The following is a 144,179-nucleotide window of genomic DNA, read 5'->3' as shown; positions in this document are numbered from 1 at the left end:
CCCTCATGTTCTTGATCCATTCTGGACATTGACCAGAAAAACCTGCTAGGAGACCCCAATAAAAAAACTGCCTTGACAAACCCTTTGCCTTTCCCTTCATTTGTAATTGAGGTGGAGCTTGTCAATAAAGCTGTCCAAAGGTCCTTCACCACAATATTCTTAGCCAAGTATTTACATTCTTTCCTCCTCCCCCATCAAAAGCAAGACCATTTTTGTTACCTTAAAGAAATGAACAGGAGTAGAAGGCCGTTGGAAGCAGACCTTAGCTTTTCTATCCTGGTATGAGTTTGAAAGATACCCACTCTCACAGAAATACATCCTGGACAATGCAAACATGCCCCACTTTTTCCTCCTGCTGTAGCTCTTGTGATGTGGTCTAAAGGAATTTCTAAAATGGGGTCCTGAAGTCCTTTTGCTGGGCAAAATGTCTGTTGGGCATTCCTTGCCTTTTTTCTTTCTCTTTTTTTGGTAACAAATGAAATAAGAAATGACTGCACTCGGGCCCAGTTTTTTTCCCAAACATCCATTGTTCTTATTGGTTCCCCATGCTTGTGTTGACATTTATGAAAATGAGCCTTTGTAGACTCCTGTTAAAAATAAGTAAAGTAGGGGCTTCCCTGGTGGCGCAGTGGTTGAGAATCTGCCTGCTAATGCAGGGCACACGGGTTCGAGCCCTGGTCTGGGAAGATCCCACATGCCGCGGAGCAACTAGGCCCGTGCACCACAACTACTGAGCCTGCGCGTCTGGAGCCTGTGCTCCACAACAAGAGAGGCCGCGCACTGTGATGAAGAGTGGCCTCCGCTTGCCACAACTAGAGAAAGCCCTCGCACAGAAACGAAGACCCAACACAGCCAAAAATAAATAAAAAAATAAAAAATAAATAAAAATAAGTAAAGTGAAACAGCTACACAACCACACCCCTTGTCTTCATCTTGTCAGTCACTCTCACCGTCTCCCACTGCACACACAGTCACCAAATACTCAAGTAGTTCTTTTCTCTCCTTGTAATATTTACTTTATTTAACCTCAAAACGTATGCAAATAAAGATTAATTGTGCCCAGACTACGTAGATCATTTTTTAATTAGCAGAGTTCACTGTACTTAGAGAATATGGTGATTAAATAGGACAGCGAAATGGCTAATCCATCATAAAATTTATAAGTTCCTCACCCCCCAAAATTTCAACTTAAGATGCTTTTATTCATCTGAAGAGTTCAGCCCTGCAGTAAAGAAGGCAACTAATGTGAGCTAAAGTCCCATATTTGCATTAGCATCGGTCAATAGAAGAAAACAACATAACCTATTTTTAATTACATTCAAGGTGTTCGTCTTATTAACCTGAAAATTAAACATGCAAAAATGAATTCCACTGGTGAAATATTACTTTCTAGCATATTAGAAAAAGAAATAAAATCACTCTGGATATAAAGCAATGTGTGGCGAACCCTTCTTACAAACTCTTGCGTGGTGGTTTCCCGGGAAACCAAAACTCTGCAGACGTACAAACTAAAATGCAGATGTGTGCATTTCAAAGAACTAAATCCAGTTTTTATTCCTAATGAAGCCAATTCATTTTCTGAGTTTACACAAAATGCCATGTCCCTCTAAATTGGAATAAAAATCTGGTCTCCTAAGCATGAACAATAATGTTGTTTGAAAATTAACATTTATTCAATCAAATTTGATTTTTAAACCCATATAATATATGATCTCCATAGACTGGCAACTAGTAAACCACTAGGTAACCTTGTTCTTTGGTATCTCACCAGGGGCCCTGCTGAATCATCGCCTTACAGGTTGTGTGCCAACTCTGGAACAAACACAAATGTATATTTCCTTTCCAAATGCCCCACTTCTGCCAGGAAGCTAACAGATGCACCAACAAATGTTGCAAGTCTGCCTATTAAACGGGGAGCTCATTGAATTTCTATTGCATTTCTCCAGCACAAGTGCATTTGGGGCAAAGAAAGAAATTAAAATGAAGTCAGGTGTCATTCAAGAAAATTACAGTCCCATGGAGGATAGTTTTGAGTTGCAGCTTTGAGTCGCCATGCTGTGCGTTTCACAGCTGCCTGCAGTTCTCGTCATTAATAATCAGTAAATAAGATCTGCAGGTGGGCCTGGAAGGCACCCCAAGCCAAGAAGACGGTAGTTAGGGCTTCCGTCTCTAAGATGGGTGGCCAGGCTCATTTGCACTACCCAGCTTATGTTTCCACACAAAAGTGCAACCCTACTTAGCATAGCTTCAGGGAAGCTGCCACAATATAGGGAATGCTAATTACTGTAACCAACTGGCAACGATGCGTCCAAAATTAAATGGCCTGTGACTGAGCAGATGAACAATTTTTATGGCCCAAAGATCAGGGAACAGGGATAGTTTGTTAAATTAACTGACAGCCTCTTTGGTCTAAGTAGGTGAGTTGAAGTCATTTGAAAGCCGTGTTTGCATGCAGTTACACACCAGAGTCTCTCCTGTGTAAGTACAGATCCCCCTGCAGTTTTATGTGGGAGGATGGCTACAGTTAGTACATAAAATTCGAAAAGTTTCCCAGTTCAGTTCATAAATGACCAGGAGATGCTATTCTGAATCCCTACGGGATTGATCTTTCCACACACAAAGCTTTGATCATCTTTAAATTCACCTGAAACGAATTCAAATAGTTGCATAGAGAGGTTTTTAGTAAACCTATAGAACCCTGCATGAACAAAAGCTTTTAACTTCTAATTTCCAACATTGATCACACTTAGAAACCAAGCTATTTCACTCGCATATCACAAGTTGCTGTTATTATAAGTTCATTCCCAACTGTTAATGCAAATCTAAAAGTCTTCCTGAAAAACAAATAATACAGAGATAAGAGCATACATAGCCTCTAAAATTTCCAAAGCATTGCTTTTAGTAAACACTTTTCATATCACAATTTAAGCCATTATTTCTGCCTCTTCTGCTACAGGATTTCTCAGCTTCGTCACCACTGACATTTTGAGCTGGATAATTATTTGTTCCTTGAGGTGGGAGAGTAGGGGGCAGAGGGAATGGTGCTGGAAGGACTGTCCCGTGCCTTGTAAGATGTTTATCAGCATCCCCAACTTCTACCCACTAGATACCAGTAGCAACACCTCCCCGCAAGTTGTGACACTCAAAAATACCTTCTGGCACTGCCAAATAAACTCTGGAGAATAAAATCCTCCCCCCAGTTGAAAATCACTGGCCAAGAGTTGAACAAATATTTATTGAATCATTATACCAGACTCTGTGCAAGGTGAGGGATGGGGTTAGGGTGAGGCAGAGAAATAACCTGTGTCAAATCATAACACAGTTGAGACCTGGAGGAGAGGGTAGTTCAGCAAGAGAGACAGGCACATGAACAGAACGTTTCAACAGTATACGATAAAGCATAACTTAGAGTGTGTACGGGGTGCTCTGGGAATAGAGGAGAGGTGAATAACTCCTAAAGGTTCTGATGAGATTTCCTGGAGGAGAGTCTGAGCTGGGGCTTGAAGAATGGGTTAAAGTTGACCAAGTGAAGAAAGATGGAAAAAGCATATTTCAGAGGGCACTCCACGGACAAAGACACAGAGGTGTGAACCAGCAGGGTATGTGTGAAGCACTGTATCCATTTCTAAGCAGTTCTATCCATGGATACTACAGTTTTTAAAAGCATATTTAAAAAAAAAAAAAGGCAAGAACACTGAGAGGTAAGAGTGGAGTATGGCATGTGTTTTAAGAAAGTTCTTTCTAATCATTAATTCAATAACTATTCATTTACTATCAAAGATATATATGAGACTCCTTACCATCTAGATGCTCACCATTTGGTGAGATATGAGAAGTACAGGTACGACTCAGATATGTTCTAAATTGCAGACTAAAATACAACTCTCTGGGTTACTCCAGCCTCTAGAATCTTCTCTTCGTATATTGAATTTCACCAGGAAATATTAAAATTGCCAGATTTCTATGACAGCCTTATGGGAGAATGTGAAGAAGGTGAAGACATACAGCCTACAGGAAACTCACAATTTGGTTAAGAAGATAAAACTCATGAAAAGATAATGAATCACACAAATTATGAAAAATGCCAAAGAGGAGGTACAGACTCTTAGAGTAGCAGAAGAGGCAGAAATAATGGTAGCTCTCCATGGGAAGGTGAGAACTTGAGAAAGACATGGAATTTATTCTGATCTTAAAAAGTGAGTAGTATTAAAATCGTAGAAAGGGGAAAACATTTTAGACAAAGGGAAAAGATGGCAAGTACAGTGAAACAGATGTTGGTCCATGCCTAGCATTGTAATGATAGTGAGGAAACATACCTAGGTAGGCAAAGCAATGAGTTCCTACAGAAAGGAAGAATTAAAAGAAGACAGTAGCAAGATGTGGAGAACCTTCAAGCTAAAGAGTTGGGGTATGGGATAGGCGTGAGGTTAGACAGTATTTATGCCTATCATTGAAAGATGGATAGAATGATGGTAATACTTAGGGGGAAATACATAGACAGTGGCAAGGAGGTGGGAAAAAGTGTATATCCAATATGGCGCAACGTTCCATTGGCAGGACTTCCCTGGTGGCACAGTGGTTAAGAATCTGCCTGCCAACGCAGGGCACACAGGTTCGAGCCCTGATCCAGGAAGATCCCACATGCCGCAGAGCAACTAAGCCCGTGAGCCACAACTACTGAGCCCAACTACTGAAGCCTGTGTGCCTAGAGCCCACGCTCCACAACAAGAGAAGCCACCGCATTGAGAAGCCCGCGCACCGCAGCGAAGAGTAGCCCCAGCTCGCCGCAACTAGAGAAAGCCCGCACGCAGCAACGAAGACCCAACGCAGCCAAAAATAAATAAATTAAAATAAATAAATTTTAAAAGTAAATAAAATAAATTCTAAAGTTTAAAAAAAAATTTCATTGGCTTTGGGTGGTCTCATGCGGTGGATGAAGGGATATATTGTTTGCCTGCAGTTTTTTTGTATTTCATGAACACCGTTTCTGTTTTAGCATTGTGCTAACATAGTGATTCCCATAAACAATTACAAGAAAGTTTGTATTTTGTTAGGAAAATATTAAAAAGCCATGCTTCTTAATAGGCGTCATACCTGTGTAACCAAATGCCAAACCTCTAGGAAATGACTTCTGCCATTCTTCTCCACTCCTTCTGACTTCAATAAAATGACATCCACTTTTCTCAGCCCCACAGAATAGGCAGCAAATAATGCCTCCCAACCACAGAAGCCTCTGCCCCACGCCCCTTAGGGACTCTGTTGCCTGCAGCCAATAGACTCAGGTGCATTCCTGCCTAGAGCAGGTAATAATCAGTTAGTATCCTGCAAGTTAACTCCTTCTCTCCCAGAGGCAGGTGTGGGGATCTCTTCCTGTTTTCCTTATACTTTCTTTGGAAGCACATAATTTTTATTGTAAAAGGCATGAGATTAGATATAAATTCTGCCTTCCTGTGACCCTTTTGTCCCAGCACAGAGACCAATATTCATATTCTATGACTGACCAAACATACAAGAAAAGACATTTCTTCCCATAGTTCTCAAATTTGGGTGTAAATGAGAGAATCACATGGAGAACTGCAGCCTAGAAATTCTGATTCAGTAAGTATGGGGTTGGAAACAAATAACTGCTCTTACTTAGCTGGTTCTGATTTTTAGAAAGTTTTTAGAGGAACATGGAATATGTTTTTTAAAGGGTATTACAGGTATCTTTCTGGAAGTAAGGCCATTGTTCTTAGCTTTGACTTTCTATCCTCTTGAAGTAAGTAAATAAGTAAACAAATAAATAAGACAAAAAGCAACCTTGTTGCCTCTGAAGTGTTTGGGTATGACAAAAATGTAGCAGGAATAGTCAATACTTTAAAGTCACTTGAGGTGTCCTTTAAGGAAATCTATCAGCACAAGTCACAGGCTCAGAATCAAACCTTTCCTTCTCACATAAATCATATTTTTCAAGGGATGCAAGGGACTCTGAGAAGACACTTGTCAAGGAATCTGCTTTCATTGAAAAGAAGAGAAACTCCTTCGAAATCCTTTCAGTGGATTGAATGCCAGTTGTGGCTGGACTTAAGATCTGTTGATAGTTCCCCAAAAACCCACACCTCACCTGATCCTTTACTCTCTCTCTCTATTCTTTGCCACAGCAACTATGCAATCATAATTAGATAGAAAGAGGAACGCCTGGACTAAAGTTGGGAACGATATTTGACATGGCCCTGCTCAAACAGCAGCCAAGGTGGGCCAGAAGACACTGCCCTCTCTCCTGGGCTTGAAAGAATCAAAGAGATGGGGGAAAGAGAAAGCACAACCTTTATCAAAATTAAAAACTTTTGCAAAAAAAAAAACTTTTGCTATTAAAAGATACTCTTAAGGAAATAAAAAGAGAAGCCAAAAACTGGGAAAAAATATTTGCAAAGCATGTATCTGACCACAGGTTTGTATCTAGAATATATAAAGAATTCTTACAACTAAAAAAGAAGACAAGCATCCAATTTCAAAAATAGGCCAAAGATTTGAGCAAAGAAGAAAAATGATGGCAAAAAAGCACATGAAAATATCCTTTAGGGAAATGTGAATTAATACCATAAGAGACACCACTGCACACGTATTAGAATGACTAAACTTATAAAAGCCTAACCATGCCAACTGTCGGAGAAGATGTGGAGCAACTGGAATTCCCATGCACTGCCGAGGGGAGTGTAAAATGATGAACGACCTTGGACAACATTTTGCCAATTTCTGAAACACAAACACACAATCTAAAGTCTGACAATTACAGGAGAGTTTCTATGTAGATTGCAATGGCGTATAAGACCTAAGAAACTCCAGATGGAGCCTCCTGATCTCCATCTGAAGCAAGGATAATCTGCTGGCATTTTTCCTCCCTGGGCAAGGGAAACACAGTAAGTCAACCAGCAGAAAGAGGCCTGCCTTCGAATGTGTGTCTCAGGTCTGGCCTGCGAGTTCTACTGCCCCAGTGCTTAGCCTTGCATATTTCATGTCACTTCTGGTACTGAGTACACCTGTCTCTAGCAGCAGCATGTCAGCGGGGGCTGTCAGTGGCAGCTGTTTCCCAGCTGTTTACAGCAGAGCTACATTGCTTCAGGCTGAGCTTCTGTGCTTTGTCCAGCCACCTGGTCTGATTTCTTCCACCTATCCTCTATAAATCTAATGATGATTGTTTAAGTTTTGATGCTATTGGATATAACATAAAGGTTGATATTCCCTTTAAGAGCTGAACTACAGTTTTGTGACCCCAAAGTGGTACTAAGCATTCCTCTTGGCCTAAACTTGTCATAAGATTAGGTCACGCAGCCCAGGAGGCATATCTGGCCCCTAACTCTGCATTTCTGGATCGATTTCAGAGCTTTCTGAACCCTTGGATTCACTCTGGGGGCACTCCTGTTTAGCATTCACTTTGCTGTTCAAAGAGCATATGGCTTTTTATTCCCCAAAGAACAGCGAGCGCCCGGATGACAGTGAATGCTATAATCTCACTCATTTTCATCCTCATCTACCAAGGGTTCCCTTAGCAAATTCGGCCATTCTTCTAAGTCCAGACCAAGTCATTCCTGCTCCAGGAACTCTTTCAATATTCTAGCCCATAGAGAGTCATCTCTCTCATTCCTGGCTGCATTCAGAACATATAATATTTTGCCTTTTTATTCCACAATCCAATCCATTTTATACACTGTTGATAGGTTGGATTTTCTGAAGCATATCTCTGATCACACACTCCCTTGCTCAGAAATTTCCATTGGCTCCCAAGAGCTTACAAAGCAAAGTCCAAAGTCCTGGGACCCTCGACCACTGGCCTCAACCCATCTGACTGGTCTCTCTACGGCTGCCCTTACCCAGTTTGTTTATGCTCCAGCTAAACCGAACTGTCAGCTATTCCTTAATGCTTTTCTATTTCCATAACTTAGTTTATGTTATCACTTCCACCTAGAACACCCTTTCCCCTACTCCATATGTCTATATATGACAAGCCCAAATGATGTTTTTCTAGGAAGTCTTCTTTTTAACCCACTTAAAATAATCTTTCCCACCACCCAATTCCTATTATTGCATAGTTGAATCTCTCTTAAGACTCTTGCCATTTTATTCATTTTTAAGAGTTATTTGTGTATAAGTATTCTCCCCCCACTGAACTACAAGTGCTTTAAGAATATGCAGGGTCCATATTCCATTTATCGTTGCTCATAGTGTCTTGAGTACAGTAAGAGGTTAATAAACAATTCTTTCCAAAACAAGCTCAGTCTTGTCCTCCAAAGACAGCTGGGCCAGATTTTGTGAGAAGAGAGGAATTTGAATGTTTGCCCCCATATTTGCTAGTTCTGTGTCCTAGGGTAAGGCACTTAGCCTCAGTTTCCACAAATGTAAAACTGAAGTGATAACATCTTTCCAATCTGCTCACTGGGCCATTATGATGAGCTAATCAGATGATGCATTCGAAAACCGCAAAATCCTGCACAAGGCTTACAGTCCCCAAAGTCAGCATCTGGCATATGCTTTCGGAACGCATACATTTTTATACACTGCATCAAAAAGTTTTAGACACACAGAACCATTAAAAATTACAGTAACTCAGTGACATCTCATCTAGTACCTGTAAGGCCCAAGAAGCTTGGGACTTTGCCCCTACATAGTGTCAGAGACATAGTATGAGTGTGTTTCGTGTTTGGTAACTGCAATCATTGTTGCTTTTGTTGTGGTCATCCATTTACAATGCTTGGTGTCAGTCTATTTATCTCTTGTAAAAATAAAATACAGTGTGTGTGTGTGTGTGTGTGTGTGTGTGTGTGAAATAAATAAATAAATAAATAAAAAGACAAAAAAAAAAAATAGTGTCAGAGACACAACTCTGCGTCTTGTGCTATTTCCATTAAGCCATGTATAGCAGGCACTCAGAAATATTTGCTGAACCAAATAGATTCTATGACATTTTTATTTAAAGTTCAAAAGTCACCATAGATTGAGGTTCCCTGTGGAATGTACATGGCTGAGAAAACAATACTGAAGCAGTGGTTAAAGCTTCATTCACACGCTACATCCTACCCCACAGTTACTGTCTTACTTTGAGCAAGGTCTCCAAACCTCCCTGAGCCTCCGCCAGAGGGTAATCTCTAAGAGGGTGGGGACTTTGTGTCTATTTTATTCATTGCTGTGGACCTAAACCTAGATGAGTGCCTGGCACGTAGTATGAGTTCAATGTGCGTTTGTTAAATGAATGAATGCACCTCAGTTTTCTCAAAAGTGAAATAGTAACAATCTCATAGGGTTGTCCTGAGAATTAAATGAACGGAAGCACTTAAAGCTCTTGACAGTGACTGGAATCCAGTAAGTGGAATCCAGTAAGCTGGCCGTTATTACCATCCTGAAAACAAATCTCTCATCATCCCTACCATTTGGGGCTGGGGTTGAGGAGAGGGCTCCAAAAGGATGGGTGCTCTAACCTGAACACCCAATCTCTGTTACCATGGATTGCAAATCTAAAACAAATTAGGAAGCGCATTCTGGTAAATGTTAGTTGCCTAGAGATGCCTGTATCAAACCAAGCATTATCACTGAAGGTCAGAACTTGTAACAACTACAGACAAAAAGAGCTAGAGAACAAAAACTTGAGAACTAAGCCCTAAACTAGAGAACAAAAAGGGTTTGCTGACGCCGAACAATAACATCATATGTCAACTTTTTCATAAACCAAAGAAACACCCTTTTCCAACCAAATGCCTCAAAAATTTAATGTAGAAGCAAAATAAGGCAGTAGTAGGGCATCTAGGTTATATTCTTTTTATATTAAAGGGATGTTTTATTAAATGCCACATTTGCAGCCACTGTTGAAGACTGGTTATGAAATTAAACATGTTAACACCCTTTTTCACAAATACACCTAAGCAAATTAAAGGGCAGTTAATTAACTATTTAGGTCAAATGAGAGCAACAGTATATAACACAGAAGGATAACCAATATTTAAATAATATAATAAAATATAATTAACAAGAATATTGACCTAGGCATAATTTAACATACCCTTGAGGATCCCAGAGGCATCTCAGTATTCTTCAGAGTCACAGAATCATCATTAAGAATTTCAATTATAACTGTGTAGTAGTGATACTGATTACCTGAGCTTTCTGTTTGTTTGAATTCAGTATGGGAGTTGTTAGTTATCTAGGTGTATGAAGGGGAGTGTGTATGGGGGTGGAGGTGTGTACGTACGTACAGCATACACACAATGTTAATAGAGAATGTGTATATTTCCTTCCTGCCTTGCTTTCCTCCATGTTCCCCTAAAAAGCACACAGTATTCTAATAAAACATTCTCACCAGTTTAAAAAAGGGCTTTAGGCAGTAATTTCAAATTTTTCCACTTAGCACGTGCTTTGACTCCTAAAGGCTTGTGCTTTTGTACTTTTAAAAGTTTATTTTTAAAACAATTATGTTTCATCCTTTGTGGATCTTCCAAATAATGGTTAAAATGCCACAAGAATGACAGATCCGTTCAAACATCAACGAATTTAAAATTTATTTTTAACTGTATTCTGTTATCATTCAACAAGACTGACTCTTCTGGTGATTACCTGTTCACTATCCACTGACTACATTGGTCTCTCGTATCTATGTGAATGTTCTGAAACAGACTTTTCTTAGTTCATTAATCTTTTACATACAGATTTTAAATCAAAAGAGTCCTTCATGGAGAGGTTTGCATATTGAAGTGCACCAAGATATATTCTGTTTTTCCAAAATAAATTCGTGCAACAACAATTTTTTAAAAACCTGATTTGAATTACGTCATCTTTTCCCACAACTAATTTATTTCTGACAAATATAAACCTAAGGGTTTGGAAAGTGTTCATTCTGCCAGGCAGAGAGTACCTATGCTAAGACCACAATGCTGAATCTTGAGCGAAATTACAAAATTCAGTAACTGCCCGTATTCCACTCCTTACCTTGTTGTCTAAGCTAGAAATCCTGGTATAACCCTTGTTACGGAAGACAAGTTCATGTGCCTGATGCACAGTGAGACCAAACAAACCGAAACGTTGGAGTTTGGAGCAGGGAAAGGTTTATCGCTGGGCCATGCAAGGAGAACGAGAATGGGGGCTCATGCTCAGAAAACCCTGAAACTCCTCCAAAGGTTTCAGCAAAGCATCTTTATAGGTCAGGTGAGGGAAGGGCGTCGCAGGGTAGGTGATCAGCTCGTGCCCAATTCTCTGATCGGTTGATGGTGAGGTAACAGGGCAGTCAACATTATACCAGTCTTTGGGTGCCAAAAGGTCGTGGGAGGGGGGGCAGAGGACAGGGGCGGCTACGTGCTCATGATCATCATGTAGTTAACTTCTTCCATTTGGTGGTGGTTTTTAGCATCTGAAAAACTCAGGAGATATGCATGAGATACTATTATCTGGGTACTTCAGAAAGGAGATTAAAAAAAAAAAAAAAAGAATCGTTATTTAAAAAAAAAAGAGGAGCTACAGCAGAGGATATGGGGGCGGGGTCTGTCCTGGGATGTCCCCTGAGGGTCCTGCTCGGTTACACTCTGATGTCCCTTTCCCCACCCAACAGCCAAACTTTTGCACACATCCAGAAGGCTCTCTCTCGCCCAGCCAGTTCCGCTGTACTTAGGGTTCCCACTGTTCTGAGGGGCCTTGCTGTCCCCTCTGATTGCTAGGTATTCTAACCGTCCTTTCCTGGGGATGGAAAAACTTCCTTGATCTCTACGCTGAAAAGAGATCCCCTCAACGTCCCCACAGCACTGTGCAGACCTCACACCAGGCCCAGAATAAGTGCTCCATGAGTGGTGGTTATTATGGCTATATTATCCAACTATATTTGATCAAGTTTTTTTTTTAATTAATTAATTTATTTATATATTTTTGGTTGTGTTGGGTCTTTGTTGCTGCGCGCAGGCTTTCTCTAGTTGCGGCAAGCGGGGGCTACTCTTTGTTGTGGTGCGCGGGCTTCTCTTGTTGCGGAGCATGGGCTCTAGGGGCGAGAGCTTCAGTAGTTGTGGCTCGCGGGCTCAGTAGTTGTGGCTCTCGGGCTCTAGAGCGCAGGCTCAGTAGTTGTGGCACACGGGCTTAGTTGCTCTGCAGCATGTGGGATCTTCCCGGACCAGGGCTCCAACCTGTGTCCGCTGCACTGGCAGGCGGATTTCTAACCACTGCGCCACCAGGGAAGTCTGATCAAGTCTTAAATGTATCTATAACCCCAGAGTGATTCAAGCTCCTTGAGGGCAGACACCGTGTCTCACCCAATTTAATACCTTCCAGGTATAATACATGTTTTCTGGAACACAGTGCATCCTTGACAAGTGATCATTAAATGAACAGCCACTGAAACACAAGACAGAAAATCTATTTATGGCATGAAGTAGCTATGTAGTTTTGCTACCTCTCTGAACCTCAATTTTCTAACTATAAAAAAGGAAGAAAGGTAGGCTGTCTATCAGGGTTGTTGTAAGGAACACATTGGACACATTCCAGAAATCTCTGCTGGGCTGCACCACTATTCTCATTGGGTTACCTTTTGCAGCTCTGCCAAAGTTATGTGATGGAGAAGGAAATTTTGGTGAAAGTCGGACCCTTTTCTTTTGCTACTCCTCATTTTTTGCAAAGCTAGAGCAATGCAACTGAAGCGATTTCTTATTTATTTAGAGATTATTTCTTGAAAACATATAGTGTTTAATGATACTTTAGTGGAGGGGTAAGAAGAGGACTGAATGGGAACAGGGAGGGAAAGTGTCCATCAAAGCCCCTTTGAGTTGCTAAATTACCTTCTTGCTTAGGGTGTGGCCGGGGGAGGATGACAAGGTTCATTTATCAGATGACTCACATTTTGACTTTTAACGTTATCTCAAAGAGAATCTAAAGACTTCATTGTAGACACACTGATGATATTAAAAGGAGGCATCCATCATTCAGCCTAAGCTTGTATATCAAGATAATAGTTCTCAAATTTTTAGTATAAACCATAGTTAGAAATCTATTTTGTATCACAAGTCTGCACAGAATAATACCACTATCACATACAAAGCATTGTGTATTTGTGTTCTGTTCTCTTCTATTAAAAGTTTCTTAACGTGTTAGCTGCAACCAGGACAGATGATGAAGGTAAAGGTGATGGGATGGGAAAAGTGGAAAAAATCAGTATAAATTACTGAGGGCTTGCAGTCTAGAAGTGGAGCAAACACAAATCCCAGGTAAAAATTTTCAGCCAATTCATCCTGGTTTGGGGGGAGAGAGGGTGAAGGAGATTTTTACACCTTGGTTTCCCTGCTTTTCACTCACTAAATGATTTCATGACCCACTAATGGGGATGTGACCCATGGATTGAAAACAAAGACAAACCAAACTTTTACAAGCTAACACTGCCTTTAGTGCCAAGAATTAAAATTCTAGGATAAATCCTATTTTGAGCAACGTGAAAGTAATTATATTTCATGGTATTTCGCCCTGAAGTATTTTGTGTATTTTGTGCTAAAGGAATTAATCTGTTAAATATCAATATTCAAAATATAATACATTATTTGTGATAACTGTGTTGACACTTTTTCATTTTTTAACATACTGAGGAGTCTTAAAAATAAATAAAAGACAAAAAGTTAAGTGTCCCAGGCTCTTGACCTCCTAAAGGTATTTCTTATACCTGTAGGTGATAAGGTATTTCCCCCAATGACCTTAAACAAAGAAAGTCACCCTCTGAAAGTTAAACGTGCACATCTGACGTATCTACTTTCAGTAGGTAGACAGCATCTGAGGCCCACAGGAGCAGACGTTGGCTGCAGCTAATCAGTAGGAATGGCACATCAACAGAACAAATAAGTCACCAAAGGAGGACAGTGGGGAGACACCGAGGCACGGAGACCCATTGGCAGTATCTATGTGTCCAATCCTCTCCAGTAAAGAGAGGCTCTGATTCCAAAGATCAGAGAGAACTTTTCTGGGAGATTATCTCCCCAGGATTCCATAGGTGGGAACTTTGTCCCTCCAGACCCTCCACGTTCCTTTGTTCTGAAGCAACGATCACTAAATGAAAGATACAAGTCATCGGAAAGGGATTTGCCTCTTCGTAATGTTATGACTTTGCATTCTTCTTTATGTATCAGTGTCCATGAATTTGATTAAGGTGAGTCTGATAAGTACTGACTGACCAGATATATCCTAGTTTCTGGACTTTTCAAGGCTGAGACCAGAACCCTGAGGCAAGTTGAGTTTAGCAAGATCGTGCCACCTGTAAAGCCTCGTGACAGACTGATCACGGTGTTCCCCATCCATTCCACAGATCTCTCGGGTGTCCTACTGGCCCCTTGGCATTCCTCAGCCATTTAAGTCCTCCCTAGAACCATATAGAGGAATTTCTATAATTGATAGTTATTTTTATGTTATAATTATGTTAAAAAAGTAGATCCAATATTTCAGACTTTTTTAAAGACCTGAAAGATTCTTCAGAGGTTATTTAGCCCAACTGTTTTCGGATGCAGATGAGAGAACCAAGGCCCACAGAGGTGTGCGTCTTCCCCTGCGTCACACAGGCGGGTGAGGGCAGTGCCAGGGTTAGCATCCAACCCTTGATGCCAGGCGTCTCTGAATCATCTTGAGGGCAGTTGTCTCTGAATTACTGTGAATTGAATGTGTAGGCAATAATCTTCTGATAAAATGTGTTTAGGTTAGTCCCAAGGTGGGGGCGAGAAAGAGAATATATCAAGAGAGGTAGGATATTTCATTGAAAACAAGAAAAAGCCCCACATCTAACACAACCATATAGAACCTGGGACAGGGAGAGAGGGATGAACTTCAGGTTGAAAAAAGCCCCTCAGTTCTCTCTTAATCTCCCCCTTCTCTTTCTTTCCCCTTCTCTCCCCTCCCCTTCCCTCCCTCCCTCCTTCCTTCCTATTGCTGTTACTTAAATCCAGTGGTTTCTTCATAGAGTAATTAGGAGTTTGTTCACGAAGCCAGGAATAGATACACAGATAAGTAAACAGATGTGTCCATGTATGCATACAAGCATGCACACGCACACACACACACCTCTCTTATTTTCTTTAAAGATAGACATATTGTCGCAGATTGGGTTTTCTGGACAGAAGACACTAAGACAGAGTTGAATGTGCAGGAGTTTTGTCAGCAAGTGCCCCTATGATCAACACCCACGGAAGGAGGGGAAGGAAATAGGATTGGGCAAAGGAAGAAATGAGGCTGGGATGCAGGCCAATGGACACCTCAGCAGGTTGCACAGGGAGCTCCAGAGCTCAACTGGCTTGAAATGGTCAGGCTTTTATACCCCTACCTCCATCAGTTACCAGATGTGGGTGAGCCTAGGAAGGATACGACCCAGCCGAGGCAAACCCCAAAGGGGCTGAGGGCCGAAGGATATCTGCTGACAATACTCCCAACAGCTGGGGCCCCAAGCTCCCCTTGAAAGGGAGGACTGCATGGTTTAGCTCTGTGTCCAGCATGCATGTATTCCCAAGAAAGGGCCAGCCTGAGCTGTATGTACAGACACAGGTACCACATGGAGTCTCACACAGCGTGAGCACTTAGCGGGCAAGGCTGTTGTGTTAGCGAGGATAGGCTAGGATCTGCAGCTACGAAAAAAAAAACCAGTCCGAAGTCTCAGTGGCTTATAACCACAAAGACTCATTTCTACCTCATGTTTCAAGTCTGTTGCATGTGGTCTGAGGCTGTGATCTACGTTGTCTTCACTGCAGTACCCAGGCTGAGAGAGCAGCTGCCACCTAAAGGTTCCCAGTCCCCACGGTAGAGGAAAGAGAGGCATGAGGAAGTGAGCGTGAGCCCTTTCAGCTGCAGATTGCAAGAGAGCTATGTTACTTCTGCTCATGTTTCATTGACCAATGAAAGCACCTGATCATACCCAACTTCAATGGGATTCTAATATAACACTCTTCCAGGAAGGGGAGGGCAAGCTGATGTTGGTGAACGGTAATACGACTTACCACAGTTACATTAATCTCAAGGAACACTCTAGCGAGACTAAGAACAATTTTACAAATCACCATTTAAGTTCAAGAAGTACAGAAATGGTGTGTGTGATCATTAAAAGTCTGTAACTGCAGAGAGGGAGGTAAGAGATTTGTGGGAGGCTCCTGAGAATGGCAGCCATGAGAGCTGGATCTGGACACAATAGGCTTTCAGTATATTTCTATGAAATTGAATTGAATTTAGGTTTTCATGTGGGCTTCTTTTGAATTTAGTTCATCCTCAAGATAACCTAGGTAGCACATCCACTAAAATACATGGCATAATGATGCACGCTTTGAAGAATTTTTTTAACGTTAAAACTTTCGTGGTTATAAAAGTAATATTTTTTACAACTAAAAAAAGCATAAATAAGAAAAAATCATAAATAAGAAAACAATCTAAATCAGTATAAGTAAGAAAAACATATAAATAAATACGAGTAAGAAAAAAAATGTGTCTTAGTTAAGGTTGCCATAACAAAATATTATAGACAGGGTCGCTTAAACAACAGAAATTTATTTTCTCAGAGTTCTGAGACTGGAAGTCCCAGATCAGGGTGCCACCCTAGTTGGGTTCTAGTGAGAGTTCTCTTCCTGGCTTGCAGACAGCCTCTGTTTTGCTGTGTCTCCACTTGGGGGCTGTGAGTGGTAAGAGAGAGTTGGTGGCAGGGGGTAGATCTTCCTATTCTTACAAGGCCACCGTCCTATTGGATTAAGGCCCTACCTTTATGACCTCATTTAACCTTAATTATCTCCGAAAGACCCCATCTCCAGGTACAGTCATATTAAGGGTTAGGGTTATAATATATGCATTTTGGGGAGATACAATTCAGTCCAGAGCAAAAATTATAAATAAAAATCATCTCCCAAGGTTATTATATCAGGAGAGACTAGGTTATGCTCTGGTAACACATCTTAGAGTCACTTATGATAATAAAGGTTCTCTTTCAGGCTATTTGCCTGAAATCTGACTCTATCAAGAGTCAGCCAGGGACTATTTTCTTTGCTTCACTCTGGAACTGAAACTAATGGAGCAGAAACCATTTTAAATGTTCCTGGTTACTGTGGTAGAAAGAAAGAGAGCTCTCAACAACCTCAAACAGGCAATGAAAGGCTCCAGTCAAGAAGTAACCACACTAACTGTACTTGCATCCTACTCTCCAAACTGGACCAAGGGCTTCACCACAGACAGGAGGGCCAGGCAGGGCAGACCAACCACACCCTCAGGAGGCAGGGAATTGGACATCACTGTAAACAGTATTCATGGCTACTGTTATGGGTTGAATTGTGTCCCCTCAAAATTCATATGCTGAAGTCCCAACCCTATTACTTCAGAGTGTGACCTTCTTCAAAGACAAGGTCATCACAGGTATAATTTTTTTTCAGATTATCTTTATTTGATATTGATTGTATCTCTGGACTCCTGGTTTTCCCATTTAATCTGTGTGTTTACTACTTTTCATCTCATGGAATCCTGAGATTTTAGTTGATTTATTTATTTTTTAACATCTTTATTGGAGTATAATTGCTTTACAATGGTGTGTTAGTTTCTGCTTTATAACAAAGTGAATCAGTTATACATATACATATATCCCTATATCTCCTGCCTCTTGCATCTCTCTCCCACTCTCCCTATCCCACACCTCTAGGTGGACACAAAGCACTGAGATGATCTCCCTGTGCTATGCAGCTGCTTCCCACTAGCTATCTATTTTACATTTGGTAATGTATATATGTCCATGCCACTCTCTCACTTCGTCCCAGCTTACCCTTCCCCATCCCCATGTCCTCAAGTCCATTCTCTGTATCTGCGTCTTTATTTCTGTCCTGCCCCTAGGTTCTTCAGATCCATTTTTCTTTTAGATTCCATATATATGTGTGAGCATATGGTATTTGTTTTTCTCTTTCTGCCTTACTTACACTCTGTATGACAGACTCTAGGTCCATCCACCTCACTACAAATAACTCAATTTCGTTTCTTTTTATGGCTGAATAATATTCCATTGTATATATATGCCACATCTTCTTTATCCATTCATCTGTCAATGGACACTTAGGTTGCTTCCACATCCAACACAGGTATAATTCATTAAAGTTAAGATGAGGTCATACTGAAATAAGAAGGCCCCTATTCCAACATGACTGTTGCCCTTATGGGGAAACTTGGACAGACATGCACTCAGGGAGAAAGTCATGGGAAGATGAAGGCAGACATCAAAGGGGTGTTTCTACAAGCCAAGGACCAACACAGATAGCCAGAAAACCAACAGAAGCAAGGGCAGAGCATGGAACAGATTCTTCCTCACAACCCTCAGAAAAAACAACCCTGCCAACACCTTGGTCTCCGACTTCTGGCCTCCAAACTGTGAGACAATACATCTGTATTGTTAAGCCGCCCGTTTGTGGTACTTTGTTATGGCAGCCTTGGCAAACAAAGCCAGCTATCATAGTAACTCTTGTTCACGTCAAAAAAAAAAAAAAAAAATCCAGTTACATCGTTAATTTATGGTGAATGAGAGTGCCTATTTGTTCATACTCTTGTCCCCACTGGAGATTCTCTTCTTCGGTCACAGGAGCTAAATTCTAATCAAATAGCCATGCCTTCATTATTAAGCCATGCTGAGGACTGTGGATAAGAGATCACAGAGAACTGTGATTTAATCATTAAATTACGACAACTTCAAAACTGTTTTGTGAATGTGATAGTTCTAAAGGGATCATATAATTTCATGCCTTCTTTGAATGGCAATCAAATTTAGCTACTTGGAAGGAGTCCACTGTCCTTGTGGAGGCCACTTCAAGCTTCTGGAAGTAGGACAGCACTTTCTAAGGGACGGTAATGAAGACAGTGGAAGCAGCTGGTGGGGTAAGAGTGAAAAAAAAAAAAAAAAAGGCGCTTTTATGCTATGATCCCCCAGCTGTTTCTGAGAAAATAGCATCCGTGACCTATTCTGTGATGTGGCTGCACGTTTTCCTCTAAGTTGAATTTACGTGCTGTGTAGCAGAAGAGGCCGTTCCCCTAGCTTACCATGCAGGGATCCTGCCCGTGGACTTGCACTTCTGGACAGATCCTACTATTTAATTTGTATGATAGGGACTTCCCTGGTGGCACAGTGGTTAAGAATCCGCCTGCCAGTGCAGGGGACACAGGTTCGAGCCCTGGTCCAGGAAGATCCCACATGCCACAGAGCAACTAAGCCCGTGCACCACAACTACTGAGCCCACGCTCTAGAGCCCTCGAGCCACAACTACTGAGCCCGCGTGCCACAACTACTGAACCCCAGGCGCCTAGAGCCCGTGCTCTGCAACAAGAGAAGCCACCACAATGAGAAGCCCGTGCATTGCAATGAAGAGTAGCCCTCGCTCGCCACAACTAGAGAAAGCCCGTGCACAACAACGAAGACCCAACGCAGCCAAAAATAAATAAATAAATAAATAAACAATAATAATTTGTATGATGGTTTGAAAACATCATGCTTGGGTAAAAATACACACACACACACACACACACACACACACACACACACGTTCTTTCTAAACCTGAGAACAACAGCTCGAATAAACTAAGATACATTTTAAAATGGTGATATGCATGTAGAGATAGAGAGACATAGAGCTAAAACTGGGATAGACTGCCAATCAGTAAGCCATTATTTGCTGAGACCCACTGTGTTTTGTGCCACACATGGATAATGTAGGATTCCTCATGATCAGGGACCTCCAGTTTAGTTAGGGAGAGATTTTTCCAAAAATGTAGAGCCCAGCAGAGGTGTATATGCCACTGCACATGGTTCAGTTGGGTGCTCTCCCTCTCAACGTCTGCAGGAATTAACTCATTGTATAATTGATGGCTTATTAATATGTTTGCCTTCCTGCATTTAGAATGTAACTTTCACCAGGACAGGGCTGGTCTTGTCTTTCAACTTTTTAACTTTAGCTCTGTAGATGTGAAATAAGAGCTCGGAGAATAAATGCATGAGGTACAAAAACTGGTGGATGTAGATCATAAGTGATCAAGAATTTGAAAGGCAAGGGGATTATGAGGAGGCTGGAGCAGACAGGAGAAGCATCATGAAAGAGATGAAACTTGAGACTTGGTCACAGTGAATGGAGTGAGGAGGAAAAGAAAGAAAAGTCATAGATCAAAGAGTTGAGGATGGTGAAACGATGGGGAAAGGAAGCCATATTTTAAATAACACTTGTAATAAATGATTCAGTTGCTAAAACAATGACTGGGAGTGTTGAGCGTGTAAAGGAGTGTTGATGCTTTACCTAAAAGAGGTAAAGCCACTTGGCAAGACTCCAGCCAGCTGCCGAGGACTCCACGACCAAGTGCAGGATGTCTTTGTGAGAGAGGTACACAGAGGTGGAATGCAATTAATTATAGGGCTTCAGTAAATAGGATGAACAGAGGCCTGGTTTTGAGTTCCCATGGGAGGGTCCCACCTTGGAAGGGCTGCTCACGCCTAAACTAAGGGCAAGAAGAAAAGGATTGTGCTTTGTTGGGCATCTTTTTTTTTTTTAACAGGTTTTTTTTTTTTTAAATATTTTTAAAAGTTTTTTAAAAGTATTTATTAATTTATTTTTCGGCCACACCACTTGGCATGTGGATCTTAGTTCCCCGACCAGGGACCAGGGATCAAACCAGTGAAGCCCCTGTCGGGCATCTTAAAGACAAAGCAGTCAGGATCTCAGAGCTGGGGTTCCTATTCTGCTGCTCTGGCAAATCCTAGCACCTCTCTGTCTTTGTGATTCCTGTTACGATATTCCTGGACGTAATACTTCCTACATTCATTCTCTAGCATTCAACAAACATTGGTGAAGTACCTCTTAGCTTTAGGTGGAACTAAAATATTCTTTAAAAAATTACCTAGTTTAAAACAATCACCCAATTTGCAACATTTTAAAATATTAAAAATTATAACTTGCTGTGTCATAATGCCAGGGGCTAACCAACAATCAGAACATCCATCCGGAAGAGAAATCACTGTCAAAATAGACATTTTATGGTGGAATAGAAGACTTGGGCTCAGTACTTCCATTTATAAAGTGACTCATAAACAGTACAGGGGCTGGCACATCACTGATAATCAATAAAATATTTTTTGAATGAATAAACACAGGCAGGGACATTATCTGATTTACAGCTGTCTACCCAGCTCTTAGACCAGTGACTGGCACATAAAAAAATTTAAAGATTGGTGGAATAATAAATAACTAATTACATTTATTTATTTATTCTGCAATCACTTATATTGTGATTACATAAAAATTTGGTGTGTAGATTCAGTATTAAAACCTCAACTGCTACTCAAGGGGCCAGGATTTGGTTCCAAGCCAATACAGCATAAGTGTAACTTTTCTACTAGAATGTAAGCTCCATGAAATGAACTGTCTGAGTTAGTTTTCCTTAATGTTTTTAATAAAAATACATTAAATGAATAAATGCTAACTTCCAATAGTCTATTCTAGAAAGAAAAACAACAAAAAGATAACAACAAAAAACCACTGTGCAAGAAAAACCCAAGTTCTTCCTTCTGCTGTAGTAAGAAGCATCTTTCATGATGACATCTTGAGACATTTTAGCTCAAAATTCCCAGCCTGTGAGAAGATGGTACCATCCATACAACTGGGCCAGCACCTCTGATTAATTTTTAATCCAACTTTTATGAGTTTTCTCAATGTTAACCACAATCCAATTGGGGGTGTATAAATTTAAAACCAAAAAAAAGAAAAAAAAGACTGTCTTTCAGGAATGAAAAATAAATGTAATCTGAAATCAATATTTATGAAATTGTGATTAATTGACTGATGACCAAATGATTACAAAACGTCTGCCTGAAACATCTACTCAAATTTATTAGCTTTGACCAAAAAAATTAAAAAACAATCTGAACTGGGTCAATGAAAGAATAATGCATTCCTAATCAATTTTTAATAGCACTTAAGATTTTATATTTTTTTAAACTTGCTTTTAAATAATTTATCATAAAAATGAATCCGATTTAAACAAGGAGTAAAAGGTGTTCCATGGCTATTTGATGGTTTTCTTAGCAAAGAAATTCAATTGTAACTGACTTTTTATTACTGAACTACTTTATTAATAATAATACATCTTGCACTTACATGAAGGCATTTAGCCAACAATCTCAAAGAGTCTAAGTGAGATCTAGGATTTAGCTCCAATTCTACCATTATCTGGTGATTTACCTTATCTAGGCCTCAATTTCCTCATTTGCGAAAGGAAAGGCCTGCATAAAACCCCCTAAGATCCTTCCTAGTTCTAAAAGTTTATAATTCTAGGATTTAGGAGGCTTTAGCCCATCCCAGGTGCTGTATGTATCTGATCAAACTCCTCAGGTCACAGAACTCCTCATGGGGCTACGAAGAAGCTGAGAAAGAAATTTAGCAGAAAGTCAACGAGCCATGTAATCTTTGTTTTCCTATTAAAGTAATGGCAGCATTATTTAATGATTTGGGCCAAATAATGTCTGTTTAGAATATGATTTGTCAAGATGCCATGTCTTATTAAAATTAAAGCAAATGTGAATTAAAGCATTGCTTTGGTTATCTATTGCTGTGGGACAATTCACCCCAAAGCTTAGTGACTCAAAACAACAATAAATATTAATTATCTCTGATAGTTTTTGTAGGTAGGAATTCAGAAGTGACTAAGCTGGAAAATTCTAGCTTGGGTTCTTTCAGAAGGTTGCAGTCAAGATGTTCACTGGGGCTGTAGTCATCTGAAGGTGTGAATGGGGCCAGAGGATCCATTTCCAAGGTGGCTTAGTCACATGACTGGCAAGTTTGCGTTGGCTGTTGGCAAAAGGCTTCCGATCTTCCCCAAGTAGGCATTTCCACAATGCTGTCTGAGTGCTATTTGAGGCACTTCCACAGGGCAAGCAATCCAAGAGAGCAAAGCAGAAGCTACAGTGACTTTTATGACCTAGCCTTGGCAGTCATACATGTCACTTCTACCATACTCTATTGGTCATACAGGGACAGCTTCATGGGCATGTAGCTGTGTAGTCACACAGGGCCCTACATTCAGAAGAGTCCTGCACTTGGTTTAAAGCTTTGATGTTGCCATGGTGATATTCTTAATCATTTTATCTTTGGACTTTCGAAAGTGAAGTCAGTAGGAACCATGGAGTACACAGGTGAGCAGAGAAGACACTTGCAGTGTGTGTGTTCACTGCTATTCCTTGCCACCCCTTTGCATATAGTGTTAGCAATGCACAGAATTCTGGTGGGAATTCAGTGAAACTCAAAGCAAGGACAACGTCAGCGTATTTTGGAAGCCTCCAGCTTCCAGAGTGTTGGGAGAATGTGCATGTATTAAGAAGTGAAATAAAGAGTTAATTTTGTGCATCACCAAAAAAGAGAAATGCCCTTCATAGGGCAGAGGGAAGAGAGAGTTCCTGGCCTTAAAGCATTTGAATTATTTAAAGCAAAGCCTGGGAATTGGCCTGGAATCAATCTGGACCTAGAGAGAGTCCTAGTCAGTCTGTATTGCTAACGATATTACTCAGGGGTGTGTGTGTGTGTGTGTGTGTGTACTTATTCACAAAGCATTAGTGAGCAGAGCAGGTATGTTATGGTATGATCCTATTTGTGCTTATGCACACAATAATATATGAATGGAAATGTTTGTAAGGATATGCTCCAGAATGTTGATAGTGATTACCAGTCAGGATCGAGAGGTGAGGCATAAGCCTAGAGGAACTTTTGCTTATTATTTTATATATTTATAAATGGCTTAATTTTCAAGATGACTCTTACTATTGATATTTTTATAATTGGCAAAAGGCAATACAGTCTTCCATTTTGAAATGAAAAACAAGTAAACACAATGTGTAAAGCAGCCTGGGTCTGTAATAAAGGTAGTTTGTGGCTAAAGAAAATATTACGGTCTGTGGACTAGTCACTCAGTACCAGATACTAGATAAATCAAATACAATCCCGGGCCTCAAGAAACAGTCTGTTGTAGGGGCAAACACATAAACAATCAACTATAATAGAATGTTATCAGCCTAGTGCAGAAAGAGCTATATGGACAGAGCGCTAGAACAGCACTGAGAAGCTGTGACAATGATAGCAAACGAGGGATGTTCGAAATAGTCTAGATTTAAACATTCTACTTAAAATGTTGGTTATGATTTTTTAAATATATTTTTGTGACTGAGTATTAACACCAATCATCAGGATGATTAACAAGAAATGAACTTTCCCTAGTAGCTTTGGAAGTCTTTTTTTAAAAAAACTGTCTTCAACATGTCTTCCTATTGCACTGTCTCCAGGGATTGGTGTGAGAGGCAGAACAGTTTCAGTCCTACATCCCCCTCAGAGGGTGGGAATGACAGGTCCTAAAATACCACATTAGGTATAAAAAAGGTGAGAACAAGGTGAGAACAGGGAAGAACACAGTAAGATGGGGAAAAGACAAACCTTGAACGACAGTGGGTAATGACTTGGAGCTTTCGCATTCTGAAGCCTGAGATCTACACCCAGGAAGATGAAAGATGCATTTAGCAAAACATGTGAAGCCGAGACCCCATTTAATATGACTCCAAACAGCCAGGAAATAGCCAAACCAGATGACTTTTAGGCCAGTCATTCAGAAAAAAAGTGGCCATTAAACAGACAATCAATATGACTATTTTGCCCAGATCTCCTATCCCAAGCACGTGATGGTCTCCAATTCCTAGGAAATTAAGTTACTGAGCTGTTTGGAAGAATTCTCACTATCACCTGTGAGCCGATTTTGAACTGGAATTGGGCTACTTCAAGCGAATTACTAGCTGCTCCAATCTCATAATTGTCTGTTCCTTTTGTAGACGTGATAGTAAACATACATTGACCTCATTCAATACACACACACACACACACACACACACACACACACACTTTACCAATGAGGAAGCTAAGAAGCAGAGAGGTTAAACAAATAGTCTGAAGCCAGTAGAGCCAGGAATTTGTTCAGGCAGGGATTTCTACCCTGCAGCCCAGGTCCAGACCCCTTTCTTTTAACCATGAGGCTGCTTCTTGTAATTATAATGCTCTCTCCCACAAAAAAGATTAGTAGAAGTAGTTGCACTGGTTTTGTTTCTAAATCTCCCTACTCACAGATTGTATTTGTTTGCATAAATTGATCACATTGGCTCTTCCTCACTTAAAGTAAATTACAGTTAAATTCCAAATCCGTTATACTCAAAGATTCATTTAGGAACTTTCAGAGTTTATCTTTTTTATTGGTAGGAAGTGCTAACTTATAACATCACACATTCTTCTTCAGAGTTCAGCAGCACAGTGGTACATTTCATATCCAACCAGGCGCCTGAAATGAAGGCTTTAAACGCCTGTGCGAGTGCTGTCGGGGAGTGTGGATGGTTCACGCTCTTTGCAGCTTTCTCACATGTGGGTGTAAATCAGAGTCAACGGCTCCGATCCTTAAGTCTCTTTCAGATAGAAATCACAGAAGGACCAACAGTGAAAGCGTGTCTTCACGGAAGGCTGCTATTAACGTACGCAAAACGTCTCTGAAACAAACAAGGAGACAATCACTGTCGTTTTTAAGTGACATTACATCATTTAAGAATGTAAAAAGACCTGAGCGCGGCAGAAAGTTGCTTGGAAAAGTTAAAATGTAGAGATAACGTCTTTCTTCTTCCCGTTTTGACTGCACCGTGTTTTCTGTGTCAGGTTTAATCTTTAGGCGGAAAACTCTTCCCTCCTCCCCACCCTCCAGGAAAGATCCTGGGATTTTAAATCGCCTTTCTGCATCTTCCTCTCCTCTCTCCACCATTACTCTTTCATTTAAACTTTCAAGATCCTCGATGCCCGTAGTAAACCTCCTTCCTTCCCATTCTCAGGAATCCTGTAGCTCCCGAATCGGGGAGAGTCTTTTTCAAATTGAAAAGCAAGGAAAGAAGGAAGGGAACAGCTCCGGCGGCCGCGCGTTGGGAAAGCGCATTTTCGTTGCCTCGACCGGCGCGGCGTGGCCCTGATGGGCCACCGTAGCCGGCCTCGCGCGGCCTCAGTCGCGGCGAGGAGTCGCGGTCGGCGGGACTTCCGTGTTGGCGGGATTCTGAACGCTGCCATGGCTCAGACCGTGCAGAACGTTACATTGTCGCTAACTCTGCCCATCACGTGCCACATCTGCTTGGGGAAGGTAAGGGGTGATTCCGGGCACGGCTACGAATCGGGGTCGGGTGTGCAGTGGCCCGCCAGAGCCGAGGCCGGTGTCTGTGTGTGGCGGGGACGCGGCGCGAGGCGCCGGGCTGGGTGAGGACGCCGACCCGCGTTCTCCTGAGCCTGGGGAGGCCACGTCCCGGGCGACGGAGGGAGCGCGCTGCGATTCGTGGGGTCATCTCTGTGCCTTTCGGAGGAAGATGACAGCGGTCTGGGGTGTGGAGGGAGGGCGGCCTCACCCGGGCGACTCCGGCGTCGAAGGAGGCCTGGTTAGAAACGAATCCCAGCAATTTACGCCCCTGTGCATCCCCATCAAAGCCTGAAAGCACGTTTCCTGGGAGCCTCGCTACGGTTCCTTCGTCCTCTGCACAAATTAGAGTGTTTTGTTCTTGGGCCTCCAGTGCTGGTTGGAGAGTCTTTTCCATTTCCAAGATCATTTCCTTTACTTAACCCGGCGTTGAGAGTGGCCTTTGCTCTGGGTTCAGACTTTGAAGAGTAAATAGTACGTGCCGCTGAATGACGTTTAGAATGAGAGATACGGTCTTTAATTCCAAGAACGGATCAGTCACGAGGTAGAATACCGTCTTTTTGTGATGCAAGAGGTGCCTAAGGTGTTTGTGAAACCAGGTGGAGAAAGTAGTTCAGAATCAGAAACGGAGTTTTGAAGGTTCTAATGCATTTGTCTCCTCTTTCATTTCCGTTTGTGCCTCCCGTTCGGTTTAAAAGAACATTTTGTTTTACTACGTAGGTTCAGAAGGGAGACTTTATTTTCTCACGCTGAATTGTTTTTACGTTTGTGGTGTGTTTGTGCGTGTGTGTGTGTTTACCCCCCCCCCCCCCCCCCGCGAAACTGTAGCCACAGGCTTAGGATTGAGAAATGCAATTAAGAGCAAACATTTGAGTGCCAGCCAATATGGTCATCTGATCATCTGCTTTAAGTCTATGTGAATTTCCTGAGTTCAAGAAGTAGTAGGAAGTCAGGCTTGCAAGAAACTGATAACTCTTGATATCCATCAGAATGAAATGCCAAGGAAATAGCAGATGTGCTGTGAGAGGATATAGATGGCTTGATCCATTCTGACTGGCGAGATCACGGTTGGCCAGTGGAGGGTGGTTATTTGAGCTGGCACTTGCTACCTCTGTCTGCATACATAGCTGAGAGGAGGGGAAGGTGTTTCAATTTGCTACAGTCTACATTTGGCTCCTGACTTGAAGTTCCCACAAGTTAAGTTCTGACTGAATTTACTCCCAACAGTAGCCTGGTAAAGGGCTGATAAAATATCCTTCGGAAATAATTTTCACTTGGTTGTAGTTGTACACATTATATCTAGTTTCCATTAGTTCTTAGAAACTAATGTTGAAAATGTGTTTTGCCTGGTTGATTTTGCCTACCTATGCTTCCTGTGTTTAACAAAACTGATAGCTAATAGAATATAGTGCTTTGCAGATTACAGAATGCTTTTGTATACATTTAATTATTTCATTTACCGCTCTCACCAGTGCTGTGAGATAGATAGGGCTGGTTTCCCCATTTTTCAAATAAGAAAACTAAGGCTTAGAGTCTCCAGCGTTTGAACTTCTGTTACCATTTGTGTCTTCAGTTAAGTTACTTCCTAAAAACTCACTAGAACTCATGCATAACAGCAGACACTTTTGGTGTCTTTTTTCTGCCATGTACTAGTTAACTGTATTCTAGAATTAAATGTGATTAATTAATTAAAGGTTAATGATTTGTAAATAGGCATTTGTTTATGTCTACTACATAGAGGCAGAAAGGCGTAGTGGTTGAGGGCCCTGAGTACTGTGTTCAGACTAAGTTCTAATCCAGGTCTTCCACTTACTAGTTATACGACCTTATACACATTACTTAACCTCCCTCAGAGCAGTTTCCTTATCTGTACAATGGGAATGATAATGGTATTAACATTCATCCTTGCCTTTTGGGGAGGATTAAATGAAGTAATTCATATCCAGTGCTTAGCATGAAGTTTGGCACTTAATAAATGTTAACCTTTACTATGGGTACTGAGTCAGACCCTCAAAATGAGGAAGCCAGCCTTTCCCAGTAAATGTTCTTCCCAGTTGCTTCATGAGACCAGTACACTCACTCGATGAAGATTTACATTCCCAACAGAGTGGGACCTGTTTGTCCAGGAAATTGCCACAGTACGTCCAGAGGTTTTAGCTGGTTCCCTATCCCTGTTGCCTTTTGTATAGTTAAAGCAAATCTGATCTGCTTGTGCTACTCACCCTCCCGCACACAGCTGTACTTGTGGGGTACTGGAGATGGCATGGCCTGGAGTAGCAGCGCGTTCCTAATGTTACCTCCATCTCCCCGACACATAGCATGTCTGGCCACCTCTGAGATCTGCCTAAGGTCCTTCCCGACTAGCCCTCTTCTGTATAATCATCCTTTTGCTGCCCTCACCATTTGTACCATATAGAATTAGCAGTCTTCCTTTTTGATTTTTCCACAGAATTAGGGGCCATTATTCCTGGAGGTTTACTGTAAAAAAAAAAAAAAATTTGCATATTACTTAAGATAGGGGTGGGAGAGACCTTAAATCTGAAGAGATAAGGTAGATGCTGATTGGAATGGGGGTGGAGGTGGGGAAGAATGCGGGGGGAGCAGTAGTGGGGATAGTCCAAGTATGTAAGTGGTTAATGCTCTGTCTTTTGAATACAAATGTGCTTAAAATTGAAAAGTTTAAACATTTTGCATTTCCTACCTCTGACTCTACCTCAGTCTTAAAGGTGGATTCTCTCTGCCCAATAATGTTTAGCAACCTTGCCAATATTGTAAGTAAGAGCTCTATGTGGCCTGAAGAAGTTGGGTACATCCTGTGGGACAATTTATATATAACATTTTCTTGCCTATTCCTCTTTAATTTTTTCCCATGCCTTGGGCTAATAGGCCAGCAGGCCAAAGTACAGAGATGATCTAGCCCAGGATATCTGTTCAGTGACATTTGGTACTGCCAGAATGCTACAGACCAGTTTATCTCTAGATAATTCCAGGCTTTTATCTCTTCAGTTAGGATTCAAGCTATGAAACGAAACTGTTGCAGGTAATACTTTTATTGACCGAGTCAGCATCTTGCCATGAGTGACAGCCAAATGTGGCCCACAGTTAGTTTTATCAAAGGACAAAGGTGGTTCTCAAGAGAAGTGCCAAGCAGCTAGGCTTCTAATGCTGTTTAACATTAATATATCATATCCAATTATTCCTCACTTGAGTATGAATCCAGTTTGGGGCACCACACTTTAAGATAAATATAAATAAACTAGAGTACTTGAAATCATTTGGAAAGGAATTGAAATTGAGGTTGGAATATAGATGGAATGGAATAGTGCTGGAGTGAATGAACATGATAGTGAATCATTAAATAAAGTATTTTCATTTGGAAGGGAATCAAGCTTTGGGTAGCTCCACGATATTAAGATTTGTACTTAATATAATGCAAGCTTTCTGGCTGAAATAATCAGAAATGAAATTAGCTTTCTTAGGATGTGGAGTGTCCGTCTCTTGAAATGTCCAGTAATAGCATGGACTGTTTCCCACTAGGAGCACTGTGGAAAAGAACCCTTCTTTCAGGGAGGACTTCTTGCTTTGCTTTCCACCCATATAGTTGAGTTAAAATGTTGCAAAGGTAGGGCTAGAGACAAAGCCTTAGCAACTTAGCATCCTAACTCTAGGTTGACTAAATTCATTAATCAGTGTTCTTTAGGGGCTGTTGATTGGCCAGCAAGCCATCCACCTCAGTACATTGAGCCCATGTTTGAGTCCTGATTGTCTCTGTTCCCAAGAGTGGATTTAATAGCCAGCCTTGTACATAATTGTCACAAGTAATTTGCTTTGAAAAAAAAGTCATATGGAGTATATAAGTTTTGCATTTTCTCTTTTCTAGATTAAAATAAGCTTGAAGAATGCAGACACTTTCAGAAAAGTATAACAATGTTGTGTCTTAACATGGAGTATAATAAAAATTAACTCAAAAAAGTGTTGATATATCCTAATAATTTTCAAGGTTGGCATATAATAGCTGACATATTTACTTCACAAATAAGATTCCAGTTTATCCTTAAGGCGTTCTAGGTAGGGATAAAGGTGGGAGAGGGGAAATGTATTATCTCTCTTTTTATGTAGATAGAAGTGGGGACCCAGACCAATAGGCATTAATTATAATAACTTAGTTCTTGGGATCACACAGTTTTAAAGTTCTAGGTCGTAAATTCTGGCCCAGAGCCAAAGATTTTTTGAAACATAGCAAGAGCAATCCAGGAATTTTATTTTTAAAAGTTTCCAAATTTCTAAGGTTGAGTAGGCGGGCCCCTACTACCTCATCATTTCTACCTCAGCTTTGTTTTTCAGTCTTTCTAGGTCTCCACTAGTGAAACCCATAAAATTTTGACATAGGTGCCAGAAGGATATTCTTCGGAGAAGAAGGATTAGCTCTAGTCTCTTGTAAAGGCGACAAGAGCAGAGAAGTTGATTTTAAGTGAAATTGCCAGGCCAATTGGTAAAGTTTATCTACTGCCTTTTCCCTCCAGCCACCTCCATCAGTTCAGTACCTCTTCTCTGCAGTCCCTACTGATCCTGGTGTCTTGATCCTTTCAGGCATGTGTCCTCTATTTCTTACTCCCAGATTATTATTTACTAAACCTGCTCTAAGGAAGAAAGAACTATTTCTTAGTTGAGAGATCATTCAATTTGCACGTGTAATGGTGGTTGAATGCTGACTCTGCCACTTAGAACCTGTATCATTATTTCCTTGAGTCTCAGTTTCTACAGCTGAAAATGAATTTGATACTATCAACCCCATTAGGTTGTTAGGGAAATTCATGTGAGTATCCCAGCCCAGTGGTTCTCAGTGGGATGGGAGTACATTTTGTTCCACAGAGACATTTAGCAATGTCTATTTCTGATTGTCTTCGGGGGGTGCTACTCACATCTAGTGGATAGAGGCCGGGATGCTGCTAGCTAAACATCCTACAATATACAGGACAGCCTCCCACAACGAAAACTTCTTGTTCCAAAATGTCAGTAGTGTCAAAGTTGACAGACCCTGCCCTAAACCAATGTATAACTCCTATTAGCTAAGTCTAGAATGGATATTAATGGACGACACCTTTAGGCATGACTCCTCCCAGGTACGTTTGCTTTTTGTGAAGGGGGTTTTGGTGGTAAAGTCTCTTAAAACGGAAACATCTTCAGATAAAAGAAACTACATAGTAGAATTATATATTATAGGGTTAATGTTTTTTGTACCTAGGACTGCTTCCTCAGGCCCATTCCAGTGAGAAGAGCCCACCTTTCCTACCTTGCTTTTTCTTCTCTTCCTCCTCCTCACCAGCCTCATGGGGCATTACCCTAGGATATCACTTCAACATGCTTACTCCAGATGAGTTTGGAATTGTACATGCCACTTAGCTTTGCCATTGTCTTCTTGCATTTTTATTTTGTAAGATGCTTACTGTGACATTGCCACAGATCTCATTTGAGAGTAAATTGGATATAAAGTCTAATAACATAGGCAAATTATGACTATTTCTGTATCTTGAGAAGATCTTATTAAAGAAAATTATTTGTGTATGTGTTTTGGTGTTGTATATAGCAGGATCTGGGCGGAGGAGATGGGTGGACAGGAATTGAAGGAGGGCTAGATTCTTTGTATTTTGCTTCTGTAGGTTATGGTCAAATAAATAACAAGTAATTTGTTTTAGTAGTTCTTTCTCCTTTATAGGTTTCTGTTCTCCTAAGTAAATTTAAACCATTGTCTAGAAATCATCATCTGATAAGTACTGGTCCAAAGAAATGAATTAGTCAACCGTTTCAAAATCCAACACAATGACAGTGATAATGCCAGGTATTGAACAGTGAAAATGATTCTCCTTTGGGTGACATTGCCAATGGCTGTTAGCAGACAGAGCCAAGTAGTCTGCCTGTGGTTGTTCTTCTGTATCATTTTGGCAGATTAAATGGAAAGGTTAAACTCACTTTTTCAAAATTTGGCAGTGGCCATTGACCTTTTGCTTCTTGAGATGCTTTTAGCAGCATTATCTCAGCCTTTCGTTTTAATACATCAAAATTCACTTCTCTTAATCTTAGAGTATACATTGTATAAGTTGTTGTAGGTGGACATAAAGATGAACAAGACAGTGCCCCTGCCCCCAGGGAGCCTGAAATCTAATAGGGAAGGCAGGATGTAAACAATTTTCCAAGTCCAGTGAACATTAAATCAATGCATAAGAAGTGCCCTTATAAGAATCAGACAAAGATCCAGTTAATTCTAAAAAGGATTAGTGAAGGCCTTACAGAAGAGGTAACCTTTGATTTCCATCTTAAAAGATGGGAAGGATTTTATTTTGATTGGGGAAGTTGGGAGGCCAGCAGAACATATTAAGCTAAAAAATGAGAGCCCAGTGAACAAGGAGACTCTATTCTTATTCTTTTTAATGAACATTAGGTATATCTGTGTGGTTGAAGTATAGGTTTTGTCAAGTATTGAAATAGCAGATCAAAGATATGGCTATTTAAGAACCAGATTACGTTGTTCTTTGGATGCTGTACTTAAAAGTATGAGCAGGGAAAAAAACGTTGTTTTGCAGGAGAGCAGTGAAAGCTGCTGCCCCATATTTTAGATGGCTAGCTCTGGCATCAGTGTGAAAGGTGGACGGTAGTGAACATGTGGAAGCAAGGAAGCTTGGGAGGAGGTCATTGCAACAGACTGGGTTAAGAGAATGAGAACCTGAACTCACTGAGGTGAAGATGGAAAAGAACATTTAGAGGTAGGTTTGCCACATTTTGACTATTTTGGGATATACTTTTTTTTCCACGTTATAACATCTCTGAAATCTGGTTCTATTTTACAAGCGGTAGCATCTTGCAGTTGTAATTGGCAGCATTTTTCATTCTTTCTTTTTTCTTAGTGGTACATAAAATATGGATATATCTTAAAATCTCTGGCTTCTTAGACTGATATATGATACCAGCATTTGATGATTGATTGGATGGTGAGGATAAGTAAAAAGGGTGAGTCAGAGACAGCTCTGAGTATTCTAGCCCGAGTGGTGAGGTGGTGGTGCCAGTAACCTAGACAAGAAGTGCAGGAGAGGGAGTGAACGTGTGGAGGCCAGGTTTGGCTTTGAACATATTATGGTTGGGGCAGCTTTAAGATGCCTACATGGAGTTGGCTCCTGGGCACGTGGATATAGTCCTTTTCTCCTTTCCCCTCCCCTCCCCTCCCCAGGGTTTGCTATGTGGAAGTCTCTGTGCTTACATCTTTGTATTATTAAATCTTAAGCAACATCTGAATGAAAAGTTTACTAGGTTAAACCATAGTTTTCAGAAGAGGAAACAGATGCCACTGTAACTAAAGGGTTAACCCAAGGTCAAACAGTTCAATAAGTAGCAGAGCTGAAGTCGGCCCCAGGTTTGTCTCTAGAAGTCTAAGCTCTGCCACTTACTAAGGTCCAGTTACAGAGGATTCTCAGGAACTGTTACCATAGAAAAGATGTTAACACTATGTGATACATGAGATTGAGAGAGAAAATAGAACTTTGTCAGGTAAGGTGTCCCAGGACAAAACATTAGGGAAAGCAGCTGTACCACCTCCTGTACTTTGACTGTGAGCATCTGCTCCTCTTCTCATCACACCTACTCTTCCAATATTACTTCAGCCTTTTCAAGATCCATTGGTTGACTCTGTGACTCTATCAGTTGGTTGCCATTCACGTACTCAACAGTGTTTGGCAATCCAGCTCTGTACATAACCCTAGTAAATTTACTTTCTTACCTTTCAAAACAACTGCTTTATTCTCCTATTTTCTCAAGTCGATATTCCCCCCTTCTTCTCACTTGCAGCTGGTAACCTCACCTCATATTTAATCACAAAGAATAAGCAGTTGGAACATGAGTTCCCTCATCTTTCCATCAACAGATCTTCCATCCACTTTGTATTTGTTCTTGTACCCTTGGTTTTCCCTTTTGTTAAAATGGAAGACAGATCCTCACTCCATATAAGCCAAAATCTGCCCCCTTGTGCTATGGATCTCATTCCCCTCTTGACTTCTTAGGGACTTTGCTATCTATGGCTCTAATCCCTCCCCCTCTTCCTCCATCATTAATTAATATCCCCTTTTTACTGTGTCATTCCTGTTATCATTTCTTATGATGGCCATATTTTTATGCTCTCTTCTTTACAGCAAAATGTGAAAGAATTGCCTATTCCCTCTGGCAAGTTCCCCAATAAATTGAATTTTAGGTACTGTCCTAATAGCAATTACTTCATTCAACAAGCCTTTATTGAGTACCTACTGTGTACTAGGCTGTCTTCTAGGTACCAGGGATTCAGAAATGAATGAAACAAAAGAAGTTCTTGCTCTTATGGAGTTTCCAGTCTAAAAGGGGAGATAAATATAAATTTACAATAAATATGTAAACAAATAAGTAGAAAACTAAAACAGCTTCTTTTCCATTTTCCCTCTGATAAAACAGCTACACACAGTCAGAACACCTACGTCGTTAACCCTGAGCAGGCTACCTAATATCCTCACACCTTGGTTTCCTTATTAGTAAAGTATATTTACTGTTTATCTCACAGGGTTATTGAGAGAGAGAGAGAATGCATGGAAAACCCATTGTAAAATATAAGACAATATAAATGTAAAGTATTGTTATTTGTATTTGATTACACTGAGTCAAAGATTTGTGTATTTGGTGTATTTCAGTATTTCTGTCAGCATTGTTTGCTATTTAGATTGTAAACCACATGAGTGTATGTCATGTCTTTTAGGATTGTTGTAGCTTTCATGCCTCTGGTTTTGGGGACTTTCTAGTAAGAATCAGTGCTAAATTGTTGATTGCTATTGCTCTGTAATATAGTGGAATGACTTGAGGGAAGGATTTCAAGTATTGAATGTCATATGAGTGGTTGGACTAAATAATCTTTAAAGAACCTTCTAATTCTGACATTTTGTGATCCGAAAATAGAATAGTTGAAGGAAAATTGCCCCAGCCTTAGTGGAACAAAGTGCATTTTCTTTTTGGCAATAAGTGTGGTTTGGAACAAAATAAAACCATTTCATGATGTGTTCAAAGTTTCAGTCTCTATGACCAGATATCTAAGCTAGTATCTGTATTATACATGTGTAAGAAACAATGTGGTAGCACAAGCAGCGTTTTTACGAATCCTAGATATTCTACTTCCTCTTAAAGCACCTACTGCTGTACTCTAGAGAAGAGATTTGCTCTAAGCTAAAACTATTGAGATTCTCGTTATGACTGTTGCCCTGTACTAAAAGTAATGTTTCTTTTTTCAAAGGTACGCCAGCCTGTCATATGCATCAACAACCATGTATTTTGTTCAGTTTGTATCGATTTGTGGTTGAAGAATAATAGCCAATGTCCAGCCTGCAGAGTCCCCATCACTCCTGAAAATCCTTGCAAAGAGATTATTGGTAAGGGTCTATTTTATAAACACATAGAAATAGATTTGAAACAATCTTAAATAGTGTCTATTTGGAGGAAGACTGAAATAGACAATTTTCAGTGATGTTAGTTTGCCAACATCCTACTGGATGGATTGGTCATTTGGCATAATCTGTAAGTGGAGCAACTGAGGAGCACAGAGCAATATGAGAAGTCTCAGAGCCTCCTGGAACTTTCATTCTGGTAGATGCTGTGCATGTGGACCAAAATATTAATGGTTTAAAGCAGCAGATGCTAACAGCCAAAAACAAACGAACAGAAAGGTCCACAGAGTTTAAACAAGGAAGTTCAGCTAGGAACCTTGAGAAGGGATCCATGACGCAGGTGGCCTTTAAGATGGAGATTTAAGGATGGATAAGTTTTCAATTGGTAAAGGTTAGGGAGGGCCTTTCATGCAGAGGGAATAGCATGCACTACAGTTTAGAAGTAGGAAAGTAAGGCATGTTTTTGGAAATGATCAGTAGTCTAGTTTGGGTCTGACTATTGAAATAAGACTGAAAATGTAAATTGAGACTTTATTTTTATTTTTTTTAACATCTTTATTGGCGTATAATTGCTTTACAATGGTGTGTCAATTTCTGCTTTATAACAAAGTGAATCAGTTATACATATACATATGTCCCCATATCTCTTCCCTCTTGCATCTCCCTCCCTCCCACCCTCCCTATCCCACCCCTCTAGATGGTCACAAAGCACCGAGCTGATCTCCTTGTGCTTTGCGGCTGCTTCCCACTAGCTATCTGTTTTACGTTTGGTAGTGTATCAGTGCAGAGCAGCTTGAGTGACAGACTAAATCGGGGAACTGCTGTGTGGGTGAGAAGGGCGAGGTGGGCATGATGGTCTGAGCAAGGAGATGGCACAATCCAAAATGTGTGTAAGGAGTATCACTCAGGGGATGGTATGCAGGTTGGGCTCTAGGGGAGAAACGGGACGTGAGTACGTCAGGTTGGACGCTCTTGCCCAGGTGAAGGAGAATGTGAGTCTGGATTAAGGGATTAAAAAAGAACATTCAGTGCTACAGTAGTGTAGGTTAGAGGGGGGATAAAACTTGAACTAGAAGATTCTTGAAAAATAAAACATTTAAAGAGCTTTTTTAGTGTTATTTCTCTTGGATTGTTAAAATTAAATGATTTTTATTTGGTTTTGCTTTAGGAAAAATTGAAAGTGAATTCATGATAGCATGAATCATAGAAAAAAACCTTTCAGAAAACTTAAGAAGTCATCGTAATAGTCCCAAGTTAGGCAAAATGGACTTAACTAAAATTTTTATAATGGAAAGGAAGGTATATATGCTAGAACAACAACCAGTGGAACTTTGGAATTAAGCGATCTGAAAGGGGAATCAGAGGTGGCTCCAAGGTTTCCTTCTTGAGTACCTGGATGAAGTCTGCTAGAGGAATATTTCTCTGCTGTGCTGGAAACTGTAGTGTTAACCTTAGCCTCTACTTTTTTACCTGCACTGACCTTTACCAGGAGTCAGGTCTTTCCTTGCGGAATATGAGTTTTGTTGATTAAAATAATTTGAATGTTTTTTCCCCAGCTTCTTTTCACATCCCTTCTCCCTCCTTTATTCATTCACATCTAAGTGATATTTCATAAATTTTCTCAAGTAAAATGGGTCATCCATCCTGCCATTTGGATAGAACATCCTGAAAAAGAATATCTGTAAATGCCTTTGCTATCATGATGCTAAGAAGTACAAAGAAGGTAACCACAGCATAAGTGGAGAGCTCTCAGGAAGAAAACATTTTGAATGTGTTTGTGTGAGTTATTATGGGCAGACAATTAGTGCTGTGATTTATAATCCATCGTAACTGGGTTGTTAGAATCAGTGAAAAGACACATTAATATTTTCAGTTGTGTAACCACATATGTTTGAATGAATACATTGGTTATAATAATATATATCATAATATATGTATCATATATGTGATATATACAGATAATATGTATTTGATAATTATATCATGTACAGATAATATTGATAATATATTATTTATACAACTTACTGGTTAGCTGTAAATATAATCATTGATTTTATCATTTAACAGTTGTCTGCTACTCAAAATTTGCAGTCGTCCAAATGTGATCATTAATAAAATATAGCCTTTGCCTTCATTGAGTTTAATATAATAAGATACATAGGTAAGTAAACACAACATGATATTTTTTGAAGGTGTTTCTTATGGTGTTATTTATCTTTTCTCAGGATTAAAGTACAGAAGAGGCCTAGATGGCAGCCCACGTGGTTATAAGGAAAAGGGTAGAAATTAAGCTAGAGAACTATATAGAACAATAAGAAAAGAGTTCATTTTAATTGTCATTCTACCCAAATCAGAATGAAAAGTTAGCGCTTTTTTTCCCTATAGGAGGAACAAGTGAAAGTGAACCTATACTAAGCCATACAGTCAGGAAGCACCTTCGGAAAACTAGACTTGAATTACTCCACAAAGAATATGAGGTAAATAATAATTAAAATGTTAAATGATGACAGCACTGAATTCAAGGTAAAACTGAGCTATCAGTCCCTGGACTTCTTAGAGTAAGCATCTAATGAAATCTTAGTTTAAATGCCAGTTTAAAAATATCTTATTTGATAAATTCTTTTTCTTTTTCCCTTTCCTATTTCAAATAGAGGAAAGGAACAGACAGAAACATTTCCTTTTTTTCTTTCTTTTAATTTTAAATTTGTCCTCAACAGAAACATTGTTTTGTAAGTTACTCCCTCAAGGGGTGGGAGATCAAGGAAACTCCCTTGTAAAAGTCAGTCTTCCAGCCGCCATGAGGCACTGTGAATGGTCTGGCAAACAGGAACTAGAACCATCATTCTGTTTTTGTTTCTACCTATAAATTCACTGCTAATTATAAGTCTGATCAGTTCTGGTGAAGAAAATATACTTATGTCAGCTGCCAGCAAAGAGATTTTTGGTGTGAGATATGCTATTTCCTAATTCTTTTTTTTTTTTCCCCATGTAAAACAGTGGTTTTTTTTTTTTTTAATAAAAATTGTGTATATTTAAGGCGTATAACATGTTTTGATATACATATACCTGGTGAAGTGATTACATCAATCAAGCTAATTAACATAGCTGTCTCCTCACATAGTTACTTTGTGTGTGGGGTGAGAGTACCTGAAATCTACTCTCTTTGCAGATTTCCAGTATACAGTACAGTATTATTAACTGTAGTCATCATGTTATACAGTAAATCTCTAGACTATTTCTATCCTGTATAACTGCAACTTAGCACCCCTTGAACCAGCTCCCTATTTCCCCACCTCTCCATTTCCTCCACCTTGCACGCTTGGTAACCACTGTTTAACTCTGCTTCTATGTGTTTGACTCTTTTAGATTCCACATATATGTGAGATCATGCAGTGGTTTTCTTCCTGTGAAGGTGATTTGACATGGTGATGGAATTTTTTCTAAATTAGCTTCATGTTAATGGAATACATATACTTTTGAATAAACATTAAGCCCAGTTGTCATTTTATATCGACTAAATGAGGGATATTATTGCGCTCTTCCTTCGACACAAAATATCTTTAAGTTATACTATGTAAATGGAAACTACTTCAGCTGCTTCAAAAATTTTTTGAAATAAAGTGGGACATAAATAAATGACTGAATAAATGTTCATTCATATATGTTTTCCTGTTTATATTTGTTTATTCATTAACATATTAATTCAAACAAGTAAAGCGATTTTCTTATTTTATAATGCCATTTAACTTGAAATGTATTGTAATGTAAAATAGTAAATAGCACTATCTGTGTTAGCTCTGAAACGTATTCTTATTTACTTAATATTTATCACACTTAGATACTAATCAAATTAATCCTTTAGAAGATCACGGCATATTGAAGTTTATTTTCTAACAACAGAATTTCTGACAATCTTAGTTTAAGATGAAATATCCATTATAGATGAATAAATTGTATCACAGAAAAGAGTTCTAGCCCCAAATGTTTAGTTACTGGATTTAAGGTAGCAAGCAGTTCCACATGGGGAAAACTAATACTTGAAATAGTCTTAGCAGTAATTAAAGATCCAGAATGTAGAAGAGTTAAAAATTAACTACAGGTACTATTCTGAAGTGGAAAGTGAAAGGACATGGTATATGGTTTTACTCCTACTTCAAATATAGAAGCAAAAATATAGACATCAAACAAAACTATAAATCTTGATCAAAACTGTATTTTTAAATTCCCCTCAGTAAAGCAATTAAACATGCCTCAGAATTTTCTTCTGAGGAATCTACTTCCTTGTTGAATTCATGTGCCTTTTCGTGTTTTCTGGATATCTAAAATAGAATCAAAGATTCGACGTTTAAATTTTTTTAAATCACAAACTATCATTGAATTAAAATAAAAGCAATGGAAATGCCTATTTTTATCAGAGTCAATGTACATTTTGAGAATTTCAACTATATGTGACTTTCTGTCTGCAAAGCTATTCTGACTCATAAAGAATCTATGTATCTACAGAATTTTGAGTATAAAATTTAAAAGCACATTGGCCTCACTGTAGCATATGTATGTGTTTAGTGTCTCTGTCTACCTGATGGCTATGCAATGGTTTTTCAGGATGAAATAGATTGTCTACAGAAAGAGGTAGAAGAGCTTAAGAGTAAAAATCTCAGCTTGGAGTCACAGATCAAGACTATTCTGGATCCTTTAACCTTGATGCAGGGCAACCAAAATGAAGACAAACATCCAGTTGCAGATAATCCAAGTAAAATTGACCCAGAAACTGTAGCAGAGTGGAAGAAAAAACTTAGAACAGCTAATGAAATCTATGAAAAAGTGAAAGATGATGTGGAAAAGTTGAAGGAGGTAAGTTGTGGTTGTTTTTAAAATTCTGCAGTATTTTAAGTACCTTCAAAAGTATAAGTCACCATATTATTTTGAGTCATCATTAGATGATTTGGGGGGAAAGGACAGAAATCCCTGGATGAGCATTTATAAGGAATTGGAAAACTTTTTCTCCTTAAATGTTATTAGCTGCCAAGAAATATCAGGTGGTTCCATTTGTGACTATAATTAGAGACTCTGTAGTGCCTCTATATGAGTTTGCATCTTCTTGTGGAAGAGTGACATCAATTTAAAGGATGTATTTCTATTCCTCTCGTTGTGGTTTGGCTGAATTTTGGTTTTTAAGCTTATGTTAGTGACTGCCCTGTACGCGTAAAGACAAACACCTGTCCATTTCCCTACCTATAGAATGACAGGTTTAGACCATATCTTTTCTAGCACTACCATTCTCTGATTTTTTAAATATTGTAAATAGTTAAAGATTTAATGACTAATTCCAAGAGAGCTGAGAGTAGCTGCTTTAGACTACTCCATGCAAAAGAATATTTGCCTTATGAGGCAGGTTCATTTTTTCCAATTATTCTTCCATCCATACAACAAGATAAAGAAAGCATAGGTGAAAAGGGCAAACCTCTAGGATTTTCCAGTCTAGGAAAGGAGATGAGATCCATACTGTCAGCACTAGAGGTAATAAGTGCTGTAGAGCTTTGCTGGCCAAAGGGACTAGCCTTTAGCTTGGCTTCAAGTTTATCCACAGTGGAGTCTTGTGCTGAATAGAGATGGTTTTGTGGTATCCAGGTCCACAACCACCCATTCAGCCCATCTGCGTTCTCTTAAAATACTGTTACTGTGCTGAATTACTAAATCCTGCCTCCTGAAATCATTAATGCTCCATATGATATTTTAAAGATGTGCTACCACATACTGATCTTCAGTGAGGTTAAGTAGCAGAGAAGTATCTGCAACTTAGTGTGAATACTAAGTCAAATTGCATACCCACGTGTAAAATAAATGCCATTTAGGCTCAGAAAAGGCCAAGATGAGACAAAGAAGGGAACTTAGTGCTTTTAGAGAATAAAGAAACTGCAGACATAATTACACCGAGTTTGTTACAAGTTTAGGGGAAGTGTGTAATTTCTTTGGTTTTCGGTATCCAACATTAGCATTTTGTTTAAGAAGAGAAGAGGACATGAAAAGGAAATACAGCTGGGAAGTCACAGTATTTATCAATCAGCCATGTCCCCTTTAACTTTTCTTCTTCCTGAATGATCACTAAGTTCTATAGGGTCTCTTTGATAGTTATTGAATTGCATTTAAATTTTTGGCAATAAATGTTTCTTAGAGCATGAAGATGTGTATGAAAACTTTACTCTGGGCTTATAAGAGTGGTATAGTGAAAAAAAAAAGAGTGGTATAAGAGATGTATGTAAAAGAGAACTACATAAAATACAGTTTTTCTTTGTTCTTTTAAAGGTCACATGTTAAATTCAATACCCAGAGCTACCCTGAGACCTCACAATTATCTGGGATAGTTAATAAGCCCATTTTGGTTGCCCAGTGAAGGTATTAGGTAGAATTAGGCAATAAGCTGGGACATAAATAAATTTAAAAATATGGACTGCAGAGGCAAAACCTGAATGTAAAATACAAAATAATAACATAGTGTAAATCAAATATAGGAGTACTAAACATTCAGAATAAAGGACTACCTAGAACGAATGAAATGGACTTTTTTTTTTTTTTTGAATTTTTGAATTTTATCTTATTAATTTTTTTATACAGCAGGTTCTTATCAGTCATCCATTTTATACACATCAGTGTATACATGTCAATCCCAATCACCCAATTCATCACACCCCCACCACCACCCCCCGCCACTTTCCCCCCTTGGTGTCCATACGTTTGTTCTCTACATCTGTGTCTCAATTTCTGCCCTGCAAACCGGTTCATCTGTACTATTTTTCTAGGTTCCACATATATGTGTTAATATACGATATTTGTTTCTCTCTTTCTGACTTACATCACTCTGTATGACAGTCTCTAGATCCCTCCACGTCTCTACAAATGACCCAATTTCGTTCCTTTTTATGGCTGAGTAATACTCCATTGTATATATATACCACATCTTCTTTATCCATTCGTCTGTCGATGGGCATATAGGTTGCTTCCGTGACCTGGCTATTGTAAATAATGCTGCATTGAACATTGAGGTGCATGTGTCCTTTTGAATTATGGTTTTCTCTGGGTTTATGCCCAGTAGTGGGATTGCTGGATCATATGGTAATTCTATTTTTAGATTTTTAAGGAACCTCTATACTGTTCTTCATAGTGGCTGTATCAATTTACATTCCCCCCAACAGTGCAAGAGGGTTTCCTTTTCTCCACACCCTCTCCAGCATTTGTTGTTTGTAGATTTCTGATGATGCCCATTCTAACTGTTGTGAGGTGATACCTCATTGTAGTTTTGATTTGCATTTCTCGAATAATTAGTGACGTTGAGCAGCTTTTCATGTGCTTCTTGGCCATCTGTATGTCTTCTTTGGAGAAATGTCTATTTAGGTCTTTGGTCCATTTTTGGATTGGGTTGTTTGTTTCTTTAATATTGAGCTGCATGAGCTGTTTATATATTTTGGAGATTAATCCTTTGTCCGTTGATTTGTGTGCAAATATTTTCTCCCATTTTAAGGGTTGTCTTTTTGTCCTGTTTATGGTTTCCTTTGCTGTGCAAAAGCTTTTAAGTTTCATTAGGTCCCATTTGTTTACTTTTGTTTTTATTTCCATTACTCTAGGAGGTGGATCAAAAAAGATCTTGCTGTGATTTATGTCATAGAGTGTTCTGCCTATGTTTTCCTCTAAGAGTTTTATAGTGTCCGGTCTTACATTTAGGTCTGAATCCATTTTGAGTTTATTAATGTGTATGGTGTTAGGGAGTGTTCTAATTTCATTCTTTTCCATGTAGCTGTCCAGTTTTCCCAGCACCACTTATTGAGGAGACTGCCTTTTCTCCATTGTACATCCTTGCCTCCTTTGTCATAGATTAGTTGACCATAGGTGCCTGGGTTTATCTCTGGCCTTTCTATCTTGTTCCATTGATCTGTATTTCTGTTTTTGTGCCAGTACCGTATTGTCTTGATTACTGTAGCGTTGTAGTATAGTCTGAAGTCAAGGAGTCTGATTCCTCCAGCTCCGTTTTTTTCCCTCGAGACTGCTTTGGCTATTCGGGGTCTTTTGTATCTCCATACAAATTTTAAGATCTTTTGTTCTAGTTCCATAAAAAATGCCATTGGTAATTTGATAGGGATTGCATTGAATCTGTAGATTGCTTTGGATAGTATAGTCATTTTCACAGTATTGATTCTTCCAATGCAAAAACATGGTATATCTCTCCATCTGTGGGTATCATCTTTAATTTCTTTCATCAGTGTCTTATAGTTTTCTGCATACAGGTCTTTTGTCTCCCTAGGTAGGTTTATTCCTAGGTATTTTATTCTTTTTGTTGCAATGGTAAATGAGAGTGTTTCCTTAATTTCTCTTTCAGATTTTTCATCATTAGTGTATAGGAATGCAAGAGATTTCTGTGCATTAACTTTGTGTCCTGCTACTTTACCAAATTCATTGATTAGTTCTAGTAGTTTTCTGGTGACATCTTTAGGGTTCTCTATGTATAGTATTACGTCACCTGCAAACAGTGACAGTTTTACTTCTTTTCCAATTTGTATTCCTTTTATTTCTTTTTCTTCTCTGATTGCCGTGGCTAGGACTTCCAAAGCTATGTGGAATAATAGTGGTGAGAGTGGACATCCTTGTCTTGTTCCTGATCTTAGAGGAAATGCTTTCAGTTTTTCACCATTGAGAATGGTGTTTGCTGTGGTTTTGTCGTGTGTGACCTTTATTATGTTGAGGTAGGTTCCCTCTATGGCCACTTTCTGGAGGGTTTTTATCATAAATGGGTGTTGAATTTTGTCAAAAGCTTTTTCTGCATCTATTGAGATGATCATATGGTTTTTATTCCTTAATTTGTTAATGTGGTGTATCACATTGATTGATTTGCGTATATTGAAGAATCCTTGCTTCCCTGGGATAAATCCCACTTGATCATGGTGTATGATCCTTTTAGTGTCCTGTTGGATTCTGTTTGCTAGTATTTTGTTCAGGATTTTTGCATCTATATTCATCAGTGATATTGGTTTGTAATTTTCTCTTTTTGTAGTATCTTTGTCTGGTTTTGGTATCAGGGTGATGGTGGCCTCATAGAATGAGTTTGGGAGTGTTCCTTCCTCTGTAATTTTTTGGAAGAGTTTGAGAAGGATGAGTGTTAGCTCTTCTCTAAATGTTTGATAGAATTCACCTGTGAAGGCATCTGGTCCTGGACTTTTGTTTGTTGGAAGATTTTTTTTTTTTTTTTTTTTGGTTGGAAGATTTTTAATCACAGTTTCAATGACATTCCTTGTGATTGGTCTGTTCATATTTTCTATTTCTTCCTGGTTAAGGCTTGGAAGGTTATACCTTTCTAAGGATTTGTCCATTTCTTCCAGGTTGTCCATTTTATTGGCATAGAGTTGCTTGTAGTAGTCTCTTAGGATGCTTTGTATTTCTGCGGTATCTGTTGTAACTTCTCCTTTTTCATTTCTAATTTTATTGATTTGAGTCCTCTCCCTCTTTTTCTTGATGAGTCTGGCTAATGGTTTATCAATTTTGTTTATCTTCTCAAAGAACCAGCTTTTAATTGTATTGATCCTTGCTATTGTTTTCTTTGTTTCTATTTCATTTATTTCTGCTCTGATCTTTATGATTTCTTTCCTTCTGCTAACTTTGGGTTTTGTTTGTTCTTCTTTCTCTAGTTCCTTTAATTGTAAGGTTAGATTGATTATTTGAGATTTTTCTTGTTTCTTGAGGTAGGCTTGTATAGCTATAAACTTCTCTCTTAGAACTGCTTTTGCCACATCCCATAGGTTTTGGATTGTCATGTTTTCATTGTCATTTGTCTCTAGGTATTTTTTGATTTCCTCTTTGATTTCTTCAGTGATCTCTTGGTTATTTAGTAACATATTGTTTAGCCTCCATGTGTTTGTGTTTTTTACATTTTTTTCCCTGTAATTCATTTCTAATCTCATAGCATTGTGGTCAGAAAAGATGCTTGATATGATTTCAATTTTCTTAAATTTACTGAGGTTTGATTTGTGACCCAAGATGTGATCTATCCTGGAGAATGTTCCACATGCACTTGAGAAGAAAGTGTAATCTGCTGTTTTGGGATGGAATGTCCTCTAAATATCAATTAAATCTATCTGGTCTGTTGTGTCATTTAAAGCTTGTGTATCCTTATTAATTTTCTGTTTGGATGATCTGTCCATTGGTGTAAGTGAGGTGTTTAAGTCCCCCACTATTATTGTGTTACTGTCGATTTCCTCTTTTTTTTTTTTTTTTTTTTAATGTCTGAAACATTTATATCAACATATTTCCATACATATTTCCATACAAATACAAATATAAGATTTTTAGAAATTTCATGTAATGTCTGAAACATTTATATTAACATGTTTCCATACAAATAACCCAATGAAAGTTTAGTATTAGTTGTTTTGTTTGTTTTTTTATACTGCAGGTTCTTATTAGGCATCAGTTTTATACACATCAGTGTATACATGTCAATCCCAATCGCCCAATTCAGCACACCACCATCCCCACCCCACCGCAGTTTTCCCCCCTTGGTGTCCATATGTCCATTCTCTACATCTGTGTCTCAACTTCTGCCCTGCAAACTGGCTCATCTGTACCATTTTTCTAGGTTCCGCATACATGCATTAATATACGATATTTGTTTTTCTCTTTCTGACTTACTTCACTCTCTATGACAGTCTCTAGATCCATCCACGTCTCAACAAATGACTCAATTTCGTTCCTTTTTATGGCTGAGTAATATTCCATTGTATATATGTACCACATCTTCTTTATCCATTCGTCTGTTGATGGGCATTTAGGTTGCTTCCATGACCTGGCTATTGTAAATAGTGCTGCAATGAACATTCGGGTGCATGTGTCTTTTTGAATTACGGTTTTCTCTGGGTATATGCCCAGTAGTGGGATTGCTGGGTCATATGGTAATTCTATTTTTAGTTTTTTAAGGAACCTCCATATTGTTCTCCATAGTGGCTGTATCAATTTACATTCCCACCAACAGTGCAAGAGGGTTCCCTTTTCACCACACCCTCTCCAGCATTTGTTGTTTGTAGATTTTCTGATGATGCCCATTCTAACAGGAGTGAGGTGATACCGCATTGCAGTTTTGATTTGCATTTCTCTAATAATTAGTGATGTTGAGCATCTTTTCATGTGCTTCGTGGCCATCTGTATGTCTTCTTTGGAGAAATGTCTATTTAGGTCTTCTGCCCATTTTTGGATTGGGGTGTTTGTTTCTTTGATATTGAGCTGAATGAGCTGTTTATATATTTTGGAGATTAATCCTTTGTCCGTTGATTCATTTGCAAATATTTTCTCCCATTCTGAGGGTTGTCTTTTCGTCTTGTTTATGGTTTCCTTTGCTGTGCAAAAGCTTTGAAGTTTCATTAGGTCCCATTTGTTTATTTTTGTTTTTATTTCCATTACTCTAGGAGGTGGATCAAAAAAGATCTTGCTGTGATTTATGTCAAAGAGTGTTCTTCCTATGTTTTCCTCTAAGAGTTTTATAGTGTCCAGTCTTATATTTAGGTCTCTAATCCATTTTGAGTTTATTTTTGTGTATGGTGTTAGGGAGTATTCTAATTTCATTCTTTTACATGTAGCTGTCCAGTTTTCCCAGCACCACTTATTGAAGAGACTGTCTTTTCTCCATTGTATATCTTTGCCTCCTTTGTCATAGATTAGTTGACCATAGGTGCGTGGGTTAATCTCTGGGCTTTCTATCTTGTTCCATTGATCTATGTTTCTGTTTTTGTGCCAGTACCATATTGTCTTGATTACTGTAGCTTTGTAGTATAGTCTGAAGTCAGGGAGTCTGATTCCTCCAGCTCCATTTTTTTGCCTCAAGACTGCTTTGCCTATTCGGGGTCTTTTGTGTCTCCATACAAATTTTAAGATGATTTGTTCTAGCTCCGTAAAAAATGCCATTGGTAATTTGATAGGGATTGCATTGAATCTGTAGATTGCTTTGGGTAGTATACTCATTTTCACAATGTTGATTCTTCCAATCCAAGAACATGGTATATCTCTCCATCTGTTGGTATCATCTTTAATTTCTTTCATCAGTGTCTTATAGTTTTCTGCATACAGGTCTTTTGTCTCCCTAGGTAGGTTTATTCCTAGGTATTTTATTCTTTTTGTTGCAATGGTAAATGGGAGTGTTTCCATAATTTCTCTTTCAGATTTTTCATCATTAGTGTATAAGAATGCAAGAGATTTCTGTGCATTAATTTTGTATCCTGCAACTTTACCATATTCATTAATTAGCTCTAGCAGTTTTCTGGTGGCAGTTTTAGGATTCTCTATGTATAGTATCATGTCATCCGCAAACAGTGACAGTTTTACTTCTTCTTTTCCAATTTGTATTCCTTTTATTTCTTTTTCTTCTCTGATTGCCGTGGCTAGGACTTCCAAAACTGTGTTGAATAATAGTGGTGAGAGTGGACATCCTTGTCTCGTTCCTCATCTTAGAGGAAATGCTTTCAGTTTTTCACCATTGAGAATGATGTTTGCTGTGGGTTTGTCATATATGGCCTTTATTATGTTGAGGTAGGTTCCCTCTATGCCCACTTTCTGGAGAGTTTTTATCAGAAATGGGTGTTGAATTTTGTCAAAAGCTTTTTCTGCATCTATTGAGATGATCATATGGTTTTTATTCTTCAATTTGTTAATATGGTGTATCACATTGATTGATTTGCGTATATTGAAGAATCCTTGCATCCCTGGGATAAATCCCACTTGATCGTGGTGTATGATCCTTTTAATGTGTTGTTGGATTCTGTTTGCTAGTATTTTGTTGAGGATTTTTGCATCTATATTCATCAGTGATATTGGTCTGTAATTTTCTTTTTTTGTAGTGTCTTTGTCTGGTTTTGGTATCAGGGTGATGGTGGCCTCATAGAATGAGTTTGGGAGTGTTCCTTCCTCTGCAATTTTTTGGAAGAGTTTGAGAAGGATGGGTGTTAGCTCTTCTCTAAATGTTTGATAGAATTCACCTGTGAAGCCATCTGGTCCTGGACTTTTGTTTGTTGGAAGATTTTTAATCACAGTTTCAATTTCATTACTTGTGATTGGTCTGTTCATATTTTCTATTTCTTCCTGGTTCAGTCTTGGAAGGTTATACCTTTCTAAGAATTTGTCCATTTCTTCCAGGTTGTCCATTTTATTGGCATAAAGTTGCTTGTAGTAGTCTCTTAGGATGCTTTGTATTTCTGCAGTGTCTGTTGTAACTTCTCCTTTTTCATTTCTGATTTTATTGATTTGAGTCCTCTCCCTCTTTTTCTTGATGAGTCTGGCTAATGGTTTATCAATTTTGTTTATCTTCTCAAAGAACCAACTTTTAGTTTTATTGATCTTTGCTATTGTTTTCTTTGTTTCTATTTCATTTATTTCTGCTCTGATCTTTATGATTTCTTTCCTTCTGCTAACTTTGGGTTTTGTTTGTTCTTCTTTCTCTAGTTTCTTTAAGTGTAAGGTTAGATTGTTTACTTGAGCTTTTTCTTGTTTCTTTAGGTAGGCTTGTATAGCTATAAACTTCCCTCTTAGAACTGCTTTTGCTGCATCCCATAGGTTTTGGGTCGTCGTGTTTTCATTGTCATTTGTCTCTAGGTATTTTTTGATTTCCTCTTTGATTTCTTCAGTGATCTCTTGGTTATTTAGTAACGTATTGTTTAGCCTCCATGTGTTTGTCCTTTTTACGTTTTTTTCCCTGTAATTCATTTCTAATCTCATAGCGTTGTGGTCAGAAAAGATGCTTGATATGATTTCAATTTTCTTAAATTTACTGAGGCTTGATTTGTGACCCAAGATGTGATCTATCTTGGAGAATGTTCCGTGCGCACTTGAGAAGAACGTGTAATCTGCTGTTTTTGGATGGAATGTCCGATATATATCAATTAAATCTATCTGGTCTATTGTGTCATTTAAAGCTTCTGTTTCCTTATTTATTTTCATTTTGGATGATCTGTCCATTGGTGTAAGTGAGGTGTTAAAGTCCCCCACTATTATTGTGTTACTGTCGATTTCCTCTTTTATAGCTGTTAGCAGTTGCCTTATGTATTGAGGTGCTCCTATGTTGGGTGCATATATATTTATAATTGTTATATCTTCTTCTTGGATTGATCCCTGGATCATTATGTAGTGTCCTTCCTTGTCTCTTGTAACATTCTTTAATTTAAAGTCTATTTTATCTGATATGAGTATAGCTACTCCAGCTTTCTTTTGATTTCCATTTGCATGGAATATCTTTTTCCATCCCATCACTTTCAGTCTGTATGTGTCCCTAGGTCTAAAGTGGGTCTCTTGTAGACAGCATATATATGGGTCTTGTTTTTGTATCCATTCAGCCAGTCTATGTCTTTTGGTTGGGGCATTTAATCCATTCACGTTTAAGGTAATTATCGATATGTATGTTCCTATGACCATTTTCTTAATTGTTTTGGGTTTGTTTTTGTAGGTCCTTTTCTTCTCTTGTGTTTCCCACTTAGAGAAGTTCCTTTAGCATTTGTTGTAGAGCTGGTTTGGTGGTGCTGAATTCTCTTAGCTTTTGCTTGTCTGTAAAGCTTTTGATTTCTCCATCAAATCTAAATGAGATCCTTGCCGGGTAGAGTAATCTTGGTTGTAGGTTCTTCCCTTTCATCACTTTAAGTATATCATGCCACTCCCTTCTGGCTTGCAGAGTTTCTGCTGAGAAATCAGCTGTTAACCTTATGGGAGTTCCCTTGTATGTTATTTGTCGTTTTTCCCTTGCTGCTTTCAATAATTTTTCTTTGTCTTTAATTTTTGCCACTTTGATTACTATGTGTCTCGGCGTGTTTCTCCTTGGGTTTATCCTGTATGGGACTCTCTGCGCTTCCTGGACTTGGGTGGCTATTTCCTTTCCCATGTTAGGGAAGTTTTCGACTATAATCTCTTCAAATATTTTCTCTGGTCCTTTCTCTCTCTCTTCTCCTTCTGGGACCCCTATAATGCGAATGTTGTTGCGTTTAATGTTATCCCAGAGGTCTCTTAGGCTGTCTTCATTTCTTTTCATTCTTTTTTCTTTAGTCTGTTCCGCAGCAGTGAATTCCATCATTCTGTCTTCCAGGTCACTTATCCGTTCTTCTGCCTCAGTTATTCTGCTATTGATTCCTTCTAGTGTAGTTTTCATTTCAGTTATTGTATTGGTCATCTCTGTTTGTTTGTTCTTTAATTCTTCTAGGTCTTTGTTAATCATTTCTTGCATCTTCTCAATCTTTGCCTCCATTCTTATTCCAAGGTCCTGGATCATCTTCACTATCATTATTCTGAATTCTTCTTCTGGAAGGTTGCCTATCTCCACTTCATTTAGTTGTTTTTCTGGGGTTTTTTCTTGTTCCTTCATCTGGTACATAGCCCTCTGCCTTTTCATCTTCTCTATCTTTCTGTAACTGTGGTTTTTGGTCCACAGGCTGCAGGATTATAGTTTTTCTTGCTTCTGTTTTCTGCCCTCTGGTGGTTGAGGCTATCTAAGAGGCTTGATGGGAGGCTCTGGTGGTGGGTAGAGCTGACTGTTGCTGTGGCGGTCAGAGCTCAGTAAAACCTTAATCCACTTGACTGTTGATGGGTGGGGCTGGGTTCCCTCCCTGTTGCTGTGGCGGTCAGAGCTCAGTAAAACCTTAGTCCACTTGACTGTTGATGGGTGGGGCTGGGTTCCCTCCCTGTTGGCTGTTTTGCCTGAGGCAACCCAACACTGGAGCCTACCCGTGCTCTTTGGTGGGGTTAATGGCAGACTCTGGGAGGGCTCACGCCAAGGAGAACTTCCCAGAACCTCTGCTGCCAGTGTCCTTATCCCCACGGTGAAACAGAGCCACCACTCGCCTCTGCAGGAGACCCCCCAACACCAGCAGGTAGGTCTGGTTCAGTCTCCCCCAGGCTCACTGCTCCTTCCCCTGGGTCCTGATGCACACATTACTTTGTGTGTGCCCTCCAAGAGTGGGGTCTCTGTTTCCCCCAGTCCCGTCAAAGTCCTGCAATCCAATTCCCACTAGGCTTCAAAGTCTGATTCTCTAGGAATTCCTCCTCCCGTTGCCTGACCCCCAGGTTGGGAAGCCTGACGTGGGGCTCAGAACCTTTACTCCAGTGGGTGGACTTCTGTGGTATAAGTGTTCGCCAGTCTGTGAGTCACCCACCCAGCAGTTACGGGGTTTGATTTTACTCTGCTTGCGCCCCTCCTACCGTCTCACTGTGGCTTCTCCTCTGTCCTTGGACGTGGGGTATCCTCCTTGGTGAAGTCCAGGGTCTTCCTGTCAATGATGGTCCAGCAGTCAGTTGTGATTCTGGTGCTCTCGCAAGAGGGAGTGACAGCACGTCCTTCTACTCCGCCATCTTGGTTAATCTCCGATTTCCTCTTTTATAGCTGTTACATTTGCCTTATGTATTGAGGTGCTCCTATGTTGGGTGCATATATATTTATAATTGTTATAACTTCTTCTTGGATTCATCCCTTGGTCATTATGTAGTGTCCTTCCTTGTCTCTTGTAACATTCTTTATTTTAAAGTCTATTTTATCTGATATGAGTATTGCTACTCCAGCTTTCTTTTGATTTCCATTTGCTTGGCATATCTTTTTCCATCCCCTCCCTTTCAGTCTGTATGTGTCCCTAGGTCTGAAGTGGGTCTCTTGTAGACAGCATATATATGGGTCTTGTTTTGGTATCCATTCAGCAAGCCTGTGTCTTTTGGTTGGGGCATTTAATCCATTCACGTTGAAGGTAATTATCGATATGTATGTTCCTATTATCATTTTCTTAATTGTTTTGGGTTTGTTTTTGTAGGTCCTTTTCTTCTCTTGTGTTTCCCACTTAGAGAAGTTCCGTTCGCATTTGTTGTAGAGCTGGTTTGGTGGTTCTGAATTCTCTTAGCTTTTGCTTGTCTGTAAAGCTTTTGATTTCTCCATCGAATCTGAATGAGATCCTTGCTGGGTAGAGTAATCTTGGTTGTAGTTTCTTCCCTTTCATCACTTTAAGTATATCATGCCACTCTCTTCTGGGTTGTAGAGTTTCTGCTGAGAAATCAGCTGTTAACCTTCTGGGAGTTCCCTTGTATGTTATTTGTCATTTTTCCCTTGCTGCTTTCAATAATTTTTCTTTGTCTTTAGTTTTTGCCAATTTGATTACTATATGTCTCAGCTTGTTTCTCCTTGGGTTTATCCTGTATGGGACTCTGCGCTTCCTGGACTTGGGTGGCTATTTCGTTTCCCATGTTAGGGAAGTTTTCGACTATAATCTCTTCAGATATTTTCTCGGGTCCTTTCTCTCTCTCTTCTCCTTCTGGGACCCCTATAATGGGAATGTTGTTGCGTTTAATGTTGTCCCAGAGGTCTCTTAGGCTGTCTTCATTTCTTTCCGTTCTTTTTTCTTTATTCTGTTCCACAGCAGTGAATTCCACCATTCTGTCTTCCAGGTCACTTATCCGTTCTTCTGCCTTAGTTATTCTGCTATTGATTCCTTCTAGTGTATTTTTCATTTCAGTTATTGTATTGTTCATCTCTGTTTGTTTGTTCTTTAATTCTTCTAGATCTTTGTTGAACATTTCTTGCATCTTCTCGATCTTTGCCTCCATTCTTTTTTCGAGGTCCTGGATCATCTTCACTGTCATTATTCTGAATTCTTTTTCTGGAAGGTTGCCTATCTCCACTTCATTTAGTTGTTTTTCTGGGGTTTTATCTTGTTCCTTCATCTGGTACATAGCCCTCTGCCTTTTCTTCTTGTCTGTCTTTCTGTGAATGTGTTTTTTGTTCATAGGCTGCAGGATTGTAGTTCTTCTTGCTTCTGCTGTCTGCCCTCTGGTGGATGAGTCTATCTAAGAGGCTTGTGCATGTTTCCTGATGGGAAGGACTGGTGGTGGGTAGAGCTGGCTGTTGCTCTGGTGGGCAGAGCTCATAAAACTTTAATCCGCTTGTCTGCTGATGGGTGGGGCTGAGTCCCCTCCCTGTTGGTTGTTTTGCCTGAGGCGACCCAGCACTGGAGCCTACCTGGGCTGTTTGGTAGGGCTAATGGCGGACTCTGGGAGGGCTCATGCCAAGGAGTACTTCCTGGAACTTCTGCTGCCAGTGTCCTTGTCCTCACGGTGAGCCCCAGCTACCCCCCGCCTCTGCAGGAGACCCTCCAACACTAGCAGGTAGGTCTGGTTCAGTCTTCTATGGGGTCACTGCTCCTTCCCCTGGGTCCCGATGCACACACTACTTTGTGTGTGCCCTCCAAGAGTGGAGTCTCTGCTTCCCCCAGTCCTGTCGAAGTCCTGCAGTCAAATCCCACTAGCCTTCAAAGTCTGATTCTCTAGGAATTCCTCTTCCTGTTGCCAGACCCCCAGGTTCAGAAGCCTGACGTGGGGCTCAGAACCTTCACTCCAGTCGGTGGACTTCTGTGGTATAAGTGTTCTCCAGTTTGTGAGTCACCCACCTAGCAGTTATGGGATTTGATTTTACTGGGATTGCGCCCCTCCTACCATCTCATTGTGGCTTCTCCTTTGTCTTTGGATGTGGGGTATCTTTTTTGGTGAGTTCCAGTGTCTTCCTGTCAATAATTGTTCAGCAGTTAGTTGTAATTCCAGTGTTCTCGCAAAAGGGAGTGAGAGCATGTCCTTCTACTCCGCCATCTTGAACCAGTCCTGGACTTTTTTTCTAATGTTTCCAGGGCTAAGCCAGTTTTGAACAATTATGAAGCCAGTGTTGAGAATGCAAAATATAATAGTTAGCTGAAGTCTTCATTACTCTTTTAGGTGCAACAAATAGGCAGAACTCTCCTCTTTGTAACTTTACCCACCTGATTCTCCTGAACTTGAAACTGTCTCTAATAGTTGAGGAACTAGCCAGCCCATAAAGAGAATCTTAGAGAGCAACAAGACTGGTGAGAGACCTTGACAGAGGGGATGGGGAAAAGAAATCAAATGAGGTTCTAATTTAAGCCTGTCATTCATCATCAAAAAGCATTCACTAAGTGCCTCCTCTTATGAGGGCCTAATTCATTGTTTGTGTGTATGAGGAAGTAAATTACTTTTCCTGTGTCTTCAGAGGGGCAGTAATGGTATTTATCAATCACTTAAAGAATTAACCCTCCACAATCCTGGTTGGTTTGCACCCACGAAGATAAGCAGGTGCTCGAGCTCAAAAGGAACCTAGATGAGTCTAAGTGAGAGAGTTAGGCTTGTTGCCCAGAAGAGTGTCCTCTGTCCTGCTTCTCTTTTCATCCTCTTAGGGCGTTTGTGTGTTGTTGGGCAAATAATATAGTCAAAAGTTCTAGAAATTATTGGTCAGATTTTTAAAATCTGTTTTCAAGTTTTCTTGGTTTAAACCTGTTTGTTGACAAATGTTCTTGTGACCCCTTCACTTTGAATGTTAGTGTTCTAGTCAGACAATGAATTTCTCTTGCCAGGTTGGTAAGATCGGTTCCTAGTCTAGGAAGTCTTATTTTTTGTTGGAATTGAAAAACACAATGACTAGGGGGTTTAAATGAAGTAGCTTTTAAGAAGACTACAGTAGACACACTACTTTTTGGGCTGTCAAGATTCAATATTGAGCTTCTAGATTTTCTAGCAATTAATGTTTTGTCAGGCAGTTTTTAGGTATCATAGAACTCAAAAAAGAAAATCATACTTGGGATTTTTTTTTTTTAAATCAAAAGAGAATCCATAGAATTTATTAGAAAACATTGATTCAATTCTAAGAGTCCCAGAAGTTGTGAGCCAGAGCATTTGAGAAAGCCATTTTGAAGAAAGCAAGCTATGTTATCACTAAAAACTATTTTTAAATAGCAACCAAAAATCAATCTCATAGCTCAAGATTCTTAGCATTAGTTTTGTGAATAATTGCATGCGGTATAATGTTATCATGCTTAGAGTATTTAGTTATGTGAAAAAGGAAAAGAAAAAAACATATTTGCCATTAGTTTAGTCCCTTAATGACTCTAAGCTGACTAACATAGTTCCGTTTATTTCCCTGGATAGGGGATTTGCAGAGTGCTTGGGGAATATGGATTAAAAATGCTTGGTTGCGTTCACAGTTTCACAAGTCATTCTCAACGGTGATTTTAAGTTTCTGAAGACATGTTCTAGTATTCAGTTTTCTGATATTGTTGCTCTAAAAAATACAGATGGCTCATGTCATTATTTTTACAAGGCACTTTTGTTTTAACTTGTGCTTAATTATTTTCAACACTTTTTTTTTTTTCTAAGGCAAATAAAAAATTGAAATTGGAAAATGGTGGCCTGGTGAGGGAGAATTTACGACTGAAAGCTGAAGTTGATAACAGATCACCCCAGAAGTATGTATTTTGCTAACAGAGCAATGTTTCAGGTTATGTCAATGTTTTAGAATAAGCTGCTGTTATAGTTTGTGTTTGTCATTTAACTCTTTTCATTGAAGCATGTAAGTTTAAATAGAATGTCTTACCTCTAAACATCAAGTGTATACTTAAGTTACTGGTAAAATCTTAGTCTCAGTTAAGGCTAGTGTTGAAGAAAAGATTTCCCTCTTATCCTTTTTCCTTATCTGATTAGCAAGAGGATTGTTTTATGTGACCTAAGATAGGTGAGCCTTCACTTGGTTTTACATGTAACTGTTTAGTGGTCCTAACAAAGAGTAGGGAGAGTAACATAATGCCCTTTAGACGTTTTCTGAAATAATCATAGTTAAAATTCATATAGTGCTTTCTCTTTGCCAGGTACAACAACCTGTGATGTAGAACTATTATTATTCTCCATTTACAGATGATGAAATGGAGGCATAGAGATCAAATTAATTTTTCTAAATCTGCACTGCTAGTAAGTGGTGGAAATAGGATTTGAACCAATGTAGTCCAGCCCCAGAATCTGTGTTCTATTACATTACATTGAAAACTATTACACTACCCATTACACTAAAAAGCCTATCTGAAATAGAATTTTAAGGCATCATTTGTTGAATTTTGGACTGATTTGAACTATACAATTAAATGAATTTATTCTTTTATGATGGGATAGTTTTCACTCCATTGCAAAAGGTAAGCAGTTGGAACTATTGACCCACTTAACAGTTAGTTTAAAATGATAAGAAACCATTGAGAGTTAAGACTTGAAGATTGAGAAAAGATGGGAGACAGTGCTTAAGGTTGTTATTCTTCTAGGAAAAAAAATGACAAGTGAAAAGAGAATTTGGCCCCCATCCCTCTGAGGAGTGGCATATCAGAACTCCACACTTTCTTCCCATCCAACCATTAGACTTCATTTTTTCCTAATGGAAAAAGACAAAGACAGATATAAACAAACAGTGGAAATTTATCCTACCAGAGGTAGTTCTCTGCTTGTCATTTGAAAAGGAGAAAATATTGCCTTCAGTAAAACAAGTGTAGTATCAGGAAATGGTAGAAATAAACCATAATTACTCAAAGCAGAGATAACTAACCAATAGAGAAAGAAGCATAGCTTTTACTTTTAAATAGTTCCTTCCCCTGTGCTCTCCAACCTCATTTTTCTTTCACTTCAGATAATGTCCTACTTTGATGAATTAGTGAAATAAACTTAAGAAGTGTTGCCATTATTATATGGCGGTTTGAATCTCTGCTCTTCTCATTTATTGGCAGCTCGCCTTGCCGGTCATAGTAATGCTTGTCCGTTAGCCATTTCCCATGGCAGGCTGAATGGAACGAAAGCCATTTTGTTTGTAGCTTTTATTTCTTGAAAAGTTGCCCACCAGATTTCAGATTTAATACTAGCCACCAGGATGTGTGTTTTTAAATAGCCATGACTCCTACCTGATAAACAATTGAAGAATCTTATCTAAAGAAACCTCACCGCTATCTATTCTAACAAGCAACCACACTTCTGAATCCCATATAACTTTGGGATTTGCTATCTTTAACTTCCGTTCCTTCCCTTCAGGGGAAGGGAACAGTTTCACTTAAAAAACGATTTGAACTGACCCTTATTCCTGATCAATTTGCAGTGCATTGAGGTATTAAAAGCATGGCTTTTGATTTATAGCCTTGTTTACTCTGCATCACCAAACCCTAGTGGGATTCAGAGAGAAGCTGACCACAGCTGAAAATACCCAGATCTGGTTCACCTGAAGAGAGCTCCTATTCGTATTGAAAAGAATGTGAAATTTCAAGAGTTTAAAAGTAAATGCAAGCAAATAAAAACCATCTATTCCATTTCATTCCCTTGATTAGGAAGTGCCTTGACAAATTATTTTTCTCTTGTCTACTTGGTTAGGTGTCAAGATACACTTTTTATACACATGACCTTAGTTTCTGATGTATCTTTCAGGTTGTGCAGACATATTCTACAAATCATGCAGAAGAGAGAGCTTTAAAATTTAGATACTAGAGAGGAAAAAAATTAGGAAGGTATATTTGTTAGCTTGGACTGCCATAACAAAATACTATAGACAGGGTGGCTTAAACATTGGGTATTTATTTTCTTGCAGTTCTGGAGGCTAGAAATCCCAGATCAAGGTTCAGCAATTTCGGTTTCTGGCAAGGGCTCTCTTTTTGGCTTGCAGACAGCTGCCTTCTCACTATGTCTTCACATGTCAGAGAGAGAGAGAGCGCGCACGCTCTGGTCTCTCTTCTTCTTCTTATGAGGATGCCAGTCCTGTTGGATTAGGGCCTCATCTTTATGGTCTCATTTAACCTGAATTACCTCCTGAAGACCCTGTCTCTGAATATAGTCACATTGGTGTTTAGGGCTTCAACAAATGAATTTGGTGGGGAAGTTGGGAACACAATTCAGTCCATAGCAGAAGGTATTTCTTTTTGGGACACTCAAGCAAATATCATGCTATTGCCCCAAAACTAGACTAACATCTGGTGTCAACAAGGGGGACTTAGACATTTACCTTGGTCTCAAGTAGATAGTATTGTATAAAAGTAATATATTTTATAATTTTTAAAAACAGTGCTATAATCTTTAAAATGAAATCTGGATTATCATTTATCTCCTCTGCTATTGTTTTTCTAGTCTATATTTTACCCTCCATTATATCCAGTCTTAAAGTGTACCTGGATATTTTTCCTTTCTCAACTTTAACTTAAAAGCCCTCTTGAGCAGTGTGGCAGATATCCTACTTATCATACTCTTCTAGGTTTCAATAATATCCATTCTATTCCTTGTCAAAAATTCATTGTCTCGATATCTAAACTGGTGGTCCAGAAAAATGCGATCTTTTTCTTTGACTTGATGTAGCCAAAGACTTCCTGAATTTGTCTGTCTTTTAATTTGTTTCACCTGGAGAAAGCCGTCTGTTTGCCATTTCAGTTTTCTCTAACATGGACTCCTAAGAGAATCAGATTTGATATTCAGAACTCGAGGTGGTGGTAATGTCCTTTAGTTTACAAGACTGTTATGCAAAGAAAACTTACTCTCCCAACCAAACCAGAAATACTAAAAGTTTATTTACTTGACAGTATCCTAGGTGCTTTGAACTATACAAAATAAATACTCTTTCTGACCCCTAAAGTAGGTTAGGTTCCCTTGCTGTAATTTCTCTTACTACCTTGTACTTTCCCTTTTTAGCACATATCCCAATTACTAATAATTAATGTTTTGTGTAATTATTTGTTTCATGTTCTTCTGTTTGAGTGAGGACTATAGTTTTATTCGCTGTTGTAGCCCTGCATTTTATAGCGTTTGGGCTAATATTCTGCTCCTAGATATATTTGTTGAGTAAATGAATAAAAACGTAGCTCGCAAGACTATGAGAAAACAGACAGACAAATCCAGAATATGGTATAGTCAATTGGAAAAATGACCAGATTTCTTCATTAAATCATTGGCAAAATGGGAGGGGAAGCCTGATTTACAATAAAAGAGGACTAAGAGATATAATAACCAAACGCAGTACATGGATTTTGTTTGGATATTGATTAATAACAAATGTCAGAAGAGATTTTTGAGGCAATTGGATATATTTGAATACGAACTAGATATTAGATGATACCAAGGAATTACTGTTAATTTTGTTTAGGTCTTATGGTTTCTTATCAGAATGTCCATGTTTTCTTTAGAAATGCATACTAAAATATGAACTATAGTATATTTTAACAAAAAAGGGATATATATACATATATGTGTGAAATGAGGTAAAATCTTGATAATTCTTGAATGTGGGTGATGAGTATATGGAGTTATTACTGTTCTCTGATTAAAACCAACAAAACAGAATCCTTGCCTCCAGGAAGTTCATAATCTAATGAAGACAAGAGAAAAAATACATGAAACAATTAAATACTAAATAGTTACTAAGTCAAATAGCAGAGACAGCAATATGAGTTCAGAGAATGGCCAGTTGGTTGCAGTGACGAGAGCCTTTATCTAAGGGGCAGGACTTGAGCCCAGCTTTGAAAGATGGAGATTTCAGTAAAGAGGAGGGCATTCTGAGCAAGAGGAAACAGCTTGAGCGGTTAGGAGTATTAAGAGGTCCCTTCAGCTCTAGTTCCTTGTCTCCAGAGCAGCCACAAGTCATGCTCAAGAAACACGGTGGCTTCCTTCTCAAACTCAGCGGAGCAGAGGTCCTCTGTGTAATTTGCACATCTCTCCATTGTGACCGTCATCATCTCACTTAAACAGCTGGTTAGCACAATTCCACTACATCTAGTACTCCACTACATTCTGCTCTAAGCAGAAAGGCCTGTTCTCAGTCTCCTGTTTAATCGGGAATGCCAAGTGTCACACCTCCACATGATAAGAAACAAGAATAAGAAGCTGAAGGGAGGACTTTAGAATTGCATTTCTCTTTTCCTAAACTGTGCCAGGAAGTGTGATATATTTGTCCATGATAGAGAGAGGAGTTCCTTAGTGATTTTTTCGCTCGAAGGGGTATGAAGAATTGATTTGTAAAGCATTTGAGAGTCCCATGCCCTCTCTCTGAGATCTCTCTGTTCAGTTGTGACATTTTTTTGCTCTAGTCATGCTAGGCAGAGTTTGTGCCACGTTGCCGCCTATTATGAGGCTTTAGCAGAGCAGATGTCCATGCCCTTAGCTTCTAACTTACCTTAAAGCGTAGGGTGTAAAGCTCCATATACAAAATTCCATAGGTCATTTAAATCAAACCTGGTTATAATTGGATTAATGGCTTTCCTTTCTATAAATATGTGTTTGGGAATGTCATTGTACCTTTAGTGAGATCTGTGGGTTTGATAGTATGGTAGCGTTAAGCATCATTTTTACTGCCCAGCAGCCCCAAGGCTTATCATTATGGACCAGTCTTCACCCATGCCTCAGCTCCTTCTGGGGGAAGATAAAGGCTCCAGATACTCTCTAGATGGTGAGCATTATTTCCTGTTATTAGTACATGAAAAAAGTGCTCTGAGGAGGAAAGAACAGACTTCATAAGTCATAACCTGCACGTTCTTCCCTTCTTGTTGTATTTGTGTTCCTTGAGCCTTCTTATCAACTCCCATGGCTTTAATAATCATCTACTTATATGTCAGAGATTACAAAATAAAATCTAAATCTTTGGCCTTGCCTTTTCTCCTAAACTGTAGATTAGTGTTTCCATCTATCTATTTTATACTTTCACTCAAGATCCTATACCTTAAATTCACCACAAAGCACAGTAGTTAAATAAATGCTTAGTTCTGGAGACAACAGTACCTGGATTCAAGTTTCCCTGCTTCCACTCTGTCTCTCTTTTCCCTACCCAGTTCATTTTCACCATGCTAAAAATTGCTTTTTATAAAGTATAAATCACACTCTTAAATCTCCTATCTGAAACTATCCAGTGTTTTCCTAAAATAAAATCCAGACTCTTCACCAACTAGTCTATGCTTGCTTATTCCACTTCATCTCATTCTTATTCCCCCAGCTAATCCTGCTCTAGCCATACTGGTCTTCTTCTGTTTCTAAAACATGCTGAACTTTTTCCCTCTGCTTAGAATGTTTTGCTTCCGCATCGTTATGTGGCCGTCTCCTTTTGTCATCAGAGTCAGAGAGGCTTTTCCTGACCATTCAATCTAAAGCAGCCCTCTGAGGTTGTCCTTGTGACCTTACTCTTGTGGAGTTTAGAATGGAGAAGACAGAACAAGAGGTCAAGCAACTAAACAAACATGGTAATTTCAGTGATAAAGGCTAAGACAGTAATACTGTAACATTGGTTGTGCATTAACTATGGGCTCTGTTATAAGTACGTCTCAAGTTTTAACTCATTTAAACCTCACCGGAACCTATAAGATTGGTACTACTACTGACCACATTTCACAAAAGATAAAAACTGAGATACAAAAAGTTTAAATATCTTCCCCCAAATCACAGTGCTAGTAAGTAGACAAAGCCAGAGTTCAGTTCTAGAGAGTCTGGCTCTGGAGCCTGTGCTCATAATCACATGCTATATTGCTTCGCCATGCCATGATTTTATCACTACAGTTAGGAAAACATAGGCAGAACGCTCTATGACGTAAATCACAGCAAGATCCTTTTTGACCCACCTCCTAGAGAAATGGAAATAAAAACAAAAATAAACAAATGGGACCTAATGAAACTTAAAAGCTTTTGCACAGCAAAGGAAACCATAAGCAAGACGAAAAGACAACCCTCAGAATGGGAGAAAATATTTGCAGATAAAGCAACTGACAAAGGATTAATCTCCAAAATATACAGGCAGCTCATGCAGCTCAATATCAAAAAAGCAAACAACCCAATCCAAAAATGGGCAGAAGACCTAAATAGACATTTCTCCAAAGAAGATATACAGATTGCCAACAAACACATGAAAGGATGCGCAACATCACTGATCATTAGAGAAATGCAAATCAAAACTACAATGAGGTATCACCTCACACCGGTCAGAATGGCCATCATCAAACAATCTACAAACAATAAATGCTGGAGAGGGTGTGGAGAAAAGGGAACCCTCTTGCCCTACTGGTGGGAATGTAAATTGATACAGCCACTATGGAGAACAGTATGGAGGTTCCTTAAAAAACTAAAAATAGAACTACCCAGCAATCCCACTACTGGGCATATACCCTGAGAAAACCATAATTCAAAAAGAGTCATGTACCACAATGTTCATTGCAGCTCTATTTACAATAGCCAGGACATGGAAGCAACCTAAGTGTCCATTGACAGATGAATGGATAAAGAAGATGTGGCACATATATACAATGGATTATTACTCGGCCATAAAAAGAAACGAAATTGAGTTATTTATAGTGAGGTGGATGGGCCTAGAGACTGTCATACAAAGTGAAGTAAGTCAGAAAGAGAAAAACAAATACTGTATGCTAACACATATATATGGAATCTAAAAAAAAGAAAAAAATGGTTCTGAAGAACCTAGGGGCAGGACAGGAATAAAGACACAGACGTAGAGAATGGACTTGAGGACACAGAGAGGGGGAAGGGTAAGCTGGGATGAAGTGAGAGAGTGGCATGGACATATATACACTACCAAATGTAAAATAGATAGCTAGTGGGAAGCAGCCGCATAGCACAGCGAGATCAGCTCGGTGCTTTGTGTCCACCTAGAGGGGTGGGATAGGGAGGGTGGGAGGGAGATGCAAGAGGGAGGGGATATGGGGATATATGTATACGTATAGCTGATTCACTTTGTTATACAGCAGAAACTAACACACCATTGTAAAGCAATTATACTCCAATAAAGATGTTAAAAAAAAAAAAGAGTAAGGAAGTAGAAGGTGCAGAAGCAAAGGGCTGCTTCCTCCCTCCCTCCCTTCTCTTTCTTCAGTGTTTAACAGTGGCTTTATGAGGTGAATGCTTGAAAGTATTCAACATTAAATTCAATGTACTTCACATTAATGTTTGCAAATACATTGTTAGCAGTTCTTAAGTATTTCAAATCAACTAACTTGAAGTGCAGAAGGCTTGTTCTCAAATAACTCTTCTGAGGTGACATGAAAACTGAAAGCAGACGATGACTTGAGTCCAGCCTTGCTGCCTATGTCCTTCACTTGCAAAACCCCAGCACCTGAGAGGCACCTGATAAATACTTGCTGAATAATTAAATAAGTAGATAAATAACATTCGATAAATTACTTGACCTGTTGGGGCCATTGCTTTCTTTATGTAAAATGTGGATAATGTACTGCTTTGAGGATTAAAGGAAATAATTGTATGTCCTTGGCACAGCATGTAGCACAAAGAACCGGTAGAGGTTTCTGTGTAAATAACTGTATCCCACACAAAAGATTGTTTATCCTCTTGCTTTGTTCCTATCCTCCTTCATGGCTTTACTACTCCTCCGGTTGCCTGAGATTAAAAACTTCAGTCTTCCTGTGTTTCTCCACCCCTTGTCCTCAGCCCACACCTAACTGTTCAGTATATTCTACCCTACCTATTAAATGCCTCGGTAACGCATCTTCTTCTTGTTCCCACTAGTTTAGATCCACATGATTTCGTGCTTAGCCGACTTTAACAACCTTCCGACTGATTGCTCTTCTTTTCCTCTCTCAGCCCTGGAGCATCGGCTTTACTGTTGCCCGAATTCTAAAATATAACTTTGATCATCTCACTGCCTTGCTTAATAACCTTTGGTGATTTCCCATTGCTCACAAATTGAAGCCCAAATTTCTTAGTATAGTATGGGAGCCTCTTTACTCATATGACTTCAGCTTAGCCTTCTTAGCACCTCTCCAACCTTCTTCTTATACCCTGCTGTGGCCATGCTGAATTTCTCCCTGGGCCGAGATTTGCCATGTTATGACATGTACCTTTGCTGATGTCTTTTCCTTTGCCTTCCCTGGTCCTCTCCATTAGCCTCTCTGTTTTTATTCTACCTGGTTAATCCCTACCCATCCTTTGAGATCGAGCCCAGTTGTCAGTTTATCTATGAGACTCTCCGAGATTTCCAAGATGGTTCTTTTATCATACTGTTTTAAGGATTACATCGTATTCTGACCGGCTCTGACTGTCATGCTCAGTTAATCTACCAGCTCCTTGGAACGAATACATTTTTTTTTTTTTTGGCTGTACCACACAGCTTGCGGGATCTTATTTCCCCAACCAGGGATCAAACCCATGCCCCCTGTGATGGAAGCGCAGAGTTCTAACCACTGAACTGCCAGGGAATGCCCAAGACATGTTTTTTTTTTTTAATGAACTCAGTGTGTATCTGTATAAAGTGTGAGTGTTTGTGTGTGTGTGTGTATTTTTCCTCTGGGACATGGCAGAAGGAAGGAGTCCTTACACTCTAATACTTTGTACTGCTGCTTGGAGGGAACTGACCAGGGAATTAAGATCTTGAGCTTTCTTGAAGCTTAAGGTATATAGGGTTTAAGAGGGCAGAAAGTCAGAGATTCCTGGCATTCTCCAAATGAGGAGAGCAGGGGGATTTCCTGAAGTTTTCCAAAATTGTACTAGAGATTGAGAGATAGGAAGAGGAAAAGAGGAGGCAGTGTCAGGGCTTGCCTGGCTCCAGGACGATGTTTCTGGTCTGAGTCGCCTTACCTGAACCAAGTTTCCTGCCCTTCCCTGTCTCCATGCTGACAGTGAGCTGTGCCCCTTGCTGGTTCACAGGTCTGTGTCTCAAGATGTGCCAGTACTACACCTGGCTTTCAGCTTCCTCAGCCGCATCTCTGCTCTTGCTAGCCTTGGCTGTTCTCTCTTCTTGACCTTTTCTGGCCTTTTTTGTTTCTAACGGTTCTGCTCTGACAAATGCCATGATTCCTGGTATTTGACCCCAGCCTGATCCGTTGACTGATTCTGCTGTGCCCTTCGGTTTTCCCGGAAGGGGAACTTGTAGACTGTCAGGGGAGCCTGATGATACCCTGGGGCCAGACTGTGACAGCTGGGTGTGCTCAGGCCCCTCAGCTGCCTGAGGGGCCCTTCTCTGGGTATTCAGCTAATTGGGGGTGGACAGTTACTGCAGTTTTCTGTCAACTTGCCTTTATTGTATTGATAAGATATTTTAGGAGCCTGTAGTGCATGCTAATGACTAAGCGGTAAGGTTGTCAGAAAGATTATGAACTGCGTGAGAACAAGGATAATGTCTTCTACTTTTGTTTTCCTTCCTCATCACCTCTCAGCATACATTAGTCCTCAATAACTATCATCTGAGCAATAATTACAGAGTGGCTGGATCACAGTTTTTTGTTTTATTTTGTTTCGTGTTGTTCTTCATGCTGGGAGTGATTGATTTAACTATAGTGAAAAATGTATAGATACTATTAGTTCAGAGATTTTTAAGTATGCTTTTTTTCACCCAACAACAGTTGCATTCTTTTATACTATTGAGATTTTATTGTTGTTGTTAAGGTTAGTATATTTGGGGAAAAGGTATAAATCCTTTATTCCTCTGAGAACTGTAAAAAGATACGAAATAGCATGTCTAGCATGTCTCAACGTTCTCTCCTTCCATGAAAGATTAGGATCGCCATTTATGTCATGTCAACTTTGAGGCTGATCTTTTAGGGTAGAAAATTAGGGCATTTCTGCATGGAATTGAAATGAGATATATTTATCAAATAGAATGGAATTTATTCCACAGTAAAAAGAGTAGTCCATCTTCAGGCAGTGAATATAGATGTGGGTTAGCCCTTTTTAGAGACTTATCACAAAAAAGAACCTGTTCCTCTTCAATTTACATATGCTGCCCAGCAATTGGGTGTTTTCTATTAAGAATTTCTAGGTATCACAGCAAGAATTTTCACCACAATTTTTAAATACAAATGCATGGTTAGTTCAATAAAATAAACACACACAAAAAACCTTTCTTTAAAATTGTGTTAATAATACGAGCTTTTTTTTTTTTTGGCTGCGTTGAGTCTTTGTTGCTGCGTGCGGGCTTTCTCTAGTTGTGAGCGGGAGCTACTCTTCGTTGCGGTGCACAGGCTTCTCATTGCTGTAGCTTCTCTTGTTGTGGAGCACGGGCTCTAGGCGTGCAGGCTTCAGTAGCAGCAGCATGCGGGCTCAGTAGTTGTGGCACGCGGGCCCTAGAGTGCACGGGCTTCAGTAGTTGTGGCGTGTGGGCTCAGTAGTTGTGGTGAACGGGCTTAGTTGCTCCGTGGTATGTGGGATCTTCCCGGACCAGGAATCAAACCCGTTTCCCCTGCATTGGCAGGCGGATTCTTGACCAATGTGCCACCAAGGAAGTCCCTGAGCTATTACTTTTAAACTCTGTTCTCCGTTTGAAAGCTTGCCAATCAGACTCTACCTTAACTTTTAAACAGGACTTTTGGGAGGTGGAGGAAGAAGGAATGGCTGCAAGGGCCTAAATTCTTTGTCTAGTTCCACTGTCCATGTGACCTTTGTCTTTAGGGGGAAATTGTGGCTTTTTTTTTGTTGTTCCAAATATTGGAGCACTTTCTGTTTTGTGATAAATATAACAATATAAGATGCAATATAACATAGCTTGTGATTTTTGTTCCTATTAGAACCCTAGATAAGTAAGTACCTATGTGATATTTAGGTCCTAAAATTATACATTTAAAATTTTGCTCATTTCACATTGGTAGCTTTGTTTCCTTATAGTTGAAGATGCCTGCTGATTGTGCATGAGGTAGACAAGAAGATCATGTATGCTTTTTATGCATAGCACAATTAAAGATGGAGCTTCCAGTTTATGGTTCTGGTTCAGATTTATTATTCATATCTCTGGTTAAAATAGTCAACCCTTTTTGGGTTGGCATTTGCCAGGTTGATCTGTCTGTGCTATAGTTTCCTACAAGGCCATTTTAATAAATGATCTTTGGAAGTTTGAAAACACTCTTGAACTTATGTCTAGAACATAATAGGTGTTTGATAAATATTTATTGGCTTTGTGCATACATATCTGAATGTATTCCTACATCTTGTTATTTCCTCTCCATATTTCTAATAGCAAATGTATGTATTAATAAATACTACAACAATTCTAGTCCCTTGACCATATATACAGACTTGGCACTCAGTAGACATGCTTGCATTTTGTACTATGTCATAGTATAAATAGGTGCTGACATTACTTAAGAAGGGATCTCATGTTCAAGCATCTCATATGGCTTCATACATGGTGTTTGGACTCAGACAGACTTGGCTTCTTGCTGCTTCCTTTCTGCATAACCTGGAAGAAGAGACAACCTTCTTAAGCGTCTCATTTTTCATCTTTAAAATAAGAATAATAGATCTGGCTTCATAAAGTTAACATGACAATTAAGTTAGGTAAGTTAATATATATCAAGCATATAGCAATGTCCTTGACACAAGTAAACTTTCAGTGAGTTGTGGCTGCTGCTGTTATTGTCACCAGCGTTGTCGTTAGTAGTCACTTACAGCATTGTGGGAGATTTATCTGTTACATTTACTTTTGGTAATTTCCATCCGCAGAGTTCACTTGCCTTTATTTATTTATTTATTCGGATGTTGGGCCAGGGAATAGAAACATTGTCTTGAGTCTCTAGGAGGGAAGAGGTTTTCCTGTTCTCTTTTGGTTCGCCTCGTGTTGTTTCATATATTTTTGTGGACTCAACTAGTGTGACAGGGATTGGCTGTAGACAGTACTTTTATGATTAACAAATTCTCTAGGAATGTAACATTTTCATAACTGTTTCATTTAAACAGAGAAAACTCTCTTGAAGAAACACTGGCAAGTCATCAGGTTCAGCAGTGGATGAAAATGTATAGGGCACTTTCCAAAGCTTCTCTAGTAGTTTAAGGACAGAACACTCTCCCCCATCCTCCTGATACTCACACAGGGATGAGAATAGATCTGAGTAACGCACAGACAGCTCACTGGGAGCAGGTGAGAGAAAGGCCCCCACCACCAAATACAGTTCTGAGCTGCGGGCAGTGCTGTCCTCCCTGTATTCTTTCCCTGGAATACGCCTCCTCCCCATCCTGTACACACATGCGTACAGCAGAGCACAGCGCTGGACCTCCCGCTTTCCTTCCCAGTCCCACCCAAACTCAGCTCCTAAAGAGCTCATATTACAAACTACTCACTTAAGTTCTGTGTCATCAAAAACTTAAGGAATCTTTAACCCACACATTATGCTGTAGGAGAAAATACTTAGGAAAGGGAAAGGAACGATAGAAAAATTTTTCCCCTAAAACTTTTATCTCTCTTCCATGTTTTAAGTAAAGAAGATACTTTCCTAGTATCTCCATAAGTCAGGGAATGAGAAGATATGCAACTGCAGCTATATAGCCAGGCAACTCTGCAATAAAATTTACTGTATGCCTGGGTCATTCTTTTCTTAGATAAATGTAACAGTTCTTTTAAAAACAATTGTTGAGACTCACTTAAGTTTACTTGGTTTTCCCACATACCAAGCATTACTTTAGTACAGGTAATCCTCACTTTGCATGGTTGTATAGAATCATAAAAATGACCATTCAACCTAAAACCATGCAAAGCACTCTCAATAATCAGTGAGAAAAATCAAATTGTTCTATAAACTTTAATAATTTTTATCAAAACATTAAATCTCTTACTGTCAGTTAGAAATGTATATGAAGATGAAAAAATAGTAAAACTGATACTTATTTAGTACATTAATATTTTTATAGTACAATTTAAAACATTAGAAACATTGAGAATTGAAATGTTTTATTTCTTTATAAAAAACTTACAGAGAATAATTTGAATAGTGCTTGCCTTCTTAGCGTATAGCTTATGATATGAAGGCAGCAACTTTTCTAACGCTTCAACAACTATTCCTAAGTTTGCATCAGCTTTACATTTAATCCTTTTGTGCTTTCAATATTGTGAAATAGCTCCATGTTGCTTTAATGTGAAGGTTTTTGCCAGCCTGTCACTTCCTCTAGACATCTTTATCCTTTTCCTCACAGCCACTTCTTTCATTTATGTCAACAAGTTCGCCTTTCCCAAGTTCCTCTGGCTTACCTAGGGTCTCTCAAATAGTGACAGTTTCAACATTCCCACAGTCAGCTATTCTTCTCTACATTTACATTTGATTCTAACTTTACTACTGGCATTAATCACTTTTCCATTTCTTTGCTGTACCTCATCTTTGTTGGCTAGTTGTCTTTTGATTATCCATTTTTGTAAAATGTCATGTGGCAGCACAACTATATGTTTTATTGTCTGTGTGTAAAGTGAAGAACAGGTGCACAGTCACTTTCAGACTTTGAGAGAAGTGACCTGATTGGTCATGGTTCATGATGCACGGTCTGTTGTTTATATAGTGTTTTGTGAACTGAAAAGCTGGCAGTGAAGTTTTACTTTATGCAGCTACTCACAGTTAATATAATGTGGTAAATTTGAACCATGTTGTTCAGTGACTGGTGGTATTTAACTAAACTGCGGTAACTGAAATTTGTGCATATCGAAACCATCAAGGATCTCGATACTGAAGACCTATCAGATAGGCTGGATCACAAAACCTGGTCCAGATCCAAAGATTGCTTTCACTTTGTTTCACTCTTACCTCAGGTAGTAGGTTAGGAAAAGATATAAAATCAAAAGTACATGGAAGGCAGAGGGGCTCACTTCCCCAGAGCCCCTCTTGTTCCTCAAGAAGATGTTTCTGAAGTTTGGTGGTCTCAGCAACCCACTGGGCTTTGCTGCATTAATCCCTTTTGTTGGGGCTGCCATTGAGAACTCGAGGGGCAAAGTAAATTACTCAGGTTTCACAGCTAGTTAATGGCTGCATAGCACTAGAGGTTAATTCTTTTGATACTTGGCTCTGGCATTTATTCTTTTACCACATTTGCTTTCTTCTGACACCCTTCAAACACGTCCTGTTCCTCCTATGTGATGAGCTATGAGAAAATGTGGTCTTGGGAACTTTTCATTATTAGAGATGCCCTTACTCTAGTTATAATACCTCAGAGGTCAAACCAATAGGACTTTTCATTTCTCTTACTTCTAGTAGGGACAGGACCAATCTTGTACCTATGTAGCTTTTTGAACAGGGGAGCTCTCAGCCAGAATGTGTACATCAGTTAACGTTGCAAGATGAAAAATCCTTTAAGCTTCTCCTTAGATTTTAGCAAAACACACTTCTGATATCAGATGCAGCCCCCAAACTGCTTTATGTTTTCTCTGACATAATGAAGCCCTTGGCCATCACTGCTGCTTTGAAAATCAAAGCCTTCTGGTCTCTAATGGAATGTTTATAAAAATACTCCATTTTGAAATTTGCACAGGAAAAGGAAGTATGGTAAATGATATCAGAAATCCCTCTGGCTTGCCTTGGCATTGATTCATTTAATGTTATGTAGTCTGGAAATATCTGGAATTAGTGTGAATAAGAGGGAATTAATACCCAAAGTTAAATAAACTCTTGTCCTCATTGTTTTCATCCGTGGAAGTATAGCATCAGGTGTGCATCTCTAATTGTTATTTCTATATGATCAAGTAAATTGTCTCTAATATTGGTATCTAGGGTAAGCTAAAAATATGTCAGAAATCTCATCTGTTTGCATTCTCTTGCTAAGGTGAAAGTGGAAAGTTTTTTTGGATGGAGTAGAGTGTAGAACAGCAAGCCTGTACAATAAAAAGAACTATACTGTGTATGTATGTCATTCTCTGTTGCTTTCCTTGGTGTCAGTGAAAAAAAGAAAATAAGCAGTCAAACGTATGAAATGTTTAGTTTAGTAATATAGTGACTTATAATACTTACATGTGAAAGAGGCCCAAGGACCTTTGGATTATCCTGTGGTGTTGGCTCTGTCTTGATGTAAGGCATTGATGTATCTTAAAGTAAGAAAATAACATCTATTCAAAAAATATTTAATGAGAAACTACTGTGTACTGAGAATTGTTCTAGGGAGCTAACCATAATTCCTGCTTTCCTGGAGCTTATACTCTAATGGGGGTAGAGAGAGACAGAAAACAGATAAGCTACCTGGACTGATCAATTAATTGATCAGTTCATTGGGTTTCACTATATATTTCTTTTAGTTTGCCCACCAGTACAGTTCCCTTATTAGAATGGTAAAAAGGTCTGACTATTCGAAGTGTTATAGACTTGCAGAGTATTGAAATAGAACTTAGGGGAATTGAGGGCTTTGACCTTTTAGAAAACAGCCGGCTCCATCAGTGACTCCTCCTTGCTTGTCCCTCTCACATGGGCTTAGTTGCCGGCCTCTGTTGTTAGTTCTCATGGCACTTCAGCTTTCTCTCTGAAGTAATACAAAAAATATACTTAGGCTATCATTTTTGACTTCAGCTCAGAACATTTGTTAACTAACTTCTTTTAAAAACATAATAATAAACAAATTAGGGGCAAATATAGCATCATAAAATGACATTATGTCTGAAATTCCAGACTTAAAATCTAGAATAAGAAGCTGCTAATATTTTGGGAAACATTCCTTATTTGTCACTACTTCTTATGTAGGCCTTTGAGTTCCCAAGGACATCCTTTGGTAACAGCTGACTTACTGTCTAGTAACATTATTTGATTTTAAACCATTTGATTTTATTTTTCGTCTGAGGATAGTTTTATTATAAAAATTGCACTTAAGACAAAGCAAATTTTGTCTTGGCAAGCAAATTTAAGGCTGTCACTTTTGCTGTTTGCATTAAATAAACATGCTACATAGTTTTTCCATTTAAAAATATGGGGTTATTTGATTATGCCAGAGTAGTTACAGTCAAGAACCCACAAATATTTATTTTTCACTTTTTTTTACTTTTTGGCCACACTGCACGGTATGTGGGGTCTTAGTTCCCTGACCAGGGACTGAACCCGAACCCCCTGCATTGGAAGTGGGTGAGTCTTAACCACTGGACCGCCAGGGAAGTCCCAAGAATTCACAGATATTTTTGCTGAATGAACTTAAAGATCTTTGTCCACCTTTTAAAATTCTCTTGCAGAAACTACCACTCTGTCAAATACTACATTTACAAAACAAAACATTTTTCTTTGGTGAAAGAGGAAAAACTCCCATCATTCATTTAACCAAATACTCATAGCAGTAAACTTTGTCTTTAAAACAAGGAGGCTTGTTACTGAAGTTGCTTTTGTTTTTGTTATACCTCTGGTGTTTGCTTTGATTTTTAGAGGCTGAAGGGAGTGTGCTCTTCCTGGGAGATCAGTTAATTGCAGTGAGTAGGTCAGTATTTGGCAACACATCTTTTAAGGCCCTTTCTAACCCTGAGATTTTATGAATCTACATTTACCTTTGTCCCTGCTTTTATCCCTTAGTGACAAGAGCAGGGATCATGTAGGGGAGAGCTGGAGAGTGAACTGGGCTACAGTTTAGGAGGAGGTGATGGGCGTTGAGAGAGAGTCATACAACATATAGTTGTTGACGCAAAGAGGTACAGTTACTGTTGGCTCCTTCTCCGTTTTAATTTTTTAATACTTAGTACATTTTCTTAATTGTAATTATTCTTTTGTAATTAGGGAAAAAAGAAAGAAAAAGATAAACCCATAGATTAAAACAATTTTTAGAAGTCACCTTCTCAAGTACCTTGCTCAAAACAGACAATCCCTGAATTCTTCAAGATGGGCCTATATTTAAGTCATCAAAAAGATGATTAAGAAAAAGCTTTTTAAGAGAACTTTTGTGGAGAGAAGTTATTTTTCATGGGGTTAGAATGTAAGACTTATGTTTATTGACTCATAAGAAGCAGTTTCCTGAAAGATGAAATTTCCTTTGGTAGTTAGATCAGATAGAATTTAAGATAGATACTTTATGTCCCTTGGAGCTGGGACAGTCTTATTGATCCTTTTATCGTCAGCTCCAAATATACCACGAGCCATACTAGGTGCTCAAAAATTGTTTTCTTAGCTGAACACCAGTACCCATTCTTAAGGGAATAGTGGAAACAAGATAATCCCAAGTGAGAGGAGTGAATTTTTGTTGTGTTCTTTTTCATTTATTCTTCAAAATGTTCCTTTTCAGAAAATGTGAAAATGTTTTTATGTGTAATATATTGGAAGCACAAGCATTGACTTTGTATCTCAAAGTTGGAAGAAATGAAATTGATGTCCCACACAGTTGTGAAATGCCAAAAATAAATAGAGCTGAAATGAATTAAAGCCCAGTATTCAGAAAGGCCAAGTAAAAACTTCAGATCAAGGGTAGCTATAATTGAAAGGGTCCAAATAAGTGTTTAAACCCACTCCTGCTGGAACTGCTAAGATTTCTGAATTTCAAATTGGCATTTTATGTTTGACAAGGTGACATTGTGTAAGGAATGTATTGTAAAACAGTGCTGTACGATAGGAAAATGATTGAATGTAAATATTTCAAGATGTGGACCACTGTTCAAATGTTATCATAAATCTTTGCCATTGTTTTAGGGTATAACTCTTCATGCATATATGAGCTGAACTGATAGCGCCAGCTCTTAGGAGGGAAATTATCAGCGAGTTTCTGCCTCGCTGCTACTACTAGTATGATTTGACCACAGAAGTATCCTATTAGGTCTTTGTCATTATTATCATATGCTCATTAGTACATAAATGGGGAAACCCTCTTTTGAAGGTACTACATCTGTCATTGCTCTTATCCTGTTCATTGAGTGGTCTGAAATGTCACTGTTATGTGAAATTAGAATGGGCGGAGACAATTTGCACTCTTAAACTTCGAAAAGGAAAGAAAAAATCTTGAACTATAAGGGTAACGATCCTTCCATTCTTTGCAGGTTCGGAAGGTTTACAGTAGCTGCTCTTCAGTCCAAAGTAGAACAGTATGAACGTGAAACCAATCGCCTCAAGAAAGCCCTGGAACGAAGTGACAAATATATAGAGGAACTAGAATCTCAAATTACACAGCTAAAAAATTCAAGTGATGAGAAGGAAGCTATGAATTCCATTAGCCAGAGAGCACTTTCTACAGATGGCAAGGGGAGCAAAGGCACCGAGGAGGATATGGCATCCAAGAATCAAGGTGATGGTGCCAGAAAGCAGCTTGGCTCATCAACCTTGAATTCACACCTGGCAAAACCTTCTAGCAGTTCTGTCAGACAGGAAAGCACCAGCAAAACAGAACCAAATTGTTCTAAGAACAAAGACTTATATCACAAACGGGTGGAAATAATGTTAGATGTGACAGATACAAGTATGGATACTTATTTGGAAAGAGAATGGGGTAATAAGCCAAGTGATTGTGTATCCTACAAAGATGAAGAACTCTATGATCTTCCAGCTCCCTGTACTCCTTTGTCCCTTAGTTGCCTTCAGCTCAATACGCCAGAAAATCGAGAGAGCTCTGTGGTCAAAGCAGGAGGTTCCAGAAAGCACTCAAACCATCTCAGAAAATTGGTGTTTGATGATTTTTGTGATTCTCCGAATGTTTGTAATAAAGATTCTTCAGAAGATGATAGAAGTGAAAGTGAAAAGAAATCAGAATGTTTTACTTCCCCAAAGACAGGGTTTTGGGATTGTTGTTCCACGAGCTATGCCCCCAGCTTGGATTTTGAAAGCTCAGAAGAGAACACGATAGCAAATTGTGTTGGAGAAATTTCTTCAAAATTGAGTGAGAAATCAGGCTCATGTTTATCCAAGAGGTTGAATTCTCTCCGCTCCTTTGAAATGAATCGGACAAGAACATCCAGCGAAGCATCAATGGACGCAGCTTACCTTGACAAAATCTCGGAGTTGGATTCAATGATGTCAGAGTCAGACAACAGCAAGAGCCCTTGTAATAACGGTTTTAAGTCATTGGATTTGGATGGCTTAGCAAAGTCATCTCAATGCAGTGAATTCCTTGAGGAACCAGATAAGCTGGAGGAAAGAACTAAACCAAACCTTTCTAAAGGTTCTCTAACTACTGATCAGTTAGAAAATGGAAATGAATGGAAACCCAATTCTTTTTTTCTCCTCTCTCCATCTGACCAGGAAATGAATGAAGATTTTTCACTCCATCCCAGTTCTAACCCAGGAACCAATGAAATCAAACCCCCAAGCTGTTTGTTTCAGACTGAGTTTTCCCAGGGTGTTTTGTTAAGCAGTTCACACAGGCTATTTGAAGATCAAAGGTTTGGGTCATCTTTGTTTAAGATGTCCTCAGAGATGCATGGTCTTCACAACCACCTTCAGTCTCCTTGGTCTGCTTCCTTTGTGCCCGAAAAGAGGAATAAAAATGTGAATCAATCAACAAAAAGAAAAATCCAGAGCAGCCTTTCCAATGCCAGCCCATCAAAAGCAACTAAAAGTTGACTCATTAGAAAGGTGTCATTTATGTTTTTGTCCTGAGAGGAATCTAAGATTTTAAAGTTACTTTTTCCCCTCATAAAAGCTCTATACCATTTTGAATTGATAATCTTTCGTCAGGTGTCAAGTCAGAATGGTGGATTAGCCTGTACCCAGGATACTTTTGTTCACTTTGAAGAGTTTAGTCTTCTTCATTTTCATTGGGGATCTTTTTGACCAGAAAAGGTAGGGTGAGAGTTTCCTTTTAATGAATGTTATACGTATCTGGTTTGGGTATATTTTGTTTTCTTGAATCTTGATTTAACTCTTCAGGTACAATGGTCTATTAGTAAGCATCAGTTATCTTCAGAACTTGGATTTTTTAAATAAAACTTTTGGTGTTGTCCACATACTGCTCATAAGACACTTGAGTTTCTTTAAAGCTTTTCCTAGGGTGGAAATTATTTTGCCTGTCCCTTTTTATTTATGTTTAGTGATAGCCTAACTTTTATTCAAGGCCATGATGGGGAAATAGCACTCGAACCTTAGTCCAATACTCATCTACTTTTTTTTTTTTAGGTTTTATGTATATGTTTGCATTTTTAACATTGTGTTCTGTCCAGTTTTTGTGAAAATGTGTTGCTAGTATGAAAGAATACATTTTCTGTATGAAAATACTTGTTTTATGTCAGGTAGCTTTCATTCGCTCATCTTTTTGTGTGTGTTGAAAATCAGAAATTGAGCCTACTTTAGCAAGAAGTCATGGAACAGTTGTGTTTGGAGGAACCTAAACATGGTAGCTTCATCGTTTCAGATATACAGGTGCAGAAGCACTCATTGCCAAGTTCTTGATCCACTTATGTCCCAGGGGAACTTTCTTTGGAGTGGTAAAGTTCTTGTTTGCATGTTACTGTTCTTCATGGAAACTGTATGCATGGTAGCATTCTTGCTTGCACTGTTTTCCTTACTTAAGAAAAAGAAGTTTCAGTTGGCTAAAAGATTATCTTTTATGTAGGCCCCAAAAAACTTTTTCATGAAGAGTGTAAAGGGGGTGAGAATAGGTGAGCTAAGCACAATTTTTAATTTAGACTCTGAAAAGGTATATTATTCTGAACATGTTTGGTATGCCCATATAGGCCTCTAAAAATGGTTTGTATGTTAATGACTTGTTTATCTAATGTGCACTGAACATTTTACATTAATACTGTACTGTTTTACAGTAATACTGCATGCTTTTCTATGTGAATTGAATAAAGGATGTCATAAGCACTGTAATCCTTGATGTTGTCTCATGTTGAATTAGCCTATAAAGACCAGTAAAACTTACCATTTTTTATTGATCTTTTAATATAGGGGTTGGTGGACTATGGCCTGTGGTCCAAATTCTGGCCTGTACCTGTTTTTGTGAAAGGCCTGTAAACCAAAAATGGTTTATAGATTTTTAATGGCTTTTAAAAATCCAAAGAATATTTCACAACACAGGAAAATGATATGAAATTCAAATTTCAGTGCTTTTAAATAAAGTCTTATTAGAACACGGCTGCACTTACTTGTTTACATTTTATCTAGGACTGCTTTTGCACTGAAACAGCAGAGTTGAATAGTCTTAACAGAGACCATATGGCCCACAAAGCCTAAAGTATTTACTGTTTGGCCTTTTACAGAAAAATTTGCTGACCTCTGTTATAATAGACTCAGGATTCAACAAAACCATAAAAGTATAAAAAGTCACTTTTATGATTTGGAGAATCATGACCTCTACTTTTAGAAGTAATAAGAGCCTCCTCCCCCCAAAAAGGCTTAATATAAAGCGTAATTTTTGTTCTATCATATTTTTTCCAATAAGTATTTATGCATTACTTTGTCTTTCTGATAATGTTTAAGCTAATGGATACTTTCAGAGATATTGCAGTTTAAATATCTTTGACAATGTGGATATGCATTTGAAATTCTATTAAATGTAGAAATATAACATTTTTCTGAATAGAGTAAATTTGGGGGTAAACCTCACTCTAATTCTGTCTGTAACTCTTTTTTTTTTTTTTACCATGAGTGTGTTAGTTTTTAATACAAACTGACACTGTGCCATGGAAGTGCAGAGTGTGTAACCTGATTTACTAGTGCCTAACCGGGTGAGGGTGTCTCTATTGGGCCAGAGTATTTCCTAGCTGCTTCAGAAACACTGCTCCATTCTCTCCAAAACAATATTTCATATATTAAATTTAAAAAAAACTGTGACATTCCTCAGTTGAAGGAAATAATCTGTGCAGGATCTGATTTTAATGACACGTTCTCATTTGTACTCCTAATCTCTTTACCATAATCTGAAATGTCATGACAAATATGGTGGTCTCATTTAAAAATATATCTATTATATATACACACCCTAAAGCAAGACAAATACTTTTTATTGAAACCAAGTACTTTGCTAACCTCTATCTCATGTAATCTTCTTTTCAAACTCTGTGAGCCAAGAATTAATTTTCCCCAGTTTACAAGTAAGTGAATTGAGAATTAGTTGTCACACAGCTAGAATGGGTTTAGAACCCTGTCTTGGAGCTGGGCCTCTGACTCCAGACCTTGTACTCTTCCTCCCTCATGCATGGGATGCGTGGGAGTTCACATTTATAGGCCAAAGGATGAATGGGTTTGAAGTTCCAAGGATTCTTTTCAAAGTAGTATTTTGGAAGTATTAGCATGCTTCTTTTCAAGTAGCATTTAATTCCTGACTGTGTCCCCGATCTAAGTCTACCACTAAGTGCAAGCTCAGTGGTGGGAGTTGTGTGTGTGCCACTTTTAAGTTTATAAAGATTCACATTAACTCTGACATTTAGATGAATTTCAAAATAGCACTAAGGCTATGTTAGAAAAAGATGCGCTAGTGATAAAGGGAAAAGACACATCAGTTCATGTCTTTATAAAAACAGTATCTTCTGACTGCTCATCTTTTTAAAATGCTGTGGCTAAGAGAATGTGACATGATGTTAGATATTATTTTGACATGACCTTTAGTGTTTATCTTTTAATTTTTAAAATCTTCATCCCATCCAAAATGACAAGTCTTTTTCCTGTTCTAATGGATCAACTGAGACTTAAACTGAAAATGTCAGACTTGAAGATATATAGTCCCTTAATTTCAAATCTGCTCTGTTTTCTTATAAGTTCGTTTGTATTTACGCTGGTTTGAAACCTCTAAAGGTACCCCTGAACAAGGGAAGAACTTCAGTCTTGATTCTTAAGATGTTTCAGGAACCTGTTTCTATATACTTGAATGGTTTTCAATTCAAAGTGTAATACATGCACTAGACTTTTTCCCCCCTCACTTTTGTACCTGTGAATGATATTTGTAGAGAACAGTTTAGTTTCATGGAGTGTGGCCTATTGAGAAGGATTTCCCAAGGCCTCATAAGAAGGTCTTTCATTCCTATTCTCGGGAGTCCTACAACAGTCTTTGCCTATCATGATGTAACCCGATCCTTTTAATAATACTTGGCAGAGAGAAAACCTTTTAAGCAGTGATCTCAGTGCATAGCGAACATTTATTGCCTAATTCTCGGAACCCCACTCTGAGGGAGGAAGCTGCAGCTTTCTTTTAAGAACCCATCTGAAGCTTAGGCTTGGATGATCTTCAGTTTGACATGACAGAGGCAGCCTAGAATAAGTTCGATTGAAGCTCCATTTCTTGAAACAAGGTAGATTTCTAGGTCTGCTGTGTCTTAACAGGGAGCAGACCCCCTCTAGTAAATGTTAGTTGCATTAACCAAGTGTGTAGAAGTGTGCGCCTAGTGTGACACATAATTTGGGGATGTGAACATCCAGTACCCTAGGGCAAAGATTTGACTTAGGCATTTACTGAGACTTTCTGTGAGGAAGGAGGACCTAGTTCTGGACCATTTTAATTCTTATAACACTGGTGAGTAGAAACGTGTCTGTATTAGGGATAGCGTGGAGCAGAAAGGAAACCAGGCTGCTTCACGGAAGTGCTGTTTGTATTGGGTCTTTAAGGATGAATAAGAGTTTGATGCGGAAGAGGACATCTCTTCTGCGCCTATGTCCGCTCTCCTGCAAGGGGGTGCCTATTCATCAGATGTCTCAGAAGAGGTGCTGAAGGAACCATTCCCTAACATCAGGGCTCCTGATGAAAAGGTTTCCCGACTGCCCCAGCCTGAGCTGGCAAGTTTGGCTTTGGTCCGCCTCCTCTCTCTGAGCATCCCCTGAGACTCTAGGCTCAGCCGCGCCGCCAGGACCGGCGGCCTGCTGGCGAGACTGTGATTCCCAGAAGGCTAGAAGGCTCAGGAGGTGGCAGGGCTGGCCCATCATCTGTCCATTAAGCCGAGGCTTGGCGCTCCGAGGACCGGAAGGCGCGACCTCGCTTCACTCACTGGGTCATCTTTGTGCTGGCGGTGGGGAGGTGAGGTCTGGCCCGCCCGCCTCGGCTACGGTCCCGCTTTCCTTCCTCTGATTCCGGCGAACCCCTCCTTCCCGGATTCTCGAAGCCAGTGCCGCTGCCCCTTCTCCCGGGAGGACAGATCTGCCGGTGCCCCTCTGGTCGGAGTTTCCCGCGCTCTTGAGGGCGCTCTGAGCTGCTCCCGCCAGGGCCCCGCCCAGAGAAAGGACCAGCTCTGCGGTTTCCTTTCCTTTTATTACTACTCGCGAAACCTGGCGATTAAGACGCGAAACCAACAAAGAGTTTTCTTTCCACCTTAACCTTGCACACAATCCTTTAACAAATTAATTAATCCTAATGAATTAACACTTCATTTATTTAAACGCGCTACAGTCCATGAATTAAATTTTCATGCAGTGATTAAAGGCTGTTAAAATATGCATGATTTCGTTAAAATTTTATAATAAATCAGGGCAATGTGTTACATGACAAGGCAACTATTTCCCAGTCCCTCGCAAGGGGCTTTGATTTGTGCAGGCGGCGGGGAGGAGGGGCGGCTGGCGGCGGCGCCTGCGAGCTTCGGAGCCGGGCGACAGGACCCAGCTCCGCACCTCGGCGTGTGGACTCGAGGCTTCGCGCTGTCCTCGGGGTGTCTGGGCCCTCCTGGGGATCCCGCTCCTGCAGGCCGAGCCGAGCCAGCGGAGAGCGACGGGCGCTCGCCTCCCGGTTCCCGGAACTGCGCTCGCGGGGGCCTGGGGGTCCTCTGCGGTCCTTTTGCGCCAGCGGAGCTGCCTCCCACCAACGCGCGCGTGTGGCCGAGTGGGAGCGGCGGGCCCGCGGCTCTCCGGGGAGAGGAAGGCGACACAACTTCCATCTCGTCGCGTGGGGTCAGGGGCGGGCGTGTCTGTTGCAGAGTTGGTTTGTTCGTTGTTGTTCTTAACCAGGAGACCTCGAAGCCCCTTCTCTGACCAGCGCGCTCTCCCTTTTTGGAAAGGGCCTGGGCGGGGCGGGAGCAGCTCTGCTTCCCTTGGGACCTAAACCACAGGGGCCCGTGGCCAAGCGTTAGCGGTCCAGCATTGTCACTTGGACAGTGAAACTTGTTCTGGCAACTGGCGGGCGAGGGAGGCCGTGCGCCTGTTAGGACGGAGACGTAGTCCTACATCATCCCTAGGGCTTTCACAAGGTAGGTGGGTTTAAGTCCACCGAGGGGTTAGGGTGGAGATTATATATATATATATATATATATATATATATATATTTATTCACCTAGATCTCTACAGATGTAACGCCAAGAGAGATAATGACCGGCAGTGAACTTTACTGCCGCATCATTCGGATCCCAAGTGTGTGTATTAGGGACATCTCGGAGTGGGGTGCTCGACATCCAGGAAAACGTTCCCAACGGAAGTGGCATTTGAATTAAACGGCTAGAAGAACGAAAACACTGGGTTTTCCAGCGGCTTACTTGAGAACCTCCTCCGCAGGTCCCAGCTGGGAGCCTCACAGGAGCTGATCACCACCGGCCTCAATAACTCACCCACCCCGGCCTTTGGGACCGAGGGAGACAAGCGGCCGCGGGTGCGGGCAGAGCGGGGTAGAAAGGAAGGACAGTGGCCTGTGGGAAATCTCCCAGCTCTCGCCAACGAGAGCGTGGCTGTGAACTCGTGCCTTGGGTTGAGCGGTGGCACAGGGCAGGGCGACCTCCCAGGACGGCCTTGCGGGTTGGGCGGGCGAGGAGCCCAGTGCCCACACCGCGGGAGGGACGGGGCCGGAATGCGCAAGGGTCAGTGCTTAGAGAGACCCAGGATCAAAGCTGCCCAGGTTTGACGCTGGCAAGGCCGCCAGGAGGGGAAGCGAAAGCACGGCACTAGTCCCTCCTCTGTCCCACCCTTTGGACAGAGGGTGTCTGAGCGGAAGGGAGCTGGACCTCCCAAGTGCCGCCCCTCTTCCGAGAACCGACACCCCTCCCCCCGCCCCCTCCCAATTCTAGGCCTCCTAGTCCCTTGCTGGCCAGTTCATTCCCACCGCTTAAAACAACCCAAGCGGCCCCGGAAGCCGGCCGACTCTACGCTCTGGCGACTTCCCCCGCGCAGGGCGCTGGCTGCGCGGTGAACGGGCCGAGTTTCTGGGCGGCAGCCGGGAGGAAACGTGGCGCCCCGCATCTGCGACGAGCAGAGCTCCGTCTTGGGCCGCCCGGGTTTGCAGGTTGTTCCAGATCCCCGCGTTTGGGCAAGAACGTGAGGCCCGATCCCCTTCTCTTGTACTCGCACAATCTCCACTCACTTCAGTGCACATTCCTCAGGACCACCGCTCCCCCCCCTCCCCCGCCCCCCGGCGTCCCCGAATGCGGATAAATAAATCAGGTTCAAGCCCAGAGGTGGGGCTGGGGAGAGGGAGGCGTGCAGGTAGGGGCTGCTGAGTCCAGAGCTAACTTTCCCCGCGCCGCTTCGGAAGAAGAAAGGCTGCCCAGCCAGTGGCAGCTGTGGAGGGGGCGGGGTGCTTAAAGGCGAGCAGCATTCACCCCCAGCCGGTCCCGCCCTTGCGCTGCGCCTCTCCCGCGGGTCTTCACTGCAGCCTACCAACGTCTGCTCCCTAAGCCCGGGGAAGAGGCGCTGCGAAAGGAAATGTGAAGCGGGGCCTGCCAACGAAGGAGGAGAAAATTAATTAATGAGGGAAAGAAATGTGTTTCTGATCCAGATGATAGACTCCCTATCCCTGGGGGCGGAAATTCCTTGGAAATCAATAGCTGTGCATTCATTATCTCCCTCTTGATAAAATGCAAAGCTATGAGATCGGGTGGGGAGGGAATCTGTGTTGGTCATTAAACAGGAAGGAAAAGAAAAAAAGAAAAAAACAAACCCCAACCTGCCCAGGATTCTATGCCAAGGCTCAGACCCCACGTGGGCATCACTAGCTCTGGCAGGGGCCATCTAGTTACTGCACTTGCCAAACCCAGAAAACAAAGCAGTGACATTGATGGACTGAGCCCCAGTCCACCACCCTTCCCTTTCACTGCCCTGGGGAGAGTAGGGAAACGCTTGATAAGGTCCAAGGAACTACCGGCGGATCTACCACCGTGTCCCACTTTCTAGCCTGGGGCTGAGGCCCAGCAGGGATGTGACAGGATAATTCTCCAAGCAGCATCCCCTACCCCACCCGGTATTTCTATACAATTCCCTCTCACCGCACCTGTCACACCTGTACCACAAAAACACCCCCTTCACCTGTAGCTACCCCACTCTCATAGACTGCCACCGCCCAAAGGCAGATGCCTGTATTTTATACCTCATTTTATCTCCAGTGTCTTGCCCTGGCCCAGACTGGTGCTCAGCAAGCATTTGAGGAAGGAACGTAGGGTAGAAAGTAAATGAGGGAAGGATGAGATAAATGACTTTGGAAAAATTGCTGGCTGGAATCAAGATAGACAGCTCCGCGTGGGGACAGCACACCCTTCTGTTCCAATCTGCATCTCCTTTTCAGGGAGAGAGGAGACCCCTTCGGTGATCTTCCTGCTTTCCCCCCACTCCCCATTGGTCCTGGCTTGCTAAACTCTCTTTGTTTTTCTCCCGGCCCTCGCCGTCTGCCTTCTCTTCCTTCCTACACACGTGTATTGTTCTATGGGGTATTTTCACTCTGTGACAAGCACCCTTCCTAAGTGCCAGGGTGGACACAGATGTGCCCTAAATGGGCTTCCAATCCATTAGTGGGGTGAGGTGGGGTAGTGAGATGGGAATTGTACCCAGGGCCCTATTTCTAGCCCTGGGGGAAAGTGAGACATTCTGAGCAAAGGTCTGAGCCCACCCTAAGCTGGGCAGGGACTCTGGTTGTCCAAAAAGAAGTGAACTAGGAGAGGAGTCTGGACAAGGAGGTGAAGTCTTGACCTTAGGCCAGGGACCTCCCCGCTGGGTTAGTTGGCGCTCTCTCAGTGTTGGGGGGTAAACCGAGATGAGCTTCGGGTACTCAGGGGCTCACCTCTCTCTCTCAGAGTCCATGTGGCCCCAAAACTGTGCTATTTGCGTTTGTTTCCCCTGCACTCTTTGGGGTCCCTAAAAGCCAGCGTTTCCCTGGGGGGAGGGGGAGACAGGATCTAGGCGCTCATCCTCTGCGGGGCCCTTCCTTCCCCCCCACCCCGACCCCCCTCTCCCCTAACGCAGGCGAGCTCAGGGAACCGCCGCGGTGGGTGTCAGGAAGGATTAAGTTAAGCCTGGACACCCGGTGCGAAGACTACCGTAGGACTCATTCGCTCCCTCCAGCGATGTCCTGCTCGTGGTTCATTCCCTGTAGAGATAAAGTTGCACTTAGCACTCCCAAGGGACCGCGTAATGGATGGAAACGAGGCTCCTTCTCACACTAGCAAGTGAACATCCTTCTTACTCCTCTCTCGGGCTGCAAGGGGGTAGGGAGAGGGGGAAAGGTAGAGAGAAAAGAAAAGACAGAAAGAAAAAAGAAAAAAGAAAAAGCCGTGGTGACGCCTCTGGGCTCTTCTTGGAATTTGAGTAGGGAGCGTGTCCGCTAAATACGCACGCGTTTATCCAAAGAAAAGATCCAAGCGAACGCAAATTTAGGTTTATAGAAATGAGATCTAATCTTTGGCGGAAATACAGACCTCCTTGCTGTGGGAGAGGCCAGAAAGATTATTTATCTGATCTCTGCCTCCCATAAGCAGCCCCTTGCCGTTCTCCAGCTCTCTCGCTGCAGATGTGATAACATCTGGGCTGTTATCACCCCGGGCAAGGGCTGAGTCCCTGGGGACTCGGGCACCTGAACTATCCGGTAGGCCCTTGATCTGCCTGCCACATAAGGGCCACATAGCAGGTTGGCTAATTGATTTATTCTTCTTACGTTTTGATTTCACAATAATAAAACAAAAAAAGCTGGACCAGAGTTGGGCCCCGTTCTTTTAAGTTGGTTTGAATTAATATTTTAATCACGCTTTCCTATAAATTGGCTTGATTCTGTTCCCTACTGAAGAAAAAAAAATATGTGTGTGTATATATATACACATCTATACATCTGTATGTATATCTGTATCTGGGGGGCGGGGGGGCGGGTGGTCGGCAAACAAGCCAAAACGATGGAAGGGAAAATAAAGTTCTCTTCAACATCTTATTCCCTTTTCTCTGAAGCTATTTCCTTTTCCTGGAGTTTCCAACATAAAGCGTGTGTGTGTGTGTGTGTGTGTGTGTGTGTGTACGCTGAAGAGAGGTAAGGATCCCAGCTACACCCTGTTAACTATTTTTCCTTTTGATTACAAGAAGCCTCAGATCACCCGGAGCTCGTTTGAAATGTGGGTTTGTACACGGTTAAAGGAGACAAACAATAAGAGAAATGCACAACTTCATTTCAACAACCAGCCGTTCCCTAGTAGAAAGCACACGCTCCTTGTGGCTCCTAAGTGGCTGTCACTGTCGGTGCCTGACACACTTATAGTCGCAACAACAACAACAACAACAAAGTATGCGGAGGAAATTAAATCATATGGAAATCAATAGCATCTGACTGCTTCAAACAAACGTCTGTCACCGCGATTATTCATTCTCCAGGAACCTATTTATAAACCATGAAAGAAACAGGTTCTTGCCGCAAAAGACAGCACCTTCTGCATTTCTGTGTTATTTATACTGCATACAGAAGAATGCGCGGGCATAATTTAACATACAAATGCCCAGCTGTATACATTATATAACAGCTTGTTAGACGTCCCGGAGAAGAGGTGTGCCTAAGTAATGCGCATATATTCAGGGCTTGCGATCAGGGTGAGGGTGTGGGGGAGGGAGGGAAACCACCCAGGGGCTGGCGAGCATCTTGTCTTTCTTCCCCTAAAAGATGCCTACCCTCAGACAATAGCTGGCCCTTTTGATCTTTCCAGACCCGCGATGGGAAAGGTGAGAAGTGCAGTGCGCATGTCCGGGTAGCTACAGGTGCATCACCTGCGCTGTCCTTGATGGTGGTCACTATAAGAGCGGCTCCCACGCGCGGGTCGCGGCTGGGAGAGCGCGCGCGCGCGCGCGCAGACGCACGGCGCCGCCGAGAGGGAGAGCGCGCGTCAGATAGACGGAGACAGCTGATGCCTGTCAGCGCGGCGGGCCCGCGAGCTCTCGCGAGAGCTCCCCGGACCGGCCGCGAGAATTGGGGCTCAGGTGTAAGAGGAGTGCATCCCGTCGGCGCACGGGGCTAGAGCTCTCGGAGAAGTGGGATCGCGAGGCCGGTGCGCGGCGGTCTGCGCGGTCAAAGGAGCGCCGGGCGGCAGCGGCGGCAGCAGAAGCAGCAGCGGCCCCCGGCGCGTCCGCCGCCTCCGCGCCGCCAGCCGCCGCGGCTGCAGCCTCCGAAGGGAGGCCGGGGGAGCCGGCGTGCGCACTTTCCCGCGGACTTTCGGAGTGTTTGTGGATTTACATGCCAAGCCATCAAGATGATGTCCATGAACAGCAAGCAGCCTCACTTTGCCATGCATCCCACCCTCCCTGAGCACAAGTACCCGTCGCTGCACTCCAGCTCCGAGGCCATCCGGCGGGCCTGCCTGCCCACGCCGCCGGTAAGCGCCCCATGCCCGCGGACCCGGCCCGCGCGCCCGCCCCCTCCCCGTCTCCGAGACGCTGCATGTCGGGTGCTGATGTGTGTACAGGTCCCGGTGCGGGGATTTGCGGGCAGGGAGTTTTAGAAGAGTCCCGCTGCGAGGCAGGCTTTGTACAGTGGCGCTTAGTGTCGTGTTCCCGTCGCCTCTGCCTCCGGGTCGGGCGCCGGCGATCGGAGCGGGGAGCGCTGGGGCCATGAGTCTCGACTTCCCTCCACTCTTTCCTGTTAATTTCATGCCTTGGAAAGGCGGTCTCTGTGCGTGTTTGGGTGCGTGACACGGGTCCCCAGCTGCGAGTTACATCTGCACTTCTTCTTTCCCCTTCCTTTTCCGTCTCCCACGCCCGTCCCCGGAATGTGTTCCTGTGTCCCCCTCTCCTCCGCATCTGCCCCTCTCCTCACACTCCCGTCCCTTCTCATCTGACCCCCTGTCTCGTCCGCAATGTGTCCCTATTCTGTCTTTCCCGGTCTCCACTATCCCCACCCTCGTCGTTATTATTTTGCTTGCTTTGTGTTTGCCTTTTGCTTGTCGTGCTTTCCGGCTTGTGTGTGGTGGTTCTGTGTTTTTGCTTTTTTTGGTTTTGTGGTTTGTTTGTTTTTTTTGGTTTGGTTTGTGTCGCCTGCAGCTGCAGAGCAACCTCTTCGCCAGCCTAGACGAAACGCTGCTGGCGCGGGCCGAGGCGCTGGCGGCGGTGGACATCGCCGTGTCCCAGGGCAAGAGCCACCCGTTCAAGCCGGATGCCACGTACCACACGATGAACAGCGTGCCATGCACGTCCACGTCCACCGTGCCGCTGGCGCATCACCACCACCACCACCATCACCACCAGGCGCTCGAGCCCGGTGACCTGCTGGACCACATCTCGTCGCCCTCGCTCGCGCTCATGGCCGGCGCGGGAGGCGCGGGCGCGGCGGGCGGCGGCGGCGGCGCCCACGACGGCCCGGGGGGCGGAGGCGGCCCGGGGGGCGGCGGCGGCCCAGGCGGTGGCGGCCCCGGGGGCGGCGGCGGCCCGGGCGGCGGCGGCCCGGGGGGCGGCGGCGGGGGCCCGGGCGGCGGGCTGCTGGGCGGCTCGGCGCATCCGCATCCGCACATGCACGGCCTGGGCCACCTGTCGCACCCGGCGGCGGCGGCCGCCATGAACATGCCGTCGGGGCTGCCGCACCCCGGGCTGGTGGCGGCGGCGGCGCACCACGGCGCGGCGGCGGCGGCGGCGGCGGCGGCGGCGGCCGGGCAGGTGGCGGCGGCGTCGGCAGCGGCGGCAGTGGTGGGCGCGGCGGGCCTGGCGTCCATCTGCGACTCGGACACGGACCCGCGCGAGCTCGAGGCGTTCGCCGAGCGCTTCAAGCAGCGGCGCATCAAGCTGGGTGTGACGCAGGCCGACGTGGGCTCGGCGCTGGCCAACCTCAAGATCCCGGGCGTGGGCTCGCTCAGCCAGAGCACCATCTGCAGGTTCGAGTCGCTCACGCTCTCGCACAACAACATGATCGCGCTCAAGCCCATCCTGCAGGCGTGGCTGGAGGAAGCAGAGGGCGCGCAGCGCGAGAAAATGAACAAGCCCGAGCTCTTCAACGGTGGCGAGAAGAAGCGCAAGCGGACTTCCATCGCCGCGCCCGAGAAGCGCTCGCTCGAGGCCTACTTCGCCGTACAGCCCCGGCCCTCGTCCGAGAAGATCGCCGCCATCGCCGAGAAACTGGACCTCAAAAAGAACGTGGTGCGGGTGTGGTTTTGCAACCAGAGACAGAAGCAGAAGCGGATGAAATTCTCCGCCACTTACTGAGGGGGATGGGAGGTACCGGGCGGGGCAGAGCGGGGAGCCGAAGGGGCATTTCGGGGGGCTTTCCCCGGGCCTGTTTCCCCCCGGATTTAGAGTGTCCGTTGTCCTGCTTGCATCTGGGGAGTCCCTCCTTGAGCGCTCGCCTCCACCTCCTCTCTGCTCTCCCTGCCCTTACCCTCCCCAGCCTAGAGGACTGGGGTGCCGGGTGTGGACACCGGAGAGAAGGGCGGGGGAGAAGAGGGAGCATTTGTGAGAGTGGGGAGTCGGGGGAAGGAAAGCGGAGACTGGAGGAGGGGTTGTGAGGAGCAGGATGGCTCTGGGGGTGAGGGTGGGGGGAGACTCGGGAAGGGTAGGGAAATTGACTGTTTTTGACCAGAGACACTTATCAAAATCTCCTGGGGACCAAGGAGCTATGTACAAAAAAACCTACCAACCACCAAAAACTAGACAAATAAAGACAAACGAAAACAAAACAGAACAAAAGCAAAGAAAAAAATGCTTTAGAAATTTAACTCCGGAGAGTCGTGTTCTGCAGCTTCATTCCCCCCTCCCCCCCCCCCCCACAAGGAAGAGAAAAAAGGGCACCACATTATTACCATCGCCCAGCCCCACACACAGGAACTGAGTCAAAGACCGAACACCAGACTAACCGGAAGGTGAAATTCTGGGTAGCAAAGCTAGTTGTTCTGTTTGCGTGTTTAATTTAATCTTTCCTCTAAGTCTCACCTACACCCCATCCAAGTCCTCTTTGATTTATTTTCTCTTTTCCAATGAGACTCCGATGGCTGCTCTCCATTGCCAGAAAGTGAGTAGGGGCACAGCTGAAAGGGGCGGTGAGTGGCTACTTGTTTAGGTGAAGTCCAAGTTTTCCAGTGACCCAGCCTATGCTCCTGTGGCCTGATAGGTCAGATGGGGGTCTTTAGGGAGAGAGAGGCATAGTCTTTGGGCTGACTAAAAAGCAGAATTTCGAGCCTCCGAAATAAATATTTTATTCTAGGAAAACAGAACAATTTTAACCAGTTTTTTACTCTTTCCATTTTTGCTCTTATATCTAATATCTAGAAAACAGACCATTTCAAAACAAGCTTTCCCCCACCCCCACCCCCCCACTCATAGAACTTGCTTGCCCTTTCATTTATTTTTCTGAGTGGCTTATTTTAAACTATCCACTTTTTTTTTTCCCTGTTGATTCAAATAGATTGATGGGGTGGCAGACAGTAGGAGAGATACGCTGTCCCATTTTCTCCACAGAACAGGACCCATCTTGCTCTTCTAGGTCCCCTTTCTTCTCTCTTGGAGAACATGAAATCATTGAAATATTGAGAAGTTTCTGCTTTCACTTGGAGCAGGACTTGGCTGTGAGAAAATCAACTAAATCCCAGATGAGAGGAAGACAGGTTTAAAGCCCTCCATTTATTTCAAAAGGGTCTGCATGTTGGGAGCGGGGGGAAGCAGAACAACTGTTTCATTATTATTATTATTAAATTATTATTATTATTATCCAAAAGTAATTTATTGCTGGGGATAAATGTTGGGTAGCAAGACCTTTAATTTGCACTATCAGTCTCCCAAATAGAAAATCATGTATAGTATTTCATAGTAATAATCAAGGTACTTTATGAACTACTGATGGATTAAAAAAGAGAGAGAGAGAAAAAAATTGAAGGTGGTTAGGTAAAATGCCTGCTTGGTGCACAAGACACTCTTTTGATCTCGGGTGGAGATGGTTTATTACCATTCTTTAATAAGAACTAAAAAATTGGAAACAGAACAGATGAGAAAAGAAAAAACCTGCCATTTAACAAGACTGAAATCATGCATGATCTGAAAGGTGCAGAAAGAAACACAACTAGGTCTCACTCTGGTTAGGCATTATTTATTTAATTACATTGTATATCATTGTTTGCAGCGCAAACATTCTATGCATTTGAAACTGAGCACTAAACTGGGCTAGCTTTCTGATAGACCGTTTTGTGGATAGTGTGATATCACAGTCTACTGCCTGTTTTCACCGAAAACACAACATTCTTGTCATATTCTTGTATTTAGAGGAAAAGGAAAAAAGGAAGATTACTGTAAATATTTTCTTTAATGCACACACTCACACAGCGGTTACGAACTGCCAGTGTTAACACTGAAATGCCTCACGGATTGATCTACCTGCCCATGTATGTCTGCTGAGCTTTTTCCTTGGTTATGTCTTTGCTCTATTATCTTTCCCTCCTCCCCACTTCTATCAGAACCACTTCTGTGCGCCAAAATACAACAGGGGGATATGTCCCAGTACACTTACAAATAAAACATAACTGAAAGAAGAGCAGTTTTATGATCTGGGTGCATTTTTGTGTTTATACTGGGCCAAAGTCCTGGTAGAGCCGGTCAACAAATGAGACTCAATTCAACCAAAAATACAGGGAAGGGGAGGATGTTGAAAGGGAGGTGAAAAGAGGGGAAAGGATGAGAATGATGTATTTTTCTGCTGAATCAGAATTCACTTTCAGATAACTCATGTGAAAGCGGTGCTCTGAATAAAATGAATTCTCTATTAGTTGCCTGTGTTTATCAAAGTTTTCTTTTTTTTAACTGCAGAAACCCTTCAAGCACAGCCCTCGCTTCAGAGTGGTGGAAGGTAATAAATAACCACGCACTCTCAAAATACTTAAATCAAGGTTCGGTGCAGAGGCATCTGGAGGTTTGTATGTGGTGTTCTAGCCTAAAAACGTTTCTAAGAAAATGTTGTAACTAAATGACTTTTATTTGGAGGTTAACAAAAACCATCCACTGATCTGTCCAGCCATGGTGTCAAATGCGTCTGTTCATTTGGAACTTTAGTGTGCCACCTACTGCTCCAGAGGGACCAGAGATTCTCTGTTGGTGACCCGGGACTAGATCAGATGCCAAATGTAAAAAGTTTCTTAATAGCTGGGATTATATCTTCTGAAGTCATCCTACTTTAGCCAAATCTTTTTAATTTCACCGGCAAATCTGTGAAACAAAATGCTTGATGTTCAAAAAAGAAGAGTACATTTAAAAAGCTGTGATTTTAAACAATTGTTAATGTTTAAAAAAAAGCACTAGAGGTATTTTTAAAATAGATCTCTTCCATCAAAATTGATTTGTTTCTGTTGTTATTAACTTGAAATGTCATCAAAGTTTTAAATAAAATACATTTGTTTAAAAAAAATACCCACGTTATTTTATAGAAAAGTATGACCGGATTTCATTGTTGGAGAACCAGGAATGAACAAATAAACAGATTTACAAAGGCTGTTTTTAAAAAAAAATCTGCCCCGAACAGAAATGTTGCAGGCAAATATATTTGTATTATATAATGATGACTAATGTATGTAATAAGAACCTAAGCATTTGTTTTGTATTAAGTAAAATCCTTACCAAATAAAGAGAAGACAATATTATGTTAATAAAACAGATTATGAAAATACATGCTTTGCAGAGTTTCCTATTTTACGTAGTAGGAAGCTGTGCAAAACAGGAAATGCCTTGCTATCTAGTGACTGAATCTGTGTACTGCCTGAAGGAATATTAAGACTATTCTAAGATACCTTTAACTGTCAATTCATGAACAAACAAACAAATGAACAAGCTAACAAACGTCCTCCTGGAGAGAGTGCTAAGGCTTGCTACTCAGTGGTAGTTAACCTTTCAAAGTTTTCTGGTTCTGAAGAACGGAACTTCAAGTGAATTCTGGCACTAGTCAGTGGGTGGAAATAGCGTGGCTCCGGTCCTTTTAAATAATCTCAAAATAAGTTGGAGTGGGAAAATTGTGTTCTGTTTGCATTTCAGCTTCTCAGGAAATGCACGCGGTGGTGGAGTAGGAAAGGCAAAAGAAAAGTAAGCATAAAATGCATCTACCACGTTTAAGCCACCCATTCGTTTTAAATTTTCTCTTTTCCCCAGTCCTAGCTCCGGGTCCCGCTACTTCTGTAGGTCTAGGAAATGATGTCCTCAAGACGCTTCAACTAACTTCTTAATAGATTTTTGTTTAATGCGTGTTCTGAAATTGCTCTCAACTTCGATTACACCCTCATAAATAAACCGTAGGCACCCACTGCCGTGATTGTATCGACTTTTAATTTCTTGTGGTATTAAGATGACTTCGGTCCGGTTCCTACACTTGGCCGCGCCACGAGAGGACAGGGCGCCCTGGGCCAAGGACTCACCTGGCCAGCTCCCGCCCTCAGCCCCTTGCCCCGTCTCCCCGGTCTTTCCGCCAACCTTGCCTGAAGCATCCGTACCCCATCTTTCACTTGGATGGGCTTTCATAGTCGAATCCGTGAGGTAGGAATTGTGACTTCTGACCTGGCTGAAAGCAGCGTTCCCCACCCCATTCGAATGGCCTTGGTGGCCAGCGAGGTGATAAAGGTGACGACCACAATTGTTCTCTGGTGTGGTTTTGCTGATGGGTGTTACTGCCGCTGCAGTCTTAGCCCCAGTCCTCGCGAGCGGTTCCAGAGGAAAACGCAAGCTTAATTGATTTTTAAAAAATAGCAGCCGAACTCTAAGTCTCACGGGGGGCCTCTTTCCCACCTGCGAGATAAGCCTTGTCGCAATAATTACGTTATTTAATATCTGATCAAACCTTTGTGCCACCGCGGCGGGAGGGGCCGGGCCGCCTCACGCCCTCCGGGGGCAGCGGGCAAGCGGCTCGGCCCGAGCCGGACCGGGCACGTGCGGCGGGGCCGCGCAGCCGCCCCGCTCGGGTTGGCTTGCCCTTTATATAATTCATGGCCTGAGGATTCTGGAAATTAATAAAATGAATGATAACAAGAAGCTAATTAAAAACTTTCGTAATTGTTGTCAAGTCAGCCTGGTGAAGAGATTGGGCAGCCCTCCCTCTCCCCCTCCCCGAAATCCGGTGGCTCCGTAGGGCGGGGCGCGGGCCCGGAAGGGCCTTGAAACTGGAGCGGCCGAACACTCCTCCGGTTCCCGGAGTGATTTCAGAGGCGGCCTCGTCGTGCGGCTCCTTCCCCTCCAGTCTCGCAGGCTAGACTTCAGACTTAGGAGCGGGTGCTGTTTCAAACCACAGGCAGAGCTGACTGGGTCAGAATCTGCAGTCAGGAGGGGAACCGCCCTCCCCCGACCCAGGCAAGGTTCCTGAACCCCTGGAAACACCCACCCAACCCTGGGAGCCCGCGCGGGGAAATCCCAGCGCCGTAGGCTTGCGAGCCGCGGCCCAGCGACCAGGTACGCTGGCTCTGTGACCCTCCGCCGCCTGCCGCGACTCGCGGCCCGGAAGCTTCCAGCTGCCGGGGGCCTCAGCTCCTCTCGGACGGTGGGACAGCTACCGCCTACCGGCCCTGGCCGGGGCTTAGCCAGGCCGTGGATGACCGGAGCGGTCAAACGCCCGAGTGCCCAGCGTCCGGCGCGCGTGCGCAGGCGTGACCGGCGGGGTGCGGACCGCTGGGAGCGCCGCGCGGACGGGGCGCGCTCCGAGCGCGCACAGTGCGCGCCGAGCTCGCGCATGCGCGTTGTGTGTGCGGCGTCACCTCGGAGAATTGAGCTGGAGTTCCGCAGCTGGTAATTAAGTGCTCCCGAATGTTCTTTCCCACCCTGTAAGGGCTTCTGAGGGCGTCCTGCGAGAAAAGGGAATGGGCCAGTATCTCGCAGAGGTTAAAAATACTCCCCTCCCCACAGTTTGCCCACGTCAGCAGACGTCCTAAACACCACAAAACTTACAAAACTGGTTGACATTTTTTGGCAAGAAATGGGAGCAATAAGGCCTCGGCTTTTGTTTTGTTGTTAGGGTGCACACCAGCAAAGCCCTGCTACGAATTTGACCTTATACCTGGCGCGGGAGGAAGGCTGGCCGCTGGGCGTTAGTCCCGGGGAATTCCGTAGAGTCCTGGATCGCAAAACGGAGGATGAAAATCTCGGTTTCGAGAGAAGCTGGCAAAGCTCAAGGCAGGGGACCAGTGTCCTGCTCCTGCAGCCCCTGGAGTGGGGCTAGGAGCGCCCGTCTCCCATCCCTTGCCCCAAGCCCGAGGGCTCCGGAGGTCGCTTCTTTCCGATTTAGAAAGCGAAGAGAATGGGAAAAAAGAAGAAAAACTAAAGAAGCGTGGAGAGAAGTGGCAAAAGGAGGGATGGAGAAGGAAGAGAGGCAGACTCCTTGCATTAATTAGGTAAAGCAAATTACAAACCAAAGTTTCGTAACCCTTGACGCCTGGCTTCAGTGAAGCATAATGCACAGAAACTTTTGTAGGCATGGATCAGAATAAAACAAAGTGTTGACAATTTCCAGCCGCGGAAATTCTATTACACCCGTCTTTCCCTCCCCCCGCCCCGCCCCCGCCAAGTGTTGACAGTAAACATTTAATGAAGGCTGGGACCTGGCTGTCTCCAGCCAGTGTCTGAATACTTTAAGCAGACCATTGGCACGGCTTCTTCCACTTCAAACATCGCGCGCTACACTCTAACATTAATATATATATATATATATATATATATATATATATACAAAGTGTGAGACAACTAGTATGTTTATACGAATATCTTAAGTGGTGTGCAGTAGTTCTGATACCCCCTGTACATATTAACAGAAACCAACGCATTGTAGAGTACTCGCGCTTAAAAAACTGTTAAATACAGTTAATGCAATATTAATCGCCCTTTGGTAATATAAAATGCAATATTTTCAGGCAGCTATCGAGCTTTTCTAGAAGAAGAGCTGATGAAAAGAGTCACAGCTGAATAGTGGAGAGAGAAAGCCCGGTATTTATTGCTTTTGTTTGGCTTTTGGCTACAGAGACAGGAACCTTCTAATGGGGTAAGGACATTTATTTTATCTGCAATCTATTGCTGCTAGAGCAGGGGCGGCAGATGGGGCTGGTGCGATAGTCACAGTGTAATTTAGAGCGAATCCTAATAACTAATAATGATTTATGTTAATTTTGATCACTTATGCGACTTTACCAAAGCGTTGTGATGAAAGAAAGGGAAAGCGAGAGAACCAGAACGTGACAAGGAGCTCTGAGGCTGAGATTGGAGCTCAGCTATCCTGCTTAAAATGTGTTTTATGAGTTAGCAATGGAAAAACAGGCATTTTAAAAAGCAGGTAGGATCCTTTTGACTCTGGGCAGAGGTATCTCCCGGGGGCTTTCATTTCTTCTGAAAAGATACCTAAGTGAGAGGAACCGTGACGCCTTTGAGCGGGAGTATCTTTTATCGCAGTTTTAAAGAAAAAGATATGATTTCAATTGTTTCATTTGCTTATATTCAACTAAGAGGTCTTGTGTCTATGTATGTGCACGCTTTTGTGTGTGTGTGTGTGTGTGTGTGTAGTGGAATCAAGTGTGTGAGAGGCGTTAGTGCGCGCCGGGGTCTTCCTTCCAAAGTGTAATCTGAGTCCGAGGTTTGAAATCAGCCTTAGCGCCTATGAGCAGGCTCTCGCGCACTGTCGCCACGCCTTATGCAAAAGTTTTATTACTGCGTGCTTAAGCAAGTTGCCTTTCTCGCTTCCCATCTGATATTTGTTTGTCTAGAATCAACTTTTGGGAAGCTTTGCCTTCTCTGCCTCCCGTCTTTCCCCTCCCTCAAGGGATCCCAGGGCTTTTAAACTTAAAAGTGCTTCCCCTCTCCCCATCCTCCTGGTTAAGTGGCACGGGTTCAGAACCCCAGGGGCTGCCAACGGGACACAGTTCTGCAGGGGAACAGGGGATTTTCGGCTGCCACGCGGTGCATTGCAGAGGGTCGGAGCGATTTTGAAAGGGAGGGTGCGCCTTGCTCGTGGCAATTTACTTTTTCGGTTACCTTTTGCGCGTTTCAACGCCTCAAGGCTATAGTTTGAAAGTAAGACAGCATCAAAGCACCTCCTTATTAGCTCTGTATTTGAGAAATCCGAAGATGAAACTACCTAAAAGGTTTAATAGGGCGGAACAGCATTTATTTGCCAAGCAAACAGTCAGAGTACAGTTCAAAAGGGGTACAGTGGTTTATCAGCAGGAGGCTGGAAGGAGAAGAACGTTGGGTAAAGGGAAATTCAAGCTTCAGTTACGACGTTGAAGTGAATTAAATAAGCTTCAAGTGGGATGTCTGCTTTGATTTTGAGTACCATCTCCCTCGCCAAAAATTTATACATATGTACATGTGTATATATATTTCTGCATATACGTACGTCCTAGAGGCTTACTCCCCCTTTCAGAGTTGTTGTCAAGACTTTGTTTGTAACTTTTAGGTTTTGTAGAGCAATAATAGTTATCTTTCTAGGGATTTGATCGCAAATGTATTTAAAATATAATCTTTTAAAATCCAAAGTTTCATTATTTTCTTCCCTTCTTATTTTAAGGCTACAGATGTAAAAAGGCACTTAATTTCTTCTACTAGGGAAAAACATCAAGCTACATGATTAAGAGCTGTTTCTTTCCTAAATATTATGCTGTATTTTGTTTTCACTTTTGAATCATCTCTATCAGTAAGTGTACTGTTATTGTACTGTTAATATTCCTGGTATAAAGAGGACTTTAAACAAAATAAATCTTTAAACAAAATAAATCCAGGCAGCTAACGTTGCCTGTTTACTGATAATACTCAGGAGCTGTTGTGTGTCTGTGAGCTTGAAGCTGCACCTCCACGTGCATATCCATATACAAACAGATGTTTACTGTGTTGTACTAAGTACAGTTTTTACTGTTGTTGTCGTTGAGTGTTGTGGAGTCTTATTTCTAAACTTTATTCTGGTTCTGTCCCAGTGTTTCAGGGCCAGAAGCAACTCCCTTAAAATTGAAGTCTGGTGCATTATTGAAACTCTCTATCAAACAGCTCTGGGGTGCAGCCTTTCTGAACACGCTGGCTCTAGATGAGGTCTGACTGACTGCACATAAGCCCCTAATATGTTAATGGCCGTAGGGGATGCCGAAGGTAGTAGCTCAAGCTGCTTCGCACACCATATGTCAGGCCGTTAGCCACATGGATCTATTAATCAAAAAGAGCTGGAGAGGGAGAAGAGGGTCTTTGAAAGGGTGCGAGAGCAATGGGGGAGGGGGGAGAGGGAAAGAGAAAGCATTTAAAACCCCCATCATTTTTGTTTCTTTTATTAAAAAATGAACAAAAATAACTAAAGAAGACTCAATCACTGAAGATTTCCTTTCTGTCAAGTTAGATGGTTTATAAACCCCTACCAAAAGAACTCGAATAGCATCTGATTCTTTTTAAATAGAAGGCAATTTTACCTGGAGTGTCCTGTTTAGGGTTCCTTTATTGCAAAACTTTTATAAGCAAGACTCTTGATACAAAAAGTTGTTTTTGTTACGTAGGTTGTTTTGTAGATGAGCTTTATTAAAAGTAGTAGGGGAGGTGGAATGAGGCGAATGTGTGTTTAGGGGATGGAAGGGGGGCCATGGAGGGAGATGTCTGGAGGATTTGTAATGAATATATAATTCATCAATATGCATCTGCACTGACAGTGGAGTTTGCACCACCTTTAGTTCTTCTGATAGTAAATGTAAACTGTTTAGATTTTTATCCCTTCTTTTAAGCTGGCTTTATGATAAATGAAACTGCAGAGTCTACAGGGTACAGAAAGTATTTAATTCTTTTAGGAGGAGAGGAAATGGGAAAACAAAACTCCCATTCTTTCTCACTTCTGCTTTATTTAGAATGATCTCTTCCCCCTTGAATGTTTAAAAATAATTTTGGTTAGATAAATACTTTAGAAAGTTTGCACAGCCTTAGAATTGACTATGTGCTCAACATGGAGATGGCATACATGAATAAGTACATTAAGTCTATAAGAAAAATTTAGATTTTTTTCTTGAAGTGGTGAATATGTTTGTCATGTGCCACAAACTTAGCATTTTTAGGGAAATCAAATGAAAGTGCTGATTTTAAAATGTCAGAACTCTCAGAAACAGAGCAGTGAAAGGAAAACATGTAGGCACTTAGATTTAAAAATTCTGTTCTTTTCATGTGTTACCTAGGGATAGAGAAAATATAAAATCAAATGTTCATTCAGGTATTATTATTTTCTAAATTGATAGTCAGTGATTATGAACCATATGAAGACTCAATTTCTGGATTATAAATTTTAAATTTACAATCTGTAATTAATGATAAAACTTAGGAAAGAATACCCTTGAATATGATTTTTAATGTTATAGTAGGCTTATACTAAAGTGTTTATAGGATAATGGAATGACTGAAAAATTTATTCATCTTAGGTTTTTAAATATATATATATATGCAAGTGATTGACTATTTATATATATTTGAGAACATAGATTATTCATCCATTCCACAAATCCCCTGTCATTAACATAGATTCATAGTACTCTATTATATTGGACTTGGAGAAGAGAGGGGCAGCAAAATGTTCTTATTTATGATTTAAAGATACCTTAAAGAAGACACTTGTGAGATTGTGCTCAATAACAAACAAGAATCATATAAATGACATCTGTTACATTATTTATAGGATGTAAGTGGAGTACTTTGTACTGTATATTAGATTGGATGTGTTAAGTATTTTTTATTTTCACAAATGCACCTATTTGTGTTTATATAGAAGTAAGCTCTTAGTTACAAGAAAAGGTTAACATTGGTAGGTGCCTTTAATTAAAAACACCAGTACATTAGGTTGTTTGGTTTGCCTGGAAAATCATCTGTAACTCTTTCAGTAAAAGGAAACAAACAAACAAACAAAACATTTAAAACATAATTGTAAAGAATTATATTGTAGAGAACTGCAGTCAATCTGTAAATATGAGGGGTTCTAAAGCACTATATTTCATCCAGGAGATGATGAATACATAAAGACAGATCATCCTGAATCTCAAGAGTAGCTGCATATAGAGAAACACTTATTATCTTTAAATTTTGGTGCATGCCACACGAGCCTTCATTTCTTTCCCTGTAGTTAAAACGTAGCCCATATATCTGTCGCATTGGGTTTCCAAAGACTCGTAACTTAATTCCTTCAGGCTATTCATCAGCACAGTAATTAAACTAGCAAATGGATGTAAATAAAGTGAAATTGGTTTCATGACAGATGAGGCGAAGAGGCCTCTGACATGAAACAAGGCAGGACAATAATGATTTCGGCAGCATTGGGCTATGGAAGGAACCCCAGCTGGATTTATTAGGTGCTGCAAGTGATTTGCTGGAAGCGGGCAAGACATGAGCACTCTTTAATTTGACAGGAATTTTGCATCCTAAAGAGCATATTGAAATATAAATCCAGAAACAAGTTCAGGCAAACTGTAAACAGATGTATTATTGGACTGAAGGTACTATTCAATATTAAAAAAGGAAGAAGAATAGAGAACTACAACCTGACCCCTGCCCCACAGAAGAGCTTAAAATTGCTTAACTTATTACCTAATCCTAGGAAGTGACAAAATTATTATGAAACATTCTTTTCTACTTATGAATTCTATTGCTACTTCAGGGCTAGCAGTTTTGTTTCCAGGTTTATTTACTTGGGAAAACAACTAATACAATGGATGATTTAAAAACCAGCATGATAGAAACATCTGTAGAAATTATGGATACATGCATACCTGGGAGGGGAATGTGACAAACTGGGAGAGAAGCCCAGATGGGCAACTTATTTTACAGAGTGCAATTATTACTGCATTTAAATAAAATCTGGGATAAAGATCGGGTACCAGCCTATTGCCTCTAGCGGTCTGTGGCCGGATACCCAGAAAGTGCCTGTCTAGCTACAGAGAGAATTGTCTTAAGCCCTTGATCAGACGAAGCTTTAAAATCAAATATAGATTTGTCCTGGCAAAACAAGCAGTCCCATAGATTAGGGGGAGCCAAACTATAGCCGAAAATTGAGAAACAAGAGAAGGAGAAGGTGCAAGGAATGAGTTCTTGGCTGGCTCAACAAGACTTAAATGGAAATGGAGTCACCAATTCCATTACAATAAGGCAGTCACACATAGAATAAATAAAAGGCAGATTTTCACACTAGGAGCAGATTAGCCCCTTTCACCACGAAAAGAGGAGAAATGAACTGCTTTACGCTTAAATGTAATCTCAATTATTTAAGCCCCTTTTCATGAGGAGCAAAAGCCTCCATGAGTGGCGCCCTCCCTTCCCGCAAGATTCACGCAGGATTTTCAGCACCGTGGCCAGCTCCCGGGAGGCTGGGGAGGGGTGGCAGCGGGTCGGGGTGGGGCAGGGGGTGGGGTAGACGTTAACCCTGGAAAGGTGAAATCTAAATACTCCTGAAATTCTTCAGGCGGTTTAATTATTTAGCAGTGGATTCGGATCCACCAGTGGGATACTAATGTGGCCCAAGTCCTCAAATTTTTTGGAAAGCTGTGTTTTAAAAAGAGATTGGGGGGTGGGGGTGGGGAGAGGGAGAGTAGGAGAGTAGGTTGTTAAAACTCTTAATGAAAATAAGATCTTTTAAAAACTAAACTAAACACCCACTGCACGCCCACTATTAGAAAATAGTGGGTGACTTTCAGGCCACGAAGCAATTTATAATGAAACTCAGTTGGCTTTCTCCCTGAGCCTGTCCTTTTTTTTTTTTTTTAACAGAAAAATATGCCTAATTATTTTACAGTTCTTTTCCAATCGCTAGGCATAGGCAAGTCCTTTAATTATAATACACCCTGAATAGGGGGAGCATATGGAGGAGAATGTCAAGAAGAGGGTGCCAGGGGCAGATCCTCAGAAATCTGTATTCATTTCGGGCTCTTATTTGTTCAGTAATCTCTACCATCATAACTAAATCTTGAAGCACTGATGTAGTTTGAGTTGTTGTTGACTTAACGTCAAAATTCAATCACTGGGGGTTTTGCATCAGCCGGGCTACTTATTTGTCTAATAAATCCGTCATTTTGTAAGAAAAATATTTGAGCAGCCGTACTTGACCTCTTGGTATCCACAAGTCACCTTTATTTCTCCCAGTTTACAAATGCAAAATCGAGATGATCATCTAATGCCTGGAGGAACTGTGTTGATTTCTGATTGGATTTTAGATGGAAATGTCTATTTTAAATACCTTGTGATTAAATTGTACATATAATAGAATCCATGCATTTTAAGCTGATTCCTGCTTGGAAACTTAACAACCTGCACTGCTAGTCACATGGACCGATGCCAAAAAAAAAAAAAAAAAAAATCCCACAAAATATCAAACCCACCTTTTCCAAACAAACACTTAAATTCAGTATCAGTTGTATGACTTTATTAAAACCAGAGTCTTATTTTTTCTTATCTTAAAATAGTTCTCTTATGGATGGATTTTTTTCCCCCAGAAAATGTTATAATTCCTGGAGGGTAGGGCTTCATTATCCCAATCCCAGGGACAGCACACACAGGAGAATTCATGGCTAGCACTTCAAACTCCTGGCTGCAGTTTGGAGTGTACTGCTACACTGTAGCTCAAGTCCAAGGAAATCCACATCTCCATTTCTGAATTTTATTAGTCAAGGAAAAGAATGTGTTATGTTTTTTGGTTAAATTAATTTTATTCTTCAGAATAACAATGTGTTTGGCGATTGCTTGAAAATATTTGTTCCACCCGTCTCGTACGGGATCTCCTTTTAGCACCTTTTAGTGCAAGGCCCCTTCACAACTCAAGAATCTTTCTGAAATCTTTGGCTAAGGCACAACGGTCCATTTGAGAGAGTTTCTCTGTGTAGCGTTGGGGAGAACGAGTCATCACCAGGACCCCTTCTGTTGTGGCAAAGTGCTTGACTGAAAAGAGACGTCTTCAGAGTTCGACTGGAGAACGGATTTTGTCAGTTGGTGATGAGACTGGGCTAACTGAGGCCTCAGAAACCTGAACAACCGAACGCACGCATTTATCCACGAGGCGTGTCCTGCACATGCAGTCCCACCCGCTTGGCGGGGATGGGGGGGGGGTGTATTCTGGTCGTACCTTGGCTGAGGGAGGAACAGGACCTGGCAACCCACTCAAGTTTTGGAACGCCTTTGTTTTGCACCCCTTTTGCTTTCTTGCTGCGGGGCCTGCGTGTGTGTGTTTGTGCTATTCAATAACTGGGAGATGTGTAGAGAAGTGTTGCTTAAGCTTGTTTGTATCTGAAAGTGTCTTGATGGTTCGATCCTGTATACAAGGGGATTCAAGCCCTAAGTTGCCATAGAGGGGGAGGGTCCCTGAGCCCCTGCCGCCTATGCCCTTGCTCTGCCCTGCGTTTCACTCCCTCGGAGCCCCGCTTGGGTACCGCCTGAGTCTGGTGTTCGTACTTTTCCATCTCCTGCTTAGTTTACGCTCGGCTCCCACCCGCCCCGAGCCTTTGGCTTCTCTATGGTGGTGATGAGAAGGGTGCTCTTCTCAAACGTCTCGGTGCTCCCCTGCCCGGGCCGCCTGGGAGCTGGATCCCTGCGTCTACGCAGGGCAGGGCTAGTGGGTGGCTTGCGGCCTCCGGGATGGGACGGTCCAGCTAGGGCGACCCTCGGAAGGGAGTTCGGCTCCTCGCCTGGGGCGAGTGTACGAATGTGCTCCTGCTTTTGCTCGTTTCCCCCTGAGACCTGTAGTGGTCGCTAGTGAGCAGCGGGTTTCCTGCCTCAACTTGCAGTGATCCTGCACTCCTAAAGCTTAGTAGGTGCTTGTTACTGACCAGTCAGTCCTACGGGAAGGCAGCTGGGATCCGGGAAACTCTTCCCGTAGTGTGCAGTGTTCATTTCTGAGCCTTTCTCATAAACATTTCACTTCCATTTCCAAACCAGCCCTCCCAAACATTGATTACTTCATTTTCCCCTGATAGGACCTTAAGGCATTTCAGGTATTCAGAAAGACATTGAAAAACAAAACAAGACAATAAAAACAAAAAACAATTCTCAAGTCTAGGCCCACCCTTCTCTGTGAGAGCAACAATCTACACGACTCTACTCCCAGTTCCAAGGCTTGTGGAGGATGGAAGGACCAGATTATGTCTCTTTGTGGTTTATGCCAGTGGGTCCGGCTGTATTGAAGTTCTAGTTATGAGGAGGTGAAGGAATCATTCTCTAGTATGGGATGAAACCGGTCAGACTGAATTCGCAAATTTGTTCAAGATTTGTTTCTGTTATGAAAACGTACTGATGGGGCTTTCTGAGTCATTACTCTGTCCTATTCTTTTGCCTCACTCCCGTCCTTGTCCCAACTTCCCCTCAGTTCTTGAGAGAAACGGGAAGGAGGTGTTCCTGGTGTTCTTGGGCTGTCTCCTAGTTGATTCTCTATTTTGCCTTCAGCTGTGGAGATTCTGAGGGGACTTTATTCCTTGAGTGTGGTTAGGCTAGGGAGACAAGGGAAGTGTCTAGGAAGGCCCAACTCCCTGGGCTTTGTTGCTAGACAAAGTTTGCTCAGGCCTCCTTTTGGCTTTCAGATTCTTCTCCGTCCCCTGGAATGTTGGAGAAAGGACTTCTACATTTCCATTGGTTTCCTTTAGTTTTTCCAGAGTCAGTCACTCTATCAGAAGCTGGAATTAAGTGCAAGAAGGTAGTTGTGACTGGTGGGATAGTTAGGAGATAGATGAGGGCAAAATGTTTCAGAGAGAGATATATTTTTAAATGCAGATGATCCTACACTTACAAATGTATTAGACATCATTTCTTAGAGGAACCTTTGGAGTATTTAAAAATACTCAAGACTTCTACCTATAGGGTTTTGAAGTTAGCTTTCACCTGCATAAAGTACTGACAAGTTTGTGAACTTTTTAATGAGAACAAAACTGGCGTGAAAAGGAAGAAGTACTTTGGCAGTTTGAAAATATTAATGTTAGCTTGTAGAAATAGATATACTACACTGTAGTTATTAACAACTTATAAAATCTTAAATCAATACAAATTAATTTAATTATGATTTGTAATCGCATTATGCATGATCAATTTGAAATACTACATTAAAAATAATTAGTGCTGGGCACCATCACTTGTCACTCCCCTAGTAGCTTAATGAAAAGGAATGTCATGTATCACCTTTGCGTTAAACCTGTAAATTAGGATAAATGCTTGTTTTCCAATAAAAATGTGGTAAAATAATTGTACTTTTAATAGACATTTTTATGACTGAGTTGTGAATGTATAATGGATTTGGGGGGGATGGTATTATTATTTTTTTCCATGGACCTTGTTAAGTATTTATTAAGGTTGATTGAGCTGTCAGTGCTCTTTTCAGGATCAGACCTCGAGAATTTGAATGAAGACTAACTTTTATGTAAAAGTATCATGCTGTCCTCGAAGCCTGTGCCAAGAGGTCACTGCAGATGGAGGTCCTAACTTAGCATAATGGGTTTAACATCTCCATGACATCATCAGGGAATCTGAAAGGAGTCTAAGGATAATCAGAGTGGTCATTCAGAAGGACAGTAAATATTTTATGAGGATATATAGAAGACAGGAAAGATGGTCAGAAAGGTGATTCTAAGCTCCTTAGCTTTCTGTGAAAGAGGCTTCTCAGTTACTCAAAGTTAAAAGAGCCATTGCATATTCTTATATTAGTGAGATCCTTTCCAGACGCTCGGAATAGGACCCAGATTCGGTCCTATTTTTTGTTTGTTTGTTTTTTGTTTGTATATGATTATTTTTGTTGCCTGAACTCTTCGTATTTTGTCAAGCCACCTGTATTTATCCTTTATATGCTTGCAAACAGGAATACACATCCATTATTCCTGGGACTATTTTAGTTTATTGATTTCCCAATATTATCTAGCTCTGCAAGACAGGTTCTTTACTTTTACGGTGATAATTGAAATTACCAGAAGCATATCAGAAGTGCTTGTGAATTAGATGAATCCAGTAAATTCTATTATTTGTTTTATTTTTTGCCCTTTATTAAATATAATATTTGAATTCTTATATTACTACAGGTGTTTAGATGGGATTCCCTTTAATCAGCCCCTGAATTTCTACCTCCAGCACCAAGCAGGCATTGAATATATCTCTATCTCTATCTGTCTAGAGAGTGAGAGAGAGAGAAGAAACAATAAAAAATAATCCACGAAACTATATGATTCAGAGTCTTAAACATCTTTAACTTATGATCATTCTTTTTCCCGCCAGACTTTACATGAAAGAAATAAACTTATTTTGTTATTTGAAAAGTAGACACATCCTTTTTTCCCAGAATATGTTGATGTACACTTGCTCAGGTTTATTGGTTTTTGTTTTTATCACACTTTGTATTAATGGCATTAAACGTCTGACATTAACCGTTAAAATGAGTATTTTAAGCTCAATTTCAGAAAAACCAAGTGGAATGAGCACTGAGTCTTCATAAATTTATTTGTTTATTGTTATAAAAAGTCCTTTTGGAAGAAGTCCGCATGCCACAACTAAGAGCCCTCGTGCTGCAACTAAAAAGATCCTGCATGCCATAACTAAGACCTGGCGCAGCCAAAATAAATAAATAAATATTTTTTAAAAATAAAAAAAATCCTTTTGATACTTTTGAAAAGAAAAGAACTTTTTATCATTCTCTGCAGAGGACAAAAAATGCATTAAATGTTTGGAAGGGTACATAGAATATTTTAAACTCTAATATTTAATCTTCTCCCTTCCAAACTTGATCTTTCAACATCTTAGGGATGGGTACATCCTTAGAAGCACAGGTGTTGTCATGCCATGAAGCCTTCCATGATCTTCTAGCCAGGAGGAAAACTACTTGTGAATTCCAAGGCCCATTTTTCCTTTCTTTAGTCTCTTGATTCACATTGCCTTCTATTGTAAAGTCATGTTTGCACTCTTGCATTTCTACCATAATAAAGGCTTCTCAAGAGAAGAGAGTTTATCTTTTCTACCTATCTATGTCCCAGAATTTCTAACACAGCATTATATATAGTAGGTAATGAAACTTCATGAATACATGAGTTAAGAAATGCAGTTGTTTTTTCCTGATTATCATATTGAACACATGTGTAAATAATGCAGTCTCTTGCTCTTCTTTCGTATAATTCCATTTTACTCTGGTGATTTCACACACAGTGGACAAATGGCAACACTGACCTTTTCAGGCTGAGGTTATTCTCATATTTATATTTTATCTTAAAATTATGTTGTATCAATTAGAATTCAGTTCCACAAAGCTCACCATAGTTTTATTTTAAAGCAATTTAAAAGCTGTTGATATTTGAGATATTGTCATTGTCTTTATATAATTTGTGGAAACAAAATTTGTGCCCTTGCCTCATGTCATTGCAATTGGCTATGGACTGTTCTCATGACTCAAAGCCCTGATCCCTTTGCTTAAACCCCCAACATACTCCATTATTTGTCCCATTGTACACAGATCTTGCCTTAAAAATTTGGCATTATATGGTTTCCAGATATTAACTTGAGAATGTCTCTGCATGATTCATTCTTTCTTTCCCCTTTGTACAGGCACTGAATATTGCAATGCAATGATTTCTGCAAGTGGACCAGTCAAAAGTCAAATAAATAATTCCTTTATAAGATACAAAGTTTAATGTGCCAGTTAGCAAGTTTTGCTTCTTGGTAATGGGGCTCAGCAAATTTTACTTTCTGACACATTTTATAACCCTTCAAAGTGGGTACAGTAATTACAAATGACTCAACGTCCACAGCCCTATTCGTGCCAGGCTCTGCTCTATATCTCTCTGAGAATGCTTTTGATTGCAACTGAGTAATTTTTTAGTGATTGATACTGTGATTCAATCAGTGCATCAGATGTTACAGTGTTATTTTCTGGGACTCCAATGCCTATTGGTTTTCAATACAGGAAGCAATTATTAGTGCTTTAAACAAAGGGAAGGATGCTAAAAGTGGGTAATGTAAGCATACGTCATTTGACTATTTCTGTTTTTAAAATATAAAATCCATCTTGCATTTTAAAACACCAAAGAAATTTTATTTGCGATGACTGTTTTAACTGTAGTTCCTCATCTGAGAAATTTCTCTCATGCTGAGAGGTTTTCTTTGTCTACAATAGATAAGAAAACACAACATTTCTAGGTCCAATCCTTTTCACATTAAACAAACCCCCAAAGGGAAAATGTACCAGTTCTGGGCCTGAACATTACATTTCACGAATTGAAACCACAAGGACCAAATATTTTGTTAATCACCATTCATATTTTTTTTTCATACTTTGAGCTGTTTGCCAAACAAAGAGAAGGCAAAAACTCCACATTTCTACATTTCTACATTAAATGTAGAAACATTAAAAAATTAGATTAGGAAATAGATGAATATAATGACCTTACTCTCAATCATATGCTGCCAGCTAAGTGTTTGAGACTGAAAAACTGCACTAATGAAGCTATTTGAAGGCTTTTGTGGACAACTGCTTCCTCTTTGAAGATTAAATGAATGATGTTGATGTGATTAATCTTAGTACAGGGAGTGATGCAGCAGCTAGAAAATACCTTGGTGATTTTCATAATTAAACTGAATCAACATTTCAAAGAAATGCCAGTGTTATCACTTGTATATTAGAATTACATTCATTAGACAGAAGAAACAAATAATTTGAGCAAACAAGATTTTCCTTTTGGTGTACTGAGATTTCTGTCATGTCTCAGAGTATCTTACTATAAATCATCATTACTGTTTAATTTTGTCCTTGCCTTTTTTAGCTGTTTTTATATCTCTGTGTGCATGCGTAGTGCTGTTAATGATTCAAAGCATCTTGCTGCTCTTTTAGTTATTTTTCAACCTTTGAATTTTATTTTTTCTTAACTCCACTTCCAAGGTAGCTGTCTGCTAACTATGAACTTAAATGGATAATATTTTAAAAATCCAATTTCTAGTAAAACAAGACTTCTTGGAATTGCTTTCATACCTGGCAAAGAATTGAGAAAATCATATTTCTGGTCCACATATCCTTGATGTATTTCAATATCATGGTACAGTATTATCTTGATTCATTTATTAGTTAAGTCATTTCTAAAAAAACATTTTTTTTCTTTTTTTCATAAAAGGGTAGTTCCAGCAGAGTCACATTTTTTAGTGCTTTGTGGATAATATAAATGAGAAAATCATCAGCACCACTCCCAAGCCACTAAACTGTGGGAAATTGCCTTGGTGGATCAACCAGAAACAGTTCTACTGACTTCTTAGTGCAAGTTAGGTTCAAGGGGTAAAGATTACTGTATCAAGAGAGACACAGTGTGTTGCTTGTTCTATCACCACTTTAAATTATTTTAAAGGTTTCTGGGTGACTCTTGGTAACCCTGATATTTGCAGTGCTCTTCTAGCTGTTGCACAATTTTTCCTTTCTTGGCTGTTTCATAGAAATAAGAAATGCTTTCTTTTATGTACTGGATAAAGGACTAGTCTGTCTCTTCAGGGACTCCAATTTGAGTTCAACCTACAATCTTAAGTGAAATAAGTCTGGTACCTGGTCCTAAGTCACTGGTGACTGAAAATACTCAGCCCCAAACTTGTTTTTCCTTCCATTACTGTTGTCTGTAATGCAGACAACAGTAAAATGATCAGGTGCCCGATAGCTCTGGAACAAAATTTCTAAAATAAACAATGTGCTGAAATTGATCTAAGATGCTGGTACATATTCCCTGCTACAACTCCTCCACTAAAACATGACCTGATGGTCTGGAATCTGTTGGCATTCTTCATGTAATTGTTCGCATGCACGTGCTTGAGATACCAGTCAGTCACCCCATGCCTGGAAGTTGCCAGTTAATCATGACAGCAGATGAAAAACGAGACTGGCTTACCACATTTGGGACCATAGGATGTTCAGTACAAACAGCTTTCAGCACTCTCAGACTACCCAAATGAAATCTGAGTAATTACTGAACCCAAAGCACAACTTTTCCTCAGATCCTTTCTTCCATGCTCGTTACTGGTAACCGCAGCAGTCACAAGAACAGGGGAAGGAGAAGAGTAAGTGGAGACTCAGGATGCTGGGGTGTGAAGAGACCTCCTAGGGGAGGAGAGCCCAGAAAACTTCACTTTTCAGGGTATTTGCCACGAGGCAGATGGGGAAACCAAGAAAGTATGGCTGGAGGAAGAGGGAGGGAAGATGGTGCCACACATGAGGGATATGATTTGCTTGGGGAGTAGAGAGTCCAGGGTAGGACCAGCATAAAGGAATGAAGGGAGAAGCAAAAAGGGAGCTAGGACTTTGGATAAACATGCAAGGGGTAAACAAAATGATTCTAGTGGCAGATGCAGTAAACAGTCCTCAGTCAGTGAGGAGCAAGTATGGGCTGAGAAAGGTACAGAGGAGGGAAAGTGAAAATTACAGATACTGTGCAGAAAGAAAGTAGAGCTGCCTCGTGACTAACTGGAAAGTTGTGTATCCTTGAGAGGAAGCTCTTTCGGAGAACTCTACAAAAATAACTCACCCGACTTGTCTGCTGTCCAGATCCAGAGAGCTGAGGGCGGAAAGAGATAATTGCTCAATAAATCATCCTTATCAAGCACACTTTCTCTTTCCTGGAACACTGTAGGAAGTTGGAGAGATCGAGACGTTATGAAATCGCTCCCTGTTCTCCTTCCAATATTCTGGCCACGTTCCTGAGCTAGCCTACTTACCCCTCTTTCTTAACTGTTCTGGTGACACATCTAGACACCGCCCCCCCCCCCCCACCTTCTTCAGCTTCACCCTGTTTTTGGCCAGCTCATTTTTAGTGTTACCTTTTTCCCAGAGATGATTTAGATGTGTTCTGTTTCTCTTCCCTCACCTCCCTTTCTGCTTTTTGCAGGTAAGACACAATTTCTTTTTGCCTCTCAGCTGATCTTCCAAAGAGTAGGTGGCACTGTGAAAATTTCCTTCAGTCTGCTTTTCCTCCAGGCCAGGCCTCAATGGCTGTAACCACATTTTTCTAAAAGAGAGGCTGATGTCTGTCTAGGAGACAGAGATCACAGGTGGAGTCCAAATCTGAACGTACTGTCCGTCAGTACTGAAAACTCCGGCTCTTCAGATGCCATCCCATGCTACCTAAAAATAAACCTGCATTGACCTTTACCTCACAGTCAGTATTTCCCCCTCTTCAATTTTGCCAACAGTGAAATGATCATTTAGGGATCTCTACACTTGAGAGAAGCTTTGTTTGTGTTGGAATGTTACAAGATACATTTTGGAGATAATGTCTTTTAACCCAATTATAACTTCATCCTCCTAGGAATTCAGTTTTCACTAGAAGTGTTCTGGATTTCCATAACCTTTCCCACTGTAACTATCTCATCCGATTTCTCCTCGTCCCCACTCACCCTGGTCAGATTGTCCTCTTTACTCCCCCATGGGCACTCCATGCTCATCATTCATTTTCTTGCCAGAATTCCTTGCTCTTTGCCTGGCTAGGGTCTCTTTCTTCACTACGTTCCAAGTCAGTCCACTTTCTCCATGAACCTCTCCAACCCTCATTTATCTTCTTTTCTGTAAATTCCTATAGCACTCAACTGTTCTGAGTGTCAGTAGAACATGTTAGTTAGGAGCAAAGATTGGAGAATCAGAATACATGGGTTTGAATCCTGGATCTGCAATCTATTAGCTGTATAACCTTGGGCAAGTTATGTAGATTCTCTGTGCTTCACTTTTTCCCATTAGTAAAGTGTAGATAATAATGTATTCTACTTCATTGAATGGTGGGAGAATTTAATAGAATAATATAATCAAAACACTTAGTGCAGTGCGTATTTAGAATGAGTACCATGTGTCTGTCACAATTTGTGTTTTGTATTTTTGTTCAGTCATATATTACACAGTAGAAAGCAGAGGTCATCTTTTATTCTCTTTAGCCATCCCCAATAGTGCCAAGAGAGAACTAAGAACAAAGAGGCATTTAACCACTTGCTTATGGGTTGACTGTGTCAATTGAATTAAAATGTCTTTTCTAATATGCCAAGTGGCAAGAAAAATTCACCATATATGTTAGTCCAATTAGACTAAGAAGAGTGTTACTGAATCTTATGAACAACCCTAAGCCCTAAACAGAAGTCCACAGGAAAATGAACATCTGTACCCCTCACTGTTTGACTTAGAGCTTTTGTCCATGGCCCACACTGCTGCCACCAGATGGGTGAAGCAGTGCCCACTTATCTCTGATTTGTCTTTGAGCTTTCTTCTTACTCTCAAAGAAAAGAAAATAATCTGTAAACTAGGTCAACAGAATGTGTAAACTAGGACCACAAAAGGGGGTTGCAATAAAAGCAGAAAAACAAGCTTCATCTAAGAAAATCATGCTGCTTTTTGTTGCATTGAATTCTGTTTTAAAAACAATTTATTTTCTATGGACCATGTCATAGAACTCTTGGATACTACAACATTTTCAATGTAATTCCATTTAAATCTAGATTTTTGCTGTTTAACTGTAGCTCAGAGCTAATCTTATTTCTCTTTTAGAAAGCACATATCAAGACAATTTTCTATTGAAACTGCTTCTAGAGGTCACACAACAAATTCTGTTTCTGCTCTTTCTCTCCTTGTTCAACCTTATTCCTTGACCTAAATACACTCCTGTTAGACTCTAAGATTCAAAACATCTGTCTACACCTTTCCTAGATTCCCTCTGTAGGCCCGACTTTGCTCTTGACTGTATATTGCTAACCACAGTAGAAGCCATGAACACAGCTTGTCTCCCTACAGGTCCCAGACTGCCTGATTGCCAGTGACAGCAATTTATGCTTTTATGACCACTCACTGCAATAACACATTTAGATTTTATGGTAGTAACTCATGGATCCAGTGATGTTTGTGAAATTCAATTGAGTGAGCAACTGTCTTTGTTTGACAATCCTGTCTTCAGAACTGTCTTCTCCTTTAAGTTTTTCAGAATTCCAGATCCCTGAAAAATCATAACGCTTGTTATGCCTGCTTATTCATATGAATTAGACTAGCAGTGACCCAAGCTTAGTCAGATGTGGTGTCAAACACCAGCAATGCGTCTTGCATGGCATTTTGTATCACCATGGAAATGCTGAATAAATAGCAATGTCAGTGGAGTAGTACTCTTTAACTATTTGCTCTGTCACCTTCACCTAGTCGTATTAAATATGATAGAAACACACCTGAACTCACTTTTATGTAGGTGGACTATCAGTACATCTTGTTATTATAATTCTCCTTAAATTAAAGAGCCAACTCTGACTTAAGATTCAGGTTATCTTGCCTCGCCGACTGTTACTTTGCAGATTCTGCCATTATCTGATTTCAGACAGGGAAACAAACCCTGGAGATAGTGGAAATTCTAATGCGAATGGCTGGAATAGGCATGATGCAGTTTGCTGTGTGGAGATGAAACTCATGGTCCTTTAGTATGGAAACTAAAGACTAAACTAAACTGTTGTCAACTAAGAGAATCGAAGCCAAGCTGATTACAAGCCCACTGAAGAACAGGATTTCCAAAGAGCAAAAGCACATCTAACGTGGATTTTTGAAGGTGGTTTCAAAGATGTAGGGCAAAGCACAGTGTGTTTGGAAGGAAAGAACGGAGATGTGGAACAACGATATGGTGCAATCTTTAAGGCAAGGGCAAGGACAAGGGCAGGGGAAAGCTGAAGGGGTTAATGCTGGCAGAATTGCAGAGTGCGATTGCTTTGAGATTACAGTAAATCAAGGGATAAAGAGGTTAAATAATGAACTACATAAGTAGGTTTGTGAAATTAATGATGCTTCTAAACTGGCTTGTTGAACTCAGAGAAATGCAGTAATTCATAGTGAGTAGGAAAATGGACAGACATTCAAATTGGATGGATTCTTTTATTCCTTTATCTGTTCTTACCTTTGTGGCATAGGACAGATAACCTAATTCTTTCATATGCTAGCCTGCATAATGGTATACTGAGTTTCCACCTGATTATGTAGGGAGTCTAAGGTCCAGGGAGATATTGACCACTCAGTACTCTGGAGGCCTTTGGAAGGGCACATGTAAGTGCATATTCATTTAGTAGGGTAATTGTTCCTTGTTTCAACAAAACAAAACCAAATACAAATAACTAAAAAATGAAAAAGAATGTTCAAAGATATGGAATTAAACAACTAAGTTCAAAAGTAAAAGCCTCTTGAAGGCAGATGTTATCTCTCTCTTTGTGCCATCAGCACCAAGCCCAGTGCCTGGCACATCTTAGACTGTTTACGGGTTTGATGAGAAATGATTCTGAAAATGGCTAAATTAATTTTTTGGGGAAAAATTGGATTCATTGAAGTCATTTAATGAGTGGAGTTAGTCATGCTGAACATGTCAATTTTGTTTCATCTCAGCAGAAATAAACTCATCTGTCACTGTTTTGCACTTTCTAGCGTGATCTAAGTCTGATATGCAATGCTGTTTAAGCCGTTCGAGTGTGGGCTGGACCTAGTGATTTGCTTCTAATGTATAGAGATAGTGGTAGGAGTGCTGGGATGGCGTTTCTGAGATTAGGTTACAAGAGGACTGTGACTTCCTTTGTGGTGCTCTCTTGCGCCCTCTCTAGGGTCACTTGCCCTAAAAGAAGCATGCTGCCATGGTGGGGGCGTGGAGATACCCACGTGGCAGGGTGGGGAGTTGAGGCCCTTAGTCCAACAGTGCATGAGGGTGTTGAGCTTGGCTACAACAATGCAAGGGAGCTGGGAAGCTAACCATTCAGCCCTAGCTGGGACTTGGGTGACCATAAATAACCCCAGCTGACAACTGGATTGCAACCTCATGAGAAACCTTGAATCTAAGCGGCCCAGCTAAACCATTCCTAGATACCCAACCCACAGAAACTACAAAATACTAAATGCTTGTTATGTTAAGAGGCTAAGTTTTGGGATGATTTGTTATGCAGTAACAGATAATGAATACACTGTTAAACAAAAAGAAAAAAATCCTTGGGCAAAATGTTTGAAAACTAGACTTGTTTTTTTCCTAACAGTTTTTACTATTGTTTTTGCTGAGGGTCCTAAAGAGAGAGATGGAGAAGGAGACAGAGAGAGAGAAGGGAGTGCGGTGGGGGAAGAAGAGGAGAAATTGACTCTGTCTTTCCTTCTACTCCATCAAGGATTCTAACTTTTATCTTCCCTGTTTTCTAAGATAGCAGTCTTGGGGAGCTGAATTGAGTACATATTTGACTTCCAAACAAATCTTCAAATACATGAAGGCTGGTTATATAAAATAAATAAAAATTATAAAAAAATGTAGTTTTCTTAATCAATGATAGATGGCACGTGAATATTTTCAAAAGTATTTAGAAAAATGTAAAAATATTTTAAGAAGAAAGGTAAACAAAGGCTAAATTTACATTGTTTTAATATTTATTGTGTATAATTTCATTGCTATTTAGTGTTTTTATACTAATTTGTTTATACTAATATTGCAAATATTTGCTAATATTTGTAAACTTGTTTCATGGCTCTAGTTTGGAAATACATATTGCATTTCACCTGTCTGTACATCTATTTATTATATTTTCTGTCTCATCATAGGTAGTAGCAGTATTCTGCAGGTTTTGGTGATACCAGGGAGTTAAATTATCTTTAAACTGATATTCTATTCATGAGTATATACTGTCTGAGAGCATATTGAATTTTATTAACTATGTCTCTGAAACTTCTGAAACTTCTTGGGATGAAGAGAAATGTTTTGTTTTTTTTCTTTATTCTTGCCAATATGGTAACTTTCTGAATCCATTATTTTTATAGCATGCCATTTAAATATGAATATTTTAGAAGTTAATTGCAAAGATCATAAATGTGATAGCTGTGAAAAGCACACTGAAGCCAGTTTTTTCTTTTTAACCAAAGACAGAATCTGAAGAACAAGATTTTTTTTCTTATTCTCCTCCTCATGATAATCAATGCATATTTATAATTAGCTATGGGCATTGTATTATACTAATACCTGCAGATCTTTTTTATTCATTCAATGAAAGGTTGCCAAATTCACCTATTCCATGAAGATTTTATGGAAGTAAATGTTGTCATCATCCCTTAAACTGGTAGGGTGCTTTATAGTTCACAAAGCATTTTCATGTGCATCATTCTATTAGTGCCTCGCAGTGGCCCTGGAATTAGGAGGGACGTTTACTATCGTTCTCATTTTATAGAGGAGGAAATCCAAGCTAAGAGAATTTAGGTGACTCTGCCAATCGGGGGTTAGAAAGTGGTATGCTTGAGTCCTGAATCTATCTACTAACTCTTGGTCCAGTGCTTAGTCCATAGGTTATTTTTATTTTATAAATTTCTGACAGGTGCAACCACACCAAATTTATGATTAATAATAAGTGTTGAAATGTTGAATGACTCAGATAAGTGCGTTAACTTTCGAATGGCTCAGGTCAAGTGTGAAAGGAGATACCACCATTTAAACCAGGAGTCTATGTTTTGCTCTACCTGCAACTATTAATTAAGCTTAGTAAAAATATGCAAGTCCTACTGATGGGATATATTCCTGGCACTTATTTCCACTGGGATTTATGGCCCAACTTACTTAGCAAGTGATAAGGGAAGCACCTCTGGTTTCAGCTCAAAGTGTATTTAGTATTAGAGGAATTGGCACACTTATTATCCCATATATTGGAGAGCATCCAGTTAAAATCCAATCTAGGGCTCGATGATTGCTTTATCTGGAATAAGGAGTCATTTGTACAAAGACATGCTTGACACTAACTGCTTTGAGAGATCTGGGGACCCGGCAAAGTCAGGCACCCAGTGGAGACTTCGGGTGTTCGTGCTCCGCCCCCGTCCCCGGCCTCGCCACCCCCTTGCCCTTGTTAGGAGTTGGATGTGTCTGTCACGTGACTACCTGGCTTTGAGGCTGTGGTTTAATCCTCTAACATGGATCTCTGGCCCATAGAATATTGATCTTGATTACTACAGGATTCCTACTGGCTGAGCTATAAAGAATTTCATTCTAATGTGCACATTGTAGGTAGTCAGCAAATATTTGCTAAAAATAAATGAATAAATGCATACTTTCATAATTGAAAACTTTCAAAACCCAGAGAAAATGTGGTTTACACCTTCCCGGGGCTGGGCCTGTTATTTTCTTTATCAGAATTTCCTTGAAGTGTTTGTTAAGTACAAGCTTGAATACCCTTCACATTTGGGGTTCCTGTGTCCTGATCAGTGGTAGAAAAGCAGCTTCAGTGTAGTGACAGGGGCATGGAAGGGCTCCCAGTGGATCTCTGGAGGAGCCATGTTTTGTGCAGAGGTAGGGGTGAATTCTGGGCTCAGAAGCGCCTGGGTCAGCCAACAGTTTTGATCAGTTACCCAGGAGGGAGTGAATGAGTGGGAAGCACCAAGGTTAATTTGTTGATTAAAATTATAATTCAGCATTTACATTTTCAAAGTACTTTATGATTGCTAATGAGTTGTTCTTCAAAGTGGGCCTGGGAGGAAGGTTAACATCTTCGTCCCCACTGTGCAAAAGAGGAAACAGACAAACTGATGTTAAGTGGTTCACTCAAAGTTGCCCAAGCAAGTTCACTGTGAAAAAGTCTTGGTTGAACTTTAGGAACTGGCTGTCTACACTGGGCTCAAGGTCTCCCCAGGGGAGTTGACTCATCTTGGGGCTCTGTTGTCTAAATGTGGGTTGATGTGGGTCTGAGATCTTCTAACGAAATAAGCTCAACCGTCCTCACTCCTGAAGGATGTCAAGGAGGAAGAATAATTCTGGGAATGCACTATTTTGATCTGTCCAGGGCTGTGATTGTGTAAATTCTGCTCATGAATATTATTTCAGGATTCCGAGCCTTTGCTTTCACTTTTCAACAAATCTCCCAGGAAACCTTTTTCTACAAGTCTTCTCTTTGAGATAAACTCATGCTCATATTAATCCCACTTTTAGATTTTTATTTAATTAAAATAGAATAGCATATATACTTTTTCTTGTTACAAGGAAACGAAGCAACTGTTCATCCCTAATCAGTGCTTATGGGAGACGCAGACCTCCAAAAGCTCTTTGAGTCATGTTGCTGAGGACATTTCTTCCTCTTAGCTCCCCAAGCCTTTGTGCAGATGCAGACCTTAATTTTTGCACTTACAACATTATAATGGATGCTTTCTGTGTCACTTTCTGTGAAATTTTTCACTACTTTGTCTCTCTACAATCTTGCATCATACCTGTCTAATCATAGGCACTTAGTATTAAATGCTTGTTAGCAGAAGAATAAATTTAGGTCACTTTTTTTTTACAAGTGGCTATAAACTTTTTGCTTCTTTCCGGGAAGCAGTAATAGATGTAGAGTGAGAAAGAAGAATATAGGAGAAAGAAAAAAAGAAATTGAAGTAAAGAGGAGTAGTGCCAGCATGCTGTGTACTATCTTACATACTCTCATTTGTTCTCATTAGTAACGCTCTTTTGTAGATGAAGAAATGATCAGAGACAGAGGAAAGGAGGGGAAAGAAATAGGTAGATACAAACTGTACTCGTTTCCCAGGTGCAAATATGCCCAACATTTGTAGTTTTAATTATAATAAAACAAAATTAGCTTCATGATGAAAAAAATCATCTTTCCCCCAGCCAAACCCTGAGAAGGCCAATGCCAATAAGGAAATTATCTGGAAATTGGTTTCAAGGGACTCAGTCTAAAAACGGTGGATGAGCAAATATTCCATCCCCCCAAGAGCTCCCCAGATTTTTTAGTGTGGTTTTTAGTTACTAGAGAATGGGGTGAGGAATGTCATCCCAGTTCCTGGCCAGCACATCACCTATTTTCTATTTTTCACTTACAATAGTCCTAACTGTACAGCCTATACTGGGAACATTTAAATATTAGTTCTTGGAATTTTCTAAGGGGAGACTTAGTCACAGTTCTGTAGCAGAGGTACTTCCGAAGAAAAACCTTTGGTAATTGAGGGGTTGCACAGATGCCTTATGTCAACTGAAGCTGTATATTATGAAGTAACTGTGATGCATTAGCCACTGTATAAGAGTATGAATCAGAGGTCTGAGTTCCATGTCTATCTGCCACTTACTAGCTATTTTGAGCAAGTTGCTGGACTTCTTTGTGCTTCAGTTTCTTCACTGTTTTGTAAACAGGGATGATATTATTTACATTAGAGACGTTATGAAGACTAAAAAATAACATATTAAAAGTGTTCATTGAATTAGGGAGGAGGGGGAAATAAACAAAGCAAAGGAAAATTCTTCCTTAGAGAAAAACGTCCACTAATAAATGTGGAAGGAATGATAAAATTAGAAAATCACCACTTTGTAGTCCCTAATGTCATAATTGGTTCAAGTGTGAGTATAATCAGTGGGTGCTAAAGCCATTGGGTGAAAGATGTTGAGGAACAGGATAGTCATTGTAAACCCTGGAGAGTAAGTTTACGCTGGAGTGGTCAGGTGGTCACACCTTTACCAAACGGCCAAGGTTAGCAGGACTCCTAGAGGAGTCCTGTAACACACACAGTCCTCTTACAGTCCAGCTGTAACTTGACATTACAGTTGGCCCTGTGTCCACAGGTTCTGCATCCATGGATTCAACGAACCGGGGATTGAAAATATTTGGAAAAAAATTCCAGAAAGGTCCAAAAAGCAAAACTTGAATTTGCCATGTGCTGGTAACTATTAACAAAGTATTTATGTTGTATTTATAACAATTTACCTAGCACTTACATTGTGTTAGGTATTATTCATATAAGCAACTAGAGATGATTTAAAGTACACGGGAGGATGTGTGTAGGTTCTAAGCAAATACTATGCCATTTTATATAAGGGACTTGAGCATCTGTGGATTTTGGTATCCTCAGAGGTCCTGGAACCAATCCCCCCAGGGTACCGATGGATGAGTATATATGCTACTATATAATTAAAATCTGAGGTACCCAGTACCACCTGTGAATTATTCTGGCCCAAAATGTTTCATCTAAATCTAACGAAACCTCTAACCTAACTTCTGGTTTAAGAAATACAGGAGATGGAGGTACAAGCTAAGGTGCACTATGAGAAAACAACCAGAATGTGGGGTATTCTGTGTAAGACAGTTGGACCTGAATGCTTAAGAAAGTTCAATATCATGAAAACAAAGACAGGAAAGGGAACCGATCTGGATTAAAAGACAGTAAGGAGCTATGAAATATGTAAACTCCATGAAATATGTAAAACAGCAACAAAAGTATCAATAGCAAGTGAGCTATAAGATGCCTTCTTAAAATTTTTTTTTGGTCAAGGATTATTAGGAAAATGTGTGTAACAACTGGAACTAGGTGATATTTATGGAGTAATTTTTATTCTATAAAAATTCTATAATAATTTAAAAAATTTCCTAGGTATAATAATGATTTTGTGGTATATTTGAGACTATCTCTATATATACATATAATATATAAAGATAAAGGAAATATGAAAAATATTAACAATTGCTTTATCTAGATGGAGGTATATGAGTGTTCATTGTATTATTTTTTCAAGTTATTATGTTTAGAATTTTTCATGCTAGAAAAAACTAAAAAAGGAAATATATATGTTACTCAAATGATAAATGTATGAAAAATCTAAGCTGTTCTTAATGTATCAATAGTATCTATAAAATATCTATAATGGTATAGGAAATTGTTGACTAATCTGTTGATGTTGAGAAGGACAGGAACAAAACTTATCCCAAAAGGAAGTAGAATTCACATAGGAAAAAAAAAAAAACAGTTTAAAGACTGTCAAACACCTAGGAAATACATAAAATATTTTTCTTTCCTTTTTGAGTGCAAGTTTTATTATATTTACAAGTTGGCTTGTCATCCTCCTGGTCTGAAGACAAACAGACAATGATGCTCTGGGGCAAACTCAGAACAGTATATTAACAGTACATTGCATTTGTAAAGCATTCCTTATTTTCTTAATCTGAATGCATCCTCCCAATTACATAGGTATCCCCTTCAAATACATCCAATCATCTGACTGCATTCACACATTAATTCTGGTAGACACATAAGCCAAGGATTTCTTTCTCAGTGTATCAGTGAAGAAGCTTAGTCTATGATGGTACATGGGTAAGAAATGTGGAACTAGAACCAATTATTACTCCCTGCTCAATTAGAGTGAATGGGAAAAAATTTTATGTCAGATTTACTTGACAAAAATACTTTGGAGAAAGTCCAATCTGTATTATTACTAAGATATTCTGAAATTGTTTATGCCTTTAACTGTGATTTAAAAGCTACTAGTTATAATATTGTACATCAACTATTCCTCAATGAAAAAATAAAATAAAAATTAAAAGTTACAAATTAGGCCTAATAGGCCGCGTATTGTGATGTCACTCCATTAAAGTTGACGTATTACCTCTATAAGAACGTAAGTAATAGACCATATACTTACAGCATGAAGCTAGGTATTTTTTCTACGAAAAATAAAGAAAATGAGAAATTGAGAGGATTTGCATTGCAAATATTTAAGTAGAAGTCCAAACATTCATTAAAATTTTTTGCTACTATTTATTAAAAAAATTGAAGTGCTGACAATATTTTTTTTTAATTAATTATTTATTTATTTATTTATTTTTATTTTTGGCTGCGTTGGGTCTTTGTTGCTGCGTGCGGGCTTTCTCTAGTTGCAGCGAGCAGGGGCTACTCTTCGTTGCGGTATGCGGGCTTCTCATTGCAGTGGCTTCTCGTTGCGGAGCACAGGCTCTAGGCGCGTGGGCTTCAGTAGTTGCGGCTCGTGGGCTCACTAGTTGTGGCTCACGGGCTCTAGAACGCAGGCTCAGTAGCTGTGGCACACAGGCTTAGTTGCTCTGCGGCATGTGGAATCTTCCCGGACCAGGGCTCGAACCCGTGTCCCCTGCATTGGCAGGCGGATTCTTAACCACTGCGCCACCAGGGAAGGCCCTGACAATATTTTTAAAAATTAAATTAGATAATTATATCTTAGAGTTTTGCTAAATATTGATTTTACCTATCTGTATTTTTTCCTTTTTTCCTCTCCTCTCGTATTTTTTGCTTTCCTTTCCATTAGTTTTGTGTAATGCAGGAAAAATGAGCTGTGGATATGTCTGTGGAATAAAGTTTTATATTTTCTATATTAAATTTTTAGAAGTAATAATTGAAATGTAAGTACATTAAAAGTGAACAACTAAACAAATCTAAAATACATCGCTATTTGCACAGATGTCTTCTATTTTTTTTCTGTATCCTTATCACTCGGAAGAATAAATTCCATTTTTCACTGGAATTTGTTATTTAGTACTACTACAACACTTCTAGAAAATCATGAATCTAAGAGTCAGAACTGTCCAAATCAAAAAACTTTCAAATAATTATCATCAGTAATCCCATCTTAGGATTTCCCTGGTGGTCCCGTGGTTAAGACTCTGCACTTCCACTGCAGGGGGCACGGGTTCGATCCCTGGTCCAGGAACTAAGATCCCACATGCCATGTGGCATGGCCAAAAAAAAAAAAAAAAGAAAGAAATCCCATCTTAAAAAATGAAGGATGACCACATTTATCCAGAATCATCAGGCATGAGTGCTACCACGTTGGTGAATTTTCTAGAAAAACATTTAAGTGGTCTGAACTTTTTAAGCAGATTACCAATTTAAATGCAATGCTTTAAAAATCTTTTGTGTACCTCCTTTGATATAAAACTTAATATGCAGAATATAAGCTAATATTTACTAACTGATTCAAGGCTATCACTGTGAACAGGATGCCTTTTAATCCACATAATGCTGTGGTTTATAGATGTCTTCACACATCTTCTCATTTGATCTTCACCACAGCTTTACGCCATGAGTGGGGTAGCTATCGATATTCCTGTTTTACAGAAGAGGAAACTGAGGCTGTGGGGGGCTAAGCAACTTTCCCAAGAATCTCTCATAAGTGACAGAACAAGAAAGCAAAGTCTTCTAGCTTCAAGCCTGTGTTCCTTCCCATAAACAGCACTGCCTCCCTGGACTAGTGATTACACAGCGGTGTTTACAAAGATAATGAAGTGGTAACATGGACCATTTTTCCTTACTCTAAAAACCCTCAGACTCCTAAGGTTTTATGTTCTTGCATTTGCTTTTTATAGTTTTTACTGCATAGCGCCTGGCATATAATAAGCATTTAGCCATTGTTCCTGTGAATCTGTCAGCTGTTGGTTGTAGCATACCTGGCACTAGAGACTTATCTTCTTATTAATATTCATTCATTCATACATTCAGTAAATACTTATTGAGAGTGTACTATTCGCCAGGCCACAGGGCTAGATGTGAGGATAAATGCTGAACCCATGAAAAAACTTAACGTTTCGAAGCTTATGTCAATCACACTGTCACTCAATGCCAGACTTCTACCCCTCAAATGAAGCTACTTCAAAGAAGATGGCAATGATTCTATGTATTAATTTGCTAGGGCTGCCATAACAAATACCACCAGACTAGGTGGTTTAAACAACAGAAACTTATTTTCTCCTAGTTCTAGAGGTTAGGAGTCCAAGCTCCAGGTGTGGGCAGGGTTGGTTTCTTTGGAGGCCCCTCTCCTGGTCGGGAACATGGGTACGTTCTTGCTGCTTCTTCACATGGTTGCCCTCTTTGCACTCTCACCCCTGGTGTCTCTCTGCTTGTCCAGATTTCGTCTTTTATAAGGACACCAGTCATATTGGATGAGGTCTCACTTATATGACCTCATATTATCTTAATGACCTCTTTAAAGGCCCTATCTCCAAATACAGTCACATTCAGAAATATTGGGAGTTAGAGCTTCAGCATATGAATTTTGGGGGGGACACAATTCAGCCTATAATACTATACTAATTACTTTCCATGTGTCAGCACTTTCTAGGCACTTCTGTTAACACAGATTCTAACAATGGCCCTGTAAGTTAGGGTACAGTTGAAGACATGTTCAAGGTGGCAGAGTAACTTGTGTGAAATATAGCTCATACATGGCAGGGCCTGGAGTTGAGCCCGGCCATTCTGACTTGATGTTCTTTGACGTCTATTTAATGGTGTAGAAGTCTTTTCTTATCCTGGTTCTTGCCATTCTGGATGACTGAGTCCTTGGTAAGTGTTATGCTGCAGGACAGCAGGATATTAGTATGTACTTACTTACATTGTCAATCTCACTTTAAAAACAATTCTGGTAAAACTCTTTTTTTTTTTTTCCAACCAGCAAGTATTTACTGTGTGCATACTACATGCCCAACAATGTATATGTTTTTCTACAGGCAACATAGCTGCAGGTTTGCTTATTTCCTGCACTAAACATTGCTAAGTTGATGGGCTATCTGGCTTTAGTTATTTTATTATGGTGATGATTGAAACAGTCCTTTAAAATCTATATTCTTATTCACATCCCTGCAGTCCAGGAAAAGCAAAGGGAAGTATGGGAAGGATTAATAAATATTTGTGGAATGAATTATGCTCATGTCAAGCAGAGTTTCCAGTTTATTTTATTTAGTAGCATATATACTCTTGCTATACTTTATATGACATATTTATGGAATTGTTGTCTTAGAAGCTCAGTATGCATTATATTCAATAATAGTCACTAGAAATGTGGTTTTAAAGCCAAAAGATGGAGATTTCATTGGAATGCGGAAAAAGAAAAATAAATTGAATCCAATTATTTGAATAAATTGAATCAAACGTTATTTGAGCGTTTTCCAGGTACCAGGAATGATACCAAGTACTGGGGATACAAAGAGGAATAAGTCATATCCCCAGGCCTCACCTAGTTCAATCCCTCATCATCTTTTCACCAGACGGTGACATTAGTCTCTTGACTAGACTTCCCTCCCTCCATCTTAGCCCCTTTTTAAGCCACAAGCCACACCGCATCACAGCAGTCTACCCAAAATGGAATCCAAACTGCAGAAAGTCCAAACGCTTTGGCATCATAGTTAAGACCAGTAAGACACTGCCTCCTGCCCTTTATCTCCTATCATTCTTCACCTTGACATTTATGCAGAACATTTTTCTTGTTTCTTTTATGTAACGTTGGACCTCATCTTAGTTATCAGATGCCACAGAATCATTCACAGATTTCTCTCAATTTGATATTACTATCAGAACTGCTTGCATTTAAAAAATTAGTTTGGTCTCTGACTATGCATAACTGTAGCATTTAACACACATGAATATCTGATGACTGGCTTTGGTTGACTTGTACCACCTCAGTTGATACCCTAAAGTCAGGCAATGCAGAAATATTTTGGACAAAATATTCAGTCTGTGATGTGATCAGAAATAACTTAATGTTTATTTTATACAACATAGTGCAAATGTAACCTAGTCAAATTATCTAAGATTTTAAAAAATCAATACACTTTTTGAATTCAGGGAGGACGTTAATATACCATTTTATGTCGTTGGATAATGTGAAATCTGATATGCTTTTCCATTTCCAGGAATTCCTCCCTGGGCTCCTGTGAAGGAACTCAGTTATTCTAGTCTGATGGGTGCACCTGAAACACTACCTAGTATAGTTGGCTAGTGGCCAGTTGTATTTCTTCAAGCATTCTCCACTCCTCAGAAGTATTTCTTCGGTGAGCTACATAGTATGTAGAAACTAGCTGCCCATCATCCTAAGAGAAGTTGTCTTCTCAAGGAACACTAAATCTTCCTCTCTCTTCCCTCTCCCTATCTTGATATTGATTTGTATATTACTGGGTTTTAATAATTAGAGGCTTAGAGATAGTTGCACTTATTTGGTAACCAGCTAGTTGTTACTTAGCAAATCAGCTAAGTACACATAAAACACCACAGTAAAACATCAATAAACTGTAATGTTCAGGGAATGGTTACTTGGTTTAACCTGTGTGTTAAAAACAGAAACCCCTGCCCCCTTAAAAAAATCTCTGGTTTAACACTGTGTTTAAAATATTTTGGATAACTTTATTGTTAATATAATAAATTTATAGTAGATATATACAGCATACAAACATAGCATAAAATATACTATAAGAAATATAATAGACTTGTCTGTTCAGGATCTTTGTTCAGCCTAAACATAAATTCTTTTTTTTTTATTATTGAAGTATAGTTGATTTACAATATTGTGTTAGTTTCAGGTGTACAGCATAGTGATTCAGTATTTTTGTAGATTATACTCCATTATAGGTTATTACAAGATAATGGGTATAATTCCCTGTGCTGTACAGTATATCCTTGTTGCTTATCTATTTTATATATAGTGGTTTGTATCTGTTAATCCCATACCTCTAATTTGTACCCTCCCTCCCTTTCCCCTTTGGTAACGGTGGATTTGTTTTCTATACCTAAACATAAATTCTTAATAAATTCCTATGTACTGACTGAATAAATGAGGTAATAATGCAGCTGACTTTGTACTGCTCTGAGATCACATCTAAGATATATTTTAATTTGTTTTTTAAGTTAAACCGCTGTTATCTTATGATTTGGTTTGCTCTTTCTAATATCAGTAGAGATCAGGAAAAGAGTTCGGTTGATTGAATAGTCAGTTATTTGGATTTAGATCATTAGAGGTTGGAAACACGATGGCCTGAATTACAGCTTTGCCACACACTGTATAAGCGTGAGTAAATTACTTTTCTGAACCTCCTTTTATTTGTTGCTAAAATGGGGATGAAAGTGATACCAACCAATAGACTTCCTGTAAAATTTAAATGAGGTAGTGTAATTAGAGGTCTTAACTGGATGCTGTCGATAAAGGGCAGGCATTGTTGTCCTTCTGCCCAAGGACGTTTACAGTAGAATTGAACCAGATTTAGTTAAGTTGTTCTCGTTCTTTGGTGGTTGTTGATTGGGATGCTGCCAATGGCTGCTAGCTAGCTAGTGCTCCTTTCTCCTGGGCCAGACCCAGGTGAGCTTCTCCCCCTGCATCCCACGCTTCTTCTAGAAGAGACATGTTGACTGGAGAGACCTGCTTGATTTAAACCATTCTAATAGCTCAGAAACTTGGCACATACGTAGTTTTCCTGGTGGCAAAGGGTAAAAATATGAAATTACTTGCATTCCTCTCAGTATAATTTAATCTCACACTATTATTCTAACAGAAAAATGGAGAAATCGTTTGATAGTATCTTCCTTGCAATTAGTTCTATAGGATCCACAGACTACTTTTTACATTCTCAGTTTTCTTCCTCCAGATTAAATTATCCAATTTCTCAGCAATCTTATTTTTAATTCCACTCTTGTGCTGCGCTTCCCTCTCTCAAGTTCCCTCTCCAGCTAAAGATACTTGAATTGTAAATATCCGAGTCATATCTATGGTAAGGGAGAATCTCTTGTAGTGTCTATAAACTTAGTGCTTTAAATGAGGTTAAGTCTAAAATAGACTAAATCATGAGTAAGGGAAAGAAGATCAAAGGAGTTGAACATGTAACCTACAGCACAAGTACCATATTTCCTTGGCCTGTTGTTATTACACCACATACATCAAAGCTTGGACACAGAGAGGAGGACTGGCTGTGATGCTCGGCTCTCTTCGTTACTGGGAGTACTTTGTGGTACTTTGGTGATCAGAGAAGCAAAACCTTTCTCTTGCCTTCTAATCTCATTCTGTAATATTACTGGGATCAGATTTTGGCCCATTAAGGTTTTACTTTTTCCAGTTCCCTGAAATATGGGAGGAATGGCAATAGAGTAAGCATGACACCCACAAAAATGGATTTTGGAATAAAAAAGACTGGGGTGTGAATATTAACACTTATGTACTTCCATTTCTTTATACGTGAAACATGGTAAACGAGAGTGGTTGCCCCGTAGGATTGTGAGAATTAAGTAAAACAATATCTAAGCACATCAAGTCCATCCATTTATCCATCTCTCCACCCATCCTTGCATCCATCTCTCTATCTCTCCATCTATCCACTCATCTGTCCATCTCTCTACTTGTTCAATCGACATTACGACAGTTTCCTTTCACCTGGCCTTGCATTTCTATAATTAAAATAAAAAAGTCTCGTCAGAGAAATGAAGCTTCTGACCTGGAATAAAGAACAACATCCTAATCAGAATATCTGCCCTTCTGCTGTGCCCTATGCTTTGGCAGCCCTGGGCACGGTTGACAAGCTTTCCTAGTTTTATTCACAGGAATTGAAAGTTTCCTGTGTTATCAAAAATCCTCCCCCCGCCACCCCCGACCCCAGAACCATCATCCACATGAGGCCAAAGGATGGAAGTATAATTGGATAGTTCATCAACAGATTTTCTGATGTTTACCCAGAGGGGTGAGACTGGGGAAATACGCACGTGACCCCTCAGTGAGCTGATAATCCTGGGGGAGAAAGCTGCGTGAAAGCTTAAAGCTTTTAGACAAATCTGGCCCCAGGCAAAACTATGAATCTGACCGAGATTGTCTTCTACCTGCTGGCCTCAGAGCCTGGGATCTTTCTTCCTCCAGCCGCGTCCGCTCTCCCCCAGCTCTCACAGAGTGCTGCCTGTCATCCTTTGTGGTGCTCAGAAGAAACTAAAAATGCCTCCCTTCCTAGGCGCTGTGCATTTTTACATAGGCATCAAAACTGCAAGTGAAAGGACATTTCAGCTTGGAAATGGCCTGCAGGGCAGGGCAGCCTATACTCTGGATCTGCTTGAAGTCCAACCTTTTGCTACAGAGAGGAAGGTTACATGGTCAAAGAAGCTAAGACAAGTAGGGCAAGGAGGATGGCACACTCTTTTCCTTTCGCTCCGCTCTCCGGTCTTGTGTGGCACGGCACAGTTCGGTCCCCAGCTGGAATTTACATCGTTGTTCCCTCCTTTCGGGACCCATTCATCAACTTCCAAAGAGCGGTGGTAGCAGCTCCTGATCCTTCTGGGTCTACACTTCTGCCTTTTTCGGGAGCACAGAAATCAAAGAGCAGAATGCCCACTGCCCATGCTACCTGTGAGTGGCTCTCTGTGCAAAACACTGATTGAGCTATCTTTAAATGTCACCCTGGAGAACTTTTACCTTTTCTGCTACATCTGAAACGAATAATTTCATGAAATTCTATTAATAGAACATTTAACAAGATATACCAAATTCCAACGAGATCATTCAAAAACTTCTAATGGTACAGATGAACCTATTTGCAAAGCAGAAACAGAGACACAGACATAGAGATCAAATGTATGTACACCAAGGGGGAAAAGGTGGGATGAATTGGGAGATTGGGATTGACACGTATACACTGCTAGGTACGGAATAGATACCTAGTGAGAGCCTGCTGCACAGCGTGGGGAACTCTACTTGATGCTCTGTGGTGACCTAGATGGGAGGGAAATCCAGAAGGGAGGGGATATGTGTGCACATATGGCTGATTCACTCACTGTACAGCAGAAACTAACACAACATTGTGAAGCAGCTATACCCCAGTTAAAAACAACAACAACAAAGAAAACCAAACAAAAACAAAAAAACTTCTAACTCTCAAACCGTCTCTCTAACATTGGGAAGAAGGGCAAGACAGTATTTGACTTTCTACTTTTTATGAGAAGGACAAACTAAAAGACTAATAACTGTAGGTTTTATACTCCCTTTGCTGTGCCAGGTAATGACAATGTGTGATGGTCCCTTCCCCTTAAACAAATTTGATTAAAGCAGATTATTAGCTAAAAAAAAAAAGTCTGGGAAAAAGGACATCTTTTTATGACAACTCACTTATGGTTTTGAAGTGTGCTGTAAATGGTAAGATCACAGTAAGTAACTTAGCTGAAGTGTAATAATTGGGTTCCAAGTGTTATGACTGATACATTTCATTGAAAATAGCACCCTGAGGTTTTTGCAAATTAAAGATGAAATCTAAATAAAACCTTAAATAATCCATGTGGAAATACTTTATTGTAGTTAATAATCAAGCAAAATATGCTTATTTTGTCTGCAGACTCATTCCAGCATATTATACCTATTGTGGCTTCCATTTGAAAGGCATCTCACTTGGCTTATGTAAAAATAATAGCATTCCTAACTATTAATAGCAAATAAGAGAGACATTTATGGACATTCATACATCATTTATAAATGACCCTTATGAATAAAGTGTTACAATGATTCCATTAGCATAAGTTCCACAATTATGGCCTGCATAAGAGATACATTTTTCTTTCTTGAATGCACATATAAAAAGTTGCCATTTACTTTGTTGAAATTTAATCTATAATGCTTCAATGTATTTCAATGTAACTAAATGAGTATACACCTAAATACATAGACACGGATGTATCCTATGTGTATGTGGAGATCCATGAGGCCCTTAATAATGTACCTCACTGGGACCCAGGGCACATGACCATGTCTACCCCTTGGAGGGTGGAATTTAGAATGAGAATGGGCTTCTAGGGTTGGCTTGGACAAACTGGTAGGGAATTAAGGCCCCTGATGGGGACCTTGATCTTCTTTTTTTTTTTTGCCTCTCCCTGTCATCTCTCAATCCAGATTCTTGGGTACTAGCTTCCCTCTTTGCAAGGGAGGTCCAACTTTGGAGTAAGTTCTTGCAAAGGATGTCCAACTTGGGAGTAAGTTCCTTACTCCAACTTCTGACGGAAAGGACAAACTAAAAGACCAATAACTGTAGGTTTTATATTCCTCTCACTGTGCTAGGTAAAGTCAATGTGTGATGGTGGTACTGTCCCCTTAAATCTGATTAAAGCAGATTATTAGTTTAAAAATTAAAAAAAGGAGTTTGAAAAAAGGATATCTTTTTATGGCAGCTCACTTGCAGTTTTGAAGTATGCTGTAAATGGTAAGATCACAGTAAGTCATTTAGTTAAAGTGTAGTATTTAAGTTCCAAGTGTTACGGTTGATACATTTCATTGAAAATAGCACCCTGAGGTTTTTCCAAATTAAAGATGAAATCTAAATAATACTTAAATACTCCAACTTTGGAGTAATTAAGCTAATATCTTCCCTTGATGACCTAGTGAGAGAAGCATCTTTCTGTGATGGGAATGTAAAACATGAGAACTGATGGTTATTGAGCTTCTGCTTTGTGACAGGCACTGTGTAAGCATGATCTTGCTGACTCTCATAACTACCCCATGTCGATGTGCATTTTGATGATGAACCTATGAGCTACGTTTTGTTACACTTTTTTTCCTAGATGAAGAAACCAGAGCTCAAAGATGTGACATAAATTTCTCAAGACTACACAGAGCATGACAGAAAGGGTTTGACCCAAACCTATGCTTGTCCTACCATATACATCCCCTGACCCTAGGACTCTGCCTGAAATCAGAGTACCAGTTCTCTTGAGCCCTCCCCATTAACTCTCTGGAGATGTAAAACTACTTTGAGCAGAGGTGTACTTTATGTAGGGAATTATCATTAATTTAGTCTCAGAATGCCAGGAGACTGCCTGGGCTATGAGGTAGAAAGCTTGATGCAAGGACAATGCCAGTAAGGCAGTTATAATGAAGCATACCCTCCAGCTCTTGATTTACCATATTCTGTTATCCTTTGTCATAGTCCTGCATCTTCTCAGTGAGACCATTTACAGTGGGCAGGATGTCCTAGCTGTGGCAGGGGTCATTATCGTGAGCTGTGGCCATGGCTCCTTTTCTTGATTTGCCAAGATTTTTTCCCTTTTATTTTAAATTTTGTTTCATATTTTTGTTATTATTATTTTTTATAATTTTTAAAGGTAACTTTCCAGTTACAGTTATTACAAAATATTGGCTGTGTTCCCCCATGTTGTACAATACAGCCGTGAGCTTATGTAACACCCAAAAGTTTGTACCTCCCACTTCCCACCCCTATATTGACCACCCCCCCCAAAGCGGTAACCACTAGTTTGTTCTCTATATATGTGACTCTGCTTCTTTTTTGTTATATTCACTAGTTTGTTGTATGTTTTAGTTTCCGCTCAATTTGCTGAGATTCTTGAGGGGAGGGCAGTGAGCTGACCATGGTGCCCCTTCCCCATTTTTTTCTCAGTGACTTTCCTACACTCTTTTCTTCCTCATAGTGACTGGAAGCATTTGGGCAACAAAAAGTAGCTCCTCCATTTAAAAAAATCTGGGGAATCCTTTGCTTGGGAGTGCATATAAAGATGAGGATTGAAGAGTTTTAGAAGTGGAAGGGGACCCTTTGCTCCACCCTCAATATTTGTACAGAAGACACACATTTTATTGTGATTAAGAACCAGCAAGACTGAGTTTCAGCCTCCTTGACTCTGCCACTTCCTAGATGTGAGACTTCAGGCAAATTATTACCTCTCTGTGCCCTTAGTTTCTCATCTGCAAAATGGGAATAATAATGGTACCTGCTCCATAAGGCTTTGAGAAGATTAAGTGAAATGATCCCTGGTCCAAAAAAACTTCCAATAATTGGTAGCTGCCACGACGACGACGACAATGATGATGATGATGATGATGATGAAGAATTAGTCCAACTAAGATCATACTACTAGTTTGTAGCACTTCTGGCAGTGGTGCTGGAACCCAGGCCTTCTTACTCAGACCAATTCTTTTTCCTCTGTGTTTCAATCCAAGATAGATTTATAATTTTGATATTAATTTTTAATATCAACCTATACAATGTTTATAGCTGACCAATAAAAACAGGCTAAAAGCATTATATTGCTAATTTTAACTTTATTAAATAACTCTAGTTGTTGCTTTAGAATAGGCTGTGTTTGCTAGTTTCCTATTGATTATGTCAGCATTAAATCAACTCTAGCAAATGTCTGTTTCTATATATGTTATAAACCATTAACTAAAAAAAGAATTATTTTTTCATTCTATTCTCCATTTTCATGCAACATGTCAGCTTCATCCACCACATATTTCGCCAGGAGTTTGTCACTTCAAAATTGTGTTTTTCCCTTTGAGGATAAGAGCAAGTCAGATAATGACCTGTTCTGATGAAAGTAATTGGAGAATATAAATACTGATGTTGTCATTTGCAGTAGGAAAGTCTTGCTAATATTTACAAAATAAATCCTAACTTCACAAATAATTTATCCCTAAATATTCTTTCCTTTTTTTGGCCGGGGGTGGGACAGGAGATTGTTGGCCTTAACCCTAAAATCGATTCCAAGGAAATTGTAATTTTTTAATGAGAGTAATTTTTTTGCTGTGAAATTTATTGATGAATAAAATAAGGTCATGAACAAGGAATCACTATTTTTCTCCCATAAAATATAATGTTAACGTATTTCTTTAATGTCTTCCAAAAACCTTTTGGACTAATGAGTCCTGAAGCCAAGATGCCTCTTTCATAAAGAAACAGGAATCAGAAAAAAAATTTAAGGTTAACTGTGTTTATGTGCATGAGTGATTATTGTATAAGGATATTAATAATAAATTACAGAGATTTATAAATAAGTTATCTATGGTAAACTAAACCAGGACTTCTAATTTCCTCTTTGTATACATTGAGCTATTATTTAACTATAAGCTATTTAGCAATTAACTACAGCTGTTTTTGAAATTTTATGGATCTCCTCTGGAGATAAGCAAAACCAGATATCTGTTGTAGAAGATATTAACTCTATAGCCTTTATTTTATAACCAACAACTCTTTAGGGATTGCTCGGTTGTTTGTTAAAAATTAACGTAGGAATATCTATTTATGACAAGCAGACATATCAGAATTCTATTCAAAACTTGAATTGAGTAGTGTGAAAGCCCTTATTTTGAAGGATCAAGGCAAACTGCATGTAAATCACACCAGACCTTCAAATAGTTTTCAAAAACCATCAGACCTGAAAAAGACCATTTACTTCACATAATTGAAATTGAACTGCTTGCGTTAACCTGAGCCTCTTTTCCTCACTTGTTCTGATATCAACATCCCTAAGAGAATGCAAAAGCCCTCCTGACTTCTAGCATATCCTGTAAAATCAGAATTTTATGAAAATGCCTGAAGAAAGAGAAAGAAAATATGAAATACTGTAATTATTTAAGTCCAACGATCTGATACTTATTAGGTCTACTCTGACTTATATTTGTCATATTGTACAGAGGGACCAATATTTATTGCTACACTTGGATTCCTTTATGAGATAGAGGGCTGCCAATTTTGTAGTAAATTGAGTGTGGCAAAGACTTGGATGGGGGCCAGCTTCAAAACAGGCACAGAAAATGTGTTCTTACCACAGTGAAAGGAGACTAGATAAACTTGCATTGTTTCTGTCAGCTTTATGATAATTAATTTCAACCATATCATCTGAATTAAAAAGTGACATTTATTCCCTGGACTGATTTCCTGGAACCTTTCCAACTTCACTACCCTATTTTGGCAAAAGCTTGGCTAAAATATGAACAAATCATTAAGAATCGATGCATTATAGGATGTACATATCCTATAAAATATGACACCTCTTTTTTTTTTTTTTTAATATGACACCTTTAAAACATGATTTTAAAACGACCTTAGTAGAAAAGAAAATGTATATGAGAAAGGACCATAATTCTCCCTGGCACAGCTGGAGTGCCTTGAGATGGAAAGTAAAAAAGGCAGACTATTAGCAGACCTTTTGGGCCAGCGGTATGGATCTCCATTCCTCACAGAAACCCGTGTTGGCTCATTTGCTGATAGCGGTGATTGACTGTAGGGTAGTATTATCGCCTGCTGTTCCCCCTCCCTCACTTGGGGGGATATCAACACAGGAATCCTCAGTCAGGGCTCCATTGATTATCCTCAAAATTTGCTCCTGCTATTGACCATAATAGGAATAAAAACACGTGCCTCTGAATTATTCAGAGTGAAAATATACACAGAAGAAATCGATAAGGCACATCTGATATTAAAGACAAATTAAAACAGACAGTAAAAGCGGGGCTTGAGGCAGCCACTACATACACGAAAAGTGTTTTTGCTTTCTGAAAAAAGATGTTATAGCTGTCAAAGCTTTTCAAAATTAATAGCTTTATTAATGGAGGCATTAGGGCTTCCTGGCCAGATAGTTCCTTATAAATGTTGGAATTGTACTTGAGATGCCAGCTCCGTAATTTCCTCCTAATATTGCCACTGTCTTTTTTACTTAACTGCAACATGCAGTGCTGGAGAGATAACATTCTGGAAAAAAGATCAGGTCAAAACCAGGATTTCAACAAATAACCAGGGCCTGCACTAAGTCCTGGTAGAATTTGCTAGAAGTTAGAAATTAAACAAATGGAATAAATGTGCCCATCTCACTGTCACAATTGTGAGAAACACACCTACTTTGTATCTTAGACAGAAAGAACCAGGTTCCAGGAGGCTGTTACGAGTAGGTGGGGTGCGGGGGGAAGGGGAGGAAATCTCTGGCCAAGAAACTTCACCCCGTTTAACTGGAATTTCTGCGGGGAGAGGAATCCATTCATAGTTATTTCAGTGGCATTGAAGTGGACAACTTGTAGTTGTCTGGAAATTTGATTCCCTGGGTGGGCTTCTTAGAACTTCAAATAACCTCTGCCCCCTTTTCCTTCATGAACAGGTGAGTTTAGTCCAAATTATCAAACATAATTGTTTAGCATCTCTACCTTACTCTGTGAGGTTTTAGTCTTGGTTATTCATCTGTTCTCTGCAGGAGGCAGATTACCCAGTGGTCCAAGAAACTGGAGACCAACTCCCCCAACCCTTCCAAGGCTCAGGGACCAGCTCGAAGATCCAGGAGCTTTATTAGGGAGGCGGTAACAATCTCCCTTGACTCTCGGTTGAAATGTCACTCAATTAGGAGTCTTCCCCTGGACTGCTGAGCGGAGAGAGGCCATCCTCCTGGGATGCCTCTCTTCCCAGCCCTCCTTCTGAGGGGAGGCCCCCTAGTTGGGGGAACGTACCCTTTCTGTGAAATTAGGTAGGGGTAATATGGCAGGGCAGCACTTGGATGACTGAAGATAGAACTTTTTCAACTTCTTCAGCTCTCCTCTTGGATTTTCTATTCTTAAAGTCACTGCCTTAAAAAGATATATTTTAAAAGTATATAATTAAATGCATATAGCTGTGCAATACGTCATGGTCAGCTCCAAGAGGAGGATGGGCAGCATGATTTAACTTCTGTTTCACAGCAGTTGAGATAGTTCTGATAGAAAGTTGTTCAATATTAGATGTGTAAAGATTTTGGTAATTCTTTATGGCCGTACTAAAACTATAGAGGTGGGCTGTGCCACTGCTTCTGGAATTTTCCTTGGCATGGCCTGTTAATTGGAGTTACTACTATTGAGAACCATCAGAAGAGATCAAGCAAGAAGAGCAGCACATCAGCCAGCGCCCCCCTGCACTCCCAGGTCCAGGCTTTCTTCCTTAACTGCGTGTTAATCACTTTCCCACCTCTCAGATGCTCTCCCCTAGCCTCCCTCTCACCCTCTAAGGGACTGTTTCCCTCTTTTCCTCTCTCTTTAAAATCCTGTCACTCCTGCACTTCCGCTGTCATCTTCCCTCTCATCTGTGACCTTGCCCCCTTCCATGAGAAATCTGACCTTCCCTCTTCCATGAGAAATCTGAAGGAATCAGACAGCATTTGAACATCTACCTGAATCCAGTCTCTGTACCTTTCAATCTGCCCTTCCTGGCTCTGGCCAGGGTTTCCAAAAGTGAACTAGTTTGTAGCCCCTTTTTCCTTTACAGGGACATTACTCCAGCAATATTTTCTTTCCTGCATCATCAGTTTTTTTCTTTCTACCAGATGATTCCCATTGGCCCACAGACATGGTGCCGTTTCTCTTAGCTGAAAAGAAACAAACAAAAACAAACCAAACAAAGAACTTTTTTGACCCCATTTCCTCCTCAAGTTACCATCCATTTTTTTTCCTTACCTTTTCCGGAAAACTCTGTGAAAGAGTTGCCTATGTTACTCTCTTTCCATGTATCTTTTCTAACTTTTTATCCTGAGGTAATTTCAGATTTACAGGAAAATTGCAAAAATAGTACAGAGCATTCCCACACACTCTTCACTTAGCCTCCCTTAATGTTAACATTTTACGTAACCATAACACATTATCAAAGCCAGGAGCTCCCATTTACTCTTGAACCCATTGCAATTGTACTTTCTTGCCTGCAAATAAACAATGACCTTCACATCACTGAACCCAAAGGTCAATTCTCAGACCTTACCTTATGTGACCCATCAACTCTCTTTCATAGGGCTGGTAATTCCCTCCTCCTCCATACACTTTCTTCCCTTGGATTCCAGGTCATTACCACCACATTTTCCTTCTTCGGTTTCATTGTCAACACTTGCCTCTTCTCCTCAGGGCTCTTTGCTTGGTTTCTCTTTATCTTTTTGACATCTCTTAACATTAGAATGTCCCAGAGTTGAGTCCTTAAAGGACCTCTTCTCTTTCCCTACTGGCCAGACTCACTTGGTGACCAATCAACTCGCATTGCTTTAAATACCATCTATACACTGATGACCTGCACATTTTCTATCTTCAGTTTGAACTTTCACTCTAGACTCTAAACATGCATGTCCAGTTGTTTACTTATAACCTTTACTTGGAGGTTTAATAGGCGTATCAAACATAACATTTCCAAAGCTGAGCTTCTGCTCTTCCCTATTCCTCCAGATGATTTCTCACACTGTAGTCCCAGTGCCGGAAAATGGCAACGTTATCTTTCCAATTGTTCAAGACAAAAATTTTGGAAAGAGATGCTTCTCTTTCTCTCCCATCTCACATCCAAATCTTGCAGACAATTCTATTGACTATACCTATTGAAAATTCTATCTAGAATCCAGTCACTCTTCAACACTTTTTCTGCCAGGATCCTAGCCTGAGCCACCATGATCTCTTCCTAGGTTATTTCCATAGGTAACTCACTGGTCCCCTTCCTCTGCTTTCCCCTCATCTATGCTTCAACTATAGTGACCTTATTAGAGCATAAAACATACCACGTAACTTCCCTGTTCAAATGGCTCCCTATCTGCAATGGCTCCTCGTCTCAGCCAGAGTAAAAACCAAAGTCCTGACAACAGCATACAAGGCTCTACATGACCTGATCATCCTCTCTGTCACCTGTCTGACATCACCTCTTATTACTCTCCACATGGCTCCCTTTGTTCCAGCCACACTGACCTTCTTGCTGCCCCTTGAATATTCTAGCCTGCTTCTGCCTCAGGGCCTTTACACTTGCTTTTTCCTATTCCTGGAATGTTCTTTTTTTCCTGATATCCTTATGACTGGCTCCCTTACCTTCACTCAAATGCCATTTCTCAATGAGACCTATTTTTGATCACCATGTATAAAACCACCTCTTCTCTTTTCCAAGAGCTCTTGTCCTCCTTTCTGTTTTTTTTTTAATTGCACTAATAACTATCAGAGTACTATACTTGTTATTTTATTATCCTCTATGTCTTTCTACTAGAATGTAGTTTCCACAAAAGCAGCAATTTTTTCCCTTGACTATTACATCCCCAGTTCTTACACATTGCCTGCAACACAATAGATCCTCAAGAAATTTTTGTTGAATGAATGCATGATGGGCGCATATTTCCATGAGACAGACCACGCAAGTATTTTTGTTCCCATTTAACTGGGAAGGAGGCAGAGAAGAAAGCATTTAGAGGTAAATAACTTGTCCAGAGTAAACAGAAGTTTGCAGTGAGAGCCCAGTTCTCTCACCTTCAAGTGCTCAGGCATTTTAGTACATGTGTCTTTTAATTCAGCAGAAGCTATATATATGAAGATCTTGCTGAACTTTGCTAGGCTAGGGTTATAAAAACAGACCTGGGGCAGAGGAGTACACTGAAGTCATTAGTGGTCAGCCGGTTAAATTTTTGGGATCCAAACTTCTTTTTACAAGAGAAGAATTCCAAGTAAGCTTTCACCGCAGGGTGACAAGAAGGAACATTAATCTGCCAGAGCAGCTGTTTGCTCTTATAAAATACATCAGTCTTCATCATAATGGAAAATCCAAGAGGCAGCTTGCTGATTGAATTGAAAGTCAATGGGAATCAAGGAATTGTCCATGTTGAATTATTAAGTAACTATTTCTAAATTAAGCCTTTTGGATGAGCAGGAAACTGGACTGCAGCTTGCACAAATGTATGTTTTCCTCACTCCTCTTCTAGGAGACGTTACATTAGATGTATGCCGGCACATCAATCAAAGACCCCCAAACAGGTGTGTGAAATGCCCATCCATCATATGGGATCTTTGGCCACTCCACAGCAGAGTGATTTGGAACTCGTTCAATGGATAATGCACAGGAAAAAGGAGAGGCTGTGCAGAGCTATTAGTGTGAATTCAAAAAGGCATGGAAAATACAAATTGATGCTGGAACGAAAGCTGAAGATCTACTCAGCAGTTTGCTTATTCTGATGTAGGCTGCCAGTTTGAGAAATGGAAGAAATAATTCAGGCATGTGTGGAAAGGGCCTATTTTTAAAAATAAAATTTTTGTTTTAGAAGACTTCTAGATCTACAGGAGAATTACAAAGATACTGCAGAGTTCCCTTATATCCTACGGTGATCTCCCCATTATTAATATCTGACATTAGTGCGGCACATTTGTTACAATCAGTGAGCAAATATTGTTACATTATTACCACTATAGTCCATATTTTATTCAGATTTTCTTAGTTTTTACCTAATGTCCTTTTTCTGTTCCAGGATCCCATGTAGGATACCACATTACATTTAGTTATCCTGTCTCCTTAGGCTCCTATTTTCTGAGATTTTCTCAGATTTTCCTTGTTTTTGATGACCTTGTCAGTTTTGAGGAGTACCGGTCAGGTGTTTTGTAGAATGTCCCTCAACTGGGATTTTTCATGATTAGATCAGAGTAATGCGTTTTGGAGAGGAAGACCGTAGAGGTAAAATGTCATTCTCATCATATATCCAGGGTACCTATTATCATTATGACTTCTTATTGTTGGTTTTAACCTTGATCACTTGGCTCAGGAAATGTTTATCAGATTTCTCAATTATAAGGTGACTCTTTTTCCCCCTTTCCATACTGTACTCTCTGGAAGGAAGTTTTTTATGTGCAGCCTCCTCTTAAAGACTGGGAAGTTATACTCCACCTCCTTGAGGGTGGAGTATCTACATAAAGTATTTGGAATTCTTCTGCATGGGAGATTTGTCCTTTCTTCCCCATTTACCTGTCTGTCTGTCTGTCTGTCTATCTATCTATCTATCTATCTATCTATCTATCTATCTATCCATTCACTTAGCATGGACTCATAGCTATTTTATACTCTGTGTTATAATCCAATACTTTATTTTTTTTGCTCAATATTTTCCAGTCTTGGGTATTAGGAGCTCTTTTAATTGGCTTCTGTGTCCCTTTGACATCCCCTCCCCCATTCCCCATGAATGTGACTATATATATGTATAAAACATTTGCTTACTCTCTGGCAGTACAGTATGCTCAGGCTCATCTTGCATTTTCCTGTCTTATTCCTGGTTCCTTTTATTGTAAAATGGCGTTAGGAACTAAGATCTGTGTTCTACGTATGCCTATTATTACTGGGGTATAGTTGATTCTAGGTGTTCTCAGTTGACAGGGCAAGGAAATATATATGTGTCTACTAATCCATATGTGTGTGTGCGTGTGTGTGTGTATTTGTATGGAACTCTCCGTTCTATATTTAAGCTAAACATATATTTATACTCATGTGTCTAACTCTAATCTGTTACCACATGGATCATTCTAGTCTCCTCTCCTTGCTTCTCTGTAACCTTCCATTCCAACAGTGAGAATTTGGCTTTCATTATCCATCATTTACCCAAGTGTTCAATTTCAGTATACATGCATAGTGGTTCCAGAACTGTTAACCCATGCCCTTGTGAGTAACACCTTTATCAACTACAGTTCAGTGCTTATGTATAGTGGGGTTGTTTTTCATTTAATCTTACAGACTCTATTTACTTGGAAAATTGCTTAGTTTAGCATCTTTTTCCCCTTACCCCTTCAGTGAAGTTATTTAATACATTGGTAATATATTTAGATTCCTTTGTCACATTTGTATATCATCATGGAATCTTCTGACCTCCTGAATGATTTTTTTTTAAGTTATAATAAATAAGGTTTGTTCTTAAGGCTGTAAAGTTCTATGGGTTTTGACAAAGGCATAGTATCATGAATTCATCATTATGGTATCGTACAGAGTAGTTTCACTGCCCTAATGGCTGAATAGCTTCACCAATTCAATCCTCATCCTTCTCCCACCCAACCCTTAGTAGCTACAAATCTCTTTACCATCTTCACAGTTTTGTCTTTTCCAGAATGTTATATAATTGGAATCATAAGCCTGAAAGACTGCTTATTTCGCTTTGTAATATGCACTTAACATTCATCCATGTCTTTATGTGATTTGATAGCTCATAATTTTTTTTTTTTTACTGCTGAATGGTATTCCACTGTGTGGATGTACCACAATTTGTGTACCTATTCATCTATTGAAAGACATCTTGGTTGCTTCCAGTTTTGAGTGATTATGACAAAATCTAATATAAACTTTTGTGTGCAGGTTTTTGTGTGAACATAACTTTTCAAATAAGTTCGGGAAATATCTGAGAGTGTGATTGCTGGATCATATGTTAAGACTATGGTTGGCTTTGTAAGAAACTGCCAGACTATCTTACAAAGTGGTTGTACCATTTTGCATTCCCACAAACAATGAATGGGAGTTCCTGTAGCACGGCATTCTTGCCAGCAGTTGGAGTTATCAGAGTTTTGGATTTTAGCCACCCTAAAAGGTGTTTAGTGGTCTCTCGTGTTGTTTTAATTTGCATTTCCCTGATGACAAATCATGTTGAGCATCTTTTCACACGTTGATTAGGAAAGGGCCCCTTTTTAAGAATCTTAAAACCCCTTACATCATGTGAGCTGGCTTTCCTGTGTCAGGAATTTATTACTATTCAGTCTAAACTTCCAGAAGTTGTGAGGAGGAAATTTCATATAGAAGTTTTTCTTCCTTACAGCCAATTTCACAATGGCTGAAAATAGTTCTGACATTTTTACAAAGTGGACAATCAGGAGATGGCAATGTGCTTTCTGATAACGAGTCTATTCTTTGCATAATTATTTAAAATGAAGTTGATTTGTGTTCCAGATAATAGTATTTAAAAATTTTTAGGTAAAGTGTATGACTTTTCAATGACTTTCCCCAAATGTCTTAACAAACTCTGCCTCATCTCTGACTAGTCTTTATCCTCTGATTAAAGGGCACTGGACAATTGCAAGGACCATTTTATAGACTTCCAATGCTTCTGGCTTTAATATTCTGTGCTAGATTCACAGAATTCTTTTACAGATGCTAAGCATTCAATCCTGAAGGCTCCACTTCATCATCAGGTAATTAGTATTTTCATTAACTTGCTTATTGTCAAGGAAAATGAGCCTTGATCATCTAATTTTTCCTCAATGAGTTGAATATTGTAATATATCTATAATTAATGTGCTTTATGCCACAAACGTGGAATGGAGTGGAAATCTGAGGCTGCTCCCAGCAGTCACTGTCAGTAAATGTTTGATGAATAAACAGAGACTTTCTAATGGGAAATGGTGGCGACTTTTATAAGCAGACACAATAAAGACTTTATTAACATACTTAAGAAGCATTCTGGGAAATAGAATTGAATGCATTATTACTGTAGGCTCCTTTTGTGAAAAGTAAATTTTACTGTCCCCATAACAAATGTTTACTTGTTTGATGCAAGTTGTAGTATCAGTATTTTGTGACGTATTCTACAATTTAATACAATGAAGCTTAAATTAGCTACACATTCCTTATGGATTTGAGATTGTGAAAAAAAAAGCAGCAACAATTCTGTCTGTTAATCATTTGCAGACCCTGGTTTACATGGAAAGGAAACAGTGCACCTATTTCAGGATTTTTAAGAGCCCAAAGACAAATTTCAAGATATTTATGCTAGCTAGTAAAGAGAAGAAGTAAATATGGGTGTGTTTTAGTTCCATATATAAAGAGTGCAGTTTTATTTATTTATTAAGCAGTATTTTAATTTTTATAATATATGTCTTTTTCACAAAGTGGGTATTTTTTAATTGAAGTATAGTTGATTTATAATCTTGTGTTAATTTGTGCTGTACAGCAAAGCGATCTATCTATCTATCTATATATATACATTCTTTCTTAAAAATATTCTTTTCCATTATGGTTTCTCACAGGACATTGAATATCGTTCCCTGTGCTATATGGTAGAAACTTGTTGTTTATCCATTCACTATATAATGGTTTGCATCTGATAACCCCAAACTCCCACTCCATCCCTCCCCCACTCCTCCTCCTCCTTGGCAACCACAAGTCTGTTCTCTATGTCTGTGAGTCTGTTTCTGTTTCGCAGATAAGTTCATTTGTGTCATATTTTAGATTCCACATATAAGTGATATCATATGGTATTTCTCTTTAAAAGTGCAGTTTTAAATGGTAGATCAACAAAAGGGCAAATGGATTAAATTTTAGAGTATATATTCACAGACTCTAATGAAGGATCCAGAAACATGTGAATTTCCTTGTATCAACATTTTTGGTTTTATTTATTTATTTATTTATTTTGTCAAACCACAGTTTGACTTAAGAGCTGCCCTTTCTTCTATTATTTGTGAAATAGAATTGGAAGGGTGGAAGGGAACCTGTCCATAGTTCTGTCTTCAATCTAGAGATGAAGCCTGTGCAATGGGAAGATTTAAAATAATTTTCCCATGGTTTTATAGATAGAAAGTGGCAGCAGAGGAACTAGAACCCAGGTGACCTCACTTTTCTTCCCACACACTCTCCACTAGGCATGGATTTGTAAGTGGTGAACCCTTCCATCACTGTCACTTGAACCACTTTCATGAAGCTGTCCCCAGTACCAGGGGGATGGCAGCCTACATCTTATATATGAAAGTATAAGTGTCATTTCCAAGTCTACCTTAGCTTGGCCCAAGCCTGGTTATAAGCATTCTTTAAACGTGAAGAGAAGATAATATTAATTTGGGCAAAGAGTAACTTAGGGTAACATTTCCTGGCAAGAAGGGAACCAATCTGTCCTTTACATTGTAAGACAACATGGGTTTCCCAAAAGAAAAGTTGGATCATGTCACCTCAATGCGCAAGACTCAGTGGCTTCCCATTGTTACTGGTTTAAAGACTAAACTTTTTACAAGGCCTGTAACCCCTACCTACGTCTCCAGCATCATCCCACAGCATCGCTTCTTCAGCTTTTTTGTGCACAGCCACGGACCTTATTTCAGCTCCTCAAAGCTGTGTCCCCTCTTACCACAGGGCCTTTCCCATGCCGTTCCTCAACCATCTCCTACTCATCCTGCAGAATATGGCTCAAATGTCACTTTCCTAGGAAAGCCTTCTCTAACATGCTTCTTTTCTTCTATGTATGCGTAGAGGTGGAACTATGTTTTTCTTCTTAGAGCATCTGACCTCATCTGTGTGGTTATTTGAGGTCTGTCTCCTCCCACTAACTGGAAAGTTCTTTGAGCTGGATTTGTATTTGTTTTTGCTTGCTCTTATACTTCTAACACCTATCATGGTGCCTGGCACATAATAAACACTCAGAAATGTATCTTTTAAATAAATAGAGTTATTTACACATCAAGTATTGAAATATAGTCATTCCTCTCATAGACAGGGTATTTAAATTATAAAGATGTTTATAGTCTTGAGGCTACTGCTAAGTATAGTGTTTATGAATATGAAGAGGTTTTAATTACACCAACTCTCCTCTAATATATGAGTGAGAAACTATTTAGAAGAGAATGTGATGTGAACACAGGATGCTGAGAAAGGGAAAGAATCAGCTCCCTTTTTTCAAAGGCTTATGAATGGCTGGGATATTTTTTCTGAGCAAGGTGGTCTAGGCCAGTTATTCAGCACACTTTCATTCTGACCTCCAGATACTTACTTCCAATGGACTTCTAGAAGCCTACCTGTACATGGGTACATTCTACAAGCAACCGGAATTCATTGCCTTCCCTCTCAAACCTGATTCTTCTCCTCTCTGTAACACCAAAATTATTCTCTACTCCTTCTGCCCTCTCAGCTCCCAACTCCAATCTATTAAAAAAATTCTCCTTAATATCTCCCCACGCCATCCTCTCCTTTCCACCCTGCAGTCAGTGGCTCACATTTCAACCACCTTTAGCAAGGGCTGTTGCCTTGCCTTTCCAAGTGGTCTCTGTTGCCAATGACTGTCCCCACCAATCTTCCTCTGTATCATCAGAGTTTTCCTTTCAAAAAAAACCCCGAG

General features: G+C 40.3%; 2 protein-coding genes across 2 annotated transcripts; both read left to right on the top strand.

The window, feature by feature from the left end:
* Positions 1-26,036: 26,036 nt before the first annotated feature.
* Positions 26,037-76,861, top strand: OBI1 (ORC ubiquitin ligase 1). The gene is made up of 6 exons (XM_059902637.1): positions 26,037-26,154; positions 35,498-35,633; positions 38,034-38,125; positions 40,251-40,499; positions 55,848-55,936; positions 74,149-76,861. The coding sequence occupies exons 1-6, from the start codon at positions 26,083-26,085 to the stop codon at positions 75,662-75,664; spliced, it is 2,154 nt and encodes a 717-aa protein (XP_059758620.1). The 5' UTR covers positions 26,037-26,082; the 3' UTR covers positions 75,665-76,861.
* A 9,572-nt stretch (positions 76,862-86,433) lies between these two features.
* Positions 86,434-88,372, top strand: POU4F1 (POU class 4 homeobox 1). Its single transcript, XM_059902958.1, has 2 exons — positions 86,434-86,556; positions 87,221-88,372. Exons 1-2 carry the CDS (start codon positions 86,434-86,436, stop codon positions 88,370-88,372), a joined length of 1,275 nt encoding a protein of 424 aa, XP_059758941.1.
* The last annotated feature ends 55,807 nt before the right edge of the window (positions 88,373-144,179 follow it).

This window comes from Balaenoptera ricei, chromosome 18 (genome assembly GCF_028023285.1).
Source record: "Balaenoptera ricei isolate mBalRic1 chromosome 18, mBalRic1.hap2, whole genome shotgun sequence".
NCBI classification, from domain to species: domain Eukaryota; kingdom Metazoa; phylum Chordata; class Mammalia; order Artiodactyla; family Balaenopteridae; genus Balaenoptera; species Balaenoptera ricei.
This window is presented reverse-complemented; position numbering and strand designations above follow the sequence as displayed.

Bases quoted from the DNA above. Each gene is read 5' to 3' on its own strand.
- OBI1 (XM_059902637.1), top strand. From the start codon at position 26,083: ATGGCTCAGACCGTGCAGAACGTTACATTGTCGCTAACTCTGCCCATC. The intron at 35,634-38,033 runs GTAAGGGTCTAT...TTTTCCCTATAG, and splicing joins TCCTTGCAAAGAGATTATTG to GAGGAACAAGTGAAAGTGAA. The intron at 40,500-55,847 runs GTAAGTTGTGGT...TTTTTTTCTAAG, and splicing joins ATGTGGAAAAGTTGAAGGAG to GCAAATAAAAAATTGAAATT.
- POU4F1 (XM_059902958.1), top strand. From the start codon at position 86,434: ATGATGTCCATGAACAGCAAGCAGCCTCACTTTGCCATGCATCCCACC. The intron at 86,557-87,220 runs GTAAGCGCCCCA...TGTCGCCTGCAG, and splicing joins CCTGCCTGCCCACGCCGCCG to CTGCAGAGCAACCTCTTCGC.